The 144,179-nt window shown below is 34.7% G+C and overlaps 1 protein-coding gene across 3 annotated transcripts; it reads right to left on the bottom strand.

Annotated features, from left to right (window-relative positions):
- Positions 1–62,470: 62,470 nt before the first annotated feature.
- Positions 62,471–122,455, bottom strand: LOC149550069 (pre-mRNA-processing factor 19-like). Of its 3 annotated transcripts, none has more exons than XM_089793212.1 (19): positions 122,351–122,455; positions 122,176–122,259; positions 121,899–121,984; positions 99,853–99,924; positions 99,630–99,692; positions 79,041–79,127; positions 78,072–78,219; positions 77,824–77,948; positions 77,494–77,610; positions 67,521–67,616; positions 67,284–67,343; positions 66,295–66,369; positions 64,986–65,090; positions 64,664–64,780; positions 64,452–64,529; positions 63,491–63,587; positions 63,280–63,331; positions 63,006–63,076; positions 62,471–62,893 (listed from the first exon to the last, which is right to left on the bottom strand). In XM_089793212.1, the coding sequence occupies exons 2-19, from the start codon at positions 122,186–122,188 to the stop codon at positions 62,784–62,786; spliced, it is 1,572 nt and encodes a 523-aa protein (XP_089649338.1). In that variant the 5' UTR covers positions 122,189–122,259; positions 122,351–122,455; the 3' UTR covers positions 62,471–62,783. The 3 variants fall into 3 exon arrangements, with proteins under 3 accessions (XP_089649338.1, XP_089649339.1, XP_089649337.1); XM_089793213.1 differs by having other exon boundaries at positions 122,384–122,455; XM_089793211.1 differs by having other exon boundaries at positions 122,176–122,402.
- Positions 122,456–144,179: the final 21,724 nt, after the last annotated feature.

The following is a 144,179-nucleotide window of genomic DNA, read 5'->3' as shown; positions in this document are numbered from 1 at the left end:
CATGGCTATTGCATTAGCTCTATTTGGTTGGATTTAAGCTAGTACCAACCTCATTTCAGCCACAAAATTGCTCCAACAGTATTGAGCACATTGAATGGAAGCGTCCCTAAGGGTCTCTAAGCACCATTGGGATGCAATCTTTGATCGGGTGTTTCTTTGAGCTTGTGTGAGGTATTGACAAATTGTTAGGTGCTACATGATCACGTTATCTAGGCCTACAACAACCTATCTTAGTTTTTAGAGATTCAACATTTGTTGGATTTGGCATCTGTATCTCGCCTATTGCCAAAAGTTATAATGTCACTCAGTTAAAATGAGAAAGGTTGTGTATATTTCAAACCGTTGGTCCTAGGATCAAATCATCTGCACTATTAGCTCCGATTGGGTTGGTTTAGGCTAGGAAAACCTTTTTTTAGCCACAATATCCCTCTGACAGTATCAACCACACTAAACAAAAACATCCTTAAGGGTCTCTAAGCAACATTGGTTTGTGATCTTTGATCGAGAATTTCTCTAATCTTATGTGAGGTATTGACGAACTGTCAAGTGCTATAGGATCATGTTATCTAGGCCTAAAACAACCTCTCTCATTTTTTAGATATTTCAATTTGTTTGGATTTAGCATCTGTATCTTGCCTATTTCCAAAAGTTACAATGTTTCTTAGTTAAAATGAGCAAGGTTGTGTATATTTCAAACCATTGGTCCTAGCCTCCTAGGATCAAATCGTCCACTCTGTTAGCTTTGGTTGTTTAGGTTTAGCCTAGGACCAACCTTGTTTCAGACACAATTTCCCTCTAACGGTATCAACCACAATGAATGGAAGTGTCCCTAAGGGTCTCTAAGCACTATCGAGTTGTGATCTTTGACACAAACACAAAAATTATGACATATTTCTACTTTTCATGTCTTATTACATCAAAATAAGTGACATATGATTACATGTTATAATGAATTTGATAAACATGTTACATTTTCTATATAAAATAATGAGCGTTCATGTGTTTGATTAATTACAAGAAAGTGAGCTGAAATACAAGTTTGTATGCGCACATTGAACAAGTTGGATGGAAATCCAAGTTTAATGTATATCAAAATGAACAATATATTATGTCATATCAATAATATAGTTCCAAAAAGATGTTATGTCTCATTAGTACAATACAAAAGTCAAACACTCGACAAATGCCAAATGTGTACAATAGAAATGTTGAATGTGCACAAGACAAATCTCAAATATATACAATACAAAAGTCAAATGCCAAACAAATTGTGAATGTGTACAATAGAAATGTCAAATGTGCACAATACAAATCTTGAATATATACAATAAAAAAATTGAATATAGTTAATGTCATGTGATGACCACAACTACATATGTATATCACTATCAATATCTATGACTATGCAGGATCATCAAAATTGAGCTTCTTTGATGTAGTTCGTGGCTCGTCGGGTCTCTACAGAAGAAAAATTAAAATACACTATCAAATATCTTATCTATAAGTAATATGAAAATAACTAGAAATTGGATTCTAAATTATGGATAGTTGAGTTGTTCATTAACTCATCCCTTTGTCCCACAGTTGGACTAAATGATAATGGTATGGGCTCCTTTGTCGATGGGTGAGAATCCTAACAAAATGATGAGGTAGAGTAATGATGCGAGACACAACTACTAATGAATCAATGCTCACAAGAGGCACAACCACCAATGAATTAGTGTTCATGGGTAAGTGCAAGAAGTTGGGTCTCACTTTTGGGCAAAAAGTGGAAGTGTTTTTCCTATTTTTGAAATCTTTTGTCAATTGATGTCAAAATTTGAGGCATTAAGATTGAATATAAAAAACTTTAGAAATAAAAATTTTAGTGTTCAGAATCTAGTTTTTGAATATGTAATTTATTTGTATATTCATATGATAGATTTTATTTTTGGTATGGATCTTTAAAAACCACTTTTTCAAAATGTCTATTTTAGGACCATACCACACTCGTGTATAGACACCATAATTTGACACAAATGAATGAATTTTCATAAATCCTTTTAAAGGGAGTTATCTAATACACCTAAGATTGATGAAAATATTTTTCCTTAATTTTTCATTGAATAATTTTATTATTATTAATTATTAATTATCTATAAAGATAAATTTTAAAACCTCTTGTGTACAGACACCATAACTTGACCAAAATTTTACTTCTTCTTCTTCTTTTTAAATTTAACCTCAAAAGAATTGTATGTAGATTGATGGTATATAAATTAATTTAAGAAAATTTATAAAATAAAAAAGTTATTAAAGTTTTAGTGAACTTCACTATTTTACATTTAGGTACCACCTTTCATTAAAAAATACTGCAAAAATAGTAAATAAAATCATATCACTATAAAATTTATATTTTTGAAATTAGGATAGTGAGATCTCTAATGGATTTTTGTTTCATAAAAAAATTTGATTAGGAAGACCCTCTAAAAATTATGGCAAGACGTGAATTTGTCAGTTCAATGCCTTAGCCAAATTTTGAGAGTTCAAGGCATAGGCTTGGTCTCACCAAGCCTATCCCGAACCAAAACTTGAGGTGGGAGAAAAAAATCCCACCTAATGTTGTAAGAAAAGGGCACCCATTATTTGAAATTCAAAAAATGGGTACCCGTTTTGAAAATGTCAAATTGACATACAAAATCCTCCCAAAGAACAAAAATTTGATTTTTTAGAAATAGGTACCCGTCTCCCATTTCTAAAAAATACAAATTTTTTATGTTTCAAAAATGGGTACCCATTTTTTGAAAATAAAAAATGGGTACCCAATTTTTTTTTAAATGGGTGCCTGTTTTTTAAATTTAGGATCGAGTGCTTGAGCCTAAAATGGGTACCCCTTTTTTAAAAATGGGTACCCGTTTCTAAAGGAGCATGATCTCAATCCACAGACTTCTGTGGAATTGAGATCCAACTCCTTGCTTCTATCCTGGTATGAGGCACAACCTATATGTAAGCAATAAAATGTTAGCATTATAGAGTGGCATTAGAGATTCCAAACAGAATACAAAAATAAAAAAATGTACTGCAACCTAAGTTAGATCTCCCATGCTAGCAGGAGGTACAACCACTCATGAAGTAGTTTTGTTATGAGGCACAACCTGTATAGTAAGCGATAAAATGTTAGCATTATAAAGCGGCATTAGGGATTCTAAATAGAGTAAAAAAAATAAAAAATGTATTGCAGCCTGAGCTAGATCTCTTGTGCTAGCAAGAGATACAACCACTAATGAATCAATGATGGTATGAGGCACAACCTATACGGTAAGTGATAAAATGTTAGAATTATAGTGTAAGCATTAGGGATTCCAAATAGAGTGAAAAATAAAATACGTACTGCAGCCTGAGCTAGATCTCCCGTGCTAGCAGGAGGTGCAACCACTAATGAATCGATGTTGGTATAGGGTGCAACCTATATGGTAAGAGATAAAATGTTAGCATTATAGAGTGGCATTAAGGATTCTAAATAGAGTAAAAAATAATAATATTGCAACTTGAGCTAGATCTCTCGTGCTAGCAGGAGGCACAATCACTAATGAATCAATGTTGGTATGAGGCACAACTTGTATGGTAAGCAATAAAATGTTAGAATTATAGAGTAGGAATTATGGATTTCTATCACACATACAAGAAATCAAAATTGAGATCACAAGAGGGTTAAACTAACACTCTACATACATACCTCTGGCCTCTATTGTGTTTGACCCCGTCTTTGATGCTCGGGACTCCTAACAAAATAAAATGGGAAAGGATTTGCATGAAGTCTTAAAGAGTGATGTAATAGGTAAAAGATATATAACACATGTTAATAAGACAAATTGTTGATAATTACTATAAAATTGGGAAAAAAAACATGTACTTGTTTGTAAATACAACTATTTAATATGTATATAGAATAAATGCATATTATAACCTAAAATCTATAAGAAGGAATATATGAAATTTTACCTCTTCCATTGCCTCAACATCGACAATCTCAGGTGCATTCATCATCTCTACAAAACTAAATTTTTTCTACATACATACAAAAAACAAGTCAACATGTATAAATCAATATTAAGTACATGTATATACATTCATTCATAATAAATTTAAAATATAAACATTCATTAAAAATATAAACTTGACTTGTATTTAATACCTTTTTTTGTTTCGGTGTTCTTGATGTTTCATTCCCTTTCCTCTAGACCTCAAGCTATGTGGAGTACCCTAAAGAAGAAACAAATATAACATAAGAGGAATCAATAACACACATAATGAGTTCAACTCAAATCGTAAAATTGATAGGTGTGCAAGCTATGATACCACAAAGCTCTCAAGGCCAAAGTTAATGGCAAAAAGCGTGGCATCATCAATTTGAGAAATTTCATCCCTCAACAAGCCCTATAAAATAGTAAAGAGTATTGTTATAAATATGAGATAATTTTTTGTCTCGAAAGAAGGCACAATAACAACAAGAAGATCACAAGAGGGCAAGAAGACACAAGAAGGACTTGAAGGACGGTATTAGAAGGATAGTTGAAAGATAGGAAAAATTGGGGCTCAAAAATCCTACAAGGCCTAAATTGAAAACAAAGATATCGAGAAGGAAAAGAGAGATGTGAATGAACTTTTGGCACCTTGTCAAAAAATAAAAGTGGAGATTCATGATCTCCACACTCCTACAGAACACCTATGTGATATGGAGTTTCTTCAATGTGGATGGGTACATGGAGGATGAACTCATGAAGTTCATTAGGTGGAGTTTGGATATGCTAGGAGCAAGTTATGTGGATGGGAATTGGATGGATTTGATGAATTTGGGAGGGTTTCAATGATGGTAGGAGATGGAAAGGTATTATTGTACTTTTAAGAATACCAATTAAGAAACAGTATTTCAAAGCCAATGTATTATTGTACTTTTAAGAATCTTTTTAAAAACTTTACCTCAGGTGTTCTTGCTCCTAGCCTTGCACCTCTAGCAGAATGAGTATTATGTGGTGTTCTCACATTGCTTGGTGTACCCTGCATTGCATATTGTTTCAACATATCAACCTAAAGTGCTCTATAAAAAAAAAATACTTTTACAATAGTTAGGTGATTAAATAATATCATGTCAAAACTCATGAGGTTCATTAGATGGGGTTTGGGTAATGCTAGGAGAAAGAGATGTGGACGAGAATTGGATGGATTTAATGAATGGGAGGGTTTCAATGATGGTAGGAGATGGAAGAGGATCTATAAGAAATTTTTTAGTGTCATACCAATTAAGAAACAAAATTTTAAAGCCAATGTATTATTGTACTTTTAAGAATATTTTTAAAAATTTACCTCAGGTGTTCTTGCTCCTAGCCTTGCACCTCTAGCAGAATGAGTATTCTGTGGTGTTCTTGAATTGCTTGTTACACCTTGCATTGCATATTGTTCACATATCAATATAGATTGATCTATAAAATTAATTAATTTTTTTACTTTTACAATATCTAGGTGATTAAATAATATCATGTCAAAACTCAAACAAACAAACCTGTGTACCCTATCCACCAAAGACCATCACCATCAGATCATTTGTAAGTGTGAAATGCCTACCTCCATATGAATAAAAAGTATGCTATAATGTACACATGGATGAGATGGCACTCCATCCTTAGATGCCTCCATATCTATCCCATCACACATGTACTGAAAACTAAAACAAAAATTTTGATTGGGTCCCAAAGACTATAATGATGCATGTGATGACAATGCAGGTGGCATAAGTGAGGATGAAATTCATGGTGTAGGTGACACAAGTGGAGATGACACTAGTGTTGCAGGTGACACAAGCAGAGATGACATAGGTGGTGCAAGTGATGTTGATGGAGTTGTTGTAGTTTGTGATGACTAAGGTGTCATAGGTGATGATGATGGACCTATCACATGATGTGATGACCCTGGTGCCATAGGTGATGATGATGGAGTTGTCACATGTTGTGATGACCCTAAAGGTGAATTTGATGATGGTCAGGGTACCGTAGGTGAAGGAAAACTACCTAACTATGAGCCATGCTCAATGATAACACATTTCAATGATGCAGTCACATGAAGAGTCTATGAATCAATAGACTCCTTTACAATTTATGGGAGCACAACATGAGGCATGGTTTTTCATGTTGTACATCTCCTCTCAATTTGTGGTACCACCCTGCAAGCCCCAAGTCTATCCTACATAGAGCCTGTCCCTCTACCTTGGAACTGACAGATGTCAAGGTAATTTGGCTTCTCACCAAGGATTAACTCACAATATAGCTTTCTCAAAAAATATAGAGGCACCTCATAATTATTACATGGTGGTAGGTCAAATATCATATACCACTTATCCCAAAAACATGATCTCATCCTAGCATAAGTGCACCAATGAATAGAAAAAGTTTTGGTTGTGTGTAATAGGGAGTTTTCAGATATAGGATCAATGAAAAGAGAGCATATAGTACCTTTCTTTATATCTTTATCTTTCTCTTTCTCATATGATAACCCATCATCATAAAATTTATGACACCTATCCCTTCATGTACCCCATTTTGTAACCTCCCTAAACACCTCATTTTCATTTTGGGTCATTTGTTCAAGTGTATTCACTAAGGTTGAGTGGTGAGAAAGTGTAGATGATCGTAACCTGTTGACCATTTGGGTAATGTTAGCACTATTTTGTGAGAGATGGTTTATGAGGTCCTCTTGTGTAGTGGTTAAATGATGTAATTGTATGCACGGAGGGTTTATGGGAGGTGGTGGTTGTTGAATGAGAACATTGAGTGGAGGGTTTTGTGGTTGTGTCACAATGGGTGGAGTGTTTTGTGGTTGTGTCATGATGGGTGGAGGGTTTTATTGTGTAGGAGGTGGTCTTTCTTCTCTCCCTCATTTTCTTGGATTTCTTGATGCATCTATAAAAATAAAAATTAAAAAAATTACAAAATTTATAAATTAAAAAACCACATTACAAAATTTGATAAAAAATATACATATAAACAACGAATAGAATGAAGATTTATCTCATTTGTGGAGTGACATGGATGGAAATGCAATCAAAAATCATTTTTTATGCTAAAGTCGATCAAGTTTTGGTGCTCCCCTCTACAATCCATGTTGTTGTCATTTGAGGGTATAAAAATACCATCAAACACAAACAATAGTCACAATATATAGTTTACAAAACTCGATTGGGTTATTAACTTAGATAATTCAAAAAAAATGATTGGGTTTTTTGAATTATATCATTTAATAACCTGATCGGGTTTTTTAAAGTATAATGGTCAGGCTTGGATACCAAGCCTCACTGATATTTCACTTTTAAATGACCCGATCAGGTTATTGATTTTTTTTTTTTTGGGAGGGGTGTCCACTTTTTTGTACACCAACTTGGTGTACACACCCAACATTATCTTCTCATTTTTTCCTAGCAAGTAGAAGAATATTTCTCTCAATCGGCTTTCTTAATTCCATCTTCATGTGTTGCTCAAGCTTAGGGTTTAGTGGTCTTTATTTTTATCATTAGGTTCTAATTCAATGTTATGATGATAAGTTCATGATAAAATACTTTTAAATCACCATATTTCCAAGGAAAAAAATATTAATATATTCATAACATTATTGAGAAAAAATGAACATGTAGCTTTTAACTTGAAATGGAGATCACAGGAAAGAAAATTAGCAATGGAGGTGATACTTCTAGCATGTCCAAGATGTAGATGAATGTAGAAGGACATAATGATGCTAATTCAACAAATACTCCTTCGAATAGGAACCACAAGATGGTGGGTTTCCCATTTAACCAGGCAGGAAAGAGGGAGAAGCCCCATGTGACAATGTTGAGAAGATCGGTAAAGTGGAAAATTCAACTTCCACAAAAAAGTGGTCCTCACTTTAAACCCTATGGGAAATATTCCTTCCCTCTAGTTACATGTAGATCAGATCAAAAAAAGGGTGAGTTTTCTATCTTTGCCTGTGATTCTTTGGTAGATCATTATGATGTAGGAGGATCTTAGGCTCTTGGAAATCTTACATCATCTATGTTTTCATTTGTTCTTATTTTTCAATTTAAGTGTTTGTGGTAGCAGTCAATCATCCTTGAGAAATCTTGGTTTCTATCTTGGAATCTAGTTAAGGACATTCTAGAGACTTGTCTTTCTAATCATGTTTCATTTGGATTCATTTTTAGTCATCAATTGATTGGTTGTGATCTCACCAGTTAGCCTATTAACTAGTTGATTTCTCTATTCATTGGTTCATTATATTAACCAGTTAGTTCTCTATTCACTAGTTTGTCTAGTTGCATTCACTAGTTTGTTGATCATAGATTACACTGAGAGTCTTGGATTGTTTGAACTTTTGGGTGCAGATATCGAGGTGGATTTATGTGTAGTCAAATTTGTTGAGGAATAGTTTCTAGAAGTTTCCTTATTTAATGTTGTAAATGATTGTAATTAAAGGTTGATTGGTCTAATATGTTTTCCTAGGGGTATGTAACATTTAAATGTTGACCTATTAGGGAATTATATTTAAATATATAGTATGATCATGCTTAGGTATCCAAGAAGATAGAGATCAAGCTAGGGCCATCATATGGGGTGATAGCTTGCAGTAGAAGGATCAAATAAGATTTGTGTTGTTCTTGTTTGTATTGGTCATAATAAAGAAAGCCTTATAACCCATCACATTTGATTTACTTTTTGGATTAATAGATTGACCTAGAATTGTTTCTCTCTCAATTCTATGGTATTGCTTCTTTGGTTGTTTAGCTGCAAGGTTAGACATCTCATTTTGGGAGTTTTCCACCTTGGACTACATCAAGTGGAATTACAGCTAGGTTTTCTTTGCAAGCACTGGTTGATTTGGTTGTGGGGTGTGGTGCAAGAGCATCGTGGATGATCCTAACCATTTACCTTAAAAAATTGGCATGTGATCAATTAGGAGATGTTAATACCGTTCATTTGGTCATGTTTGAGTTGCAATAAGATATTATCTTCTCATTGGTAAAAATAGTCAATGTTAGTCAAAGGTGAATTTTGACATGTGATGTAATAAATAAGGTATTGGCATCTTTAAATAAAAAAGTTCATGTTGGTTATGGTCATTTGTGATTTTGGTGGAAAATCGTCATAAATTTGAAATTTTGCAAAAAATGTTGCAAACTTTTCCAACTTTTGCATTTTTGCATAAGTTAAACTATCATTTTGGTTTGTGGGCATGGAGATACATTTGTGGAGATGTAAAGCCATCTACCACAACTATTTAATACTGATGTAAGATATTTTGAAGGGATTGATGAAGTAATGATAGGATTTGGTGTGATATTGTAGCATGACTGTGATAACCAGTAAGTATTGGTTTACTTGTACTTTCCATTTTTCATTGAATTTTCATCACTGTGGATGCATTTAATACATTTAAATTTTCTTTTTATAGATATTTAACTCATTGGTAGATTCTTGTAATTGGGTTTGAAGGTTCAAAGTTAATTTAGATTGCTCATTGGTCTTGTGAAGACTATAGCTAGGGTTCTAAAGAAAATGGGTTATCTCTCTTAAGTTCATCATTGGAAAATTATGATTCTTTACGAAAAGGGAGGTATCCATGTGTATTATATTATTATACTATCACATTTTTTTCCACTCACCATGTCCTTGAAAAAATCTACCTTTTTAGGTTAGGCATCCTAATGTGACTAACTTGGTAAAGTGTAGCAACACATACTAGCATAGGTCATATGAAGTATGGAGAAATATTGGAGGTGTATGGTAGTTTTTATGAGGTGTCCCCAATTATTTCATGAGGATTAGTTAATTGGGTTTTAATTAAAACACTAATTTTTTTGAAACCCTACCTTGTTAGGCCTCAACCCTTAATCTAGTGGTATTTGTGGTTTGGTCCCTTAGAAGCAACTTGGAGACTTGTAACTTTGGAGTCTTGGAGAGCCCCCAAATAGGTATCAAAATGTTAAATTGGTTTTGAGATTTTTTTAGAAAGATTTTAAATTATTTTTCAAAAACTAGAAATGGAGGCCTAATTGAATTAGGTGTATTTTAGGCCTAAGTAGCAATTTCATGTGTGGGTATTTGAGTTGAAGCTTGGAATTTTAAAAATGGCTGATGTTGAATGAGTTTTCTAATGCCTCTTGAATTCAAATTAGATTTCTTAAGGTTGTGGATGTTGAAAGATTCTAGGGGGTGCTAGTAGGGGTTGAAGGGAATGTGAGGAGTCAAGTTAAAGTTATGTGGGTGGTGATTTTGGGAGGAAAAACATGGGAGTTTGGGGTATTTGGCGATTATAAAAATACTATTTTCCTTGTGCCTAGTTTCTTGACACACTAGGAAGGTTGTTCATTGCCTTGGAGTAACTAACCAAGACCAAATTGGACTTTACCTTGCCTAGCTGTACCATACTTGCATCAAACTAGTATCAGAGCCTTCCAAAGTATTTTGTGCTATGTTGTACACATACTAACAAGTCAACATGCCACCTAAGGTGGTTAAGAATCTTGAAATGGTGATTGAACAAATGGCTAAAAGGATAGATTATAAATGGGAAGAGAGGTTGAAAAAGAATATGAGTAAGTTGAAGTCCAAAGAGAACAATTCTAATACTGGGGAAGAGGAAGAGTGAAAAGAGAAGGAAGAAGGAAGGGAATAGATTCAAGAAGTAGAGTCTTCAAGTAATAGAGTTTAAGATGAAGCTAAGAAGAATCAACAATATATCCTAGATGCTATTAGGGATTCCAATAATAAGGACTTCAAGGTTGAAGTATCTTCTTTCAATGGAAAAATTAATGTAGAAGAATTAATAGATTAGATAGCGTCACTAGATACATATTTTGACTTGAATAATGTAGAAGAGGAGAAGAAGGTTAAATATACGAGGATCAAGATCAAGGTTTGTATAATTATTTGGTGGAGATGAACACAAAATGAGAGGGAAAGGAATGCAAAGAATCCTATTACAAAGTGGAACAAAATGATTGTCATGATGAAGAACAAGTTCATGCCAATAGACTTTGAAATGTAGATGAACTAGAAGTTCCATAATCTTAGGTAGAAAGACTTAGAAATTTCAACCTATACTGAAGAATTTTATAGGTTAAGTATGAGGGAAAACCACAATGAAGATCAAAAGGTTCTTGTGGCCAAGTATTTGAATGGGTCGAAGTACAATATTCAATATGAAATTAATCTACTCCTACCTAAAATTGTTGATGAATGCTTCCAATCAGCCACTAAGGATGAACAAAAACTCAAGAGTAAAGGTTATCATGGTAATAGAGGAAGAGGGGGACAGAGGTTGGCAGAGGAAACTATTCTAGAGGTCACTACAGTAGGAATGAAGAACATCAGATCAATGAATCCAAGAGTGAAAATAGTCATAGTGTTGGACAAAATTTTAGGAGTTGCAGAAGACTATTTAATAGGGGTTGAGGACATTATGAACAACCAGGAAAAGGGAATGGAGACTTCACAAGTAATTGTTACAACTATGATTTGTATGGGCATACCGAGAATCACTATCCTAGCATACCATCTAATTCATTTGTCAGAAGAGATAGGGGAAATCAACTCATATTGGAGGATGAGTGTAGTAGCAGTAGTGTCAATGGACCATTTGGGAGTGCTACATCTATCCCTGATGGTGGGAATATGATGATGAAAAGGATACTCCTAAAAGTTCCATTCAAGAGGGAGCCTCCCCAAAGAAAATCCCTATTTGGAACTCAGGAAAAGGTGTAAATGTTAATCAAACCTATTATTAGACTAGTATGATAATGGCTATTTTCAGATTTGGGGTGTGCTGATATTTAATTTTCTTTGCAGATGATAGTCAAATAAGTATGGCTTTGAATAACAATTATATTGAAGACTGAATGTCAAGTCCAAATGTATATATTTGATCTCTGAAATTGCTGATCTAAAGAGAATAATACATTTATATATTTTGATGATTAGCCTCTTAGATTCAGTCCATACATATATTCACTCTAAGAGGTGCATAGTGAGTGGACTTGACTATTCATTATAAGTCTCTTGCGAAGAGGCACAAAGTCACATTATAAACTCTCCAAAAGACTCATTCCTAATCGAGCATGTTTAATTAATAAAAAAATTCTTAATATGATCTCTAATCTATATAAAGAGATGGATCATAATCTTGATCCAATCTAATAAATAATTGATTGATATTTGTGCAAGGAAATATTGCTTGATCTCCAAGAGAAGTATAATCTGAATGCACATATTTTGTAAGTTAGTTTTGTTAGGATAATTTCAGATAAATACAGGGATAATCATTTGAGATATTTAATGGTAAGATAAATATAAGAACTGTGTGTGTGTGTGTGTGTGTGTGTGTGTGTGTGTGTGTGTGTGTGTGTGTGTGCGTGTGTGTGTGTGTGTGTGTGTGTGTGTGTGTGTGTGTGTGTGTGTGTGTGTGTGTGTGTGTGTGTGTGTGTGTGTGTGTCCATGTATGCATGTATATCAGTTCACATGGTGAAATGGTATACATACATGCATGCACATATGTATATAGTTGCCATAATCAATTTTTTCTTGTATTTGACCAATGCTATCATACATCATCACTCCCTCTTTTCTAGGGAATATAACTAATTATGAACTAATTTAAATATCACCTAAATCATGATATAGAGGAGTATACATAACATCAAGTTACATGAAATTCCTATATCCTAGTTATGGTATATGCATTGACATCACGTCTCATGATGTCTATGATAAAATATCATTGCATATCCATAGATATGATGTCACATAATATCCACCATAAGGAACATAATGATGCAACACATATCATACCTCGTGATATCTACCAAAATGTACTCCAAGAGATACTATCATGACATGTATAGCAAGTCACATGATATTCAACATGATAGTGAACTTTGTAAAGTCAGCACGTTACAATGTTGTATACAAGTGTAAATTATCATAAATATTATCACCTTTCAGTAATTTACACAAGGGGTCCATAAAGTCATAGAGTTACACATATGACAAAATAATTTACATATTAAAAATTTTATATACATATATATATATATATATAAGTTTTTTTTAAAAAAATTGAGACTTATTCTCAATAAATTAGATTTTAACCATACCAATTTTCTTTCGAAAGTGTTCAACTTTGACTTTAGAGAGAGGCTTGGTGATAATGTATGTTTTTTGATTGCTTGTACTAATATACTCCAACTATATTGCATTTCTTTCCACCATATCTATCACATAGTGATCAAGAATATTTATATTCTTAGATTGATCATGGAACACAACACTCATTGAGAGCTTGATGCAACTTTGATTATCGCAATGGAAAGTAGTAGGCTTCACGTGATGGGTATGTGCAGGATCATGGTGTGCCAAAAAGTGGCGATGTGAAAAAAAAAGAGTTTGAAGATGCCTAAAAGCGCTTCAAAATCCGCTTTGACTTTTTTTTACCTATCCAGGAACCAAACCTGGAAGGTTAAGCCGAGCCTTATCAGATATCCGATATCATATCGGATATCCAATTTTAAATCCAATATCCGACTAATAATTAAAATCATATAATAGTATGATATATTATTTAATATTATTATTATTGATATAAAATAATAATATTATTATTAAATAATATATCATACTATTATATTATAATATTATTATTATTATTTAATATTATTATTATTATTATTATTATACTATAATATAATAATATTATTATAATTATTATTATACTATAATATAATATTATTATTATTATAATAATTATTATACTATAATAATAATATTATAATAACATATTATATTATAATAATATAATATAATATTTCATATATTATAATATATAGTAATGTAATATAATATATATATAATATAATATAATAATAAAAAGTAATATCTTATAATATAATAAATAATAAAAAAGTATAATATATTATAAATTATAATAATATAGTATAATAATAATATTTTATATTATAATATATAGTAAATTAATATAATAAATATAAAATATAATATAAAAATATATAAAATGTAATATATATGTTATATTATATATACGACCCCTAGCGACATATGTCATCATTTAATGGGTCAAAGAGGGTCATAGGTCACCCTATGACCCCCTTTGACCCATATTACCCATTCGAATATGTCCCTTGGGCTCCAAGGACCCCTAGCGACATATGTCGTCATTTAATGGGTCAAAGAGGGTCATAGGTCACCCTATGACCCCCTTTGACCCATATTACCCATTCGAATATGTCCCTAGGGGTCCAAGGACCCCTAGGGACATATGTCGTCGTTTAATGGGTCAAAGAGGGTCATAGGTCACCCTATGACCCCCTTTGACCCATAATACCCATTCGAATATGTCCTTAGGGGTCCTAGGACCCCTAGAGACATATGTCATTGTTTAATGGGTCAAAGGGGGTCATAGGTCACCCTATGACCCCCTTTGACCCATATTACCCATTCGAATATATCCCTAGGGGTCCTAGGACCCCTAGAGACATATATCATCTTTTAATGGGTCAAAGAGGGCCATAGGTCACCCTATGACCCCCTTTGACTCATATTACCCATTTGAATATGTCCCTAGGGGTCCTAGGACCCCTAGAGACATATATCGTCATTTAATGGGTCAAGAGGGTCATTAGTCACCCTATGACCCCCTTGGACCCATATGAACGATTCGAATATGTCCCTAGGGGTCCTAGGACCTCTAGAGACATATGTCATCGTTTAATGGGTCAAAAAGGGTCATAGGTTACCCTATGACCCCATTTGACCCATATTACCCATTCGAATATGTCCCTAGGGGTCCTAGGACCCCTAGGGACATATGTCGTCGTTTAATGGGTCAAAGGGGGTCATAGGTCACCCTATGACCCCCTTTGACCCATATGAACAATTCGAATATGTCCCTAGGGTCCTAGGACCCCTAGGGACATATGTCGTCATTTAATGGGTCAAAGAGGGTCATAGGTCACCCTATGACCCCCTTTGACCCATATTACCCATTCGAATATGCTTCTTGGGGTCCAAGGACCCCTAGGGACATATGTCGTCGTTTAATGGATCAAACCTTTGACCCATAATACCCATTCGAATATGTCCCTAGGGGTCCTAGGACACCTAGAGACATATGTCATTGTTTAATGGGTCAAAGGGGGTCATAGGTCACCCTATGACCCCCTTTGACCCATATGTACGATTCGAATATGTCCCTAGGGGTCCTAGGACCCCTAGGGACATATGTCGTCGTTTAATGGGTCAAAGAGGGTCATAGGGTGACCTATGACCCCCTTTGACCCATATGAACGATTCGAATATGTCCCTAGGGGTCCGAGGACCCCTAGGGACATATGTCGTCATTTAATGGGTCAAAGAGGGTCATAGGTCACCCTATGACCCCCTTTGACCCATATTACCCATTCGAATATGTCCCTAGGGGTCCTAGGACCCCTAGAGACATATATCGTCGTTTAATGGGTCAAAGAGGGTCATAGGTCACCCTATGACCCCCTTTGACCCATATGAACGATTGGAATATGTCCCTAGGGGTCCTAGGACCCCTAGGGACATATGTCATCGTTTAATGGGTCAAAGAGGGTCATAGGTCACCCTATGACCCCCTTTGACCCATATTACCCATTCGAATATGTCCCTAGAGGTCCTAGGACCCCTAGGGACATATGTCATCGTTTAATGGGTCAAAGAGGGTCATAGGTCACCCTATGACCTCCTTTGACCCATATGAATGATTCGACTATGTCCCTGGGGGTCCTAGGACCCCTAGGGACATATGTTGTCATTTAATGGATCAAAGGGGGTCATAGGTCACCCTATGACCCCCTTTGACCCATATGAACGATTTGACTATGTCTCTAGGGGTCCTAGGACCCCTAGGGACATATGTCATTGTTTAATGGGTCAAAGAGGATCATAGGTCACCCTATGACCCCCTTTGACCCATAATACCCATTCGAATATGTCCCTAGGGTTCCTAGGACCCCTAGAGACATATGTCATCATTTAACGGGTCAAAGGGGGTCATAGGTCACCCTATGACCCCCTTTGACCGATATGAACGATTCGGCTATGTCCCTGGGGGTCCTAGGGACATATGTCGTCATTTAATGGGTCAAAGGGACCCCCTTTGACCCATTAAAGGACGACATGTCCCTAGGGGTCCTAGGACCCCTAGAGACATATATCGTCATTTAATGGGTCAAAGAGGGTTATAGGTCACCCTATGACCCCCTTTGACTCTTATATATTAATAATATACATATTAATAATATACATATATATTAATAATATACATATCAATATAATAATATATATATACATATACATATTACATTATTATATTTAATGAAAATATTACGTTATTATATAAATATATTAATAACATACATATTAATATAATAATATTTATAATATATATTATATTTAATAAAAATATTACGTTGTTATATAAATATTATATTATTATACATATTAATATAATAATATATAATACATATTACATTTAATGAAAATATTACGTTATTGTATATATTAATAACATACATATTAATATAATAATATATAATACGTATTTTATATATATATATAAATTACGTTATTATATTTAGTAAAAATAATAATAATATATATTATATTTATAGATTGTAATAAGATTAACATAAGATATTATTATATATTACTAGATTATATCTTGTATGTTTACATTACGTTATTATATATATATAATATATTAAAATATGCCTTTACATATTAATATAAGTGAAATAATTTAAAAATAAAAAACTAGAACGTTTAAATCGAATTTACCTCCAAAATTTGAAGATTTTTGGAATTTGACTATCGAGCCATATCGGATATCCGATGTCAAATCGAATATTCGATCAGGCTTGGTATTTACCAAGCCTGCCCGGTCAACCCCAAAGACGTGTTTATAGAGTGTTTTAGTGATACTCAGACTTCGGGTAGCCGTCTGACAATGTTATTTTGATCAAAATTGAATGAAACGAAATGAGTTTTTTAATATCGCTCTCTAGATTCCATCAATATAATTTCTGTCAAATTCTGAGTTCGATAAGTATTTATTAGTTAATTATCAATGAAGATTATTGTAAAGTGTTGATTGACATACTGAATGAAAAATAGCTATAACTTTCAAACGGTATAACATTTTTTAAATCTAAAAGTTGCGTCACATTCTATACTTCGCCTAGTATAAGAAAAAAATAAAAAAATAAAAATTTGATCAAATTTTCTATTAGTTAGGGTGGTCAGACTCGGGACTTTTTTTAATCCAAAAAAGTTTTGGTAGAAAATTCATATTTAATTATTTATTTGGAATAAAAATATCAAAAAATATGCGTCACATCCGAGCATGAGTCTAGTTTTCATATCTATAATTATATTAAAAAAATATTATGATTTGATTTTGATTAAGGTGGTCAGACATACACCTACTTTTTATTTTCGCCCTAAAATTTTCTTAGTACTGCATTAAAATTCAAACTTTTGACCAATCAATTATTTTTTTCTCCTGATAAGGCCTAGTAGTTTAGAAACTAAATTCAATTTTCTACAAATTATTTTCTTACAACTTTTTGATATAAAGTCCATAACCACTTCAAAATTATGTGTCAAGTTGACATAAACCTGATTTGCTGATTTTTCACTGCCACTTAAGGCCATAGTTTGGTACACCATGATCTTGCACATACCCTGCTCATCAAATAGTTTCACAATCAACTTTCAAATCCATATTGCTTCTCTATCCCTCATAGAGGTTGCAATGTATTCTTAGTTTAGTGTATTGATTGGTGTTATGGAAGAATATTTCCTTCTTATCCAAGAAATCATGGTTGATCCCAAACTAAGGCAACATCCTAGCATGCTCTTTGGATCAATCACACTTCCATCCCAATCTGAGTATGAGTATCCATGTAGATCTAGGTCCAATATCTTATATTTGATACTACATGCAATAGTAACCTGTAGGTGCCTCGATATATGTTTTGCAAAAATAAGGTTTATCTCTTGTGGTTAACACATAAACTCACTCAAGGCATTCACTACATAGCAAATGTCAAGTTGAGTGTTAACCAAGTATAATAGTAATCTGATAATCTATCTACAAAGAGTAGGATCTGCAAATCTAGATTATGTTGCTTCCTATTTTACCTTATGTAAGTTAGTTTCCATGGGTGTGGACATTAGCCTACAATTTAACATCCAAAATATTTTCATAATATCAATAGTGTATTTCCCTTTGTTTAGAAGAAAACCATCATGTTTTTGCCAGACTTCTAAACCTTGGAAGTAGTACAAAATGTCCAAGTCCTTCATATAAAATTTTGAAGCTAAGTCCCTTTTGAATTGAACAATAAGATGATCCTCTTCTATAATTAGTAGGTCATCAACATAAAGGATTACTATTAGCATGTCACCTTTGATAATTCTAAAATAAAGGCTTGGATCTGCAACATTATTTGTGAACCCTAGAACCATGAGATAGTTGTTGATCCTTTCATACCAGGCTTAGGGAGCTTACTTTAGTCTGTATATGGATTTCTTTAATTTTCATGCATTATATGTTGTCACAAATCCTTTAGGTTGTTCTAAGTGGTCTTGTACTTCAATAGTATTATTCAATAATATAGTTTTCACATCCATCTAGTGTATCTTCCAACCTTTAGTTGTTACAGTAGCTATATTTTTCGTAACAAAAGTATATTTAGAAACAAGTGCAAATGTTTCTTCATAATCAATTCCTTCCTTTTGATAGAACCCTCTGGCAAAAAAAATGTGCATTGTGTTTCTCTATACTCTCATCTGCAACATGCTTAATTTTGAAGAACCATTTGGGGGAGATAACAAATTTCTCTTTACACATAAGTACTATATCTCAAACCTCATTATTAAAATATATTGATACTCTTATGTCATGGCATATTTCCAAAATTTATGTTTTTTTACAGGGGAAAGTACCAGCAAAGGCCTCCTTGTGACATTCACATTTACCTTAAATTGTGCTATTGAGTAGGTCGAAAAACAACCATCCATAACCTTGGAGTTGGGAAATTTGATCATCTTTTCCAGAGAGAAATTTGTAAGAGTTTATGTCATTGGCATCGTGTAAAATGATCACTCAAACCTATTGCTTTTATGAGGTTGATGAATGAATTTCTAATGTAATCCTTTGGGGGGAAAAATTGTATTTGGATGACATTCTAATATTTAGTAAGAATAGGGAAGATCGTTTGTTTCATCTGAGATAGGTATTGCATAGGTTGAAAGAGGGGAAGTTGCTGATTAAATTAAAGAAGTGTTCTTTCATGAAAGAGGAGACAATGTATTTGGGATTTTTTATTTCAAATGGTTATTTGAAGATGGGTCTTGGAAAGGTTAAAGAAATATTAGAGTGCCCTACAAGAGTGTTGGAGAGGTAAGATTTTTTCATGGATTGGCTTGTTTCTATAGAAAGTTTATAAGGAATTTCAATTTGTCTTGTAATGCTATGATTGAGACAATGAGAGGAGATAAAAGGGATTTCAAGTGGACACGTGGAGCTAATAAGAGTTTTGAGACATTGAAGTAGAAGGTTACAGAGCTACATGTTTTAGATTTTCCTAATTTATCTAAGGTATTTCAAGTTCATTATGATGCAAGTGGCAATGCAATAGGAGTATTTTTATTCAAGAGGGTAGACCAATTTCTTTCTTTAGTGAAAATTTGAATAAAGATAATAGAAGATATTATGTTTATGGTCAAGAGTTATATGCTATTGTTAAAACTTTTAAGAATTGGAGGCATTATTTGATTCCTAGGGAGATTGTGTTGTACATTGATCATAAAGCAAAGTAGTATATTGTTTGTCAAAGTAAATTGAATCAAAGACATATGAAGTGGGTTGAGCACCTGGGGAACTTTACATTTGAGTTGAAATGTAGAAGTGGGTTGTCCAACATACTTGAAAATGCATTGAGCAGAACAAGATCTTTATTGAATAAATTAGACTTGAGGTTCTTGGTTTTAAAGACTTGAAGAATTTTTATGAGACTGGCCCTCATTTTGTAGAACTTGGAGAGCATGTAAGACACCTATCGTTGATTAGTAGAGTAAGCAAGATTATTGCTTCATTTAGGAAGATATGTTATTCAAAGGAATTCAGTTGTGTATATCTAGAGGTTTAATGAGGGATAATTTGATAATGGAAAAAATAGCAGTGGATTAGCAAGACATTTTGGTATACACAAGACATTGTGTTTACTTAAGGAGAAGTAAGTTTGGCCTCATTTGTATAAGGATGTTCAAAAATTCATAAGGGATAATAGAGTTTGTCAAGTTGCAAAAGGAGTGAATCGGAATACTAGATTATATACACCATTACCTATGCCAGATAAACTTTGGGAAGACATTAGCATGGATTTTTTTCTAGGATTACCCAAGACACAAAGGGGTAATGATTCTATATTAGTTGTGATGGATAGCTTTTCAAAGATGTCACATTTTATTCATGTAAGAAGATAACAAATGCAATTCATGTAGAAGATATTTTCTTTGAGGAAGTTGTGAGATTGCATGGGTTAACGAAGACTCTTATTTGAGACTTAAATAGTAAGTTTGTTGGATACTTTTGGAAGATACTTTGCAAGAAGTTGGGTACCAATTTGAAATTCAAATCTAATTTTCACCCACAAACAAATGGGAAACTAGAGGTTGTGAATAAAAGATTGGATATTTGGTTGAGATGCTTAATTGAAGATAAACCTAGTAATTTGATTTAGTATTGGCAAAAGTAGAGTTTGTATATAATAATTCAATGAATAAGAGCCCAAGTAAAACACCATTTGATATTGTTACCGCCATGCATCCTAAGGGTATATCAGATTTGAGGATACTTGGTTCAAAGTAGAACATGAGTGTTGAAGGAGAGGATTATAAAAATTTAATGAAAACTTTCCATGATGGAGGAAAACATAGTTTGGAGAAAGCTAATCAAAGGTAAAAGGAGGCAGAAAATAGGTCTAAACACACAAATTATTTGAATATGGTGATGAAGTAATGGATCCTTTAAAGAATGGAAGGTTTCCTATTGGAACTTATAGAGTTTGGACCTTGTAAAATCATGAAGAGGTTTGACAATGGTAATGCATATGAATTTCAGAAACAAGTTGATATGGATATATCACCTATCTTCAATATTTAAGATTTATCTTAGTATCAAGAGTCGGGTGAGGAATTTGATATTATGCAAGAGTATCCTAAGAAGAAAATGGAATAATTTTAGAACGTTTTAGATATAAAGATTGGAAAAAGTAACAGAGGTAAAGATGACATAGAGTATTTGGTGAAGTGGAAGGACATGCCATTTAAGGATTTTTCATGGATTTCTCAATCTGAGTTGCATCATTTTGATTTAGGGTGGGTTGCACATCCTTTTTTATTCAGAAAAAAATTAGTATTATTAAATATGTATGTCTAATGCAAGGGCATCTTGGGTTCTTAGAGATCTTACACCATCTTTGTTTTTATTTGTTCATGTTTTCTAGTTTGAGTGTTTGTGGTAACGTCAATCATCCTTGAGAATTTTTGGTTTCTACCTTAGAATCTAGTTAAGGACATACTAGAGTACTTATCTTTCTGATTGTGCTTCATTTCAATTCAATTTTGTTCACTAATTGATTGATCGTGATCTCATCAATTATCCTATTCACTGATTGATTTCCCTATGAGCACTAGTTCATTGTGTTTATTGGTTGGTTTTCAATTTATTGATTTATCAGTTAGTTGGTAGTGGATTTCACTAGGAGTCTTGGATCATTCGATCTATTCGGTGTGGATCTTGAGGTGGATTCATGTGTGGTCAAATTTGTGGATGAATAATTTCTATAAGTTTCCCTTTTTTGTAATTAATTATAATTAAAGGCCAATAGGTCTAATATTTTTTCCTAGGGATATGTAACACTTGAATGATGACCTATTGAGGCATTGTGTTTAACTGCAAGGTGTGTGATCATGATTAGATATCTAGGAAGATAGAGATCAAGATAGGAATATCGTGCGGCATTATAGCTTGTAGTAGAAGGATTGCATTAGATCTATGATGTTCTCATTTGTATGGGTCATAAATGAGAAGGCTTTATAGCCTGACACATTTTATTTACCTTTTGGATTAATAGATTGAACTGGTATTATTTTGTCTATCAAGTCTATGTTATTGCTTTAATTTTTTTTAGCTGGAAGGTTAGACATCTCATTTTTGGATTTCTTTACTTTGGATTGTGTCACATTCTACCTCTACTATAAGTCTCATGTTGGTTGGTAAGTTTCTGGCACCAAGACCAAGTATTGAAGTTGTTAAGTCTATGGTTAAAGGAAAATGGAAAATCAAAGGTCAAGTTGGCATTGATGCTCTCCTCAAGTGTTTCCTTTCATTTTTATTTTCAAATAAGGAGGATATTAAAAAAAATTCTCAATGTTTGGAAAGTTGGTTTTGGCTTTTAAAAAATGAGGGTCCATAATGGACTTCATTGATATATTTTTCCATATGGCTCTGATTTGGGTTTTCTTTCCTAGACTACCTTTGGAGTTCTAGAATGAGTACATGTCAATGAGACTAACCTCTTCTTTTGGAGAATTCCCTTATATATATCCCATGACTACATCTAAATCTTGATTGGTTCATGCATGTGTTTGTTAATATTCATCAGCTAACTGGTCTACTTGAGAAAAATGATATAGTATATAAACTTGGAAAATGGAGTCAAGAAGTGAGATTTGAAGATTTTCCTTTTGAACTTTTTTATTGCAAAAAACTTGGGCATTAGGAAAAGAGTTGTCCAAAGAAGGTGAAGCGAGTTACCAAAAAACCAAAGCCAAAGGTGAAGAAACTGAGAAACAAGACCGTTTGGAAACCTAAAACTTTGGAAGTGAAGGTCTCTAAAGAAAATAACTAGCAAAAAGATAGAAGTGGGAATAAAATGGAAGTACAAGACAATGGAGAATATTATTACTGGGGAAGGAAACATTGTAGAAAGAATTATTGTTTCCCATCTAGAATCTAGAGTCAAAGTGAAACAGGTGAAAGCTATTGGGTATAAGGTGGGCATTCCTACCTTCCAAGGGGAAGGATACATATAAGGAGGTAGATCCATGTCTCCACCAAAATATCAAGAATAAATTATTCAGGTTATAGGAGGCAACCAAGAGAAACCAAAGAAAGTTTCTAAATCTAGAAGAGAGGGTCATTGGAGTGGCCACACTAATGCAAATATTGATAAGAATCAATATTTGGATAATATAAATGTGTCAAAAGAGTCTATGGAGGAGGGGTAAATAAGATAAAATAACCAAATTTAATAAAAAGTGTTCCCCTCTATAGTGGAGGATTCGTTGGGATCTATAATAATGAAAGAGAGGAATTGTTCAATGATTCCCAATAATGCATCATTATGGGTGGGTTCACGTTGAGTGAATCCTTCGAGATGGGAGAAGTGGATATTGTTAAATATTAATTCCCAATCAATGAGCATTCTTGCAATAATAAAAAGAAAAGAAATAAAGCAAACAACAAATATATTCTAGTGAAGATATGGAAGGGTCTTCAATAAAACTGGAGGGAGCAAGAAGAAGGAAAAGGAGTCCTCTTCTTTTCCCCTTCCCAAAGTGGCATGACTACTAGGGGAAGGGTTAAAGCTGATGTTGGTTCCCAAGATAATCCCCTTCATAGAAGATCTACAAGATAAATGAGAGAAATGGAAAGAATGCAGAATATTGTGGATTAAATACAAGCAACCATCCTTGACTATACTCCTAAAAACATAGATTATTTTTTGGAATATTCAGGGATTAAATAGTTCCCACAAATAGGATATACTAAAAAATTTGGTTAGAGATCATAGACCAGATATAGTTTTAGTTCAAGAAAACAAGATGGATAAAGATAAGGTGAAAAACTTAAGGTCTTAAAAAATTGTGGAGTTATTGGGAGCAGTTCAAAAGGTGCTTCTAGAGAAACTATATTGTTATGGAATTGAAATTATATCAGAGGTTAAATGTTGATGGTTGAAGGTATTTTTTTAGTTGTAAGACTTTGTCATATTAGGGATGACTTCACCTAGGTGATCTCTAACATCTATGCTCCTAACAATAAAGTTAGTGGGAAGAAATTTTTGGACAAGATTACCTTGAGTAGGAACAACTTTTCTAGTATCAGCTACCTAGTGATGGGAAACTTTAAGACTACTTTAAGAGATTATGAGAAAGCTATAGGATCATAATCATTTGGATGGAAGAATTTATATTATAGAGTTCATTAACCAAAAATTTATCATTGATGTTGATCTCCAAGGGATTAATTTCACATGGTCCAATATAAGAGTGTGACAAGACCTAATTCAAGTTAAACTAGATCAGGCCTTGATTCCACATTATTGGATGCATAGGTGCCTTTGTTCTCTTTCTTATTTTACTAAAAATGGCTTTGATCATTTTCCCATTGTTTTTAGGGATAAACCTTATTTTGCAAAGAGAACCTTTACATTCATATTTGAAATAATGTGGTTACTTCATCCTCATTTTGAAGATCTCTTTAAATCTTGGTGGGACATCCATGTGGATGGCTCCTCCATGTTTAGGGTGGCTAAAAAGTTACAGAATGTTAAATATTGTTTGAAAAGGTGAAAAAAGGAATCCTTTGGAGATGTCGTCAATTCTAAATCTAATATTTAGATGGATCTTAAATATGTTCAAGATAAAATCTAGGAGCAGGGCTACTCACCTATTGTGATTAACCAAGAAAATGAGATTTGGGTTAAGTATCATGCTATCATTACCAAGGAGGAAATGTTTTGGAGGTAGTGATCAAGATCTATTTAGCTAAAGGAGGGAGATAAGAACACTAAATCCTTTCATATGACCACACTTCAGCACAAAGTTTCCAAACATATCTCTTCCCTGAATTTTGTTGGTGGAAGATTGAATAACAATGAGGACATTGTAAAAGAAATATTGAATTTGTTCTCTTCTCTCCTTACAATTTATCCTTCCCTCAACTGGAATACTCATGAAGTCCTTCTTTCATCTATCTAGCCAATTGTATTTGAATCCCAAAACCACCTTCTCGTGGTTATTCCCTCTTCAAAGGAGATTCGACATAATTCTTTTTCTTTTAAAGGGGGTAAAGCACGAGGTCCATATGGATTCCCTATGTTTTTCTTCCAAAATATGTGGCATATTTTGGGTAAGGATGTCTCTAATGTTGTAAAGAACTTATTTGGTTCTCGAAGAATTTTGAAAGAAATTAATGTCACTTTCCTTATCTTGATTCCCAAGAAAATTGGGGTTGATACAATGGACTCTTTTGGACCAGTTAGTTTGTGTGATTCCTTATGTAAATTATCTCCAAGTCCTTACTTCCCACATTAGGTATTCATTTCCTACCCTTATCTCTCCTCAGTGAAATGGGTTTGTTATGGGTAGGTAGATACTAAATCCTATCATATCTATTCCCAAAAACATCAATTATTTGTCTAGTTCTTCTAAACAAGCTTTTCTTATGAAATTTGACTTGTAAAAAGCCTATGAAAGAGTGGATTGGGGATTTCTCTTGAAGTTTCTAAGGGGATTTGATTTTGGTTATTGGTTCATCGAGCTGATCAACCATTTTATCTCCACATCGTCTATGGTTATGATGGTTAATGGTGCTTCTTCCATATTTTTCAAGCCTTCTCGAGGCCTCAAGCAAGGGGACCCTATCTCTCCTATCATATTGTCTATTATGGATAGAATGTACTAGTAGATATTTTATGAACTCAATGGATATGGGATTATTCAAGGTCCGATGCCTTCATCTCACCCTCAAACTTGTTCCAATGAATAACTTGTGGATGATACCATTCTCATAGTGGTGGCTACTAGAAAAGAGGCAAGAAATATTAAATCTATTTTAAAGACTTATACATGTGCAACTAATCAACTAATCACCTGGGATATAGGATCCCTTTATTTTTTCAATACTATGGAGGAAAGATGGCTTAAGGTTTCAAAAATTCTTGGTTGTTCTATGTATGTTATCCTTGTATCTTATTTAGGTTTGCCTATGGGTCTAAATCCCCCACATTCTTTTTGGAATAATATGATTGGTAAATTCCATAAGAAGTTGGTGGGATAGAAAGGAAATATTTTAAGACATTATGGTAAAGTGCTCCTTAAACCTTGTCTTCAAAATCTTCCAATCTATGTTCTTAGCTTATTTGAAATTCTAGCCAAATGTTTTGATATAATGCGAAGAAATCTGAAAAGATTTATCTAGTCTAGAATGGAGGATAAGAAGAGATTTTTATTGGTTTGTAAACCTTAAAAATAAGGGGGGCTTGGAATTTGGCCTATCAAATTGATTAATAAGGGCCTTCTTGCCAAACAAATTAGGAAGATGTATGGGGAGGAGAGGGAATTGAATCTTATTGGAAGAACAATAACCTTTTTAATTCTCCTTCTCTTGAATATTTCTCTAATTCTCCAATGATAATGAATGGTTTTTCATTTGAAATCCAGACCAAGAAATTCTTGTAGAGAAAGGGAAAAGGTAGAAATTGGGGAATGGCAGAAAAATTAGGTTTTGGGAAGATTGTTACTTGCAACAAGAATTGTGGAAGCTAACCTTATGACATAAATATTACCTAGAGGTATAGATTAGTTTATGGTGAAGGGGTTGTTAGTTACTATATCAATGGATGTTGGATTATTTTAAGTTTCCTTGATCAAAATATTTTATATCTTTGTAATTCTCTTAATTCTAGCATTATAAGATACATGACTAGCATGGTCTTTTGATCTGGGTGTTTATCTCTAATAGAAACTTCACTATCTCATTCATAATGGTGTCATTCTTCCCTCCAGATGGAAATAATCCTCCTTGAGCTTCTTATTGTTATAAAAGTCTCATCCCTTCAAATTCAAAAAAAATATTTGTTGCTTACACAAAATAAAATTCTTACCATTGATAACTTGTGCAAGAGGGGCTTTTGTATCACTAATAGACGTTTTCTTTTTAGGAATTATTTGGAGTTTGTTTATCACCTATTGTTTTAGTACCATTTTTACTTGGAAGGGTGGGGACACATTCTTGGTGGATGGAATATATCTTAGGTGTTTCCTAGAAATATAAAGGACTTCATTCCTCATGGAAATGTCTACCATCTAATAGGGACTCTAAGAAGGTATAGTGACTAGTTGCTCCCCATATATGTTGGAATATTTGGAAGGAACGTAACAACAAGGTTTTTAGGGATAGATAATCCTTATCTTGGGTGATTAGAAAAGAGACAATAAGATCAGTAAAAGAGAATTACACAAATATTAAAAAAACAGGATGACCTAGAAGAAGGTGGGTACAATCCCAATTATTTTATGTTATGTAATCTAAATTTTAAGGGAAATACTAAAAATAATAGGGAGGAAATGTTTTGATTTGGCTTTGTCTTTTGGATAGTTAAATGCTAATTTTGATGATGTTGCTTGTTAAATTCATGATTAGATTTATTTTAGAAAACTCATATATTTAATATTCTTCCAATATATAGTTTATATTACATTGAAAGAGCTTCAAGGAATATTTAATATCAATATTACTGCCGCCACCTTAGAGGGAGAAGACTTTATAAATTTCAATGTACTTGTGTGTCAAATTTATCTTATGGGTCCCAAAAAGAGATCAAACCCATATAATTAGCCAATAGGCTTTCCTTGTTAGGTTGCAAGCAACCGAAATTTGACTCACGCAAGAAAAACATACGCCGGGAAAATTGTTTCAGGCTATAAAAAATAGTAGATTTTGCTATCATGAATTGCGGTCATAGTGCATTAAATGAAGCCAGTATCTAGACTCATGATGGAAAATCTAGAGAAATCATGTTTACAGATGGTGATGATGATGAGATTGTGGCAATTGGCCATTATCAACTTGTCTTACGCGCAAAATTTCTATCATCACCCCTGCAATGTTCTGTGTATGCAACAATAAATGGCTTTGTTTTCATTTTAATTTTGGTTTGAGAGTGTTTTCAGAAGACATTCAATAGTGGAAAATAAACCTTTGTATATTTAAAGTAGATTTGTGTGAGGATTTTTACTGGTACTTGGGAGATTTCTGTGACATCGTCTCATAAGCAAGTAACTTTATAAACACTGGGTTTTATTTGTTGTTAGCAACCTTCATTTCATAGCAATACTCAAGATTCTTTGCCATGGTGCCTCCCCTATTTAATTGTTCGTCATAAATTTGTAAGGGCTCTCTTCCATTGTGTTTCCCCTCGATAAGGCGGTAGAGATTTCTACATCTATAGTGGCTTTGGACATCTCTGCTCAACAAGGCATGTCCGTAAGCATTTATCCATCTACAGTTTGATTTCTATTTGTTTTCTAAACTCATTTAGCTCACTGGGCATCCAACACACCTTTTTGAACTCATTTCACTTGCTCGGTTTACCCTCCATAATTTTTTCCATTTTCTTTTCTATTTTCTTGCATTTTTTTCTTATGCAATGGAAGTTATAATCATATTTTTTATAAACGGGATGTCCCATAAAACCTCAGCCACCCAAATCATTATTTAGCCGATATGAGCGCCTCTTGTATAGGTTATAGAAGCAATTTAACGATTAGGATTAATGATTAAGGGTATTCATGTAAAACGATACTACGCCTATAGCGTGTGAGTTCCCTTGGCATCATTTTAAACTTTCAACACTTCACTTATCTGCTAAGATGGCTGGCAGTCCCCATGGCTGATCTCGATGCCATATAACTGTGTGTTTACATGTAACACTAGTTTTGTCTCCAAGAGATCCACAAAATTATCTTCTCATTTCCATGAAAAAGAAGATGCACATGATGCAAACTAATCACAGGACATACCATCATGGCCCATTCACCGTCTACAATCAACTGCAATCAGCATTCAATCAGTCCACTAACTGTTGTGCACCATCCAGAGTTGTGCACTGACCATCTAGAAATGTTAAATTTGATGTATTGAAACAAACATTCAATTATCACTATAAGCTGAAGTTGATCATCTACTACTTGAGACACCAGGTATGTTGGCCACCCACCTGCGGTATAATTCTTGAATAAAGTAGTTTCCCAAATTCTCATATGATAATTATACTACTACAAAGTTAAATACATTTCTATTATCAAAACTTATGTTTTATTTTCTTGGATTGTTTGGATAAACGAATATGTTGACTTGCTTATTATTTTTTACCGTTCTTCATTGAAATTCATAAAGTATCAGAATATTGTTGATCATCAAACAATTGCCTTTCGAAAGTTTGGTTTTGTGAGCTTTTCTGCTATGTCCAACGCCTTACTTGTCTTGTATTCCTGCAATTCTTCAGCCCACTTGTTTGAGTATTTTCTCGATAAGATTGTTAATTCCTTAACACAACACTGAATAAGCTCAAGAAAATCGCCGATTATCTCAGTTCTCAAGCTTAGCTCCACGTATCCGTATAGAGACTCGTAAAAGCATCACTGGAGCAGCGGGCTAAATAGTTTTCTTTCCATAGGTAGCTCCGATACTATGAATGGTAAATCAGTGGATCATGTCATTCCATTCTGCACATCTATATTGTGACAAAGAGAGCTCATGGGGTCACATTCAATCCGAGGAACCATACAGAAAAATAGAATTGGTGTATGCAATCTTGGACAACAAATCTATTGCAAAGATGGGAGGGTCTGAAAATGATTTTGGAAGATTTTCTAGGGATTTTGAGACTAAAGTTGACATCCCTGAAAGTATTGTTGGAGATCACTTGTCCAAACTATATGTTCAAACTTAACTTGTCAATGTTGAGCTTATGGAAAACGGAAAAAAAATTGTCATCTGTTTTTGCATGTATGCAGAGTGAATAGAATTAAACGGGTGGCAGAAGACTTGTGAGTTTTCCAAAATGGGTGGTGAGATCAATGGCATCAATGCTATCTAACCACTTACTATTGTCATTATCTCGTATACGCCACTTGCTCCTATTCTTTTCAATTTCTGAATTCCGTCACCAGAAGTTTGTAGACTCTTTTAGACTCAATCAAAGGTAGCATCCCCACTTTTGTCATTCTGATATAATGTATATTAATAGTGTATACAACTAATTACTCCGGATCTATTTAATTTATGTCCATGATCTTGACCTACACCTATATATACGCTTTTATATTATACCATATATTGTCTATATACATATATTCTTATGTTTACCTTATGTGTTGTTTCTTGCATGGTCACATATCCACTTAATCCCCATCTAATTACAGCTACCATATTTTATCACAATTTTTTATGGTAAATTAAAGAAATATAAATTAAAACGAATGTAACACATTATTGTACATGTGAATCAATTATATTGTGTTATTATAAATATCCTTAAATAAAATCATAAAATTATATATTCAAATATTGTTCTTTCATTTCATTTATACATAATATTGTATTATAATTATAGTGTTATGTTCTTAATGTATTATAAATTACTAAAAGTAAAAAAATATTGTATTATAAATTACTAAAAGTAAAACAATTGAATGAAAATATTACACAAAATATCAAAAGTTTTCTAAATCTAAAAGATTTATATTACTCTGATTATCTCTTCAATTTAAATTCAATTTCATATAATATATTATCTTTTAAAAATCATAATAAATAAATAACATATCATACCATATCATTCTATTATATAAGTATATCATTTTATAATGTAATTATGATATTTTTTATAATTTAAAAAGTTACAATAAATAATTAAATACCTATTCTCATTTGGAATTATAGTTAAACATTAGCACTCTAAAATTTACTTTTTAAAGATACACTTAAAATGTTTTTCCACTATCATTAGTTAAGAAGGCATATTAATGCACCATTCTACATGAAAGCCTTGTTAATAGTAACTCTTTGTGTGGCTAAATTTAATTAATGGTGGTACACTATTGTCTTTTTACTCGGCTCAATTAAAAAAAATTAAACCTACTCATCCATGCAAGCCTATGTAACTAAAATACAATTTCTATAATTCTAAGGCGACAATAGGTATAGTGCATAAAGTACAACTATGGTATCATTTTTTGTGCAAAAATAATTATGATTAGATTGTATTAACACTAATATTCATTTAGCATGGACGTAAGCATAGTGGTCAGTTAACATAAGCATAGTGTATGTGTACTTTCATGTCACACAATGTTAATCACTTCTCTAAATTTATAGGACAATTTCATTATCTTTAAGAAATATCTCAAACTCTTATGGACAATACAAACAAACTTATCAATAATGGCAACTTAGATGTCCACCCACATCTCCAAGTGTTTGGCATCACAACATTTGGTCAAGAAACTAGAGCAACAACTAGACACAGATAAGAGCTCTCTAAAGGCCAGCACTTACAAAAAAAGACCTTGCCAAGGAAGTTTAATGATCATATAACTTTCAAAGAAAATCCAAAAGGGATATATTTAATACATTGCCACCCACTATAATATTCCCACCATTTGTAAGGAAAGGTAAGCCAACATCTACTAGGATTATATTCAATTCAACCCTTCTTGATTTATTATGCAATTACGTTGAACATTACTACTACTATTAATTTATGTCATTATTTAAGTGGGTTGTGATCTCTAACTTAGAGGTTCTCTGCACAGAACATGGTACCATTGGTGCTCCTACCTTCTTGTAAAAAGAACCAGAGAGACCTGTAGACCAGTATGTTATTAGTCCATCAATGACATGCAACGATGTTGGACACATTGGGACCTCAAAACATATGACTCCCCATACAACCCATAACACGAGGCAATCGTACACAAATACCACTGATTATAGCTTGGGTTATCAATATACACAAATCACAAGGGTTGGTCCTAGATAGAGCGACAATTGATATAGGTAAAACTGAAAGACAAGGCCTCATGTTCAGTGTACTCTCTAGAGTCAAATCCCTCAAAGGACTTCGTATAGATCATTCCTTCTCTTTTCATTGCTTTTGCAAGATGACGAAAAATCCATACAATATGATAAGAAGGAAAGAAGAAGCTCGTATATAGTTGTGCTTGCATACAAATTAAGTCTATGAAGCTACTTCTACAAAAAATGGTAATGTTCAACATTTGTAATCACTTTCTTTGTTAATTTCTTATGTTCTTTTTGGCCTTCATCACTAATGTATTACTCTATTCTATAGGTTGACAAATGTTAAGTGCAATGAAGGTGTACTGAGAAATATTGGTGCTTGAAAATTACCTTTTCAATGCACGTAAAGTTACTTTTCAATGTTTCTTTCATTTCTACATTCTCCTATCAATTAACCCATATTTTCTTTTTTTACATCTTGTTGTAGCCTTGCCACATACATGAATAATTAGTTTGTTCGCCTTTTGTACATTACTAACAATCTATTGAAATAATATTGCATGTACCTTAAGTACAATATTTCATGATACATTTTCAAATCCTTCTCAAAGGTTACTATTGTGTACATGGTTCACTTCTAGAGGTTGACGCTTAAGTACAATTAAGGTGCACTCACAAATATTGTTTCTCAAAAAAAACTCAAGTATGTCAAGTTACCTTTTCAATTATGATATTGCTATCAAGATTTATAAATCCTGATAGCAATATCACAATTTGACTTGTTGTGGAAATTATCTCCTACTTGTCTACTTTTTCAATGTTTATTCCAATGTATGTCAAATTGATTTTCAATGTCTTCTTCTTAACTACACTTTCTTCTCAATTAACCCAACAATGTGTTATAGCCTTACCACATAGATAAAAAATTATTTTGTTTACTTTTCTTATATCACAAACAATTTATTGAATTAATATTGTATACCTTGAATATTGTATTTCATCACACAATTTAAATTCCTTTTCAAAGATAGTACTATGTACATGAAGCACTTCAATATATTTATAATTTATTCATACAATATTTACTTTTCTTTTTTCCTATAATTATTATTTCATGTCAATAACTTATCGGCGAACACCTTGCACCTGCTCCTGGTGCAAGTGCTAGTATATGACATATTATACAAGGGTGTGACCTCGCACACCTCTACACCCAAACAACACACAAAAAATCACATCACACGGAATAGAGGTTCAACGCTAATTGTTGAGGATTGTGTCTCAATCTTGCAAGCTTTTTCCAGAAAACTCTAGAAAAATTTTAGAAAATTCTCGAATTTGTTTGTGGTAGTTTTCTACATGTTTATGAGTTGGAAAAAGGTGTATGAGTTGTTAAAAACATGTCTAGTCTCTAGAACAATGTAGAAGGGTTATTTTTAGAGTGTAAACAACTCATTATATGACTTTTATGGGGGTCTAAACTAGAGGACAAAATTATGGACGAAAATATTATTCTTGGAGTTGCAAACGACAAGTGGGTAACATGTGGCATGGTTGTTTCACCCATGGTTTTGGCCCATGGTTTTGTAAAACCACAAATGGTTTCCAAATGGAAAATAACTATAAAAGGAGGGCTTGGGGAGGTGTTTGAATCATCAAGTTCAATTTGCAAGACTAGTGCTAGAAGTAGTCTCTCTGAGTTCGAGTCCGAGTTCGAGTTGTGGTGATGTGCTCCTATAAGAACTTGCATTGCAAGTGTATTGTAATCTTTCAGATTTGAGAATACATTGTGCAAGTTTTGGAGGGTGGGGTTTTTCTCCTAGAAGGGCTTCCCTATAGTAATCATTGTGTTATGCGTTCTTTGTTATTTTGATTAAATTATTATGCATTTCTTGAGATCTTTGCAATAGTTAGTTGAATTTGCATAATCATCCTCTCAAGATTAATGTAGGAAGTGATTTTGCGCACCTTAGTGGTATCAAAGCCTAGCCAGTTTTGGTTCTATTTGTTGGGTATAGGGCTTTTTGAGCTAATCAAGGTTTGAGTGGAAGCTTGTGCAGAAATTTTCATTTCTGTATTGCAGGATTGCAAAGATGGCAAGTATATCAGGAAGGATTGATGTAGAGAAGTTTGTTGGCACAAACTTTGAGATGTGGAAGCTGAAGATGGAAGATCTATTGAATGATCGAGATCTATGGGATGCACTCAATGAAAAGAAGCTAAGGCCCATAGATCCAACTTCAGCCACAGAGTATAATGTGAGAGATAGAAAAGCCAAAAATCTCATCAGATTTTGTCTTGCATACTTTATTTTGATTATTGTCCATAAAGAACCTACCCTGAAGAAGCTTTGGAAAAAGTTAAGTGAGATCTATCAAGCGAAATCACTTGTGAACAAGATTTTCTTGAGGAAAAATTTGTATCCCTTGAGAATGGAAGAAGGTGGACTAATTTCTGAGCATCTTGAAATTTTTAATATGTTGGTGACTCAGTTGACCTTAGTTGGGGTGTGGATGGATGAAGAAGAAAGGTGTCAAATATTGCTATGTTCATTGCCAAATTCATGGGATAGCCTTGTCATGGCCATAGGGAGCACTTCAGTTGTCTTGAAAATGGAGGACGTTGTTGGTTCTCTACTTTCTAAAGAGATGAGAAGGAAGGTCTCTCTGAATGTCAAATACACTTTGAGTGTTCAAGGAAGACCAAAAGAAAGAGGCAAGAATGAGAAGCAACATTGCCTTTCTAAGTCCAAGAATAAGGGGAGATCAAAATCTCATGGTAAGTCCAAGGCGATCTACTAGAATTGTGGCAAACCTGGACACTTCCAAAGTACTACAAAGAGGAGAAAAAGAAAAAGAAGAAGCAAGATTTTGATTTTGAGTCCTAGAAGGAAGATGGAGATGTTTTCATCACAGCCTTAGCCACTCATGCAGGTGACAATGCGTGGTTGATAGACTCAGGTGCATCTTTTCACATGACTCATAATAGAAATTGGTTTAGTAAGTATGAAAATTTTGATGGTGGTAAGGTGTATTTGGATGATAACTCAGTTCTTGATAATGTTGGCCGTTCAAGTATTCGTGTGAAATTTTTTGATGGTAGGATTAGAAGATTTGATGGTGTCTTGCATATCCCACGACTAGTGAGGAATTTTTTATTTGTTAACAAACTAATAGATGTGTGTGTGGATGTACAATTTTCTGAAGTAGGTGTGAAAATGGTGAGAGGTGCTATGATAATAGAAAGAGGAAGCAGATCGGTAGTGCAATAGTACTTCTAATAAGACTATGAAGAGGACTACTTTGTTGGAGAAGGAGAGGGTTTCTTTTTCAATAGATGCTCGCAGTCTCTAGGTACCCAAGGGTGCTCTATCTACTAAATCAAAGTTACCTACAGAGAAGACTATGTTATGGCACCGGAGACTCGGCCACATAAGTGAGAAAGGTCTGCAAACCTTAAAGAACAAAAACCTTGTTAATGGATTGAATGACTGCAATCTTGATTTTGATTTTTGTGAGCATTGTATCTATGGTTAAAAAATCTGTATTCAATTTTACTCAAGTTCTCATAAGTCCTCATGTATTTTGGATCTAATTCATTCAAATTTATTCAGTCCAGTTGATGTTCCTTCTATTAGTAGATCAGTTTATTATGGTTCTTTCATTGATGATTTTAGTAGAAGAACATGGGTTTATTTTCTTAAAAGTAAAGCTGAAGTTTTCAATCATTTCAAAGAATTTAAAGCAATGGTTGAGTTGCAAACTGGAAAGAAGGTAAAGTCTTTGAGAACTGATAATGGTAGTGAATATTGCTCCAATGATTTTGACACATTTTTTAAAGTTTGTCGTATTAAAAGAGAAAAGATAACTTTGTATTCTTGATAGTGGAATGGAGTTGCAGAAAGAATGAACAGGACCTTGATGGAGAAGGCTAGGAGTATGCTGAGTGGAGTTGGACTGGAACAAAATTTTTGGGCCAAAGTTGTAGCTACTGCCTACTACCTGATAAACAAGTCTCCTACATTAGCTCTTGTTGATAAGACACTAATGGAAGCATGGTCAAGCCACAACCCTTCACTTAGACATCTGAGAGTTTTTGGTTGTGAGGCATATGCTCATGTGCCAAAGGAGAAGCGGACAAAATTGGACAACAAAGCTATCAAATGTATCTTCATCGGATATGGTTATGGTGTGAAAAGATACAAGCTTTGGGATCATGTTGCACAAAAGGTATTTTACTCCAGAAGTGTTATTTTTAGAGAAACTGAGCCTTCTTCTATTACAGTGTAGCCAAAACAAATAGAAGAAAAGAAAGATGTGATTCAACTTCCTTCTACACTTGAGAAAGTTGAATCAAGGCCCTTAAAAAGACGAGATGTTGAAGAGAGCTCTATGAGTTTTAAATCATCAAAGGAAGAGGGAGAACCTGATCATGAATCTAAAACTAAACCAGATCTTGTTTGAAGGTCTAGTAGAAGGAGAAAAGCACCAAAAAGGTATTGATATTCTCCTAATGATTGGAGGTGTATATTTTCTTTAAATGTTAATATTGATGAACCGAAACCTGTAGAAGAGGCTCTTGGTATGAATGATTCAGAGTCTTAGAAGATAGCCATGGAAGAAGAGATGGCATCTCTTAAGAGGAATGACACATGGGACCTTGTACCATTGCTTGAAGGATGGAAGCTTGTTGGTAGTAAATGGGTGTTCAAAAGGAAGATGGGTTCACATGGAAGCATTGAGAAGTATAAAGCACGTTTGGTTGCAAAAGGTTACTCCCAGGTTGCAGGAATTGATTATGGTGAAATTTTTTCTCCTGTAGCAAAAATGACATCCATTCAATTTTTACTTTCTATTGCAGCAGCTTATGACCTAGAAGTTGAGCAGATGAATATGAAGACAGCTTTCCTTCATGGAGATTTGGAGGATGAAATTTATATGACACAACCAGAGCACTGTGTAGTGAAAGCTAAAAGCCATTTGGTCTGTAAATTGAAGAAATCCTTGTATGGGTTAAAACAAAGTCCTAGGATGTGGTACTAGAAGTTTGATACATATGTATTGAGTTTGGGATTTGTGTGATCCAAATCTAATCATTGTATATACTACAAGTCTAATGGTGATTATTTTCTAGTTATTGCCTTGTACGTCAATGACATGTTGTTTATTGGCAAAGAAAAATATTTGATTGCAAAATTAAAATCTCAGCTCTTAGCAAAGTTTAAAATGAAAGATCTTGGTGCAGCAAGGTACATTCTAGGAATGGAGATTATAAGAGATCAACAAAATAGAAATTTTTGGCTAGGCCATAGTAAGTATGTTGATAATATTCTAAGAAGATTCAATATGTAGGTTTTCAGACCATTGAGTGTTCCTGTTACTTTGGGAACAAAGCTTTCTACCTCACAGTGTCCTTCATCCCCATTGGAGATGGAAGAGATGAGTTGAGTACCGTATCAAAGTGTTGTTGGAAGTTTGATGTATGTTATGGTCTATACAAGACCAAACATTGCCCAAGCAGTGGGAGTACTTTCTCGTTACATGTCTAACCCAGGAAGAGCACATTAGGATGCAATAAAAAGAGTTTTCAGATACTTGTGAGGTACCTCAAAGTACTCTATATATATGTTTCCATGGAATATGATATAAGCATTCCTTGGATATTCAAGGCTATGTGAATTTAGACTGTGTTGGCGATGTTGATAGAAGAAGATCCACCAATGCATATGTGTTTACATTATTTGGTGGTGCAATCAGTTGGATGAGCAAGCGACAAGTTGTGGTCACTTTGTCTGCTACAGAGGTAGATTATATGGTAGCCACCCATGCCTGCAAGGAAGCTATCTGGCTAAAGAGACTATGTTTAGCTATAGAATTCAAACAGTGTATAGTGACAATTTATAGTGACAGTCAAAGTGTAATCTGCCTAGCGAAGAACCTGACATTTCATGCAATGACCAAGCACATTGATGTACAATATCATTTTGTGAGAGATATGGTCAAGGGCGGCAAGATGAAGCTAGAAAAGGTGGAGACTTTGGTGAATGTTGTGGATGCATTAACTAAGTTTGTGAGCACAGAGAGGTTTAGATGGTGTTTGGAGTCTATGGGCCTCTTAGCCCCTAGCAATTAAGTCCATGAAACTGTGGATCCCCTAACTCTTGAAAGTTGTTCGACAAGTGGGAGAATGTTGAGAATAGTGTCTCAACCTTGCAAACTTTTTCTGGAAAACTCTAGAAAAAATTTAGAAAATTCTAGGATTTGTTTGTGGTAGTTTTCCACATGTTTATGAGTTAGAAAAAGGTATATCAGTTGTTAAAAATGTGTCTATTCTCTAGAACAATGTAGAAGGGCTATTTTTAGAGTGTTAACAACTCATTATATGACTTTTATGGGGGTATAAATCAGAGGACAAAATTATGGACGAAAATGTTATTATTAGAGTTACAAATGACAAGTGGGTAACATGTGGCATAGTTGTTTTGCCCATGATTTTGGCCCATGGTTTTGTAAAACCACAAATGGTTTCCAAGTGTCAAATCACTATAAAAGGAGGGCTTAGGGAGGTTTTTGAATCATCAAGCTCAGTTTGCAAGGCTGGTGCTAGAAGGAGTCTCTCTGAGTCTGAGTCCGAGTTCAAGTTGTGGTGATGCGCTCCTATAAGAACTTGCATTGCAAGTGTATTGTAATCTTCCAAATTTGAGAATACATTGTGCGGATTTTGGAGGGTGGGGTTTTTCTCCCTGAAGGGTTTCCCCATGGTAATCATTGTTTTATGCATTCATTGTTATTTTGATTAAATTATTATGCATTTCTTGAGATCTCTGCAATAGTTAGTTGATTTTGCATAATTATCCTCTCAAGATTAGTGTAAGAAGTGATTCCACACACCTTAGCTTTCTTACACTAATAACAAAGTGCAATAAAAAAAAATCAATATACCTGAGTTATGGCTAAAGACATGTTGGTCAACATAGGACCTCTAATGATTGTTTGGGAAAGGAAGGAGATGGGAATAATTTAAGATCTCTTAATGCCCCCATCGATATTAAAAAGAACTTGATCAATATACATAGAAAAAATAATGTATATAATATATATGAATTAAATAATGTAAAATGACATAGATCAAATAATTATTATAATGACAATATAATATCTAAATATTTTAAATTATAATAATAATTAATACAAGATTATATATAATAATGTTTTAATCAAAGAGATGATTTTTATGTTTAAGCATTATGTTTTATCCGACAAAAGCTATAAAAATATTAACATTGCTAAAGGTAATCTAGATATGATTGTTTGTGGAGGGGTCATAAGGGACATGAATGGAAATTGTATCATTGCATCCCTTTAGTGGTGTAGACTATCCATGTGGTTGAGGCAATTGAAGCCCTCCATATAATTAAACTTGTGAAATGCCTCAACTGTCTTAATCTCTAGATAGAAGGTGATTCAAATGATATAATTATATGTTTACATGGTAATAATAAATCCTCATGGAATATTTGATCTATTATCAAGAAAGTGAAGGCCATTCTTTTTACGTTCTACAAGGTGATCATTTCCCATGCTTACTAGAAAACTAACAAAGCAGATGGTTGTATCGCCAACTTGGCAATTATGAGTAAAACCATCATGACTTAGCAAGGTGGTATTAATAAAGATGGAAAAGTTAAGGAGATGATTAAAATTTATTGGACATATATCTATTTGGTAGAAAGGAGCACTTTTGAGGATTTTAAACCAATCTCTCTTTACAACACAATTTATAAAATTATTACAAATAGACTAATGAGTGTGTTAGATTCAGTTATATATAGTGACTAGAGCGGGTTTTCTCTATATGGATCAATAAACGAAGAGTTTATTGTAGCCCATGAAGCTATTGACTTAGTGAGGATAGAAAAAAATAAAGAATATGGTGATCAAATTAGACATTAGGAGAGTATATGATGATAAGATAAGATAAGATAAGATAAGATAAATTTATTAATGTCCAAAAAAAGACCACAACGTGGGTCTATGGGACTGGAAGCTTACAACAAGGAAAAAGCAGACAAACGAAGCACCAAACAGTGTCCAAAAAAGAACAAGCACAACAAAAGAAGAAGAAAGCAGGAAACAACACGAAAAAGATTAGGTATCCATTTTCACAAGGAAAAAGTCCAACAGTGACTGATCTGTGGGGCTACCAAAAGCCATGTGATGAAGCTGAGTGCCACAAGAGGAGCGTCGTTGGCAAAAAGGTCCCCTGCAGGGTCTCACCGATCTAGAACAGCTCGAGTTAGGGGAACTATACGGTCACTTCACACCCCGTGCTAGAGTTAAGGGCGAGAAGAAGGTCGTAATAAGCTATGCCTAGGTCTAACTCTTGGGAAATAAAAGCTATAAAGTATGGTCACGAAGCTGTAAGGACTCGCGGAGATAGAGTGCAATGCAATGCTGATGAGTGTACCTAAAAAAATCTAAGAGGGATCTGCAATCTCTAAATAGACAATAAAATCTTCCTCTAATCTCGTAGTATATGGGGCATCTGAAAAGAAAATGAATCTCAGATTCTACCTCTGCTATGGTACAAAGTGTACAAACTCGATCTCCTCTAGCAATATGGTGATTGACCTAAATCCAGAGTTTGTGTGAGCCCACCCTAAAGGAGCCAAGGGAGATACGCAGGGCGTGAGTCCAGTATCTATGTAAGTACTCAGGGCATACAATAATCCCATCTCGGATAACTAAGAAGTGCTCAGAGTAGAAATCCATCCTTGGACGTAGTCCCCCTGGAGGATCCACCCAAGTCTGTGTGATATACTTCCTGTAAATGTCAAGTCTAACATGCCCATTCAACTCCTGCCGAGAAGGGAGTAGATGAGCAGGGGCATCCAATGAGAACTGGTAGGGAGGAAGATGATCAATGTCGATCCTCACTAAACTCAGTAGGATAGTAGCCTGAGCATACCAACCATGGGCTCTAGTGGCCGGATCGATGTCAGCAATAGCAACTGAGGAGCAGTAGGCTAAATAAGGGTATCTGTGTTGGCCTTCCTCCGAGTCAGCAAAGCCACGAAGATGGTATAGAAACTAGATCAAGTCAAAAATGGCTGCAAGTCTGAATGGGTGAGCACCAAACTCAGCCAAAATAATACTGTGGGGGGTAGAACCGTGACATCTAATAATTCAATGGGTACGCTCGATCATGGCCCAATCCAAGTCTAAAAGAGAAGGACCCCAAACCACCGAACCATAGAGCACTATGGGTCTTACCAAGGAATCTAGGAGGAATAGCTTAGACAATGTATCTTGAAAGTGGTGTTTGAAGCACTGTCTCTCGAGCATGGCAAGGGAACCCAACCCTTTACTGATCTGAGGCTGAATAGCTGATCTCAAGCTAAAACGAGATCGAGAAAAATTAACCCCAAGGTATGTGTAAGATGATGTAATCTCAACTTCCCAACCCTGGAAGTGAAAATGGAGATGTGAAGTCTTCAGACCGTTGAAGACCATAACCCAAGTCTTCTCAAGGTTCACAACCAGCTGTCTCATATCACAAAAAGATGCAAGTCTATCTAAAAGCCTCTGAAAACCCTCAGGAGAGGAAGTAAGAAGAACCACATCATCAGCAAAGAGAAGGATGGAGATCAATACCTGGTGTAGATGACAACCATCACCTAGAAGCGAGGATTCACTAATAAAAGCCTTGAGTTCATCAATGTAGATCCCGAACAAGGTTGGCAAGAGAGGGCAGCCCTACTTCACCCCAATGGTGCTCTAGATAGGATCAGAGAGGCCCTCTGTGGTCCTGAGTCTACCAATCACAGTCTCATATAGCCTCATAATAGTCGTCAATAAGATCTCAGAAATACCAATATCTCTCAGTCTCTGAAAAGGGGCTGCTATGGGGATGGAATCAAAAGCTTTACAAAAATCCACAAAACAAAGTAGACTTTCTTCAAGTGATGTCGAGCCTCCTCAATAATAGCTCGTAGTGTAAAGATATGATCTATGGTCTGGTAGTCTGTCCTGATTCCCGCTTGACCCTTAGCCCTACAATTCCTCCTATCAAGCTCACTGGATAAAATAGTATTCAAAGCTGTAGCATAAAGTTTGGCAAATGTATGCCCAATCATGATGGTCCTATAGTTTTTGGGATCAGAGGTCAGCCCAGACTTATGGATCGGGTGAATAATGTGTCTCAACCAAGAGTCCAAAAAACCAAAACAAACCACTCTATTAAAGAGCGTAGAGAGATAAGGGCCCAACATCGTGGTACCAAGTTTGAAGAGTTCCGCCTGAAAACCCTCCTCATCAGCCACCCTGCTGCATCTCATAACTCTTATGGCCTCGTAAATGCTGGAGGTGGAGAATAAGTGACAATGCGGGAGCAGACTGGGAAGGGGGGCAAGCTAACCTAGGATGTCATACAATGTGGAGATATGGGAAGCAAGGAGATGAAGGTCGGGGGTGGATTGGGGTTGGCTACGCCTGGGGAACATGATGTGCCAAAACAACTTGGGATGAAGTTAATCAAATATTCTTCTCAATGTTGTTGAACTAACTATGAACAGTTCCTTTCGAGATTTGTGACATGGTTTAAAAACCTCCTGTTGTCTATAATTCTAGTGGTTATATCAAAAATTAATAGGTCAATATTTTGGTGTAACAACAACCCTAGCTTGTAACAATTGGTATCAGATTTTGGTCACAAGTTTGAATCTCCTTGGGTACCACTAAAGGAGGGATTATTGCACAAATCACCAACATTCCCCTTTGGGATTCATAACATGGTTTAACAACCTCATGGGTTATATAAGTCTACTAGTTATATCAAGCATTGATAGGTCGATATTTTGGTGTAATGGCAATCCTAGCATGTAACAAAAGCTTCTAGAGAAATATGGATTTTGTAGCAAATGGGTAAGTTGGATTAAAATTTCCATAAGCTCCTCAATATTCATGATTCTTGTTGATGGTAGTCCATAGGAATTTTTTGAATCAAATAAAGGTATAAGAAAAGGAGATGTAATCTCCCCCTTTTTATTCATTATAATGAATGAATCTTTGGGATGATTGATAACAAAAAGGAAATTGAGGAGCATTAGAAAGGAATCAAGGTTGTTAAGGGTATTGATCTTTTGTCACACTTGCAGTTTGCAAAAATACATATTTAATGGGACAAGCCTCCTTGAGTGAAGTAAGAATCATAAAGGTCACTATTAATCAATAAAGTAATGATTTAGGTCAATGCATTAATTGGCACAATCATGAATATGTAATTTCAATACTAATATTCAAAAATAGTGGGAGATTTGTAGGATTATTCAAATGAAAAATGTCGTCCTTTTAAGGAAATACTTGGGAATACCCCTCTTTGGAGGTGCTTGCCAAGCTAAGTTGTGGAAGGATCACATTAAGAGTTGCTTTAAATTAATAGATGGTTAATAGAGAAAACATCTTACTTCCATGGGTAGAATTCTACTGCTTAGATCTATCATATCAACAATTCATGTGTTTTGTATGATGTGCCTTAAGATTCCAAGAAAGGTTGTTAGGATGAGTGGCCACACTATGCATAAATTCTTATGGAATGGGGTTGCTGAAGATGATAAATTTCCTTTTCTTGCTTGGAATAATATATATAGAGAAAAGGAAAAAAGAGGGGCAGGCATCAGATATTGGAAATTGATGAATGAAACTTTAGACATGAAGTTAATATGGAGCATATGTTCTAATCTTGATTTATTGTGAGTAAAGTTAATGAAGGTTGAGTATCTTGACAATATTGAGAATAGTAGAATTTTGAGAATTATAAATCTTCCCAAAGATTATATAATTTGGAATTTTATAGTTGACTAAAAGTCAGTGATTACAAACAATATCTCCTAGCAAGTTGAAAATGGTTGATATGCTAAGTTCTTGGATGACTCGTGTAACAAATTCCGAGCTCTAAAGAATTCAACAAAGGTTCATGATTTCGGGAATTCATTCACACAAAGGTGGGAAGAGAAGGTAAGTGATTATTTATAATTAAAACAAAATCAAGTAGGACATAAATAAGTGTGAAAAAGTGTAGAGGGTTAGGGATCTCTATACAACAAAGAAAGGTAATGAGAACCTTGTTCCAAATTGGAATGTTTTAATTATCCAAAACGAAGACAAGATTGAGTGGTGTGCAGCAAAAAGTGGGAACTATTCATTGAAGATAGGTTATCGGATTCTAGATATGGCAATTGAGGATAAAAAGTGACCAACAAAATTATTTTGGGGCAAAGACTATCTACTAAAGGTCGGACCTTTTGCTTGGCTTGTAATCAAGAGGAGAATATTAATTGGTGATAGCGAAAAACAATTTGGTATCAATGGACCAAGAAGGTGTGTTATGTTTTAAGGGGATGAAGAAGATGTGTGTCATTTACTTTTAAATTGTAAAGTAGCCTCTAATTTTTGGGGAATGATCAAGCCCAAATTAAATTGGCATGGTCCTCTACATAACTTTTTAAGGACAATTTTTTATAGTTGGCCATAAATCAGAAGACAACATTGTTATCTTTTGTTTGTGTTGTAATTCCTTCAATCTATTATGATAACCAAAGTTGTTGTAGTTGTATGAAATAAAGGAGATGAAATTTCATTACATAGATTTAAAAAGATGATGGTTTTAAAAAAAACAATTGTGAACTAAACATGAAAATAGAAACTACTTAATAAATTAAAGACTAACTAAGATGACCATTTAAGAAACATTATGATATTCTAGTACCATCCCTTAATGGTTAGTCTAACTATAGTATTTTGGTCACAAATTCTTCAAAACATTTTGATGTTGTTGAGACCCTCCCTAAATTTGCAAAATGTAAATCACCAAGAAGCCGAGATCCGTCCAAAAAAGAACAAAAAGGGGTGCTCCCTTCTTTTGAAAGATAGCAAAAGAGATAAGAGTCTTCAATTGACTTTGCAACTGAGATGAGTCTAACACTAACCCTCCTAGAGTTAGCAAAACATCTAACTAGAAATCATCAGAAACCTTAATAGAGTTGTTCTTCCATAGAGACACAGAAAAATACAAACAACTAGCACAATTTTAAGGAAAAATCAACAAACCCTCAAAGCTTTACAGATGGTCATGATGTCCCAAAACAAAGTGCAAAAGCCATGAGTTTTTAGGAGAAATTTTGACAAAATCCAAACACAACTCTTGATGTGAAATTTTAATCAAAACTTAGCTAAAAAAAATTCAATCAAAATGAAACAAAATCTGAGACAGATAATATAATACAAAAATTCAATTATTGAGGAAAAATGATAAAAACCAAAAGATCATTTTTGAGGAAAAAATTCTAAACTCGCCAAATAAATTTTTAGGAGAAACTATGAACTCACAAAGGAATCTCACACCACTTCGCGAATTACAAATCAAGAAATTTTTCATGGAAATTTTTATGAAAAGCCATTAAAGTTTTCCTAAGGGAAATTTTTATGAAAACCCGATAAAAATAATCTAAGTGACAAAACATGAGACTTCGCATTGTAAAATAGCACATGCAAGGGCATGCAAATAATAAAATGAAAGTGCAAGCAACATGCAAGAAAATTAAAATGCATTCAACCTTCAAAAATCAAAGACTTTTGCCCAAACCTAGAAATGGTGTAATCAAATCCTTCAACCAAGCTTGCAATTGTTATTAAAAATAGAAAAACAAATTTCTAGAAAAACTTCCAAATTTAAAGAGGCTCAATTTTTTCTTTAAAAGTTCACCAAATTTTATAACATTCCATCAAGATTATCCGATACCATTTACGGTAAATCAATATTGTCGTACTTTTATTAAACAAATGAGATGAAAGCTCCTTATATAAATTTACAAAGATTGTATTTTTAAATGAAACAATCATGAACTAAAGACAAAAACTAAAACTACTTAATAAATTAACAACTAACTAAGATGGCCATGTTAGGAATCAAAGGCATTGAGGGGGGGAGGTGAGAGGTGGAATTGGTGCAAATAAGAGTCCATAACAACAATTAAAAACTTCAATAAAAAATAACATGCAACAACAAATATTACACATATGCCAAATACATACAGCACACAGATATTTTCTTGTGGAAATAATGGTTAGAGGATGAAAACCGCGTGTGTGATGATACTCACAATCTTCTAATAGTGCACTAATGAAAGTTGCCCTATTGGGAGCATATACAACTCCTTCCTCAAGGTATACTCTATTAGGATTAACCTTAGATAGAAATAAAAGTTACATGTAAATATAACCAATAACAGAAAATAAGAGATCACAAAGAAGAGAACACATGATACAAAGATTTAATGTGGTTCACCCAATTCTTGGGCTACGTTCACCAACAACTAGTCCAATATTATTATTATCCAGTGATTACAATCTACAATCCCTTATAGCTCAATACCACCACAAGAAGCTACAATATCACCATTCACAATCAAATCCCTAACAATAAGCCTTCTCATACAAGCTTTTTACCGCTTACAAAATTAGGGCTAGAATAAGTCATCCAATAGAAAAATAGCAATCGATGCCTTTTACAATATAAGGTTAGTTTTGGATTCTCCTGCGGGGGCGTTGCCTTTCGACCCCACCATGTATTGTGACAGGGAGCGCACTTGGGGCACTGCCCCTTGACCTTGTCTTGGCGGCATTGCCCCAAAATTTTCGTAGAAATAATCTAGGGAGAAACAATGCCAAATAAACCTCTACGTCTGATTAGGCTTCACATCACAACATCCTCAAGTACGAGAATCTTTAGTCCAATAAAAAGTTATAATCAAAGTCTTGTTAAGAATACCCTATTAGGGGATTTCAAACTCCTAAGAGTCACCTAGTTAAAGGATTTAGACCGTAGATCCTGTTAGGAAACTAGCTCAGCCTATAAAGAGTGACCTTGTGAGAGGATTTAACTTGCAAGTCTATTAGGGCTTCTTGAAATGGGCCCAAGAAGAATATGATCTTATTATGACACTTCGTCTCTGATAGATCAACTTTAGCATTGATTATTTCCCAACTTCTATATCAAACAAATGACAACTCATAATGTCACCTTTTTCATGCACATCAAAGTCTTGATTTCATCCCTATTTTATATCACCTTCATTAGGGTTTTGGTAACACATTTTTCCACTACCATCATCAAATGAACCTTCCACCAACCACGCCAAAAACCAAAATTGAATTCTATAAGGTTGTTCCTTATTATAACAATTGAAATTCAAAATAATGTCAACCAAATGATCAACCATGTAAACAATCAAATAAAATTGTTCATACATTTCATGTTCATACTAATAGTGTCTCATAAATGTGTTATCACTTCTACAAATCAGTATCACAAACTAAGTGGTCATAAATACATGTAGATATGCCCATATAGATTAAAACTACATGATTGTGCACCTTAGCTTAATCTTCATCTCTCGATGCAACTTGTTGAACTAATAGAACTAACTCCTCACCAATTGTCTAGATGCTCAGGTAATTTTCCAAACTCACTCTTCAATTTTATCGGTAAACCTAATTTGAATATATAGACAAAGCATGTTGCCAACAATGACAACACCTAAACACTATCTCATTACCTTTATACAAATCATCTACATCAAATGCCAACATATAATTAAAGAAACATAATAATATTCTAATACAATCTTGGTTTAGAAATTGTGGAAAGAGAGAAAGAGAAGATTTTTTTAGACAAAAAAGAATCTTTTGAGAGATCAAAACATAATATCAGACATATGATTGAGGAAGTGGTGGTAGCAACAGCTTCTCATCTACATAATCATATTCCTTACACTAGGAGGGAAAAAAAGAGACGTCAAGCAAATAGTAGAGTTATAGTTTGAAAGGTTGTCATCAAGAGGATGGAGGAGATAATTTGGTAAAAGCTAGAAAAAGCTGGTCCAAAATTAATTTTGGTGGGGACACTAAAGGCAACCTCAAACCTTATGGTGTTGGGGTCATCATTTGAGATTAAGGTGACATAATGGTCTTTGGTGCAAAAATGTTATGAGGTGGAATAAATAACATCACATAGGTTCAAGCAACATTATTAGCATTGAAACTGGGCAAATCAATGGGTTTCAAAATAATACACTTGAAGGGTAACTCTCTCATAATTATTCTAGGCATTGAAAGAGGCAAGACTAGAGTGTGACAACTTTAGAATTATATAGTTGCAATCATTAAGCAAATATAGCATCTAAAGGATTTCAAAATTAGTCATGTTTATAGAGATTGCAATAAAGAGGTTAGACTCTCTTTCAAAATGGGAACTTACTTTTTAAGTGGAGGAAGACTTAAAGATTGAAGACTTAAGACAAATCTAAGATATGGAATTTGAATAGCAAATTTTCAAATGTATCAATTTAAAGGGAGGATAAATTAAACATGGATTATAATATTAGTTCGAAGGGCATGTTGTAAGCAAATTAAATTATGTCATTAAGTGTGAGATGGCAGATATATTTTAAAGAGAGGAAGACAGAATAATAGAGTGTAATCAAGTTGAATGAATGGAAGTATTGAGTTGTGAGTTGTGATGTGAGGATCAATTAGCAGATTTCAAAAGTGCAAAAAAACTTATGGGGACATCACAATTGTATTAATGAGAATGGAGATTTATTTTGATTACACATTCATTTTATTAATGAATTGTTGCCATAGTTTGCATGACACAATATAAAGATAGTTTAGTTGTTATTTTGGCACTTCAACTTTGATCAAGAACGTCACCAATGATGGTGTGGGACTAAGGAAGTGTTTAAAATGGAAGCCAATTTAAATTGTTAAAATAGAGTTGGCTTCCAGCTTTTGAATTCTACAACAAGATTTGCATCTAGCTCAATAGTTGGGAGGTTTAGAAGTTAAACGTATTGAAGAAAATGTGCAAAATTGTCAAACTATTATGATGTAATGACTTATTTCTATCAAAAGATTAGATAATTGGGCAAAAAAAATTGTTTACCCAAAAACAATAAAATCTAAATACTATTTTTTTTTAATATTATATAAGCAAAATACTCAAATTGACAAAGTTTTTTAGTTCATGTTATTTTTAATTAATATAAATATATAATAAACAATATAGAACTATGTATGATATTAATTAATAATATATTAAAAATCACAAACTAATAAAAAAAAATTATGAGTTCATATTTTAAATTACTATTAATAAATAATATATAAACATGTATATTACATTATAAATTAGTAATATACCCAAAAAACACTCAAATTATTGAGACAACTTTTAAATTTGTATATTCTATTACAATAATCTAAATTAGGATTAATATATATAATAAACAATATAGAAGCATATATATTGCATATTAATAATGCTAATATTAGATGACAATTTATACATTTGTATTAACATATTTTAAAATCTAGAAATAATCATATCCCTCAATTTTGTACTATTCTAAATAAATTTGTGTTTCATCATAAAAATTAAAATTTAACATATATTCAAACTAAGTAAAATACTATATTTTTTGGAGATGATGTTAAAAGATGTAAATCTCTACCTTGGAGCTAGAGTTTCAACTCCCACTTCTTAATCGAGAGCAACTTTTGGTCCTTCTCCCAAGGGTGATCAATTTCAATGAAAAAATGGTGGGATTGACAAGCAGTAGAAAGGGGCAATGAATTCCAACCCATGAATTCTCTCGAGGTAGCAAGACAAGCGAGGCAAAGTGGCTAATATCATAGTCAAAGGAGTGAAAGATTTTAGAGAAAGTGAGAAAATGCACACCCTAATGAGAGATTTTCTTAGAGATCAGTTGAAGTGGACAAGTGGCATTCAACAAGCAAATAGGATTGGCAAGTGGATGGATAGAGGGAGAGATAGGCACATACGAGTTACCCTAAAAAATTAGAAGACAAGAACATCATTCGTAGAAATAGAGGGTTGCTTAGAGGCACGAGGTTTTATTATGGATGAAGACTCAACCTTTTCACAAGAAGAAGAACAAAGAAAGGAATGGGAAAAAGTGAAAACAGCAAGAAGTCAAGGGAAATGGACTTGTTTGAAGAACAGGAAAGCCCAAATCAAAGAACATTCCTCGAAGGAGATATAGCGATTAGGGACCCCACAAGACTACCTAAGCATAGTAAGTTGGAATTGTAGAGTCTATCCATGGAGAAAATGTTTGGGGTGGGGCCCATTGCAGAAGAAAGAGATATCATCATTCTTGTGGAAACACATGAGCACAAGGGTTGCAAAGTACCAATTTTTGAAGGTTACAAAAAAAAAAATCAGTTTGGAATAAAGGCAATGACACAAGTAAAGGACATGGTGGGATTACTGTGCTAATCCATGAGAGGTGGTGTGACATTGTCAAATTTGTGAAAGAGAACCCAAATAAACAGTATATTTGGTTGCAAATATCAAGGAATGAAATTAATTTTAGATTGGTTGTATGTTGCTTTGCTCCAAAAAACTCTTCAAATTTTACAAGAGGAGAAAACTTGACAGTGAAGATCCCTATGCTTCACTTAAAAAAGACATTTTACAATTCAATACCATGGGAGATATAATGTTAGTAGGGGATTTCAATGCAAGGACTACGAGTAATCAATCCTTACAGTGGATTGGTAGTGAAAAAGTGACAAATAATCCTCTATGCCTAAAAGAAGGTAGTGATAGGCTCTGGAAGAGAGCCTTCGAAGATGACAACGGGGGTGTTTCACACTTTGGGTCTGAATTACTGGGCTTGTGCAATGTGTTCGATATGGTTATTTGCAATGAGCTAGAAAAATGGCCAAATCAAGGGCTATCGTGTGCAAGATGTACAATGGCCAAAGTGTGGTTGACTATATAATCTTCTCACAAAATCTTATAGATAAAATGCTTGAGATTAACATCAGTGTTTGTTTCATAGAGATAAACTCTGACCACATGTCCTTACGTTTTCAAATGGGCCTCTCTTCAAATAGCTTACACAATAAACAAGATACTTTCGTGCAAAAAGCAACTAGCAGCAAAAGCAAAATCCTTTGAACTTAAGAGAACAAAGTCATTTTCATTGCAATGCTTGAACAACAACTTCGAGAATCCAACAATCTTTTAGATAGTGACAAGTTTAATAAGGTCAGGGAACTGATTCATAGCAGTCTGACTGCTATTATTCAGAAGGCTTTAGAGGCATGTAAAAGGTCAAACAACAAAAAGAAGTCTACTAATACCTTTCCAGCAAATCCTCGGAATGGTAAGGAGTGTAAGGCAGCAAAGAGAAATATAAAAGGGAAAGAGGCTAACAAAGAGACCAAGAAAGGGTATTTCAAACTTATTCACACCAAGTAGAATATGTCACTGCAAGAAGGCAACAAGTAATATCCTTGGGAAAGCATGACCCCAAGAAGTTTTGAAAAGAATTACAACAAGATAAGATAAGATAAGATAAATTTATTAATGTCCAATAAAAGACCACAACGTGGGTCTATGGGACTGGAAGCTTACAATAAGGAAAAAGCAGACAAACGGAGCACCAAACGGTGTCCAAAAAAGAACAAGCACAACAAAAGAAGAAGAAATCAGGAAACAACACGGAAAAGATTAGGTATCTTTCTTCACAGTTAAAAAGTCCAACTGTGACTGATCTGTGCGGCTACCAAAAGCCCTACGATGAAGCTGAGTGCCATGAGAGGAGTGTCACTGGAAAAAAGGTCCCCTGCGGGGTCTCACCGATCTGGAATAGCCCGTGTTAGGGAAACTGTATGGTCGCTTCACACCCCAAGCTGGAATTAAGGGCGAGAAGAAGGTCGTAATAAGCTATGCCTAGGTCTAACTCCTAAGAAATAAAAGTTGTAAAGTATGGTCACGAAGTTGTAAGGACTCACGGAGATAGAGTGCAATGCAACGTTGATCGGTGTACCTGAAAAAATTCGAGAGGGATCTGCAATCTCTAAACAGACAGTGAAATATCCCTCTAATCTCGTAGTATATGGGGCATCTGAAAAGAAAATGAATCTAAGATTCTACCTCTACTAAATTACAAAGTGTACACACTCGATCATCTCTAGCAATATGGTGATCGACCTGAATCTGGAGTTTGTGCGAGCCCACCCTAAAGGAGCCAAGGGAGATATGCAAGGCGTGAGTCCAGTATCTATGTAAGTACTCAGGGCATACAATAATCCCATCTCGGATAACTAAAAAGTGCTCAGCATAGAAAGCCATCCTTGGACGTAGTCCCCCTGGAGGATCCACCCAAGTCTGTGTGATATACTTCCTGTAAATGTCAAGTCTAACATGCCCGTTCAACTCCTGCCGAGAAGGGAGTAGATGAGTAAGGGCATCCAATGAGAACTGGTAGGGAGGAAGATGATCAATGTTGATCCCCACTAAACTCAGTAGGATAGTAGCCTGAGCATACCAACCATGGGCTCTAGTGGCTGGATCGACGTCAGCAATAGCAACTGAGGACCAGTAGGCTAAATAAGGGTATCTATGTTGGCCTTCCTCTGAGTCAGCAAAGCCACGAAGATGGTGGAGAAACTAGATCAAATCAAAAATGGCTGCAAGTCTAAATGGGTGAGCACCGAACTCGGCCAAAATAATACTGTGGGGGGTAGAACCATGACATCTAATAATCCGACAAAGGAACATAATCTAGGTACTCTCGATCATGGTCCAATAAGTCTAAAAGAGAAGGACCCCAAACCACCGAACCATAGAGAACTATGGGTCTTACTAAGGAATCCAGGAGGGATAGCTTAGACGATGTATCCTGAAAGTGGTGTTTGAAGCACTGTCTCTCGAGCATGGCAAGGGAACCTCATCTTATCTTATCTTATCTTATCTAAAGAAAAAATTGAGCCTCTTTAAATTTGGAAGTTTTTCTAAAAATTCATTTTTCTATTTTTAATAACAATTGCAAGCTTGGTTGAAGGATTTGATTACACCATTTCTAGGTTTGGGCAAAAGTCTTTGATTTTTGAAGGATGAATGCATTTTAATTTTCTTACCTGTTGCTTGCACTTTCATTTTATTATTTGCATGCCCTTGCATGTGCTATTTTACAATGCAAAGTCTCATGTTTTGTCACTTAAAGATAATTTTTATCGGGTTTTCATAAAAAATTCCCTCAAATAAATAAAGCAAATAAATAACAGCATTACAGATGCGCAATGGCTCGAGTATGTGAAGCTTCTATACGAGCGACCACAAGAGGAGAACAAACCTCCTATGGTGAATACTTTGAAAGCAACACTTCACGATTGATGATATCATAATAGGGATGAAGAAATTGGCAAGTGGTAAAGCAAGTGACATTAATGAGAAGCAAGTTGAATTCATAAAATGGGGTGTGAAAATTATTGCGCCTCATATAAAGGATATTTTCAACCGCGTTGTTTGTGAAGGTTTCCCATTAGATTGGACTACTAGTGTGGTTATCCCACTTTTTAAGAGCGGTGAGATGAACAACCCATCAAACAACCGCACTATTATGGTTCATCCACTTATCAAAAAACTTTTTGGGAGCATGATTGAATGTAGAATCAGCAAATTGGCAAAAAGTGAATGTAAAAGAGCAAGAGGGCAAGCAAGTTTCTGACCTAAACACTCTTATCATTGACCATTGCATCACCCTTCGGCACATAAAAAAGTGTGGTACAATCACGGAGAAGAAGTTTATCATTGTTTTGTTGACTTCAAGAAAGCCTTTGACACAACACCTAGAGACAAGCTATGGAACAGAATGAAATATTTAGGAATCCCAGATGAATATAGTGCAGTAGTGCATAGATTATATGACAAAGTCAAAGCCAAAATCAGAACTAGTGATTGTATGACTGAATGTTTTGGGAGCAACATTGGTGTCAAACAAGGATGCCCTTTATCCCCTACCTTGCTCGGACTATACATTGATAAACTAGAAAATTGGTTAGACAACATGGGGGGGCGGGGGGTGTGTTCAGTTGGCAAGGTATATGGTGAAACTTCTTTTGAACATAGATGACCTTATTTTGATAGCAAAAACAACTCAAGGATTAAGAGATCATTTAGGGGCCCTAGAAAATTTTTGCCAAGAAGTTGGGACGCAAGTGAATATCTCCAAAACCAAAGTCATGATTTTCTCTCGAAAGAGATAAAAAGAGAATACTACATTGCTTTTTGAAGGCATCCCATTGGAAATCATGGAAGAATACAAGTACCTTGGGATTAACTTTCACCATAAACTCAATTGGGAGACATGTAGAGCGAAAAGGATTCAAGGGGGTTGCAAAGCTTCATTTTTGCTTATGAATAGATGTAGGACAAAGGAACTATGGGATTGGAAAACTAAGAAGACTCTTTAGTTTGTTGGTCACGTCGATGGTTCTTTATGGGTGCGAGGTGTGGGGGGGGCAGCACATCAAAGTGTGGACGAAGGCAAATAGAGAGAACTAAAAAACACTTAATCGCAAGCAATCTCAAAGTCAAATTCTTTGTTCCTTATGAAATTCTTGTCAAAAGCTGACACTTTTTCGCTAAAGGCTTCACTGTTAATTCAATTAATTAGATACTTTAAAAATAACGGAAAACATGCATGACCATCGATGGCCAAAAATTGTGAAAGGAGCTCTTAACCGTAGGAAGAAAACATGGATGAGGCAAAACATTAAATGAATGGATAATGGAACATCAAGGTGCATAAGTGTCTACATGATAATGCAGGCATTAAAAAGTTTGCTAGGGAAAAGTTTCAAAGTGTCATGTGGAATAATAACACTGGCAGAAAAAAAAGGCTTATTACATTAAAGAATTCAACCCAACAAGGGACCATGACAAGAAAGTGTACCTTGGAGCTGCTATTAAAGGTAAGGCAAGGTTGTTATTGGCTCAGTTGAGGATTGGATCCCATCACCTCAGATGCGAGACAAGTAGATGGAAAAGGTCCAAGTGTTAAGAATTTAACTTAGATAAATCTACAGGTCTAATGGTACAAACCGTACTTGCTCTTCTATACATATATTCCTATTGTTTGGTATTCAATTTAATATATATTGTCTCCAAAGGTGTCGGCAATTTCTAGACAAATACCTTATTTGGTGCTTGGTTAACCTAGTTAGTCATAACTAATTTGTTTACTAAAGATCGTCGGCTTAGGGATAACAATTTGTTTGTTAATGTCAAGGGTTATGTTCCTTGAGGGACATACCCTCTAGATAGGATATATGTACGGGTTGTGAATGCAATTTGGAGGACACACATACAGAGCAGTCTGATCTTCCAAGCATTCTACTTCCTTCGAATTACATAGCAGAGATATTATTAATCATCCAAGATCGAATATAGAGGACTGGACCTGCAATAAACATTAGTAATATCTACCTCAATCAAATATGAATATACATATCGTTTAAAAGATCATTCTTAGCAATTTGAAACTGAACTATAATTCTGATTCAAGAACAAAAGAATTTGCAGAACTTTACATGGTATCAGAGCCAAGTTATCAGATCTAGGGCTCTGCAAAATTTCAGTAATCAAACCTCGTATATATTCAGTAGTTTTCTCTCATTTTCAATGGCATATACAATCAGACCCGAGGACAGATTTGATGGGAAGGAACACTTTGAAGCCTAAAAATTCAGAATCTTGATGATTCTTGAAGAGAACAATGTTATACAATTCCAGTTGAACCTCACAAATCCATATGGACCAATGGAAATAGAAAAGCCATTCAAATCATCTTCGATGGAGTTAAAAATGATATCGTACCTATGCTTACGAAACACCAAACTTCCTACGATATGATGAATGCATTACGGAATGCATATGAAGTAAACAATGCAACTAAGGTTCTTGCACTAAAAAGACAACTGAATCACATCCAAATAAAGAAAGGAGAATCAATAAACTCTTATTTCCTAAGAGTTGTTGTCATTAGAGATGAATTATCAAGCATAAGAACCATCATTCATGACATCGAACTAACGCTCATGGCCATAGATGGATTGCCAAAATCATGCGAAACATTCGCACAAGGAATAAGTGCTAGAGATAAACTTCTGGACTTTAACAAACTCAAGAAGGATTATCTTCAAAAAGAGTCTAGAAAACTAAAGAAAGGAGGAAAACCAAAACTAGAGGATAAAAAACTTCACGTTCTTAATGCAAACTCCTATAAAGGCAAGAAAAAGCACTTCAACAAGAAAAAGGGAAATCGGAAGAATGGAAAGCCCAAGAAAGATCTCTCTAAAATAAAGTGTTTGAAATGTGAAAAAATTGGACACTATAGCTCTAATTGTCCAAAAAATATCAAACAAGAAGCAAATTGTACAAATATCATTAGAAAAGAAGAGACTTATGATCCTAAGAACTGTGTTTTGTATTCCTCTCTATCAAATGAAATCTCAAATAAAGCATGGGTAATTGATAGTGGATCTTCCAAAGATATAACGAGATACAAAGAAACTCTAGATTCCTTATTAGAGAAAGTTAACGGTGAAGTTACTATTGGCGATAACTCTACACACTCAATTGAAGGAATTGGTAGCTGCACTTTGAAACTAAAAACAAGAAATACTCTTCTTCTTAAAAGTGCACTCTATGTACCTAGGATTAAAAGAAACATAATCTCAATTACAGCACTTCAAGATGATGGACACAATGTTGCATTCACAGATGGCAAAGTATTAAATTGGGCTAAGAACTCTTCCATCAAAAAAGCTAAATTAATTGGTCAAAGAAAGGGATATTTGTATGAATTGAATACAAAACACAGTCAATCCATTCAAGCCCTAGTTCACGAAGCTAAAGATTCAAACAAAATATGGCACAGAAGATTGGGGCATCTAAACTTTAAAACCTTATCAACTATGGAAAAGATGGTTACCGGATTACCAAAATTAAATAAAGATCACCCTAGTATTTGCAAAGGGTGTGCTCTGGGTAAAAGTACTAAAGTCCCTTTCATGATAATACTAAGAAAACAAAAAATGTACTAGAATTAATTCATTCAAATTTATGTGGACCTATGTTTGTTCCCTCTCTTAGAGGATTCTGGTATTAAAACTTGTTCATAGATGACTTCTCTAGGAAAACATGAATTTATTTTTTTAAATGCAAAGAATCAGAAGAAATCCTACAAAGATTTAAAGAATTCAAAGCATAAACTGAAAATTTTTCAGGACATAAAATTAAAACCCTTAGAACAGATAATGGAGGAGAATATACCTCAAACTTGTTTAAAAGGTTTTGTAAAGAATTAAGGATCAAGAGGGAGTACATTGTTCCTTATAACCCAGAACAAACAAGGTAGCTGAAAGAAAGAATAGGACAATTATAAAGGTTTCTAGGGCTATGATTTTTGACCAAAATCTAGAATACTATCTTTGGGCAGAAGCCTCTTGTACTACCGTATATATTCAAAACAAAAGCCCTCACTCCTATCTTAAAGATAAAACCCCTAAAGCAGTATTTATTAAAGTAAAACCCAATATAAGTCATCTAAAAAAATTCGGATACCCTGTATACATTCATGTTCCAAAAGAAAAGAGAACCAAATTAGAACCACCTAGGAGGAAAGGTATCTGTAGGGTATAGTGAAACTTCTAGAGCATATAGAATTTTCATACCTGGATAGAAAACTATTGAACTTAGCAGAGATGTAATCTTTGAGGAAGATCTTGCATTCAAAAGAGCCATAAGTTCCAATGAACCTTCTCCTTTATCAAGTTCTGAAAGAATTCGTGAATCTAAATCCCAGAAGGAGAACTTAGAAGAGGTCGAAGATGAAAATATGAACCTTGAGGAAAATTCAAAGAAAATACCACTTTGGGCCATAAAAACAGTTTAAGCAGCTCAAAACTTTGTTGCACCTTCAAGATCAGTCAGAGAAAGTAAAAGACCTAAAAGATTCTTTGGTTATACAGCAAATATGATTGATTTATCCAAAACAAAGCCAACCAATCCTTCTGATGCTATTAAACATCCAACCTAGAAAGAAGCTATGACAGAATAATACGAATCAATTATGAAAAATAATGTTACGGAAATAATCCCAAGACCAAAAGAAAAATCTGTTGTTTCTTCCAAATGGATATTCAAAATAAAGCATGATGCTGATGGGAGTATTGAGAAATATAAAGCCAGATTTGTAGCCAGAGATTTTTCTCAGAAAGAAAGGATTGATTATGAAGAAACCTTTGCTCCTGTTGCCAGATATACTTCCATACAAGCAACCTTAGCAATTGCCGCATCTAAGGGATGGAAGGTACATTAGATGGATGTAAAGACAGCATTTCTAAATGGAAAGATTTTAGAAGAAGTCTATCTGGAGCAACTAGAAGGATTTGAAGCCCATGATCCTAATGCTTTTGTTTGCAGGCTCAAGAAAGCTCTCTATGGGCTTAAACAAACTCCCAAGGCCTGGTATGAAAGGATTGATAAATATCTCTCCGACTTAGGATTTTCCAAGAATGAAGCCAATCCAAACTTATATTATAAAAGAGATAAAGATGATATCGTAATACTGATATTGTATGTTGATTTATTAATCACATGTGATGATCATCTTATAGATTAGTACAAGAAAAATCTAACTAGAGAATTTGGGATGAAGGACTTGGGGCTTCTCCATTACTTCCTAGGATTGGAAGTACAACAAAATTCTGATAGTATCATACTTAATCAAGGAAAGTACACTTCAAATATTTTGAAGAAATTTGGAATGTGGAATTGAAAGTCTATGTATTCTCCAATGGAGACCAATTTGCATAAACTTAAAGAAGTAGCTACAGAATCACCTCCAATAGATTCTACTCTTTATAGACATATTGATTGGGTCCCTTATGTACCTAGTAAATACAAGACCTAACATTTGCTATGTTGTTCATGCCTTAAGTCAGTTTATGCGTGAACCTAAAGAGATTCACCTAGTTGTTGTTAAACACATTATGAGATACTTACAAGGTACTCTTAATTATGGACTCAAATATGAGAAAGTTGCTTTAGATTTGCATGATTCACCGATTCAGATTGGGGTGGAAGTGTTAAAGATAGGGAAAGCACTTCAAAATGTTGTTTCAGTTTAAGAACAACTATGATTTCATGGATATGCAAAAAGCAATCTTCAGTAGCTCGAAGCTCCACAAAAGTCGAATACATTGCAACAGTGATAGCCTCTGGAGAAGCAATATGGCTGAGGAAGTGACTTGTGGGATTATTTGGACAAGCCATGAATCTTACGATTATTCATTGTGATAATCAAAGTTCCATCAAGCTCTTAGTGAATCCAGTCTTCCATGACAGATCCAAGCATATTGAAATTCCTTAGTCCATTTGGATCGCGAATTTGAGCAGGAATTAGAATTTGGAACCCTCAAAAATTCCTAATCCACTATTTGGGTCTACAAAATAGGAATTGGAATTCGAAGAAATGTGGATTCGGTATCCCCATTTTACCCCCAAAACAAGAATTTTGTCTCCCTTCAAAATACTTGTTATTTGGAATTCCCATTTTTCGAAAATGAAGATTCTAAATAAAGTAAAATTTATTTGCATTTGACATCTGGATGCCTTTTTTTATAGCAACTTAGAAAGGGAAGACTATGTGAGGAGCAGGTCTCAAGAAAAGGTGGAGCTCGAGGCTTTAGAGAAGCCACATATGTATACAATGTAGGGCTCGTAGCTTGGATTGAGCTTCGATGGGGGGGTTGCACAACTGTAGCAGTTAATGTATGGAGCGATTGAATCATAGTGAGCTTGGGACTGAGATGCCTAATCACATATACAAGGTGCAAGCAGATATGCAGGACTCTAATCCTACCAAAGTAGGAAGATCTCGTCAATCTGATGAGAGACTTGCTCTAATCTGATAAGGAATTGTTTTTTATTGTCTTGTTGGGGCTCAAGGCACTTACTACTTGATGAATCAAATGTGATTTTCAAGACCAAGGCTCTTGGTCATTGGAAGATCAAATCCTTTGAAGCGTCTAATGTATGACTTCTATGGGATCCGAATGGGGCACAAACCTGCTTGAATGGTGCACAAATGTGAGTGTAGGGGTTGTAGACAACACAATGACCAACAATTGTGGAAAAGTTGAAAGGAAAAATCACTGCCAGCTCAACCCACTAACTGTGATCAAATTTCACTGGTTTGACAAAGTATGCATAGAATTTCCAATGATGATCTTATGTGTCTGATTTGTTGCATTCTTACTGGGCTCGATTCTGTACATGACAACTGTTATATTTATCTTTTGAATCACATATTCTGATCTTAAGCCAAACAGGGTTGAAATAACAAATTCCAAATATCAAAAAAAAAAAAAATAGTTTGAACCAAACAGTCCCAAAAAAAATTCTGTAAATAGTAATCTAGATTTCAAGTTCCAGAATCCCAAATCCAAGATTTCGAATGCCAATTCTTAAATTATATTCCAACAACCAAATGGACCCTAAGAGATATGGTAGATAAGAATTTTGTAATATTGAAATACATTTGTACTGCAGATCAAATAGCAAACATACCAAACTGCTATCTAGAGTAAAGATAGAATATTTCAAAAGGAGACTTGGTATGGTTGAGTTGTAATCCATTTGTACTCTTTTGATTATTAATAAAATAATTTTATTTTTGTCAAGCTATTGACTGTTATGAGCTCCACCATGTGTAATCATTATTAAAGAGGTAACAATCTCTAAAATAATGAATACTTATGTAAAAGGCATTATGAGAGATGACGATCTCTTAGATAATGTACTAAACAGTAGATTTTACTATAAGATTCATACGAGTTTTAGATCGTATTGTGACATTGACATTGTTATATTCATGGGTCACAAATTGGATAAAGGAAGAATATTAGAATCCTCCAAGTTTATCCTGTATTCTAGTAGATCTTAAACTCAAGATCTCATTGTGATATAGAAATACCAATTTCTATGAGTCACAACATGTGTCTTATCACTAGTAGCAGTGATTTGTCATATCACAAATTTAGTAATATGCCTTTGTATCATGTGTTCTATGATATCACATACTAAGAAAAGACAGACAGATATAGAGTATTAACTCTCGCTTAAACATATGTATTTATGTTGCTAGATATGATCTCTCTGTAGGATTATCAGGTTAAGAGAGTGTTAAGAATTTAACCTAAATAAACCTACAGGTCTGATGGTACAGACCGTACCTGCTCTTCTATACATATATTCCTATTGATTTGCATTCAATTTAATATATATTGTCTCTAAAGGTGTCGACGATTTCTAGACAAATACCTTATTTGGCACTTGGTTAACTTACTTAGTCATAACTCATTTGTTTACTAAAGATCGTCGGCTTAGGGATAACAATTTGTTTGTTAATGTCAAGGGTTATGTCCCTTGAGGGACATACCCTCTAGATAAAATATATGTACGAGTTGTGAATGCAATTTGGAGGACACATACACAGTAGTCTGATTCTTCCAAGCATTCTACTTCCTTCGAATTACATAGCAGAGATATTATTAATCATCCAAAATCGAATATAAAGGACTGGACCTGCAGTAAACATTAGTAATATCTGCCTCAATCAAAATCTGAATATACATATTTTTTAAAAGATCACTCTCAGCAATTTGAAACTGAACTATAAGTCTAATTCAAGAACAAAAGAATTTGCAGAACTTTACACCGAGGAGGTTTGGGAGGAGAGGATATGTGTGTCTTGTAAGATGGGAGCTATTGAAACATAATGACATTTTCTCTTCGAGTGCACAGCTTACGACAACATCCGAATATACTATAATTTCATACAAAAGGCAATCAACATGTATAGTTTGTTTGAGGTTGATAGGATCAAGCAAACGGTCGACTTCTTGATTAAGATCCATATTAGAAGATGGGAAATGGAAATAAATATAGAATCTGTTTAAGCACGTTCTGCTAGTCCCATAAATTGATGTGGTCTCGTGGAGGTCATTAAAATCACATTCATTTGAAGTGTCACAACTTTACTAAAATATATTTATTAATCTGTATGGTCCAATAAATTTTCGAGCTGTCATTTAGAGTCCAAAAGTGAAACTACGACCATTGCAGGCATCAAATTCCATACCTGCAAGCACCCATTCCGTTACCCAACTAAAATGTATACTTCATAAAAAAAATGGTCACATGAGCAACCTGCTTGAAATGCTCGCTAATAATTTTTGTTATGAAAATTTATGATATCAGATTTCTACAACACATGTAGAATTATAGCAGTTATTTTGGATTAGATTGTTTCAAAGATTATTTGCCATCAATGTTTTGGGCAATCGTGGGAATGATAATGGAGAGCTCAAGGACATAAAAACTGATGGGTGTTGGATGATGAGAACTTGTCAATGTTTGAAACACACAATATTTTCTATTTGGTGATTCAGAATCACTGATTCTGTTAGCTTTGCTCTTAAATAGTCTTGTGATTTCCTTTCTTCACAAATTTATGATTTGCTCATGGTTGACCAAAGAGAGTTAGTTATGTTCAAGGCATGCATAAGTTAGGTTTAAGTAAAACTCATAATAAGAGTAAACTTTGGCTGCCGAAATTGACTCTACAGCATCTAAAGATTGTGTGGCCACACAAAAAGCCGCCTTAAAATACTCATCTAATGATTAGTCGAATAAAAATTGATGGGAATGCATGGGGTGGTTTGTCGTGAGCTTCAAGCACAAAAGATTTCTCGTAGGTAAGATTTGCCCATGTACAAATGATTAGTATCTCTGTAGATCTCAATTCTTGAATAACTTCCTCAAAATTCTGATTAACATAGTGAGTCAAAAAAATGGCACTATGTTTCACTCATTTCCTTTGTAGAACCAAATATTCTAAGGTTTCTATCTCCCGTTCCAACAGCCAAATAGCTTGCGTCAGGCCCAAATCGAACAGACATAATTTTTCCTGCAAGCAACCAAAGGATCAACAAATGTGATTAGTACGAATTCAGATTGCATAATCAAAATTTAGAGCACTCCGCCTTAAATGGCTCCAAAATATCTTTGATCATCTGCACCTGTGCCTGACAAGTCCGGAAAAGTTTTGATAGAATTCCAATCTTGCTTCACACTAGCAACTTGATACACCCTGAATAAAAGTCAATAATATATAATGAAGCTACATCATAGGAGTGATAAAACAGAACATGAAAATTGTGTTACGTAGCGAACAGCATCGGTTAATGAGATGTATTACAGACCAAGACCATTCCATAAAAATTGTTCTTCCTCGTTTTTACTATTTTTAGTTAGCAATTAGATTAATTATCTTGCTAAAGGAGGAAAGCAAACCTTATGTCTGAACCCCCTATTGCAAGGTAGCTGCCACTGTGATCAAATTGCACTGCATGAAAAAAACAGTCAACACAGTAAAATAATTCAACTAACTTCTGTGTTTCTTACATTCTACCACTGTATTGAGTGTGGAAATGATCTTAAGCACAATCCTCAACCAGTCTTGAACATTAAACATCAATCAATTATAAAACATTAAATATCAAACCTGAATTTGTTGGGGTGTCTGAATCATAAGGAGCAAAGGAACGAAAATTCTTCAGCTTTCGCAAATCCCATAATTTTACACCATCATATCCAGCTGTCTGCATGCATTATTGACAAAATCAGCGTCTTCAACAATGATGACCAAAACAGTTAGCATCTTGACTTACAAAAAAGGTAAGACAATACATTTGTAAGTACCAGATTGGTTTATGTATTTTTGGATAGAAAGTAAATGCCAGATTGTTCATTTATTTGCATACTCCTGTGGATTTAGCTAGCTATACAATAAGTTTTTTTTGTAGATTATATTTTGTGCCAACAAAAACTCTTGGTTTATTAAATAAATATAAGAAACAAGTACATGTATATGACAACCAAACAGAAACAAACACCCAATAGCAATGTAGGGAAAGAAATTAGAAATCCTTCAAATTTTCAAGCAATACATGTAAATGATTAACATTGTATCACTAACTGTAATAATTTTTTTGATTTTTGCTTCAATTACACTCAAATCAGATGTACCCACATAGTTATTGCCCAATTGGAGGATAATAGTATATGCACCAGCAGTTTCTGCATTGATTAGCTCTAAACATCCATGCGATGAAAGGAACCTTCTAAGTTTTGTGGAAACTATTAGAAGTGATCCCTGAGTTCACCTCTATAATAAAAAGCACTACATAAACAATCAAACAGCCTGCTTTTAACAAAAACTCACTGACCACGCAAACACACTTTGCATTGGAGATCACAAAAACAGACACATGAATTTTGATATGAAAAATTCATGACTAACAAGCAACTCAAAAATTTAGTCAATGTACCATTTACTTATTGTGGCAAAAAAAATTACCATTCCGAAATGCAATTCATCAATATTCTCAAAAATTCGACTGATCATGAAAACAAACATTCATTATGAAAACTCAATTGTTAAACACTCTTTAGAGTTCACATACCGCAAGGAAATACCCATTCTCTGAAAACGAAATATCAGTCACAGGACCAGAATGCCCAGGAAATCTGGCAACATTGGCCTACATAACAAGATTAACGGTTTAGTAAAACTTAGAGAAAAGCATGTTACCTCTATGGTATCTATCAGAACAATTCTACTGCGTACAACTGCATATAAAACAAAAAATTTGGGCATATACTGAGATTCATGTACCTGGGTCTTCACATCCCAAATTCTTACTAGGTGTTCTGCAGTCCCAGTTCCTAAGATGAGACCATCAGGGTGGAAAGAAGCAGATGTGTATCCATCCTCTAAGGAAGCATCACTAACCTGTGCAAAATAAATCCAGCTTAATCAGTCTGATTTTAAATTAAGTTTGTTACCTGCTTCTCATTACACTGGCAGAAAATGCCCACTGAGCACCAAGCAATTTGAGATAATATAGCTATGACAGAACATGTACTAGGTTTATCATTACGAAGACCATCGCAGAACTACAAACCAAGGCTCTTAGGAAGGAAAGGGAAAGGGCTACCTGTTGTAGGCATGAACCAGTTGCAAGATCATAAAAGCACCAGGTTTTGTCCATTGAAGCTGTGACAAAGTAATTATGTGTTGCATGAACAGTGACAGCATTAACCTGACATTCAACAAAAAAAAATTGATAATCCACTATTTCATAAAGGTAAGAAATCAATAAATAAGTGAAAGAAACCAAGATTATAAGACAAAGCAATAAGCATTTCTTTAAAGACTGTCATATCATAGTACTACGGTCTTTACTTTTCAGTTCAGTGGTAGGTTTAACAATAAATCGTTTAACTGTCCTTATTAAAAGTTCAAATAATTGATTGTCCAATGCAGTCAACTATGGCCAAATCCAATCATGATTAATTTTTCAAAGGAATTAGTTTTGATCAACTTGTAATTGTTTGCAATAATGATCAATGTGAAGGGGCTATAACACTATAGTTTGTGTGTGTGTTCTGTGTATATATATAAATACCTTTATATTACCCATGTTCATGTGCACATAAGAATGGCAGAATACACATTCTTTATCTATCTACCCATCTATATAAATCACTACATTGATGAGTGTAGAGGAAATAACTGCCATGGAAGATTTGAGGACAACACAAATGTGGGAAGAAAAACTAGACTGCTATCAAAAAGTGTGCATTGGACGGAGCAACACATACATAAAAACCCAAACGCAAGGTTGATGCTGTGCACATTGGATTCAACATACAGGGATTATACATGCATTTCCCAAGTTCAGGTATGAGAAAGGGAGAAAGGCACTGTGCTGATTGAGTTTGGGGGGGAGGGGGAGATATTTTGAAATTGTAGTTTTTTTTCTGTAAGAGCTTGTAGAGCTCAACATGCTACAATAATAACAAAGATACTACTGCCCTTGCCTTGCAATTACTACCATTGTACATGATTGTATCATAGAAGAAACGATCGCTCATATAGAAAATCGACGTGATGCCTTAAGAACACTCCACATGGTTAAAAATCCCACAAAATTCATGGATGTAACAATAAATCCTCACAATGTGCTTGTCCTGAAGATGAGCTAAGAAAGGGCATGAATGTTTTTTTTTTAAATGCTACGAGGCAAATGATTTGGTAAAATATTGGATGATTATTAACAAACAACGAATTCTTCTTATAGAATTTACGATATAGATGTTTCTAAAAAGACTCATATTAATAATAAGAAGAATCTATTACATAGGATATTTACAACATCTAGAAGAGACCACTAAAATAGAAATGTAATTAGGGGATATCATTTAATAAATGCTACAGATCATTTGAACCAAGAAATGGCAAACCTCAGCTGAATGGTCTTTCAAAGTATGCCGGCAATTGTAGCTTCCATCTTCATTTCCTTGCCATATCCGAACAGTCTGCAGCCAATTATTTCACATGTCCATACAAAAAAATTAGATCCTTCAAATAAATTTCAGAAGGTGATTTACATTATGGTATAAAACTAAACTACCATCTCTACTTCAAAAATAATAACAAACATAATCTCAGTCATATCAATTTACACCAAAAAAATGTCCAAACCAAACATACATGATGGATGCATGCCCGGTTCACAAGTGTGTGTAACAGAAAAAATGGAAAATATACATCAACATAAAAAAGATACTCTCATGAGCATGGGAGTGCAACAGTTTGACACTCTTTTTTTTCACTGGAGAGCTCGAATGTGTTGGATATAATGGTCCTTAGTAAATGTTCCAAGCGTTGAAGACGAGAGATCATTACGTTGTCCTAAATCCTAGGCCTGCTCAAGCCCACAATTCATCCATCACAAGGGAAAAAACCTCTCATACTAAAAGTCTCCTGGATATAGTAGTTTCCATAGTATATCTATTTGTGCTTATAGGTCTTGCATATTTTGGGCAATTGTTTACAAGGTAAAGTTAAAACAGGAAGCTGCAACATATCAAACTACAAAAGGATATAAAGGAAACCCTTTTTGAAGTAAAGGGACACCTTAGCACTTAAATGGCATAATATAACATTCAACATGGAAAGATGCAAATATTGTCAGATATTTAAGAAGGCTATAATGTATAGGCTATACTATTCAGTTAAAAATAATAGCCTATATTATTGAGAAACAACTTAAAAATCATATAGCCTATATTATTGATAAACAAGTCAAAAATAATAGTTAAATATTATTTCAGGGATGCACATACTGTCAGAATAGTTAAATAGCGTAACTATACTGTCATTAACATAATGGGCTTCTGATTTAAATGCATTGATAGCTTGATGTATTTCTTAATAAAACCCCGCTAACCTTATCTGCTGAAGCTGTAAGCAGGAGATCATCACGTGGAACAAACCTTACACTGGTAACCTGGATATGACAAAGCAAACTATGAAGGCAATTATTTATACATCATTATCTTTATTAGCACAAAATACCATAAAAAAGCATTGTTATAACAGAATTCTCATGTACCCAGACTAAAACATGTAATACCATCTACAACTTGGTAAAATACTAAGTTAAAAAACGAGGACTTTAGCGAACCCGTTTGCTGTGCCCGGACAATGTGGAAAGAATCTGGCCCGCTGAAGGGTCAAAAACAACAGCATTACCATCAGCACCACCAGTTGCTATGAGATCCTGTGAACATGAATATAACAGATGAGGAACTTCAAAATGCATCACAATCTGCGAGAAAACTTGCAATTGAGAACTGTAATATTGCACCGCCATTGAATTGAATCCTTGAACAATGAACCTATTAGAGACTAGACATCTGGGGATGCAACAGAACCTGAAAAAAGTACTCATGGTTGAGAAAATTATTCTGAATGATGTTTGCCAAACTTATTAATAGTATTCATAAGATGTTTCTTTGTAAAAAAAACCTGTTAAACTAGAATATTTCTTTACAGGAATCTGAAGAATGACCCCTAGTAATACATTGTTTTCGACACACAGTTGTTATTTTGGGCAATACAGCCAAGGCCATGAAACTCAACGGCTGTAATTACAGCAGCATGCCCTTTAATCACCAGACAAGGCTGCAAAAATTTTAATTAAACACCTGAGACCTAAGTCACAAGGTTAGGATTCGAATTCGAGTTCGTCAATCATAAAACTCAGATGAAAATTGGCAAGGGTAAAAATTCAGGAAAAAATCAACATTAAATTTAACTTATATAAAAAATTATTTATTTTTAAATATAAGTAATATATCCACAAAATTGTCAAAATAGTTTGACATTGCTCAATAATTAACCTAAATATCTCAATATTAATTTTTTTCAAATAATATTATTATAAATAACAATATTATATTAAAATCATAAAATTCAGATGAAGTTTGGAAGGGTAAAAATTTCACTGAAATTCAAACTTCATGGATGAAATTCGGCATATCATGTGACTTAGCCTGAGACAATACCAAAACATCAAGCAAATATTTGATCAAAAGATGATAAAGTAGATGTGAATAGACATGCAAATACATGTGTTTGCCAAGCATTACACACAAACATGCATGCACACTGCACACCGCACACACGCACGCAAACAGTGCATGCAATAATGGAAAGACGACCTCTCTTCTACCCTGGCTTTAACAATTAAGAATCCAAGTTTTAAATGTAGCAAAACTAAAAGAAATAGAGTTAGGGCATAATGTCCTCCACTTCCTCATACAAATGTAAAATACCATATAAATTAGTATTTTTAGATAAGATTGAACATAAGATTCATTTCAAAACTATTATTGTTTGGCTATAATTCACCAGTGTGGAATATAAAAAAACATAGTTATTATTCATGATGCAGCTATTTTTCATCTTTTTCCAAAAATAATTTCAGGCTTTTAAAGAATATTAGTGCTTCGAAATGACCATTTGGAATTATTTTTGTATATAAGTTAAAACATAGCACATTAGTGTTTGGTGCAATATTTAGCCAATTGATTGATATGCAAACAATTTTGCGGTGGACTGTTGTTGTGTTGGCTGTATTTATTACTGAAGGATTTGGGCAGTACAAATCCACAAAACCCAAAGAACACCTGCTCGCAAGAACCTGTCACAAAGAATAAAAGGCAAAGAAGAGGCAAGGGTTTTGCTCTGAAATACGGAAAATTATATTATCAGACTGAAAGAATAAATGAAATTTACAATTGATTAATCCTTATAGAAGGAGATCGTAAAACCTAAAAGGGAAACCCTAAGAGGTAAATGACATTTAATCATTAATATTTAATTATTAAATGGGAATGCATGTGCATAAAGAAAAATCTTAAGAAGGGAGTAAAGGTAATTTAATAAATTAAATTAAATTAACCATTTACTCTAACAATTACATAAAGTAATTGGTACAGCATTTGATGTACTAACAAATGATTGAATAGATCATTATAAAGAATTTTACAAATGTACAAAATAGAAAGTTTCTAATAAGAAACTTAAGAACATTGAGTAATCGATCTTATCTAACTAATTACATTATATACCAAAAGATGACCATTGAAGTAATAAAATAATAATATTCTAATACCCTCCCTTAAAGGTCAATCTCTCAACAACACCAAATTGTTCCCTAAATTTAGCAAACTTATCTAGACCAAGAGGTTTGGTGAGAATATCTGCAGTCTGATCCGCTCTTGGAACATACTGCAAGTGAATTGTCTAATCTTCAACCAATTGTCGAATGTAACGACAATGAACGTCTACATGTTTGGTTATTTCATGGAAGACCGGGTGCTTGGTAGGTTTGAGCACTCAAGCAAAGGAGTCGAACCTACTTGATACAAGTGCATATCCACTAGCATCCGACAAAGTCAAACTCCTCAATACTCTGTTTCTATGGAGGAGAGTGAGACTGCATGTTGCTTCCTGCTAGTCCAGGTGACTGCACCAGCTTCCAAATTGAATAGATATCCAGATATTGATGTCTTATCATCTTCCGACCCTACCCAATCTAAATCTATGAACCCACCAAGTCTAGAATTCTGACTCCTACAATAAAGAAGATTGTAATCGAAGGTTCCCTTCAAATAACACAACACATGCTTTGTTGATACCCAATGATCAACCTTGAGGACTGTCATGAAGCGTAAAATGTAACTCACTTCAAAACTGACATCAGGTCTAACGGTAGTAAGTGGTTTCATCAATAGGATGAGATGCCTACTAGTTGCCTATAAGTGATTTCATCTATACGAGGAGAATCAGACTTATATGACAACTTCTTTCCTTTCTTCATGGGTGTGGAAGCAAGTTTACAATCCTGGATACAAAACTTGTCAAGCAAGTTTCTAACATACTTAGACTGAGAAATAAAGATCTTACTATCAATTTGCCAAACCTCAACACCTAAACAATAATGGACAAGCCTCAAATTTGTCATATCAAAATCCTTGTAAAGAGCTTGCTTGATTTATGCAATCAAATTTGTTAAACTGCCAACAATGATCAAGTCATCAACATAAACAACAAGAAAGTGAATATCATCGCCAGCGCGTTTGATATATAGAGTACTATGAAAAAAGCAACACTGAAAACTATGTGCAACCAAGTACTGATCAATTTTGATGTACCACACTCAAGGCCTATTTGAGTCCATATAGTGTTTTTTTTAGTCTACAAACTTGGAGCTCTTTTCTAGCAACCTTGAAACCAGGAGGTTGTGTCATGCAAGCTTCTTCTACAATACATCGTTAAGGCACTCTTAAAACCCATCAATGGATTTTCCATCCAAACTAAGCTACAATGGCAAGAAGAAGACGTATTGTACTCATCTTGGCAATAGTAGCAAAGGTCTCCTCATAATCAATGCCCTTCCATTGTGTGTGCCCTCAAGCAACTAATTTGGCCTTGTATTTATTTAAGGTACCATATGCAAGATACTTGACCTTATAGACCCATTTGTAGCTAATAGGCTTCTTCCCTGGAGGAAGATCACAAAGAAACCAAGGGTTGTTCTTCATAAGACTAGTGTTCTGCATCCATAGCATGTTCCCTATAGACTAACTTTTGTCTCTTTAAATGTCTGGGGCTCATTAATACTATGAAGGTTGGTCGTGAGATCAAAGTTGATTGTATTTTGTTGCTTGCCTTATTTCTAAAAGTTCTACTTTCAATGAGCTCATTACAACAAAGAACACAAATTGTTTTAGCCCACAATTTAGGTCGACGAACAGATGTACCAATATCAGGAGGAATAACTAGAGCTAGAGTGGAATAGGATTTGCAACGGGTGGAAGATTAGCATCATCTAGAGGAAAGTCAAGTGGTGCATAATAAAATTCAGATTCAGCATCATCCCTCCCATCAAATGGACCTAATGGAAGACAAAAACTCAAATTAGAGGCCTTCTAATGTAGATCCTTAGAGTTTTGCTAATGCGAGGAAGAAACAAATGGTACTCGTTTTTTAGCTAAGACCTCTCAAATGAAGATAAGACGATCGGTATCTAAATCAATCAGTCAATAAGCCTTGTGGTTATCACTTTTTCCTGTAAACATGAGCTTCTGACTCTCGAAATCCAACTTAAAGCACTAAGCATCTAAAATTCATACATATGCTAAACAGCCAAAAACTTTCAGATGGTTGATCCTAGGTTTTTGACCAATCTAGGCTTCCTCATGAGTCTTCCCCTTAACAACATGTGTGGGAGACCTATTAAGGAGATAGACCATAGTAAACATTGGTTCTGCCTAAAATTTCTTAGGAACGTTTTTGTGTTCTATTATAGACCTGGGTATTTCTGTGATGGTGCAAGTGTACCACTCCATGACACCATTTTGTTGAGCAATGTATGGTGTGGTCAACTAACATTTCAAGTCATGTGTGTCACAAAAAGTGGAGAAAGTAGTAGAACAAAACTCCCCCCATTATTAGACCTAAGAGATATAAAAGAATAACTAGACTCTTTATCTATAGACACATACATCAGTAGTACTCATTAGACACATACATCAACATGGACCAACTGCAGTACTTTAGAGGCTTGCCATGAGTCATCATCCTTGAACAGCGTCTTGTGTTGCTATCCAACCTGACATGCTCCACAGATTCGTTGATTCTGAGTTTGAATTTCAAATAGATCAAGTGTTGAATCATTTCGAACAAGTTGAGCGAGCTAGTGAATGTACAAGTGACCATATCGTTGATGCCAAAGAGTGTTGATAGATGAAGATTTTGCTGCGAAGGAATGCCCAAGAGAATCAACAATATCCACAAGTCTATATAGAGTATAGATAGTCATCTTTAATGCCAATAGCTACAGTAGTGTGTGTCACACAAACAATAATATGACACTTGTGTATACTGAATAACACGTCAAGCTAAGGGGAAATTCGCATGATCTAACTCACTGAGAATAGGTTAAGTTTCATACCAAGAACATAGTATACAATAAGGAAAATGAGATTCTTCCCACCAGACTATATCTGTACATTGCCTTGCCAACAACAATCTACTTCTCACCTCCTCCAAATATATTTGAATCGGTAAAGGGAGAAAAATCTATAAAACAATCACGTATGTGAATGAAATGTCGAGAAGCACCAAAATCTATATACCAAACAAAAGATTCACATGGTTTGCATGTCTTTTAGCCATTAAGGCGTAAGAGGTAAACTCTTTTTGCTCTACATGCTCAACAACATTGAGTTTAGGCCGAGACCCTCCCTGCTTTTGTTGTTCATAAGCCAAATGATTGCGATAATCCTTGAGCAAATGGCCATATTTGTGACAATAGTTGCATTGCACCTTCTTCTTTGAACAATCCTGAGATTGACTGGAGCTATTCTGCTATGGAGACTAAGATTTGCCTTTATCCTTGTGAAACGATTTGGCTGAAAAAGCTTGCTCCAAGGAGGACGACATGGCACTCCTACCAAACTGTTGTTTCCAATGATCCTATTGTAAAAAGTTTGGTGCACGACTCTGGAAATTTCAGATCAACATTAGTGGAAGTAAAGTTGAGAGTCTCTATGAAGCGCTCATAAGATTTTGGTAGACTCTTCAAGGTGATGACTACCATATCTTCTTCCTCCATTTTTTGACCAATAGCTTTGAGTTGATCTCGAATGTCCTTAATCTTCATGAGATGCTCCTCTAAGCATATATTCATCCATTATGATGGACAACAGCAGGTTCTTTAGAAAGAATGCTCAACTTTCATCAGATGTCTTATGCAACTCCTTCAGATGCTTCGAAATGTCTATTGCAGACTTGCCAAAAAGAATTTGAGGCAACTAATCCTCTATGACAGAGAGCTTGAGATACATGATAGCTTCTCTATTCCAATTATTAAACTTGTCTTGGTCTGCTTGGATTGAGGTACAATGAGCCTCTATGTCCAAAACAATTGTACAAGGCAGCGCTATTCAAAGATTGTCACCATGCACTACTTCCAAGCTCCATGTGTTATATTTTTTGTGGTTGAATCTTCAATCGCCTTCCAACATTAAGTTCTGTGATATTGCTATCAAGATTTAACGGTGTGATTTTTCAGTCAAACTCATTGACCGATGTTTCATGAGTAGTGATTCAACATGAATCCATCTCTCATGATAATAAATGGAACACTTAGCACTTATTGGATCTAGGTGATGCTCACAGGGGTGAAGCACCGAGACTTCCCAGGAGGTCACCCATCCCAGTATTACTCCAGCCTAAGCGCACTTAACTAGGGAGTTTCCTCCATGGTTAAACCCAAAGCTTGCAACCCCATTTGCAAAACCTTCACCAAGTGTTGTGCCTTATGAACCATTCATTAGAAAGCCCCTTAAGCTCATCAATTGATAAGTAGGAGATAATTTCCACAGCAAGTCAAATTGTGATATTGCTATCAGGATTTAATTGTGTGATTTTTAAGTCAAGCCCATTGACCGATGTTTCATGAGGAGTGATTCAAAATGAATCCATCTCTCATGAAAATAAATCAAACTCTGAGCACTTATTGGATCTAGGTGATGCTCACAGAGGTATAGCATCGGGACTTCCCAGAAGGTCACCCATCCCAGTACTACTCCAGCCTGAGCGCACTTAACTATGGAGTTTCCTCCATGGTTAAACCCAAAGCTTGCAACCCCATTTGCAAAACCTTCACCAAGTGTTGTGCCTTATGAACCATTCATTAGAAAGCCCCCTAAGCTCTTCAATTGATAAGTAGGAGATAATTTCCATAGCAAGTCAAATTTTGATATTGCTATCAAGATTTAACTGTGTGATTCTTGAGTCAAACTCATTGACCCATGTTTCATGAGTAGTGATTCAACATGAATCCATCTCTCATGAGAATAAATGGAACACTTAGCACTCATTGGGTCTAGGTGATGCTCAAAGGGGTGAAGCACCGGGACTTCCCGAGAGGTCACCCATCCCAGTACTACTCCAACCTGAGCACGCATAACTACGAAGTTTCCTCCATGGTTAAACCCAAAGCTTGCAACCCCATTTGCAAAACCTTCACCAAGTGTTGTGCCTTATGAACCATTCATTAGAAAGCCCCTTAAACTCATCAATTTGATAAGTAGGAGATAATTTCCACAGCAAGTTAAATTGTGATATTGCTATCAGGATTTAACTGTGTGATTTTTTAGTCAGACTCATTGACCCACGTTACATGAGTAGTGATTCAACATGAATCCATCTCTCATGAGAATAAATGGAACACTTAGCACTCATTGGATCTAGGTGATGCTCACAGGGGTGAAGCACCGGGACTTCCCAGGAGGTCACTCATCCCAGTACTGCTCCAGCCTGAGCACGCTTAACTACAGAGATTCCTCCATGGTTAAACCCAAAGCTTGCAACCCCATTTGCAAAACCTTCACCAAGTGTTATGCCTTATGAACCATTCATTAGAAAGCCCCTTAAGCTCATCAATTGACAAGTAGGAGATAATTTCCACAGCAAGTCAAATTGTGATATTGCTATCAAGATTTAACTGTGTGATTTTTGAGTCAAACTCATTGACCCATGTTTCATGAGTAGTGATTCAACACGAATCCATCTCTCATGAGAATAACTAGAACACTTAGCACTCATTTGATCTAGGTGATGCTCACAGGGGTGAAGCACCGGGACTTCCCGAGAGGTAACCCATCCCAGTACTCCTCCAGCCTGAGCGCACTTAACTACAAAGTTTCCTCCATGGTTATTCCCTACTTAACATTAAGTTTGTCAATGATGGCATCTTGCACATTTCCCAAAATTTGAGAATTAAAGAAGAGGTGTAGCACGGATTCTGAAACACAAATCACAACGCAGAAAACAGAAGTAGATGCAGATAGACTTCAGAAAAGCAATGGAGTACGACAGACAGATTTCGAGAAAATTTTCCGAATGACCTAGAAATATCTGGCAAAGATCCAAAAGAGATCTTTAAAAACTTCGGAAGAAACTGAAATTAGAATAAAAATTTGACTGGTACAGAATTTGAGGCATGGAAACCAAGGTCCCCAAAAGTTCTGTCGATGACCTAGTTGAGATCTCAAGAAACCAACAAGGAATCTGCAATAAAAAAATTGCTTGAACTGAGGGGTCAAAACCCTACTCGAAAATGCAGGAACCCTACAAGGCCATGGATGAACCAGAAAACTTTGTGCGGAGAATAAAACGAGCCGTCTGCAAGAACAAATGACAAAAATGATGGTCAAAAATCACCAAGGGAAGACCGCACATTGCAGCAATGGTCATTGTTGGCCCTAAAAATCCCAGATAAAGAACCGAGTTGCAAAGAAGTGGGGTTGAAGAACAAAAATTGTGGTTTGCAGAGAGGAATGACACCCCAGAAAAACAAATGCAAGTTGCAGGAGAGGTGTGGATAGCAGAATAAATCACCCGACTTTCAGAAAGAGAGTCACACGAATGGGAGAGGAAAAACAAGCGACAGTTGCAGGAAAATATGGCATCACAAAGGAATGTGAAACACTATTCAGATTTATCACAAAAACTGCAACAAAGAAAAAAAAATAGGCCCAGCAAAATGGTTATTTCCAGGTTTTTAATATTGTTCAAAATCAAAAGTTTAGGGGAAAAAACAAATTCTGATACCATTTTATGCGAAGTAATAGTAAAATATTTGATCTATTAACAAATGATCAGATAAATCATTATAAAGAATTTTATAAGTGTGCAAAATAGAAAGTTTCTAATAAGAATCGATCTTATCTAACTAAATTACATTATATACAAAAGATAACCATTACAGTAATAAAATAATAATATTCCAATAGTATTGACATTGAAGATTGAACTGCAGTGGACAAATTTGGTTTTTCGCAGAAGGTGTTATGTGATTGTATGAGGCCCACTATTGGTGGTCTTACTAGCTGGGCTCATTTATTGCCCAGACTAGTTAATAGACAACAAAAAAAAACTGTTTAAAACACATGAAATTTTAATGTAATGTAATAAAAAATTAGCTTTTTTACAGCATTAAATGACTGGAATCAATGTCGAAATTATTTTGTTGTACTTTATAACCTCTGAAGTGCATATTTCCCTTAAAATTTCCATTACTTTAAAATAAAGACCTATGTTATGTACCATTTCTTGAACCTGGATGTCGGGGAATACATTTTCAGAATGGTAGCCGAAGGGCCATTTTTCAGGGGCAGAAAGGTAGATGCCTAGAGAAAGAGACAGAGTAAGATTTCTACAAGTTAATAGAGAGAAGCATTACAGCAGCAATATAGCATGACAGTTCAACTTTAAATGTTGATTGATGTTGTCTGCAGAAAATGTCATTTGCCTACACTTCTCACAAATACCACATAGTACACACCATTGTGAAGCACCTTTAATCTCTTTTCCATTCGACAATGATAATGTACTGTAATGACATGTCAAGAATATTGAACTTGGAGACTTATCTAAACAATGAAACAAGAAATCAAAATTATTGCTGATAGTTTAACTGTCATATAACTTATATCATTAGCTATGAATCTGAATCATAATATATTTTCTGCTTTTGCTTTCAGTGCTGTTCCGAGTAACTCTAGTTCTATTATACTGCTGTCATTATATATTTATTGCTGCTGTTATAACACTGCTATAATATACATGGTATAACGCTCTTATGATATATTTAGCAGTCTTTATTTTATGTTACAAACTAAGAAAATACTTATCGAAAACAATTACTGTGCTGTCAAAAATGTCTGATCCTCCCCAGGAAAGTCAAGGGATGTCTCAGATGTCCCCAGCCATCTTGGGGACAGCCAAATGTCCCTACAGTGTTTCTTATTTCTGTAACTCATTTCAGAAATGTTTTGAAGAGTTTTAGATATTTACAGACAGCTCAGAGAATTCTCCTGCTTTCCTGCCATATCAATGTCATTGGGGATTGGGATGGGGATGGGCGTTTGAGGGTCAGAAACACATCACCATGGAACATTAAAGACTCATTAATACAGTCACCTTAATAAAAAAAATTAAAAATTATTTATCCTCAAGAGTATATTTGATGACAGTGAATAATTACATCTTTGACGACATATTTATAGCGTGCATACCTTTGAAGGATGAATATCTACTGATAAGATGCCAGGCTTGTTAGTTTTATGAAGTGGATGGCTGGACAGCTGCGTATACCTCTCCAATGTCTCAACAGAAGCCAGAGTTGGTGAAATCTACATGAGCAGTTAACTGAAATGAGTGCAAGCCAATACATAAATGACAAATTAATAATCACCAATATCAAGCTCCTTTACATTGACACAATCAATACTCAAAAATGAATAGACATTACAATATAATCATATATCATTATATTCAAAATACTGTTAAGCCATTCTCCATCACAAAGAGTCATTTTCTTAAAGAAGAAAAGATATCCAATGAACCTGGCGCTTTTTACGCTGGCTGGAAAGCATCGCATTGCACTCCGTGAGTTCTTTGATGATTTCAGGTGTGATGCCTTGCTTTGGTTTCTTAGTGGGTGGAGCCAGGTTATCGTCTCCTTCAGCAGCTGGGAATGAAAAGATCAATCAAATTCAATTCTTATTTCTATATGTAAATGAAAAGATACAAAAGTACAACAGAGGAATAGTAAAAAAGTAAATGCATTAAAACTTGGCACATTTTATCAGACCTCGCTTTCCATTGCTTAAAGATGGAGCACTAATTGCAGGCACAGTAGACGGAGCCATTGGAATTTGTCTATCTGCCTGTAATAGCAATGATCTCGCTTCATCCCTCTCTTTCTTAAGTCTTGCAATGACACGGCATGCAGCATCATGCTGGAGGCAACAAAATCATGCTTAAATCAGATAAGAAAGAGACTATCACTATAGATGTCGCATGAAAGAAATCACTGATGCATATGTAACGGGCATATTACAACAAACAATTTTCCAGGAAATTTCATGCACTACAACTTTCCCCAACATTGTCACTTTACCAGCAGACTGTTGAAAACATGTGTACATTGTGCTACTATGTGTACCAATGCATCAATACCAACATACATTATTGCATCATTACAGTGCAATATAAAAATATATGATTGGAAAAAGCATTTTGATGTAAGAGGATTTGATAATGAGTTGGTATCCATCTTTACATCATTTCCGATGGAATCTAAGAAAATTTAAACGTCAATCTTCATGTATATTTGGTGAAAGATAAATAAGTCATAACAGACCTAAAGCAGAAAATTAGCAATTCTATGTCCAGCTGTTTTGAATATTTTTTTATATATTTTTGACAATTTACAGGTTCCTTTACTTAATGGCACCTTATAAAATATACTCTTTAACATGAGATGCGAAAAACAAAAACATCAAAAGCAGCTGAATACAACCATAAGAACAATGTCTAATACTCAATATCTGTGTTGCTATAAACATTGTAAAAATTGCTGCATGTTCTTTTCCTTACAATGTTATTTCCTTTGTATCGACCATGATTTTGGCCATGCATTATTTCTTGCATGATGAACATGCCAGATTAGCAGCTCTTGTGCAAAATGGTATCTGTATAATGAAATGGGAACAACTGCATGGCTATGAAACTATACAACAATAATTAACATTTGGACGAAAATGCATTTGCAACATACCTGATACAATGCATGGCTAAGTTCTTGTCTTGCTGTATGCAACTGCTGTTCCAAAGAATAGTTTGACAACATTACTGCATCCCATTCCTGGATATTATAAAAAGGGTAATAAATTAGTTTGTATACCTTGAATAGATCTCACCGGATAGAACCAACAAATTTGTCAACAACAAAAATCAGCTATAGGAGGGCAAAAAAATGATTCACCAAAGGTAAAAGGATAGTAATATTTAACCTTCTAATCATAGGCACAAGGAATAGTATCATCAATTGTCTTAAAAGTCTAAGCAGAAACTATTTGTATGTCATCAAATAATATAATATATATAAGGGCAAAATAATAATGCACCAAAAGTAGAAGGGCACTGACATATGAATCTCCAATCATAGTCATAAAGAATGCCAATGTACCTTCAATTGTCTTAAAAATCTAAGCAAAAACAATTTATAACAAAATATATTTTTCCAGAATCTTGTAATGTCATGCATTAAAGTTTACTGTAAGATCACTAACATACTGCCATATCACGATTTTAACTAGACGAATCAAGAAGTATTTAAATGACAAAACTGAAGCCTGTCTTGAATATGAAGCAAAACTAAGTTCCTTCTTTTTCCCATTCTTCTTCTTAAATGGAAGTTTAATTAACTACATTTGAACAAGACACAACAGCTAAATTTAGTGCCATTTGAACAAAAGCCAAAGCCAGGATAGAACCATTGCAAAGGTGATGAAACATCAAGAGTGCAAGCTGCCTATCCAAGGATCACTCATTATAAAGGTCACATACTGAATCAGTAGAATAATAGAATTAATGCAACAAAATTCACTTCATTTCAGAGAGGGTAGAGATTGTATCTACTAGGTTATAGCATGGTGCCACTAACTGTTAGACGAGACTCCTGAAAGATGTGTAGATTGAAAGGTTTCCAATTACATTTAATGGTATGAGGTATTCTAAGGCTTTTGGGGACCAAAAGCACCCTGGTTAGGCAGGTGTGATACATAAACTGTGAAAAGTTTGGATTTGGAAGGAGGCCCAGCTCCACACTCTAGCAGATATGCCACAAGATGTTGAATGTTAGCAACTGTGGGACAAGATCCTAAGTGCTGCACAAGTGGATCTTATTTGACATGCAAAAGATTACTTGCTACACAAGAGGTCTTTGTTGTTTCATAAGTATATCTCTCACTACTTTGGTGTTGGCCTCATGCTTTAGGTTGCATTAGAGGAATGTGAAGACAATTTTGTTCCTTTGTGCATTGATTTGACATTCTGATGGGTTATGTTTGTTAAACTTCCCATCGAAGGAAGACTCTGAAGGTGGAGATTGGCAGAAGATAGATATGCCTACCAATTGTTTTGATTCTAAGAGACGAGTAGAATTTCCTGCAAATAGAGAATGCACTGGAGGGCCGAGCAGAATGTAGAAAAGTTTAGATCCCCATTAAGTCCATTGAATTGCAAAATTTCCATTTACTGACACTGTCGAAGTAAATGATTTGCTCCAGATCAACTACTGTTTTGCTCATTGTGTACCCCACTAAATGTTTATTTCCTCTACTGGTTCAAAATTTTAATACAGTTGTAAATTGATTAAATTCATTTAGGCACATAACCCACAGAATCCATCATTGATGTAGTTATCAACGCAGGTATTTATTAGACATTCTCTATAAACAAAATATAGCAAAGGAGATTGAATAAATAAATATACTAAATGGGCATGTAAATAGAAAAGGAAATTTGGGAGTTCCCCTACACTGGTGTACTGTGTCAAACTACACAAACAGCTTGGAGAAAGCTGCCTAAGATTTTGGATTTTACACTAATACAAGCCATTTTTTGTAATGTATGTCATCCGGTAGCTGGCCTGCCACAGGCTATTTTGTGTTTATGCCACGGCATTTTGTATGTAGTCCTTTACTGGAAAAGTTTATGGCTGACAGCCATACTCAGCTGATGTAAACGGAGACATCTGTCCAACCATCAGAAACCTAAATCTTACAAAGGAGAGAATTAGTTCTTTTATAAACTCTCCTCAGTAAAATTTAAGTTTCTGATGGCTGGATAGACACTGGCGATCAAAACTACCTATTTTTTAGATAATTAGATAACATAAACATTAGCAAAACAGTATTTTGATCCAAAAGAATTAGTTAGCTTCAGGCAATTTCCTACAGTCAGAAACGACTATCACCCATGAACATAATCGTGATAGAATCATCGCCCTCACCTATGATCTATAATACTTGTCCCATGTGGTTTGCAATCAATTCATGTTATTCAACCATACCTTTTAGGTCCCAGACCTATGTGAACTACTTCAACTATAGGTTACAAATCCTTGCTAAATTTCCCTAGAGGCAGAAGGGGATGGCTAGGGAAGGGGAGGCGGAGCTCGGTACTAGGTTTATGCCACTCAGAAGCACATCCTGGGCACTTCGATGCATGTGGATGTGTTGTGGCATCTAGGCACATCCGTGTGCATCTGGGTGCATCCATGTGCATGTGCTAATTGTTTTATTCTTTTTCTATGCTCCTAAACCTAAAATGGCCATAAAAGAGGCCACTCAATCATTTTGTTTGCAGCTAGGCTCTCTTCTCATTTGGTCTCTATTTTGACATTTTGAAGGCAAGGTGATTATTTTCAAAGAGGATAATTCGGAGGGTGGGAGATAGCTTCCACAAAGGAGTTTAAGCATCTAAGATAAGCATTTGATCCCATTCTTGAGTCTTTTAATGTACTTTTTTGAAATCATGATGACTTTTTTCAAGTTTGGGAAAACAAAATCATGTTTTTTTCATTTAAAATAAAAATTAAAGAAACACATTTAGCTACTATCTATTTTTGTATTTTTGTATCATTTTTTTCCACTTGTGTGCTTGATGTTCATTATTTTTTTCTAATTTAAATTCATTTAATTTCTTATTATTGCAAGAAATTAGATTGTATTGTGCAAGAATGGTTGCAATTGGTAGTCAAGGAATCGATAATTTCAAAGTTGGTATAAGATCTCCTTTATGAAGACATACCACAAGAGTATCAAAAGTTTCAAGAGGTGGCTCATATGTTTGTAACTATTGACAAAGTAACAAAGGAAAACCATTTGATAGCTCATATTCCCGAGTCAAGCTTCATTTTATTGGCCCTTCGGGCAATGGAATGCAATATGCAAAGACACAGATGGGAAAGGGATGTCTAATGCACAAATAGCTTCATATCTAAAAGAACAAGAAGCTGTTGATAAATTGGTTAAAGATCAAATAAAGTTTTTATCAACCTCCATCTGAAAAGAAAACAATGCAATTACCCACTAAAGCAATTGTATCCTCCAAACATCAATTCTTGCAAGCACATGTACCGAGAGAGGAAGAGGAAGAAGTAGAAATTATTGCCCCCAAAAGAGATCCATTGGACACCACATTTAAAATGGAGGCAAGAGAGCTTGTTGATCAATCCATTGCACATTGCCTATATGCCCATCTTGCTTTTGTAAGGCATAATAAAGCAATAATGTGATTAAAGAAAGTTAGTTTTGGGTTTGGGTAGTTAAGTAGCGAAGGGATGTGTCAGTTGGTCTCCCTAACCAACCAACCTCTATTTAAGAACATTGGAACATGAATTATGTAATTGTTATTTTAGGTAATCAATAAAGAAGATTGTTTTTCCCTCACAATTATTTGTTATGCTTAGTATTGGTAATGGTTTCTTATGTTGATATTGATAACATTACATTCATATCGAGTATATTGTAACCATTCTACATTTTTGGCATCGCTACCTAAGTTCAAGCCTGGAGGTCCTACGACAAACGAGATCAAGTGATAGGCAAACCAATCCTACCACAAGTACAAGTCACAAACATTGATGGGGAAGAGGAAGAAATAACAAGGGAAGATCAAATAGCAAGTACTCCAACAGTTTCCCAAAAGTACTCGTGAATTCCAACAACGGGAAAATCCTAGGAGAACAACAAGACAATAAAGCAGTTCATGCCCCTAATCCCAAATAAGGACCTAAGGCCAGTACAGGAAGAAGAAACTAAAGGGGAAACTACCCTACGATTGACTCTACATACTGGGGAGCAAGAAGAATGGTGTCACCGTCTCAGAGGAGCTAGTAATCAAACTCATGTGCCAAATGCAAACTAAAGAAAACTTGATTGAAAACACTATAAGGAGCATGACCAATTTGGCAATTTGGGAAGAATGAGGAAGGAAGGAGGGATGGATGAACCCCAAAACCCAAGCACGTGGATAGCACCACACTATCCAAGAACAAAACTCTAGTCACACAGAGGAAGAAGTACAAGGACAAGGAGAAGTAGGCACTCAAGAAGCACTCCCGTTAGTAGGGAACACTATCCCAACAAGAGGGAAGACTATGCCAGTAGGCGGGAACACTATCATGGCAGAAGGGAAAATTGTCTTGTTAGGAGGGGAAAATGTCCCAGTAGGAAGGAAAATTGTCTTGACAAAAAGGAATATTGTCCTGGAAGAGGAAACAACCAAGGGAGGGTGGGAGAACCAGGATGGTAATGGACAAGCAAAAACTTCCTAGATTCACAGGAGAAGGATTGGAGGATCCAACATGACATTGTTAGGCGTGCATAACCATATGGCAAGCTAATGGAGAGAACGATGCAGATGAGTGGTTAAAGGCATTTCCAACCACCCTAAGGGGCATCGCTACTGATTGGTACACAGATTTGGAGACTAGGAAGAAAAATACATGGAAGGATCTCCGCACAACCTTTCAGGAAGAATTTAGACTCTTAAAGGATGATGATGAGATAGAAACAGAAATATATAATACAAGTCAAGATAAGAATGAATCCATAAGAGCCTATAGTAGGAAGATGAAGGAATTGATCGGGAAACTGGACCATAAACCAACAAACGAGTTGAATAAAAGATGATTCCTTGAGGGGCTAACTCCGTCCCTACATAGGAAAATATAAATAGTACCACCACCATCCTTCTTGAATGCATGCACTTCTGCTATTGGACATTGAAAGTGAAAGCAAAATCTCAAAAGGCGGAGGCACGGAAGTGGACGCAAGAGTTCAAAAGAAAGCGAGGATGAGTCTAAAACAATACAAGCGTTGAGAAAATATATGAGAAGGATGATGAAAGAAATGGCAGCAAGGAAGGAGGAGAAAAAAGAAAGGAAAGAATTATGGTGCACTAACTGTGAAAAAGGATACATGAAAAATAGTTTCCCATAAAAGCTTTTTGTGACATATGTCAGGTATTAGGACATTCAATCAAGGACTGCCATTATTATCTGAAAGTACGGAATGCACAGGTATTCTTTGCATGAGGGGAACAAACCACACCACCCTCTGCTCCTCCACGGAACACCAACATGGATACATCACCTGGAGGGTATAGGAATAATGCATGGGGAAGTACTAACAATAGCAATAACAATATGTTCAGTCTATAGCTTCAGTCGGATTGATTCGATCATGAGATACATTGTTGATGGTAAATCATCATTTAGACAAATATTCTTTTATAGATATATATATGTGGTTATTTATATTAATATTCTTCATAAGACATGTCTCCTCTACACATATTTATATACATTTGAATCTGCATTTAACACAGAGAAAAAATAGCAATGTTATTACATTTGCAAAAAAGCATCCTATAAAATTAACATGGTATCAACGCAGGCCCTCCTCAAAGGCCTATGAAGTTTCAAAAAATAAAATAAAAGGATTTTGAACTATTCTACAAGTTATTTATTACATCCCAAATTTTGCCCTAAAATTTTTAACTGATTATAGATGTTGTTATATCATGTCAAAATGAGTTAGTTAATTATAGCCGTTGTTTATTCCTTCATGATCATGTGAAATTGAGTTAGTTAATTATAGCCATTGTATCGATTTAATTATCATATGAAAGTGAGTTAGTTAATTATACCCGTTGTATCAATATATTCATGATCATGTGAAATTGAGTTAGTTAATTATAGCCATTGTACATATATGATGAGCCTATAAAGTTAGTTATTCTAATATTGATGAAATCCCTAACGATCACTTGATGATTTTGAATTAGCAATTTATAAATCTTGAATTGATTGTCTTGGCGAGAATGTTGTTTTGAACGATTACAGGATGAAGACTGAAGAGAGAGGGGAAGCATTGCGAAATGGGGTCATCGGAAGGGGTTGGTCAAATAGCTCAGTCATCAAAATCGACAAGTTTGACCTAAAACCATCTTGGCAAGGTTTACTAAGACTTGGCAACATATTTCATGGTGGAACCGCATGAGCTATAAGTGGAACATTATAATAAATAATATAAAATAAACATAAATTCTTACCTTTAAAGAATTATCAAATATTAATATTATTTAATTATTATTTTACATTCTCAAATATGATCATATGTAAATAATAATAAGATGACACCATTACATTATAAATTAATAATCCAATGATGCCACCCTATCATTACGTACACATAAGCATAGTTGAGAAAATAAAACAATAATAAAATACTATTAATTTTTAAAACCTTTCATCTTCTTTCTTTCTCACTTTTCCCTCCTTTCTTTCTTTTCTTTTTTAGTCGTTTTGAATGGCTTTTGAATTGAGTCTTGTAATTGTAGGAAGCCGTAGAGGCAGGCTCAATCTATATTATGAATTCCTTAAACGTCTTTCGGCATTCAACTCTTTTGGCATCCTTCCTTCCTTGGCAATCGAACTCATTACGAAATATCACCATTGAAGTTGAGCTCTACTCCAATATCTTTATCTAGTCACCTATGTTTCGTTTCATTCTTTTCCCAATTTAAATCATTTCCATTTAACTGCAGATCAGGAAGCAGGATTGGTGAATTCATTCCAGTGCAAGTCTAAACTCAGATTTTTGGTCATGTAAGATATTTGATGCAACCCATAACCTTCTTTTACACTTGATTATTTTTATTCAGAATTTGTTCCTTAAAGCCGTCAATAGTAAGACATTGTTTTAAGCATAAAGTTGTCCATTTTCCTTTTCCAAGTCTGACGATTTCATTGAGATAATATGATATTGCTTATACAGTCTGTCGAATTCCTTGTGATAATATGATATTGTTTTATGCATAAAAGCTTGTCGATCCATGTATAACCGAATATGTGAAATGATAAAAAAAGAAATTCTCTGAATCCATTTGTGGCCCAAGGCATAAATGTTATCATTCCAAATGGAAATCAATTTCATCCTGATACATATATATTTAATTGAGAGTGAGATATTAAATCAAAACACCAAGGATTTCACCAGGCAAAGATGCCAGTATGTGGTGAAGAAGGTGTAACGCATCTTTGTGATTTTTAATCTAAAAGCACCAAGGAATCATTGGCTTGATGGCCTGAGAAAAGTGAGGAGGTGTAGAGATATCTACAAAACAAGAATGACATCAGAATCAAATAAATAATATAATAAATAATGCATTAGCTCATGCATGTTCCACTCATAAAGGATGTTGTCAAGCCGAGTGGAGATCGGGTTTGTCGACCCACATTTCTGAAATCCTTGGCTAGGGTGGAATTAGGCTGATTTGTTGAACAAGTGATCTTTGTTGATAGTCTAGATGCTTCAGTTATTTTGTCGAATAACTATTGGGACTTCAACCCACCTGAATACTCTGATGGTTGGATTAATGAACATCCCAAGCTCGACCTCAGGGTAGGGAGGGCCGTTCTATTAAATTAGAATAAGTGGGGATAAGTAATGGTCCACGGTTGGGAGGTTAAGCCTATGTCAATGCTTCTCCTCTCACCAATGCCAAGGCTTGAACAACAAGTAAAAGAAGTTTCACAAATTATGTTGTATGTTCTTTCAACCTCCAATGTTTAGTTATTTCATTTCAAAATGAAAGCTCTTTACTTTACAAATAGCATTTGCAAATAGTTTTTACTTTAATTACGTATTCCTTTCAAGAATAACTATTGCTTAAATTCAGTTGAATAATTAGAAGTAGATAATTGATTTCATTGAATAATGTCTTAATTTGATATATCATTTCAGGAACATCTGATATTTACTTTCAGCTCGTTATGAAATTACATATTAACATTTCATTTTGTAAACTAGGTAGAATATGTTATGAATATTGAAAGGAGTTTTAAATTTTCAGTTTATACCATTGATGGGAATCATAGTCATAAGAAATGAATTAGGAAATCAGTTTATTTCTAGATTGAAACTTGATTAGGAAAATTGGTATGTTACATTATTAAACAGAGAAATGTTCATGGTGCCTTGTTATTGGATGAAATATTCAAACTGTAATTTGCAATGAAGACTATAGGAGACAGAAGAGAAACTTAGTAAGTAATTTGTAACATTTTATACAGAGGCCGCTCTGTATATTATGGAAATGGCTTTCCTTGGCAGTTTTCTAAACACAACAGGTACCACATATGATAATATCTTGTCACTGAAAGGATCAAACATACTGATGTGTCTTGTTGCTGCAAGAATTTATGCGAATGTAATATTGAAATTGAGTCTCTGCTGTAGTGTGATTTACAGATTTCATCTAGAACATTTTGCCAACAATGAATGCATCAAAGACTCAGGTGAGATCAAATATGTGTGGCATCAAAGAGCACGTTAAGCTTGGAAAATTTCGTAATTTTCATACCTTGGTTGTATTACCTGTCTGTCATCACAGAAATATTTATGTATTATCAGCACTAAGGATATAATATGTTAGGAGATAGACATGACTCTACACCAGCAGACCACGTGGAGATAGACATGACCCTACACCAGCATAAAACTGTTGAATTACATATTTATTAGGGGAGCGCACACATCAATTACACGAGCAATACATTTTCTATGATTTTATAATCACTACGTGATCACGTCTTCTACATCTATCCTGAACATATCATATATTGGTCTTCTACATCTACGTCTGTCCACAATGTTTATCCTTTCTTAACTGAGTCAAACTGCCTAGTCCGTTAGCAAACTCCTCATTTTGTTGTTGATGGAAAGAAGTTTATATACATATGCTAACATCAATGGTAAGAAAGGTAATGCGGTGTATAATATTTACTTTGAGAAGTCTTTGAGAGAAGCGAATATGAAATGAGATCATTCAACACAGAATGACTCGTGTATGAAAAGGAAATTCAAGTGTGGAGTGTTGTGAGAGCAACCTTCCATTAGAACAAAATATCTTATTTATGAAGTCAGTATGCAGAGGATGCTAAGACAATTACACTATGTATATATATGGAGCATGCTGTGTGAAAAGGTGTGAAGGATTGAAGTGAAGAAATGTGAAAATATATATATATATATATTACAATCACCTTACAGCTACTTGACTAATATGCAGAGCATTGAGGAGACATATTTACATTGTCGTGGTGATAACAGATGTTGATATTTCTGTAGGGCTTGAATAAAAAAATAAAAATATATATTTGTGAGGCATTCCATCGATATGGCAAACACACTGGATGTATGTGCCGTAAATGTTTAAGACTGGCACGTGATATAAAATCTGCCTTATAATATTGTATTAAACCAAGGTTTGGTTGTATTTGGCTTTATTGTCCGTCTCACTGCATAGGGAAGTGGAAGTCAGTTGAAATAAATTATATTAAAGGTTGGCATAAATTCTGGAATTAGGGCCAAATTGTTATAGAAGATTTGAAACAAATTAACTCTTGCAAGTGGATTCAGCATCAAGTTAATTAGTACACAGAGATTGGGCAGTCTTTCATGCAACCACTCATATATTGAATAATCTTCAGCAGGACCTGTTTGTGCTGTTCCAGAGATTCTATGAGTTTGATGACTAATTTTGAAACTCTGTAGATTCCTATTCCTCATGTTACTTTCCATCTGCTGAATGCTATATTGTGTAGGGACTTGAACATGGACTTTTGTCTGAGCAGAATAGAAATAAATTAACATTTCTGTTGTTGTTCAGTCCATCTTTGGAGGATACCAAATTACAATCTGCAGCTACAACAATGTTGAGAAATCATGAGTGAGTCAAACTGCGAGTTGGGAAGCTGCTGAGATATATAACAGAGATATATTAAGCTGGTAGAAAACAAATATTTGGGAAATTGACATTTCCAACATCTGGCATATGAAGTGAATATATTTGTCAGAACTTTTAAGGGTAGGTAGAGCTGTTTTTAGAGCAAGCCCCATTTATGATATCAGCGTTTATCTGGAGGAAGGCTTATACTCAAAGAAGAAGGAAGCAGATTACATCAAGAAGGATGTTGATGAGCGCTTGTTCCACAATAATGAGATATGCATTCTCCCTTGTACAATTTGTATATTTTATAGTTGATCTCTTATTTGTATCCATGTATATGTACTACAAAAGTCATTTGCCTTTCTATGCTCTTGTTCTTTGCCTTGGTCCCTGGGGATGTTCTTGTAGGAAAATTAGATGTTGTCGAGGCATTTATGTTGGTCATGGCAGCATCTGGGATTATTATGCAAAAGGGCTCACTTAGTGAGGGAGCAGACTAAATCTCAGGATGTCATTGATATTAAGACAACAAGTCAAGGGCAGTCTTGAGTCTAGCACTTTTAGCTGTATGTGGGTCATACCAAACAATGACTCTCTTGGAGAAAGATTTTTCCATGATAGGGATCATGTGAGAAGGGTATGCTTCCGTGACAAAGGGGGTAGCTAGAGGATCTGTGTTTTCTGAGGATCTTGGTCATATTGCTTAAGAGGGGGTAGACCATGTCGAGATGGCATCATTAGCAATCCATCAGAAGACTAGTTCCATTTGTGTAAGCTAGAAGACCTTTATGCTGATATCTAAGTCTTAATATTCCTAGAAAGGAACTTGTTGGATCAAGGAGGATTCAAGAAAAAGGCTTGATGCAGGCTAAAGAATAAAGACATGACTTGCTGCCATGAGAAGGTGGCATAGAGATTGACATGGAAATGACTATGGTTGCTCCTATAGAGTCCCTCTCATAGTACAAATAGACTAAGGATCTGAGATCAATTAAGCAGAAAGAAGTTTGATACAAAAATTGTTCAGCGATATAAGAATGAGAATTTTAAATTGTGGGGGGCGAGGGGGGGGAATAATAACCAATGTTCCATTCCCATTGTTTACAAAATACTTATATGGAGGCATTTTCTTTTTTGATTTGATATATATGGACCTTCATTGGAGCAACTTGTATCAAGGATGTTGATATACAGATAAGTGTTATTATCTTTGAGTATTATATTTACTTGTTTATTCTGGTCTATTACTTATATGAACAATAAGAGTCATTTGCCTTGATATACTCTTGTTCTATTCCTTGGTCTATAGGGATATTCCTTGAAAAAAAAAAAAAAAGATACATTATGAATGTTGTGGAGGCATCTTAGTGGGTGATAACATCCAGGACTATGAAGTCAAGTCAAGACAAACGGCTCTTCCATTAAGAGGGAGTCTGACACTTCTTCGACGTCACCAAAAAGTCAGAAGATTGATATCAGATTCAGTGGGAGTCTAATATGTTATAACATGCATCCTTGAACTTTGAGGGAGCAGCTTGAGGATCTGACATCTCAGGATCTTTGTTCAGAGGGAGAATTTCAAGATAAAATTCCTTACTAATGAGTTCTTCTCCACGAAAATTTCTAGGTGAAATTCCTTATTTTGCATTATTCTTTGTCAGAGAGAATTGAGGTGAAAGCCCTTGTAACACCCTCTGACTTGGTTCATAGTGGTTACTATTTTGCATATGATATGTAATGAAAGGTGACGATCTTTCATTGACATATATAATGAGAAGATAACAAGTGTAAGGTAACGATCTTATAAATGGTAGACATGTTATCATGACAAACTTCTTTAAGTTCTTGTCCCAGAGTGTTGGAAGTCATGATAACAAACATCTCATGATCAGACTTCATTAAGTTCTTGTCCCGGAGTGTCAGAGATCATGATAATTGTCATGATACAAACCATGACATTGTGATTTCTTGTTAAGTTGTTGTCCCGGAGTGCCGGTAATCAGATAACTCGTATCCTACTAGGATATAACATATTCTTTTGGTAGGTATCAAGGATTTTTTGATGCCAGTGCACAAACAAAAAGAATATAAGTATGATGAATATCATATGACTGATATTTCTTGTTGAATCATACTTCAAATTACATTGGACAATAACATCTAAGTTGATGGATATATGTTGATATCCTTAAATATGTCATTTCGAGAATATCATACTAACATGATCTCTTTATATACTTGAGAGCATAATGTGTTCTATAAAAATCCTTCCTAGCTAAGAGGGTTGATTCAATCATGAGATACATTGTTGATGGTAAATCATCATTTAGACAAATATTCTTATATAATATATATATATATATATATGGTTATTTATATTTATATTAATATAGTCTAAATAGTTATTAATTAATAAACCATAGAGACATGTCTCCTCTACACATATTTATATACATTCGAATCTGCATTTGGAACACAGAAAAAATAGCAATGTTATTACATTTGTAGAAAATGATCCTATAAAATTAACCCAATACACCTAGAAGTCAAATCCAATTCAATTCAAGGGGACGTCCCATGATACAATGCACAAGATGTAATCATTGGGGAAATTTTGCTCAAGACTGCCAAATTGTAGAACAGAACGGAGGAATGCTCTGCAAATGGTGTGGACCTAGTAATCAAGAGGATGCTAATTGCCCCAGACAAAAAAGTGTGAACGTGGTGGTAATTATAGAATCAAGGAGGGGTGTACTAGCCACCACAAAAATGCAAACCAAGAAACCCACATATCTTGATGCAAGCACAAAGAAAGAGAAGTTTGAGGAAGCTAGAAGAGATATCCAAAATGCCATGGCGAAGGAAGGAAAAGTAAATATCTCTAAACTCCCTTCCACTAGGTCTGTACCTGAAACTAACATCATGCAACAAGTACTAGATGCCACCATAGCAATGCAGATTATGGATCTATTAGAAACACTACCTCAACTAAGGGTGGAAATAACAGAAATTCAAGGAAGATGTACTAACGAGAGAAAACCCATGGAGGAGGGAAAGGAGGAAGAAAAGGCAAGGAAGGAGATTAACACCTTATTCACCCTAGTAGTGGGAAGGACGCCTGCTATGGTAAAAATGGAGATAATGGGATGTAAGATGGCAAATACCATTGTGGATGGATGCTCGGGTGTTAATGTCCTCCCCGAAGAAACTTGGAAGGCCCTCGGGAAACCAACTCTTTGGCCACCACATTCCTATTGGTAGGAGCAGATCAACACAAAATCAAGCCTATAGGGACTCTGATGGGATAGAAAGTAGTTTTTGGCACACAACAGTTCCTTCTAGATTTTGTAGTGATCACCCTAGAGAAGAAGGGATATGATGCATTATTAGGGAGAGGATGGCTAGTACAAGCGAAGGCTAATCACAATTGGAAAAAGAATACTCTTTCCATTGAAGTGAATGGACAAAAGTATGTAATTGACCTCTGCAACCAAACAGTGAGCCAAGAGGTGGCCTACGACTTAGAAAGGGAAGGAGAAGAACAGGACAAGAGTGAAGTAGTAGAGCCAGATGAAGAAGGTACATTACGGCTGGGAAATTGTTCAAAAGATGGAATAGATTCTCTCAATGGCTTGTTCCACTAGCAAATTGAGGAATTTAAAGTATTTCAACCGCAATGTAATATGACGCAAATTAAGGAAACAAAACTTGAAAAAAACTGCCCAAAACACTATAAGGAAGGTACGACAAAGCTTGCTCACAAACCAACTTACGAGTCTAAAAAAGGACAAAAATGAAAATGAATGCGAAGTAACATGGAAATATATTAAAAGAAAAAAATATAAGGGAAAATAGGAAAAAGAAGTACATGAAAAGAAAAAGCAGTAAACAGCTTGACAAAGAAAAATAAAGTCAATGAATTTGTTACAAAAGAACAGTAATGTCACACAAGTAAACTGCCAGAAGAGAACACCTTACGAGAGAAAGAAGCAAAAGGGAAAGCAAAGGATGCAAGTTCTGTACGGTGTACGTAGACAAGGGAAAAAGTGAGCATTTGACAAGGGGGGGAGGTATCTTCATACGACATACTAGTGCTCAGAGGCTGACAGATGAAAAAAAGAAACATACACCTCGCCATATGAAGACGTGTACCAAAAGAACCTAACACTTCCATACAGTGTACAGACATTGGGCGTACAATGGACAAGAAACAATGGACTTCTGTATGGCATACAGATACTAGAGTACATGAGCAACAACCGAAGGAGGAAAGATACAATACAAGTGGGATATACAGCATACGAGGGAGGAAGAAGTACGAAGAAAAAGAACCGTACAGACGAGTGGATAGGAGGAGACTCACCATACAGTAGATCATACGGCAAGGATGTTTGTATGGCAAGAGGTAGATGGTCGTAACCCTAGAATGTTTGTATTGACAGTAGACTTTCATATGGAACAAGACATAATGCGTCAAGAGGAAGTCTGCAGAGATAAGATATGCCAAGAGGAATGAAGGGAAGAAGGTAGGAAGGAAGTCCATACGGAAGCTAGAGAAGCCAGTCGTACAACACTACTAGGAGTGATCGGAGGAACAAAAGTTGGCAGTCAGGATACAGGAAAAACATTTTCAAAGTAGGGAGTTCAAAGGAGTTCATCTCCAACCTGCACAAAGCAGCCACCTTCCATGCAACCACTAGCTTAAGTGTTCAAGAGGACATTCTTAGAACTTCAGCAAGCAAAGTTCACAAGAAAAATGAGAGAAGAGTGAGGATTCGAGAAAGCAATCCGGGCAAAAAAGTTGGCCCTATCAAGTCGAGATAGGATGGAAACCTTGCAACAAAACGAGACCTACGACTTATATGATAATGTACATCCAGTTCAGGGACGTCTTCCCACCTTGCATCCTAAATTCTAGTCTTGTCGATTAATTGTTGGTTAGTCATTTGGAAGACGACTTCTTTTTGGAGGGCACGGGGATAATGTAGGGCATAATAAATCAATAATGTGATTAAAGATGGTTAATTTTAGGTTTGGATAGTTAGGTAGTGATAGGATGCGTCGTTTGGTCTCCCTAACCAACTAACCTCTATTTAAGAACATTGGAACATAAATGATGTACTAGTTATTTTTGGTAATCAATAAAGGAGACTGTTTTTCCCTCGCAATTATTTGGTATGCTTAGTATTGGTAATAGTTCCTTATGTTGATACTGATAACATTACATTCATACTGAGTGTACAGCAACCATTCTACATCTTTCAAATTCGTAAGATCAGCATATTGGAAAAAAATGATGGCAGCCATCAATAAAGCACGGGCTGATTACACAAGTCCCGAGTATGAAGAGGTGTGTACCACAATTGCAAAAAAAAGGACTTCTATAGAGTTATTCAACCAATTGTCAATTCTCACAAAACTTTGGGAGTTTCTAACAAATGTAAACATATAAAAAACTTGCCATTGATTAATGTGATTACAATGTCCCCCAAAGGGACAATGTTTCTAAAGGCACCTTACTGTTAAGGGTAAGTGAAAGATTCAAAATTCATTTCCAAAATTCTCACTGAGGCTATAGAGATGGTGGATAGTGAGAATGTTGTCCAAGTGATTACAAACAATGCAAAAAAAAATTAGGGAACAAGTGCTTTGGGTGAGAGCCAGTATGACCATTATTTTTGGAAACCATGCACTGTACACTCCCTCAAATGTTTGTGATGAACCATCACATGTCACAATCGATATTCAAATCATTCTTCATATTGGAGGTGTTGAAGGTAAATTTTAGTTATTAAATTTAATTTATTTATTTAATTTGAATAAATTTTAGGTCATGTTCAATTATCAAATTGTATATAAATTTGCTTAATATTTATTGAAATCTTTGTTATTAACTTACTTAGGTTATCGAGACCCACTTAGGTTATCGAGACCCACTTTGCATCTCATACTATTGTTATGAGACGACTTGTCAAGGTGCAAGGGGCATTGAGCCGAAAGTTTATTTCTAACCAGCAGGGTATATTGGAAGCTTTGAATTGAAAGAGGGCACAATAGGTCAAGGCATTCGTCTTGGATGACAGTGGGTTTGTGTACAAATTGTATTGGATTTCACTGAGCCTATCATGACTATGCTTCGCTGTGTTGATATAGATCAACCTTGTTTGGGGATTGTGTATGATGGTATGGACACAATGCTTGAGAAGGTAAAACTTGTTGTACAAACACATGAGAATGACCCCAAAAAATGCGAAACCTTGTGCAATAAGAAAAAAAGCATCATTCATTATTGTTAGGAGCAGATGACCACCCCATAGCACCTCCTTGCATGTGCCCTCTCTCCGAGGTACTATAGCAACAAAATACTTGTTATCCCAGATAGAGTAGCACCATATGCAGATCAAGTAGTTGCTATTGGGTGCTACAAATCTTTTGCAAGACTCTTCCAAGATGAAGAAATGCATAGGGGAACATTTGGCTTATTTTCCTCAAGACATACACTTGGTCCAATTGCAATAAAGGACCAAAGCGAAATGGCAGCTATCACATGGTGGTACCTCTATGGTCAACCATTTCAGCATCTACGTTTTCTTGCAATTAAGGTCCTCTCACAGGTAAGTTTTTTTAATTTTTTGTTTACCACTTTATTCTGCAATTCTTTTAGTTTTCTTTTCATTTTATTGTTTAATTTTGTGAACATTGTCCAAGTTCCAAGTTCTTCCGTTGCTGAACAGAATTGGAGTACATACTCTTTTATCTACTCAGTAAAGCATAACCGGTTGAGCTCAAAAAAAGTAGGACTTGGTTTACATTCATAACAACTTATGTAAGAAGCACCACAAGGAAGGGGCAGCCAAGCTTTGGGATGTAGCCTCTAAAGTGTGCCAACTTGGATGCAACATTTCAGGATCTTACTACAATCATAGATGATGATGATGATGATGATGGTGATATAATCATGACACATGGTACACCTAGAACAAGTGGAAGCATTTTGGGTTCAAATGATCTTGAACTTGCAGCGGTTTTGTAATTCAAAGAAATAGGAAAATAAAGTTTGGCTAATAGGGCAGCAACTTTCTTAGTTGCTGATTCATCCCAGACCTTAAAAATTTGAGATATAAAAGAAATGCCAAATAGTTCCCCTCAAGAGTTACAAATGAATGATAATAACCTTGGATAAGATATAGTTAGGATACCAAATAATATATTTGATCAATATTTGTTACAATGTTAATCTTAAAGTAGCTTTCATACCACAGCAAGCAATGCCATTTAAAGTTAATGTATAGATAAATATCTCCAAGAGATACATAGAGAAAATTGATTCTTAAACAGTAGATGTCGTTGTCTACCCAAGAAGTAACAAATTGCATTTGTGAGAAAGCCTTGTTTTCCTGACTCTTTTGTTCATTTTTTTATTAATGATGAAGCTCTAAAGCTAAGTTGCCAGTATTAGTACAGGATAACGACGGCACCACAATTTTTTTCCTTGGCATGGAGAGTGTGTGTGTGTGTGTAGAAACTATTTACAGAAATTAAAAGAGTTGTCAAACCAAAGACATTTGATAGCATGAGACTCCATCATTGATCAATGCATAAATGCCAAGATGGGAGTGACAAGGATAACTATTAGATGCCAATTAATGGTTCAGAATTTCAATATTATGTCATATGCTATTTAATATATATCATACATGTCTACGGTCACAATTCAAATGAAAACCATTACAATTACAAAACTGACGATCAAAAATAAATTATAATCATTCTCTTCAATCTTCATCAATCATCAAAGAGATCCAGATCAAGATCATCATTTGCTTCAAGTTCAACATAATTTGAACCACAAGTAAATGCAATGCCACTCCCACTAGGTGTCTCATTATCACCATCATTTGTAGTGGCTCAAGCAAGCTCTTGAAGGTAATTCCTATTTTCAAGCGATAAATATGTATTATTTCATGATTTTCTTTTTTTTTGGCACAGATGTAACCCAAATTTACCCAGCTGCAGAATATTAAAAACCATTCTGTACCTTTGCACCACACCAACTTAGCCATATCCCTACCCAAATCCAAATCTGTAACTCAGCTTTTTATCTATGGTACAATGAAGAAAGATTATTGGCTTCATGTGATTCATCATTCTCCCATTACTTACTATTTTGACAAGTTGATAATGAATTAGTCTACTGTATTTGTAACATTTATGTTAATTTTGTTTAGCCCGTGCATGATATCTGTTATTTAAACTTAATTCCTGGTTCAAGGATGCAAATATGTATATATTTAAGATTTTTATATTTCTTTGGTAGAAATGTAGCCAAAAACATACCCTATGTGCAGAAAAAAGTTCTTCTGTACCTGTGTACCATACCCATGTACCCATACTCATACCAGATTCCAATTTGGAAACTTAGCTTTTAGCTATCGACCAGAGAAGACAAGCCTTTGCTTCATGTAATTCTCCCATTACTCACTAGAACTTATGCCTTAATTTTTTTTCTTATTCCTGCAAGGATTCATCAACTTCAGTTCTCCATTCAGGTTATTTAACTTTCAGAATGCACATTCTATATCAGTGATTACTACCTGTTATACTCCAGCACGTGTTCCAGTACGAGCACTATCCAATATGGATACCAAATTTATATAAGCTGTTTAAGATGAATAAAATCCATGAGCTGAAAAGCTCAAGCAATGGCAGAAACTGCTGGCATAGGTATTGACAATACCAATGTTCTTACTCATCTTAGGCCATTTAAAGAAAAATTGCTTTTGGCAGTTGAAGAATTGCTGAACACATTCTTCTGCCATCCACAGCACATACCAACAAATTGAAAACCAGTCTGATGTCAGGACTCAGCCTGCTCTTCAATTATGTGAGCTTGCCCATAATCTGGTATTAACACATTTTAAATACTTACCAGATATTTCTGAATTTAATGGTGCAGGTCATCTAGTTTTGCCTATTGAAGACATTAATTAACAGTTGTCCTTAAGAGGAACAGTTGTCCTTAAGAGGGTTACCATGTACTATGTATGTTTTAACTCTAAATTTCCATTTCTATTGAGAAGACAAAAACAGAAAAATCTTATAGCTGCCCTCAGATGGGAGGCAAAAAAAAATACCGCATCTCAATTACGTAAAAGCCAAAACTAATCAAAAAAAGGCATCATAGACACAGGTATTTAACTATTGCCTAAGATTACTACTCGTGATCCGTGTTAACTTACCAGATAGGAATGTATATTGAAATAAAGACATCAATTCTATGGGACCTACCCTTACTATTTTATAGTGATATACCCCTGCCCCTACCCATACCAATAGACTTTGCCTTAAGAGAAATCTGCCTTCTTCAGCTAAAAGCATACTTCAATCAATACATCCCCCTCTTTCTTTTTTTTATATTTGCCACTGTGTCATTCGAACATGGAAAGGCCCTACTGAAAGAACAAAAGCACCCTTTTATCCACAAAAAGCATCTGCTCTTTAAATCCAAGATTTACAATTTAAATGACAAGCAGCCTCTTCCACCTTAGCAGAATCTTTTAAACTTCAATGCCACAGTTGTAAAAAATGAGCATCAACCATCTTGCCTATCTTTTCCACTCACCAGTAAGCCACTTGATCTGTCACACTCTTCAACAACAACCTGATATGTTTCTACAAGATCTCAAAATTATCAATTTCCATCTCAAATTCCTGAATGATATTGTTTATTTACCTGTCCTTTTAATTCCTATCATTTCAATAATTAACATTGAATCCCCTTCCACCTGAAGTTTCCACAATCCATGTTCCTTTGGAGCTTAGTTAATCATACTTCTTCTAAGAGAACCAGAAAACAATGTCAAACACATTTGTCAGTAGCATATAGTTCTTGAAGCCTTATTACATCTTAAGGCTATCTTAGTACTACTTGAATATGTCTAATTCACAAGGTTCAAATTCAAATTCAAGTTCGTTGATCATAAAATTCGAATGAAATTTGGCAAGGGTAAAAGTTCGGAAAAAAAATCGACATTAAATTTAAGTTATAAATATTTATGCATTTTTAAATATTAGTAATATATCCACAAAATTGTCAACATAGTTTAACACTGCTATATAATTTAACTAAATAACTCAATGAAATTTTAAAATAAATTTTAAAATGATATTATACTACATAACATTATTATATTAAATATCACTAAATTTGGATAAAGTCAGAAAGGGTAAAAATTCACTGAAACTCAAATCTCATGGATGAAATTCAACGTATCCTGTGACTTAGGTACATGTAATACCATAAAGCCAATAACATTGCCATAAAAACTGAAGACTTGTAACAGCTTTATATTAAGTAAAATAACCTGCCTCATTAAATACTCAAAAGCATTGTAAAATCAGAAAGACTTTCATACTTAAAGAAACAGTCAAAATTGTTGATGAAGCTACGGCAATAAGAACAAAACTATTATCACTCCTAGTTGTAAGAGTTCAGAGAGTAAATTCCATTTATTTGAAGAGTAATCATAAAAACTACATTGCAAAGCAGAGCCAAACATACATTCTGAAACAGACCAAGCATCCCAGGAATGCTTGCAGCTTGTAATGGTCTTGGTTTTACTGCCTGCAAATATTAAAATCAAGTTTATAAACAAAAACAAAAATTTACTTCAGCTTGTCCAAAAAGCTTTTGTTCCAAATTAAAGAGTTAGAAAGTATATTTTCACACATTGTATAAATTGGAAGTCCTGATAAGATGAAGGGAATTCTGCTCAAAAACATACCTTTGATGTCTTGATTGGAACCAAGTCATCTGTTGAAAGTGTCTCTCCTGTGATAGGACATACGCCGTACTCCTGCAAAAGTAAAAACCATAAAAAACCAGTTCTTGGTCCATTGCGGCTTTATACCAAAAATGTCTGTCTGAACTAAGGAAGACTTTAGTTCTGTCAACAACATTATTATCATGTATCAGTATTTTACATAACAGGCAAGTTATTTCCCTCTATTGTCACATGCCAGAATCCTGGACTGCTTGGACAGAACATCATCCTTATTGTATCCAGATTACAAAAATAGAGATATCACAAGCAACTCCCAATTTAATTTTAATTTTTTTGCAAAAAATTCAAAGACAGATTCAAAAGTCCCAAGTTCACAGAAAAAGTTTAGATAAGATTAGTTAACAAATCAGCCTTATCTTGTATGTTGCAAGTTACAAATGCATTTTTCCTTGACAATAGTTCCAAATATCATTTTATTTAAATTTTTTAGCATCAAAATTTGAAAATACTGTTTCTATATACAGTGAATCTCACAGACCTAATAATGGCAATTAAAATAATATTAGAAATAGAATTTGGAAACAAAGAGTTCTGTAATTCTGCCAGTGCTATATACTTATTTAAAATTCTGATTTATTGACAGCAATACAATCCAATAATCTTTTGATTCAGATCACCTAAGACAACTGGGTAAATAATGTATTTCTATTATTTTTGTTCCAAATTATGCAACATTCTGCTAAGCTGAACTTTTTACAATCAAACTATCAAGTATACACTTATCCCTTGAATAATCTCCAAGAAACTTCATTATATTTACTTCTAAAATGTGTCGTCTATTTAGATTCAGAATCAGGCTTAGTGGTCCAACAATTAAATCCAATAATCTAATGATTCAGACCACGGTTCAGTGGTTCGGCAATTAAATCCAATAATCTTCTGATTCAAAATACCTAAGACAGAGGAGTAAATAATATATTTCTAGCATTTTTATTCCAATTTATGCAACATCCTGCTAAGCTGATCTTTTAAAATCAAATTACTACTATATTTGTATTCCCTTTAATAAACTCCAAGAATAACCAAGTTGTGTTGCCTGTTTGGAATCAAATTTGGGTTCATTAGTTCAATAATTATGTTTTCCAGGTTCAGCATGGCCAAATGTGTGTGTGCATAATATATAGGAATATAAACAATAATATACTACTTATTAGAGAAGAAGGAAACACAATCAATATCCATTTACACAAACCTATTAGATATGTAAACATAAATAATTAAACAGAAAAACATAAGATATATTGATATAAATATACAAATATAAAATAATTTATATCAAAACTAAAGTGATGCAAAATTGAAGCCTTCAGAGGTTTTATAAGCCATCGGCAGCTAAATATAGATGTTTGATACAAAGACAGCGACATATCCACCAATTGGAAAAGATTCAAGAACTACAAATAGATATGTGATCTATACATATAAAATAACATCAAGAAAATCGAAAAACTAAACAACCATATGTGTTGCAATATCTATTATGTTTGCTGCTGTATTTCCGACATAGAAAACTAAATATAGTTGTGTCCAGGTTTATTCATGTCCTCTGACTGCATATTAAGTAGCATCATCACTGAATTAATAGTAGAATCTAGATTCACTACCAATGAAATCAGAAAGATTCATGCTTGCATGATAGAATACAAATTCAAAAGTGTACGGTGGAAAAATGTGTGATAGAGATTAAGAATTCATAAGTTCAAAACAAATCTTAACTAGAGGTTTCTTTTTGGTATCACTCGAAGGTCCAACAAGAAACAATGGGTACTATTTAATGGACCTTTCTATGTGAGTGGTATTGGGTTTTTTATTAAGGACTCGAAGCAAATTTTAAACCCAAGCAAGCTTCAATAGAAGAGATTCCAGTTTGGATTAGGTTATACAATTTACCATACAAATACTGGAATGAGAATACCCTTAAAATGATTGGAAATAAGATTGGAAGTTTATTAAAGCAGATGAAGCCATCGAAAAAAAGGATTTCTCTATGTGTGCAAGATTCTGCATCTCGTAGAAACCACATCTCCCCTTCCACATGCAGTTGACATATGGACTAGCAAGGAATCTAGAGGCAGGAGATTGAATTGGAAGAGACAACAATAGAAATATGTACCAAGTGCAAAGATTGGGGCCACAGTTTGAATGAGTGTTTGATAGATCAAAAAGGTAAAGGGTTAGAGGAGAATCTTCTGGAAAACAAATTAGCGGCAATGACTGAGAACCCACATGAGATTTCTGTGAGGTGTTGATCTGGCCGATGGTGAAGAGAGTCGGCAAGGGGCAGTAATAAAGGATCCAGATCAGCCAAGAGACAATGATGAATCAGTCTTGGTGAGGGAAGGTGGTCTGGGAGCTCAAGAAGATGTGTCTGAAAGCTTAGAAGGTGTAAAGGCCGATAGTAATCAGGTTATTGAAACTTCTGTTATGAAAGTTCAAGGGCTCACTTCTCTTGAAGTAGAATTGATAAAGGTTGATAGGATGAGCTCAGAGTGCCTTTCTAATAATACAGAACACAGAGAAAGGTGTGCAAATGCTCTCCATAAGTTGCAATGCCCTTGGAATAGTAGGTAATCCATAATCCAATGACTACAGCCATCTTTAAGTGAGAAAAACAGATAACAAAGTTGAGCAGATTCAAGAGGCTGAACATGTCTTTAGGGATATTCACGTCATCAGCAAGAGATGTGGATCAGACAGAGGATGAAAAGTCAGTTAAGAGGAACATGGTGAGCAAGATTTTGAAGAGCATTTTTGGGGGGTTCAGAATAAAGAAGCAATTCTGGAAAAATGGACAATTGCTCAGACCAGGTCAAAATCCAAGAAGGTCAATACAGGGTGTAGGAAAACTTAAGGAAGAAAAACAAACCAAGAGCTACTAGAGCGGACTTGAAATCAAAAAACTCAAAGCGAGTTGAAAGCCGAACAAGACATGTTCTCCCCCAGGAAGCAATGAAACTCGTTTCATGGAATATCAGGGGCTGCAAAACATCTGATCACACATTGTTTTGAACAGATAAAGCCGGATGTTGTGTGCACTCAAGAAACTAAACTCAAACAGGAAGAGGCAGGGAAGATCTTAGGTGTTTGGAAGTAATGGTCAGGTAATTTTGTAAGTTCTGATGGTGCTTCTGTAGGGTTTGAGATTTTATGGAATCAATGAACAGTCAAAGTGGAGTATGTATATCAGTCCAAGCATTGTCAGATGGTCAGAAAGTCAACATTTTTACGATGGTGATAAATTTTATCCTGACAAATGTCTATGGCCCCTATCGAAACGGGAGAGAAAAAGGATGTATGGAACTCAATTCTGCAAATACTTGGATCCCTGGACAAAAATGCCGTGATCCTTGGGGGGATTTTAATGCAACTTTGGAGCTGGCACATAAGAAAGGAGGTAGAGGAGTGTCGGGTAGTGTCCCAATGGACTTCCAGAACTTTGTTCATGGAAATGGAATGAGAGAAGTAAAGGCGTGAAATGGTGTGTTCAGTTGGACCAATAGAAGGCAGGGCTTCTCCAATATAATTGAGAAAATTGATAGGTTTTTCCTTTCAAGGGAGAGGAATTCTCTTCCATTGATCTTTGAGGCTTCAATTCAGCCCTTTTTGGATCGGATCAATAGAGAAGATGTAGTTTCGAGAGTAAGGTTTTTTGGGTTGGTTGCGGGCTGGTGGCAAAGACTTTCCATCTTGAAGAGGTAACAAAAGCTTTCGACTGTTCAAGAAAATCCAGTATATCAAAGGCAATCTAAAGGTATGCAATCGTACACATTTTAAGGATATTTTTGTTGATAACAGAGCTCTAGTGGGGAAGCTTTAGGTTTTTAACACTAAGATGATTGGTTGACGGTATGGATCAGGTTGATTTTTTAATGGAAAAAAATCTTAAGATAAAATACAACGAGATTTTTGCACTGGAGGAAACCTATTGGTGTCAAAAATCCAGAGAAAACTACATGAAGGAAGATGATCGTGATAAAAAAAAAAATCATAGCTCTGTTAAAGGAAGAAGGTCTATAAATAGGGTAACTTCAATCATATCCAGTAATGGACCGCAAACAAGTAATGCAGAAGAAACTAATAATGAGGCTATTGTGTTATTTTCTTCCCTTTGGTCTAAGGAGGGTTCAACTGTGGCTGAAGATTTGAGGAGGTGGTGAGCGTTATTCCAAAGCTTGTCACTGACTTGGATAATGAAATGCTAATGGCCCCAGTCCAACTTAAAGAAGTTAAACAGGTGTTTTTTTCTCTAGATGGTGATAAATCGCCAAAGCCGGATGGGATCAGGCCTTCTTTTTCTAGGAATTTTGGGAAGAGGTGAAGTTTTTAGTATGGGAAGTGGTTGAGGAGTCAAAGAAAAACAGCTTTGTCCTTAAAGAAATCAAAAGTACTTTAGTGGCCCTCATTCCTTAAAAAAGGATGTTGAATCTTTTGAAGATTTTCGTCTCCTCTTTGCAATGTTATCTACAAGATGATTTTAAAGGTGGCTACTAAAAGCATATGACAGGGTAGATCAAATGTTTCTCCACAGACTATTAGAAAAGTTAGATTTTTGTGATCATTGAATTTCCTGGATTAAAGAAATGACTTCTGACTACCGTGCATCTATTCTAGTAAATGGCAGCACTCAGGGATCCTTTTCCACTTCCCAGGGTTTGAGACAGGGAGATCCCATTTCTCCAATTTTTTTCATTTCAATGGCAGAAGTGCTGGGTAGAATGATTTTGAAAAAGAAGACCCAAGGGTTTTGAAAGGGTGTCAACATAGCGAGGGGAATTGATCCAGTTTCCCACTTTCAATTTGTTGATGACACTTTCCTAATGGGAGAGGCAACTTTGCGAGAGGCTCGTCTCATGAAGAGAGTTTTTGACAGGTATAGCTCAGTGTTAAATAAGTATATTAGAAAATTTGAAGTTTTATTTTTTAATACAAATCACAACGTTCAAAGAGAGATTTTGACGATCTTCAATATGAGGCCGGGCAGATTACCAAGCAAATTTCTTTCGTTAGATGGATGTAACAACAAGATGGAGGGCCGGAAGAGTCAATGATTAACCTTAGCAGGAAGGATTCCCATGCTAAAAACGGTTATATCTGCAATGCCACTTTATTCGATGATATATCTAAGGAAACTTTCTAGGGTGTTTTGTATGATAGAGCCACAGGAGGCAGTTTTTTTCTGGAATGGCAACCAAAATCAGGAGAATATTCCTCTCCTGGCATGGGACCAATATGCAAATCAAAAGATTCAGGTGGAACAGGTTTAAGGAATTGGACGTGTCTGAATGAAGCTATGGGGATTAAGTTAGTGTGGTCAATGAACAAACATCCGGAGTAGTAATGGGTAAAGATCCTTCAAGCAAAACACTTGGATAGGAGTGAATGGACAAAAAAAATTACTATTCAGGATCCTCCCAAAGGCTCTTCTCTTTGGAAATTTATTGTTAGCTGTAGACAGGGGATCACAGACCATATTTCATGGCAACTGGGAAATGGGTGCAAAGCTAACTTTTGGACAGACTCTTGGGATGGCAAAGAAATACTGTCAAATCTGGTTAATATCTAAGTTCCCAGTTCAGATTTAGTTTTGAGATTCAGGTTCGAAATTGGTCCAATTTTTTTCAGTTGGGTTCAGATTTGTTTTGGGTTTGTCTGTACAAGAATATATATATATATGGTTAGCCTATATGCACGTATTATGGTGCATTATATATATTCCATAAGAGACCTGTGTGGCACTTTTAGATGATTCTTCTCAAGTAGCATTTAATTCAGATTAAATATGATTTTCTTTATATATATATATATATGGTTATAGCCTATATGCACAAATTATGATGCATTACATACATTCCATAATACATATGTGGCACTTTTAGATGATTCTTCTCAAGTAGCATTTAATTCAGATTAAATATGATAGTAATTAGAGTCTAATCATGTTCTTTATATTACGATGTAATTGGAAAATATTTGCTTGTTATTAACACAAACCGAGAGATCTATATATACAAAAGAATAAAATGATGTTTCCTTAGGAAATGATCATAAAGAATAGAAACATTCTATTCTAGCTAAAAGAAAGCTAAAAAAGCTAACAGATAACTACAGCTAACTAAATATTAAAAACATTCTAATATTTACAATAGATAACCATTAGATACTAAATAGAGATAATAGAAACTATCTATTATTGTAATACCCTCCCTTAATGGTTAATCTATCTAGAGCATGAAGCTATCAAAAAGCGTAAAAGGCAGATTATGTCTGCTCAAAGGGCTCCGCACCGTTAGTTGTGGGCTGCGAACCAGATTGCTTAGATAGAGTATACAATGCAACTGTTGCCACAAGTTTGGGCACATGAAGGTTGACTATTTTTCTTCCAGGAGCCTTCTGAAGTTGGAGCAAAGGATGTCTGCTGAGAAGATTGTTGATGGTACTTTGGATAATGCTTAAAAACTTTGCAGAGGAACATAATGCTCCAAAAAAAATTGCAAAATGCCATAATTTTTACGGGAAAATTGAAAAAAATCAAACATGATTTTTGGGGTGAAAAATCAATCAAAGCCCAACATGATTTTTGAGGTGAAAAATCAATCAAAACTCAACATGATTTTTAAAGTGAAAAATCAATCAAAACCTGACAAAACAAAGCTTAGTTTTTTAGGAAAAACAGTAAAACCCAACAAATAATTTTTGAGGAAAACATTACAAATCCACAAAGGAATCCCACACAACTTTGCGAATTACAAAATCAGAAATTCTTAAGAGAAAATTTATAGAAACCCATAAGAAATTATTTTTTATGGAAAAAAATGAAAACCCACCAGAATTTTTAAGGGAGGCAAAACACAAGACTTCGCATGGTAAAGCGGCACATGCAAATAACATGCAAGTACATGCAACAAACATACAAGTACATGCAACCCTCAAAAAGTAGAAACCCAGAAAATTTGATGGATGACCCAGAACAGAGCTTCAAAACCCCAAAACGAATACGTTGTCGATTTTTGGATCGACTGGCTCAAAAAATGAGGCACAAAACTCAAGGCACCCAGAAAAAACAAACGACAACCCAATTTAGATCTCAAAAACCCATCAAGAATCGGTAGAAAAAATTGATCTAGTACAAAAAATTAGGGTTTTGAACAAAAACGGCCCTGCTGCAAAAAAAAAAAACAAAAAATGGCAGAAATGTGAAAAAAAACAGATGGATCTGGACAGAAATAGGTTGTAAAACCGAACCAGAAGTTGGCAGATTCAAATCTCTCTGAACAAAAACCCTAGTCGGATTACAGAGAGAGTTGGAAGCAAATATGCGTGTAAATAATTTCGAAAATAAAAGGCAGAAGAATTCAACCACGAAATTATAATTATTTTCGAAAAAATTTAGAGTATTGGCTCTGATACCATATTACGATGTAATTGGAAAATATTTGTTTGCTATTAACAGAGACCGAGAGATCTATATATACAAAAGAATAAAACGATGTTTCCTTAGAAAACGATCATAAAGAATAGAAACATTTTATTCTAGCTACTAGAAAGCTAAAAAAGCTAACAAATAACTATAGCTAAGTAAATATGAGATACATTCTAGTGTTTACAATAGATTGCAATAGATAACCATTAGATACTAAACAGATATAATAGAAACAATCTATTATTGTAATATTTTACTCTAATTTGGCTATTTTAAATATTAAATTCTAATTGTTCCTTTCATCAATGCTACTGGACAGTCCACTTTTTTGACTAATGGTATTCGGGGAAAGAGATGAAGAGAGATATTGATAGGAAATGCCTCATTTCTACCTCAATCCCTTCCAAATCTTTGTTTAAGTTTTCCAAGCCCTCACATGGCTTTTCTAGGCTTCCAAGCATTTTTCTTAATAAGGCTTCCTATCTTTGTTTGCTCTCACTCACAAAATACCCTTGTTCCCTCAGAACTCAAGATGCTCTGCCTCCTTAATTTCTTGAACTTGCTTGCAGGGGTGTGGAGGCTTTGATTTTGGTTGTAAATTGGTTTGGATAGGGTCTTGGACCCATCTCTGATCAATTTTTTCTTACCGATCTCCTAGTTTTTCTTATAACTCCTAGGAGCCTTTTTGGGTCACAATTAGACCTCCTATCTTAGTTTTTAGGCCTTTACTCCACAAATCTCTTAAGGACCTATCAAACTAACTTCCAATCCAAATACTATTTTAGATGGCATGCAAAATTTTCGAGGTCTCTTGTTCTACAACCTCTGTAGAGTACCAAACCCAAAAATGAGGGTAAGGGTTTTGGTAGCTAGGAACACTGTCTGCAAACTTTGGATTAAAAACCTAACAAAATGAATTAGCACCAACTTGATCTTGGAATGGGAACTTCTCAAGATATCCCTCTTTCATGTCGAATAGGAATTTTGCACTTTGGTCTCCACCCCTGCAAGTTTCCATTAACTGATTACCTTTGCTACCTAGCAAGGTTATACAACAACTCGCCTAGGACTTGCAGATAAAAATAGCAAACTAATGCATCTGACTCCAAATCTTTGAGGGACTATAATACAAGGTGTCTACTTCCATTTCCCAAAAAGTCATACAATCTCAACGGTGGCAAATGGAGTTAGACCTCACTTTGCTTCTTACTGTCTAGTTATGGCCAGGAACTGGCAGTGAGCAAACTTATCTAATTTACCCTATCAAAACTTGACATAAGAACTTCAAACTATGTACAGAGTTGCAAGACAATATGTTCTAACTAATACACATAGAAAACACCACGATTCAATCCATATTTACACAGATGTTGCAGTTGCAAAGCTATCTGCAGTCAAAAACACAAGAGTTTCCTTATTCACTTTGCAAAAATTCACCATCTAGCCATACAATGGCCTTATATGTTGGTTCTACCTGTTTCAACCAACTCCAAGTCGGGCATAACTAATTTGTCATGTTCTTCACAACTATGCAAAAGTTGCCTAAAAAGTTGCTCAAAATGCAAAGTTGTCAACATGACAACTTTTGACAACTCAATACAAATTATGGCTTCCTTGCCTTAACTTGGTGTGAAATGATGCCCGATGACTTTCTAAGTTTCCTTAGATCCCATATAAGTCATTCTAGGCCTTCGACCAATATTTCGACTTTTTGACCACCCTTGCCCAACTTGATGAATTCTTGCCCATATATGACAACTTTTGGGCTCATCTTGCCTCACTTCCTAACTTTACCATGCAAACACCAAGAAAACGTAAAAACACACATTTTGGCTACTTACCTAGCCCTTATTACATAGCTTGACTCATTCTAGAGTACACAACCAAAATTGTACTAGGACTTAAGTTAATCCTAGGGTGCTCCTACACCAAATATGATAAATTGAAAAGGCGAAAAGGGGATGTATGTCAATAGATGCAGAATTGTAACGATTTTAGAAAAGGGATGGAACAACCTAGAGTAAGTATTGGGTGGTCAAAGGAGATATTAGGGTGCCAAGTGTTTTTCCAAAGGTATTGTGCAGACTTCCTTTGACAAGTGGGCAAGGCGAGAATGAAGAACAATAGAGGCAAACTTCTCCTTGGACACCCATAACCAGGTGCAAGCCTTTAAGGTGAGGAAACACTGACAAGAATGCGAGGGATATTTACCATCGATGATCCTTGTTTGTGGGAATGCATTTACCTTATTCTTGAGGAAGAGTTTGCGACGGTGGACCATAGATTTATAACTTATATTGATATATAGTCTGGTTTCCTAGCTTAGGAACACAAGCGGAGGCCCAAGAAGTTGTGTCAAGTCAAAACAGCGAGAAGGAATGGTCCCAATCTTAGAGATGGTAGAGCCAGAAGAGGGATTGATCATAGAGAATGGGTCATGGAGGATTGTTGACGGGTATACTCGGCACCTGAACCCTTTATTGGTATGGAGTACAACTCTTAAGTAAGACAAAATTCAAGAGACCAACAATGGGTGCACAAAGCTAAGGGAACTTCTTCAAAAGTTTGAGGAGGAAAGGAGGCCAAAATGTTGAATTTATGAACTAGAATAGCATCAAACAAACATCAGATAATTAAAAAAAAACAAGAACACCAAAGATACCTTGGGAAAACCCTCTTGATCAAGGGAACAACAGAACCAGGCCAAGAAATATTACTTTATTGATAAATGAATGAATGTCTAAATACAATGCTAAGACACACTCCTAAGATAAATACGTAGATTTCTTGTTAAGAAAAGAGTATCTACAACTAATTACCAAATGCTAATGAAAGCTTACACTAATCTTTCAGCTAATCAACAAAGATGCTAAGCAATCATCTACACTTTATACATTGAAACAATACCAAAAGTATGCCATACACATATGAGTAACTCCTCAATCAAAAACTAAATACAAAAAATGAACAATTCTAAACAACAATATTTATGTCTCGATGCACTCATACAATAAGAAGTTATAACCTTTGAAGTCAAAACATGAATCATTTCAACAAACTACACGATGATACTTCACCCACACCAAGAAGACGGCACATATTCACTTTGTCCTCCGTAAACTTTGAGACATGATAGGGTAAAATTAAAAGATCAACATTATGATAAGACTCTTTCGCTCCACGACTGATGATGCCTTATAGTCTTGGCCACGACATAGCAATTACTAACAACTCTAAATTTTCCCATGCCCGTGTTAGAATCAGGCCCCTTCATTTTTCAAATGCTGACATACATGAAGGAGGAAGATGAAAACACGAGTATCATGGCACCTAGCTAATTGATAGTTACAAAGGGAGATTGTTCATAAGCCGATCTAGAAGAATAAAATGTCACAACTCTTCAATTCTCTAAATAGAACATAATGAATTGTTGTCACACAAGAATAGACTATATGTCTCTTATGTCTTCTTGAACCAACCATCTCTTCAAATTCTCTGTCGTGACCTTTCAATCACCACCATCACATAACGTATGAACCGAGTGTCTTTCCAATGACTTGCAGGATTTGAAACATAAGAGATAGAAATTGTTGGCATTGGAAATTAAACATTGAGAAGCAAACCACTCCAGATAATGTCACATAAAGCACATAGAGATGGACACCGAGAAGCTTGATATTATTGCAAGTGAGACAAATAGCTCTTGCAAACTTCAAAACTCCCTCTTAGCCATAGTTACATCACCCTGGGGGATAAGGGGACACGTTTCCGAGACGGGTGGACAGTGGGGGAACAGCGGGGGGAGACCAAAAGGGTTGTATATACTATACATATGGTACTTAAAATGCTAGTTATGAAAAGATGTATTGCAATATAAGATTCACATAGTCATAATATATAGTACTTAACTGGCTCATGAAGTATTCACAGAGCCATGCACCTTCAATATACACAGGACTAGAGATAATCAAGATGTTGAAACTTGCAACCAAACTCCAAGGACGAGCTTAATCACAATGATTGGTAGAACCAATCAACTCTGTGAGGTTTCCATATAGTATGAAGTCACCTTGAATTGGGGATTTGAATTGAGAGTAATGTTTAATGGTGTCATTATGACCGAGTACCACTCTAATCAATGTATTCATGTTGTTACAAATATACATTAACAGCTCAATAGTGGTTGAAGAATGCTTCCAGCAATACAAAGTTCAAACCATATGTAATGATGATCATAGAAGACTCCAACCGGCTTGACCAGGAAATCATACAATTATCATATATGATAAAGGAACACCAATTTCATTTACAATATCAACAAAATAATATAAAGTACAAATGCTCTAGTAGTTGAACAAAATCATACAAGAAAGATTACAGCAAATGTTCATATAATACTTGTATATATATCAAAATCTTTTTATATGCATGTTGGTAAACATATTGTCACTGCAAGTGTGTCTTTGAAATGACACTATTTGCCTAAGGAGCAGTGATAATTGCACCAACAGTTGGAGAAATTGAATTTGATCACAATCAAATTGAAATCTTCCTCGGTGTTTGAGAGAGCCAGCTCCCTCGTATGATAGGGTTATTTGTATTTCTATGTACTTTTCACCTGAAAGTGCATAAAGGAGACAAAACAAAACTAGAGAAAATGGTTGAGATAAACCCCAACAATAAACATACAAATACTAGTTGAGATTTATAATGTAGAAAGATTACAAAGGGGTAGCAACCCAAATAATGTTAGAATATGCAATAATAAACTAAGGATAACAAATCTCAACATATGAGGAGAGAAGTTATCTTATCACATTCAAGCCTAGGTACTAGGGCATGATTGATCTTCATCAATTACATATCATTTGAATGAGAAACTACTAGATTACATGAATGCACAACTACATTACCAACTTAATATATGATAAATCAGTAATGATAACAGAAAAATGCATCTAGGCATACGGATAAAAGCACTCTTTATTGTTCTTTTAAGATATACAAATTCAAAGATACTTTTGTACATAATATAAATCCAAAGATCTCTAAAGAAATTTCTCCATAGTTTCCCCTTTGTTTGAAAAAATTCTCCCCTTTATATTATATAAGCCTTGTATATATAGGCTCCAGGAATAAACAACCCATAACTACTTAGCATAACCACCTAGCCACCCTTTGTAACTGCTTAGGATAACCACCTTGAGTAACCACTTAAGATAACTACCCATTTACAAACAAGTTAGGATTTACCAAACTTTTACAAACATTGAACCCAAAACTAACTTTAGTTACAAATGGGTGACATAAGTCGCTTTTACAACTTGAGCATTTTAGATCTAAAACATTCAAAGAAAGAGAATAGTCATAAATTTCGGTATTAATGAAGCAAGCTCTACATCCTTTTCTCAATCCATAAGTCATTTGTTTACCAAGAACCTAACCTTTACAAACAGGTTCTTCATTTTTATTAGATAACCAGCCTTGAAGCTTGATTGGAACAAATCTTCACAAAATACTCCTCATTATATTCAAGACATGTATCAAGAAACATTGTAATGATTGACTAAAGCATTTCCACTAACCATCATCTCAAAGCTGTCATCATATTTTGAGAATCACATAGGTCATCCTTTCATAAATAGGGTGTCGATATTGAAGTGTAGTAATACTTATCACTAGATTAAAACCAATCCTATATATGTTTCCAATTTGTCATAACCTCATTCCTTTGAGCATCCTTATCGAATGGTTCATGTGTTTTCTCTTTGGCTCTTCAATGTGTATAAAATTTCCTCATGCCTTTTCAATAAGGGCAAATTGTATATCACTCTAATTTGACTGAACTATCCATGCACATTTTTAAAATTACTGACCAAGTTTTTAAATGAATGTATTTAAAGGGGCAACATCTCCAAGTTGTGTTTTGTCAAACCGATTACCTTCATCATATACATTTTCTACAATTTGCATCCATTAAGATGATATATCCACCATGCATAAGCTTTGTCTCTATTTCCACACTTTTCATACACATGTCTAAAAATATATTATTACCTCAAAATTGTGAGATATTCATGGGCATTTACCATTTATCCACAAGTGTTTAATAGGTGTGGAACCTATAATAATTTCAATTTGATCTATAAGATGAGCCTCTTTGAGATATTCTTTGGACTGATACAATTGCAACGTCCAAGGTTCCAAGTTTGTGTACACGTCAGCCTGTGCATTTCCAATCTTTATAACTCACAAGAACATTGCATCTTTAATTTATTCAAATGCCCACTTATGAAGGCTTAGAAGACAGCAACAAGTTTGCTGAATCAATTTCTTCTTTGTCAATAAGAGCCTTTATCAACTTATTTTGTTAATGCCTTCAATATTGGCTTGTCCTTCAAAGTTTTGGATCACTTTGAAAGTCTTTGAGTAACCCGGTAATGTGCCCTGTCTATACTTCCCATACCATATTAACGTGCTACCATACTTTGTTTCCATGTTGTTCATTATTTGTAGAGGTGGCACAATTCATTGAGGTGGCACATTTTTATCACCAATCAAACCATACTTTAAAACCACTTGTCAGTGGATTCTAATCATATAAAATTTATGACAATAAAATCGAATGATTAATCTCCTCCTATTTTCATTTCCTGGTGAAATCCACATGTTGTTGAAGACTCTCCCATTTGAACACCACAGGGAGGTCACTGAAAATGTCACAAAGTAATAGCTCGAGCTGCTAACTACATTTGCTTGATAGTTTATAAGCACTATGAACAAGTCAGATCCACGGATCAATGTGTAGTTTGTAAGAATCAAGGAAAACCACCCATAAGAACATTTCCAACAAAAACAACTCATTCTCCAAGGTAGCGGTGGTTTGGAACAAATCGTTAACCATTTGCTTATGTTTGGGCACGTGCATGCATATAAAATTGTGTCTTCAACAAGAATGTTTGATAAGAATCCAATTATCAAAATACTTTGGTGATTGCCCAAACATTGATCAGAGGTTTCCACTTCAATGCAACACGAGCATAGAGGGTGGCGATCATATCTCTACAACTCTCATTTGCTTCAAAGACCCTTAATCACTATTTACAAATTTGTTAATTGTGATTTTCACAATCATTCCCCTCCATCATTTGAGATGACAGTATTTTTGAGGTATTCTATCAAACTTCTCGTGTGCCTTGCATTTGCAATCATGACATTCTTTAGCAATCATCGTGAGGCTTGAAAGGCATTCCTTGAAGTACTTTGCTCCATAAGTTACAAGTCGTTGACGTTCTTCCACATTTTACATGCATGACGACTGTCTATGAGCTGCCATTTTGTTGCAGCATGAGCAAGGAACGGTAAACAACATTTCTACTTGAAGCTTTCAATCATGGTGCTTTAATGGGAAGGTACAGTTAAACATAACTACCACTCGCACCTTATTGAGATGAGGAAGGTGGGTAGTTATAATAACTACCATGTAATCTTTGATTCCCATCTTCCTTTTTAGTCATGAAACAAGTTGTTGATAAGAGGAAACTTCATCCCATCGGTGATTTTAGAAAATGGACCAACTTCTCAATAAAACTAATTCTCCACATTCAAATGCATCTCAGTTTAGAACTTAGTGCAAAGATCAATATTGATCTTTATTAACTATCAATCCACATTTGTAATCAATATTATTTTGTCTATATAGTGGCTTTTCTATATTAAATATGTCCTTTGGTCATCTCATTCTCTTCTGAAAGTTTTTAACTTTGCCACTTATTTCAAGCCTTGTTTTGTCATCGAGTCTTTGTAGAAGTTATCAAACATGTTGAATTGCCAATGAAAAGTTGTGTATCTTGAACTTCCTTCAGTTTTCATTCTTCTTATCAATGTTTTGAACAACTCAATAAACGTAGTTAAATAATTGAGAGACATAATTGTCACTGATTACCATTATTTAACACACTTGATCAACTTTATAAACATACAAAGTTGAGATAATTCACCCATCTAATTAACTTTCTTCTTCATCGCCAATTTTTGGGAGATCTTTTGTTTTGGAGAGTCCTCCAAGTGGATATTGTCAGTACTTTTGAAAGTTTCCAAACTCATTGATTGCCAAATTATGTAAATCTACCTCTTGCTTAAATAAAAGCATCACCAAGTTTATAAACTAGGTTGAGTCTATCATGACCTTGCATCTTTAATCCAATATTGTGAGGTGCATTTCATACTTTGCAACTATAGTCATGAAAGATCTCATTATGAAAATCATTGATGACTTTTTTACTACATCTCTTTTTGCCATAGAATTTAGCTTGATGACCAGGAGTGATTGCGGGAACAAATTCTCCCATACTGATTTTATGAGGAACATTCATGCAAAGGCATTTTGTGTCATTCTTCATAGATCTTTGAGTTTAATAATTCTTGTGTTCATTTCTCACAGAGGACTAACATTTCTCTTTAAGATCTAGATTGTGATTGCCATTCACTCACCTTCAAATGTTAGAAGGTTCGACATATGAGGGTGATTAGAAATCCTTTAAGCCAAATACTACTCCATCAAGATTTTGAAAGCAAGAAAATTTAAAATTTTCCAAGTTTGAAAATAGGGGCTAACAATGCAATAACTTGAATATTATGCTATTAAATACTTATCACAATGATTGTTTAATCTTCCTCACAGCTGATTGATAATACACTGCAGAGTATAACCTTTTGAACAATCTCAAGGACTCATGAAGCTCTCGATCCCTTGAATGAAAATTTGTTATCTTCAATGCAGTCAACAATGTTGAAGGAACATGCAGCAGTGATGAACACGGGCCCTAAGTATTATGTGGTTTTGACACTTGGAAGGCCCATAACACAATAACAATACTTTGCAATTATTCACATTAATAAATCTTTGATGAATGCACACATAGCCAAGTATTCTTTACCAAACACAATGAAGACATTCATGACAGCCTCAAACAATCATTACCTTGTAATAAACACAGACTATATAAAATAATCAACTAAATGTAAATTGAGCTTACTAACATTTGAAAATAATATCGCTTCAAAAATTAAAACTTTTTCAGGATACTCCCCTGAGTACCATCAAAAGAAGAGGCTTTTGAATTAACACCCATGGCTTTAACTAATCTTTTATTGAAATATTTCCTTTTGGCAAAATTAATCTCCTGGATTTTTATTGAGCTTGCCACAAATAAGTACAGGTATCACATAATACTCAAAAAAATATATTTCAAACAAACAACAATATAAGTATGAAGACCCAATATAATATGTTCAACGTTGAAATAGAATCTTGTGCCCAACAACATTGAGAAGCCACCCATCTTCCTAGTAATTTTGCTCGCTCAACTATGAAATGTGTTCTAAAGCTTTAATACGACTAAAATAAATTTAAAAACCCTCTAATATTCTATGTGAGGTGGAGCATCATCAACATTTATAGCAGCAGCTTGATGTTTGGGTCTTATAAAACAGTCTTTGGCAAAGTGACCATACTTGTCACTTTTGAAACATCAAATTATAGAGAGATCCTTCTTCTTTGCTTTAGGAGCTAAATCTAAATTCCTATCTCTATTCCTCTTGAACTTTCCTCTTCTCCCTTATCTTTGTTTTCTTTTAGATGTTTCAGTAGTACAAACATTGTCTTCTTCATGAGGAGATTTTCGTTCATTTCCTCTTTCTTCTAGTTTGCAATCCTCTTGAATGCAATCAGCTCTGATACGACCAAACTCGAGTAATTCATCTCTTCCACCAATGCCTTGAATAGAAGACTCCCAAGAATGAGGGAGACCATTCATGGCCAACATTACCAATTCTTTATCTTCATTTGAATCTCTAGTTTTATATGGCGGAGCTAACATCTCATGTCCAAAGCTTTGCTAATATTGTTAAATTCGTACAAGCTTTGAAAACTATAAAACATTTGTTAGCTTTATTCCACTAAATATAATAGGCACAATATGATCCTTACAAAATCAATCAATATCTTCCTTGACATGATATTATTCTTCCTCCATTGAGCTTTCTCATTATCATTAGTTGGCTCAGCCACATCAATCTTCAAATAGTTTAGAAGATCAATTTTTCTAGACCATTGAGGACTCTAAATTTCCACGGTGTGAAATAGATGCACCATCCAGCCTATCTTCAACCTTGAATCCATTCACCATTTTTGAAACCCAAAAGAATCTATCTAGAAGAAAAGAAAAGAATATTTTGATGCTTGAATAATTTTGGTTCTGGATCTTTACTTAGATCTATTCTAATACCATGTTGAAATTATGAACCAAAATAGCGTAAAACAAATATCAAATAATTATTTTTTTAAACACCAGAGATACCCCAAGAAAACCCTCCTACTCGAGGGAAAAACCCAACCACACCAAGAAATATTACTTTATTGAGAAATAAATGAATGTTTGAATACAATGCTCACAAGAACTTCTAAGAAACACTCTTTAGATCAATACATAGATCTCCTTTTAACAAAATTGAATCTGCAACTAATTACCAAATGCTAATGAATGCTCACACTAATCTCAAAAGTGATCAATAAAGTTGCTCAACAAATCATCTACACTTGATACAAAAAAAATGAAGTGAAAAGTATGCTATACGCATGACTCTTACTGACTCAATCAAAACCTAAATACCTCCCTTATTGGATTCACACCCTACAGCCCAGATTCGGGTTCGTGTTCACGCGGGTCCGAGCAGGGTTCGGATTGCAGACTATGGATCCATTTGAGTCCTTATTGGCACAAACCTAAGTGAACCCAAAAGGACCCGCAACGGTAGGGTCCGAAAAATAAAATAAAACAACTTTAAAAATTAAAAAAAATTATGTGACCCTAAAAGGAGCCTAATAAAAACATTTCACTTATCTAATCTCTCATTTGCTCTCTCATTTTGGTGTGCCCATTTTGCAAGTTTTAAGAGAAGGTTGTAAATATTGTTTGTTCCAATGATGAGGATAAAGATATAGTTGCAGGCAGGGATGAAGCAATTGATCCCTCATGATGACCCATTTGACCCTTGAAGGGCATTTGATACTATGATCATATTAAACACTTGTCATTTATCATTATGATTCAAACTTTATTTCTTGATGAACTACTCTATGTTTTGAAATTTCATTTTGCAATTTAGTAATTCAATGCATGATTTTCTTTACAATCATGAACATAGTTTAATAGTTTAATGAGTGTGTATTTAATGTTTATCTTTGACATTTGGTGTTGATCAAAGATCAAGCAACATATATTCATACTATGAAATGACTAAGTTTTGCAATTATGCATATTTCTCTTATATTTTTGTATATATAATGCATATCCACAAACCCAAATGGGTTTTTTTTTTTTTGCCTGAACCCACAAACCCGAAATCGAACCCAAATCCATCCCCAGACCCAAATCAGTAACTTAGAAAAATACTAATAATGAACAATTATGAACAGCAATTTTGTATGTCTTAGTGCTCTCGTACAGCCACAACCTTAGAAGACAAGAGTCTCAGAATGAATCATTTCAACAGAATACACAATGATACTTCACCAACACCACGAAGAACAGCACCTATTCCCTTTGTCTTGCATAACCAAAGAGACATATCATGGTAAGTTCAAAGATTGATGTTATGATAAGACTCTTCTGCTCCAGAACCGATGATGCTTCGCAGTCTTAGCTACAACACAGCAATTACCAACAAATCTTAATTTTCCCATGTCCACATTAGAATCAGGCCCTTCATATTTCAATTGGCGACATACATGCAGGAGGACAATGAAAACATGACTATCGTAGCTCCCGACTTATTGACAGTTACAAAGAGTGATGATTCATTAGCTAACGCTGAAGAATGAATTGTCCTGACTCTTCATTTCTCTACAACCGAACATAATGAACTGTTGTCACATGAGAATAGACTGCTGTGTCTCTTCTGTCTTCTTGAACCAACCGTCTCTTCAATTTCTCTGTTGTGACCTTTCATTGTCATCATCGGATAGCATATGAACTGAATGTCTTTCTAATGCCTTAGATGATTTGAAACATAAGAGGTAGAAATAGTGGGAATTAGAAATGAACAGCTGAGAAGCAGTAGACTCCAGACAATGTCACATAGGGCACATAGAGAGGGAAACCAGGAAGCTTGATATTATTGCAGGTGAGACAGATAGCTCCTGCAGCTTTCAAACCTGAACATGGAAGTGAACATGACAGAGAGCAAGAAGACACAGATCAACACCAAAAGGGGCATCCTCATTCAAGATAACTGCAAGAAGTTTGTCTTCAAGGCAAGACCGTATTGGCAGAGCACAGTAGGTCAAGTTTTGATTTTACTGGCATAATATAGTATGTAAATAAAGTTAGAACACAGCCCTACTGGCATATTAAAGTATGTAATTAACGGTAGATCACGGCCCTTGTCGTTATTTTCAGGCACAGATGAACCAGTATATAGCTGTAGGAAAGATAGTTTGCAGTATTTTTGTTAATTCTGGGTATGGATGAAACCGTAGATAGCTGTGACAGGGAGGTTGCTGTGTCATATCAGGGATATTGATCCTAACAATGGATAATCATGGTTTTGTATTGTAATGGACTATATGCAAGTTAGGAATTTACTGTCCTTGAGGAGACACGGACTGGATATGGAACTCTGGACTTCACAGTTTTTACATTTTCACTATATTAATTTTTAAAAATATCAAATTACTGATCAAAAAGAAATAACTTAATAATATTAAAATAAAACAATAATATTAAATATCATAAAATTCAGATGACGTTCAGCAAGGGAAATAATTCACCAAAATTTGAGTTTCATGGATGAGGTTCAAAAAATGATGTGACCTAGCATTCAAATATAAACCCTAGGTATACCTAAAGTAAAACCAGACCCGAGGCACACATCAGATCAGTGTAGTATGGGGAACATACCCAGGAGGGGCCAGACCCAGGCCCTGTATCCAGTTATGTTTGGTATGGATACACCCTCAGAAATAGGTGAACCTGATAACATTGTTTTTAAGCACTAGAGAATGATAATGACTACAATGTACAAACTGAACCATTAAAGAATATTGTATATAGCTAAGTTACCAATTCGTCTTGGCCAAGGTTGGATGCGGAAGCTGATGCGTGTGGATGTGTGGTGTGTGGTGCATCCGGAAGCCCATTGGATGCCGGCAGGATGCGCCCAGGGTGGATATCATGAGATCACATAGGAGCTGCTTAATATATATTATAGATTTTATATATCCTGAGAGATGCGTAAAAGTTTAGAAGAATTGCTGAAGAGCAGCTTAATATATATTATACATATTATATATTGGGACTTGGGAGCTGCTTGAATTTCCTATATGGTTACAAGGAATTGATTGATTGAATTTATCGGGAGCTGCTTGAATATATATTATATAGATAATATTTATATATGTTTAATATTTAGTAGTATTATATATAATTAGTATTATATATAATGTTTAGCAATATATAATAATAATAATAATATTTAGCAATATTATTATATTATAATTTATACTTTATAGTATATATATATACAGACGCATCCATAAGCATCTGCATCCCCCCCAAAAAAAAAATCACACTTTCCACATCCGCTTCCCATATCCGCTTCTGACTCCGCATCCGAATTATTAACTTGGGTATATAATAATATACCATTATGGCATTATATGCTTGTCAATGAACATTTTCTACAAATGCTATATCACTTCAGATGGAGACATTTTCACGAACTGTATTAAGATTACTTCATTTCAGTAGCACTGAAAGAATCTCCAACTTAATGCATCTCTAACCACAGTTAAACTTTCATGAATTTGAGAATCCCTTAATCACAAGCTATGCAGAGCCAATATAATTAAAGTTTTCTACTTCCATATATAAAAATAAGTATTCCATATGCCAAAATAGATTAGATAATCTCACAAAACCAACTCAATATGAAGGATACTTTTGGGATTTCCGCAGAGAATGAGGTCCAGTGATAAAACAAAACAAAAATCTAAATTGGGACTTAGTTCAAACCCCAGATGACATTACAAAGTGTAGAGGTTGGCTAAAATATTGCATATACCATGCTCTATTTAAAACAAACAAGACGCAGATCACTGTGATGAAAGAAAAAAGATAACTCTCCGTCGTGACATTTAGCCTGAAGGTTACCATAAAATAAAACGAAGTGCTTAAACCATCCTAACATAAGCACCGAAATGAAAGTCAGTGCGAAGTCCTCGCATGTTCGCCAATTTTCCTCACATAAACCCTAGAATATAAATAGGTGTAAAATTCGGATATATTCGGACCCAAAAGACTTCATGGACAAGCAAATTACGATGCCGTAGCATAAATAAGAGCAATGTGTTCTTCCGAGACCCAACTCCTTGCGTGCAGTTCACTAGAAAACTCGTTTCGCGCACATGTTTCAGTTGTCTACAAAATTTACATCATTTTTTGTAGATAATAATAATAACAAAAAAAATTGAAGATAAAAGTAAAAGAATAGTGTGAGTGTGTACCGCGATGTGCTTTTCGATAAGCCTTTTTTCAAAGAGCAGTCCTGAATGCTTCGAAACCACAGGATCTTCCGGCGTTACGCCGGAAACTAAAACATTCAGAAAACATTTCCATTAAAGAGGGCAAAGAGCTCCAAAATGAAAAAATAATGACATGGTTTACAAATATGGCTAACAAACCCTCATATTAAGCTCGTCATTCAGCTTGTATTTGCTACTCTGAAACTCTCCAAAAAGTTTTTTTTTAAAACATACTGAAAGAAGATGACGATTTACTTACTCGCGCAAAACATGATCTAGTGATGAATTCAATAACTGATCGCAAAATTGTAGTAGCTTCTTTGGCTTCTCCTTCGTGCGATATCTGTGAGAGCGGGGCTTTAGCTACAACAAAAGCCCAAAAAATACTCAAAAATATAAACAACGGAACATAAAAAAGAAATTATCAGCCCTACTGCATTCAAAAATGGCAAGAGTATTAGGTTTGCCGTTTTTTTCTGTGGGGGTGATTGTATTAGTGCTTGTTATTAGGATATGGAGGAGAAGAAAATAAAGAACGCATTAGCTGAATTTTAGGAGGGAATTAAATATAGTCATTTTGAAGGGAACATTTTGAGAGTAGACACATGTCTGTAAGCATTTTGAGTACGAGTCTTCTTTGAATATATATATATATATATATATATATATATATATATATATATATATATATATATATATATATAATTTATCAAAATTATAATAACTAGTTATACAATAAGAAAATCTAGGAGGAAGAGAATAAAAAATTATTTTAAGTGGTATCAATTTAAACAAAAAATTTACATTTAATAAAACTTTTAGATGACTAAGATTTCTAATGATTCTGAAAACTCTTTCTATTATGTTTTTTAAATATTAGATGTTTCAAATGAAAATGACCCTAGCAATTGAAGATAATTTGATTGAAATAAGTAATTGTCAACTTTATACAATCTTTTTAGTGAATCTCTCATCATTTAAGCGATATTTAATTTTTAATAGATGAATATATTTTTGGTCTTTACCTAAATCTTGTGAGACATTTGTTGGTTTCCAAATGGGTTTTATGCATTTCAAGCTATCAATCATTTAATTCAATATTTTTTGTAGATGACAATTTCAATAATGGAAATAATCAAGAGGATTGGAGCAACTAACAAGGATAATTAAATCCTTCTATGCTATAAGCTATACAAAACCTAAGTGGGTAGACCTTGATTCATCTAAATAACTTGTGTGTCATGCTTATTCTTTGAATCATTTAGCAAATTGATCTCATCAAAGACTCAACAACAATTTAAGGAGATAATTAATAATGCCTAATCATTCGTTGATTTGCAACTTAAAGTGGAGCATAAGATAAATTATTATTCTACAGACCTGGAATAACAATTGATTGAAGAATTGGTTGTGATTTTGAAATGGTTGGAGCTTTGTTAGGCGGGAATCCGGAAGGAGGAAACTTAGCAGTAAGGATTGATCCTAGAGGAACAGGGAATCATAAAGTGGGGATTTCGACAAGTTCTGCAAGGTCTGATGGAACATTGGAAGAAAAAGACAAACTTATGGGTTCCTACTCCAGAAGATGTGGGGACGAGAATGTTCTTTCCATTGCCCTACCTGCATGTCACATGCTTAGAAGGGACCTAGTGCAAGAAAAGAATTTTTCAAAGAATGTGGATGAGAATGCAAATGTTTGTAGGACAGAGAACTAGACGAAGGAGAAGTCGCCAGATGATCAAAGGCAGTGGTCTTCTTTGTTTGGGAGAAGACCTGGAGGAAAATCATCTTTTCCTCCAGTTACATCGAAATCTAACTGGGAGAAAGGTGAGCTTCAAATCTTTATTCTGGATTCGATTGTTGATTTCTCTGTCTCGACTATGGATTTTACTCAAGTTGGGAAATTTTTGGGGGCTAGGCCAGATATTAGTGCTTTGAGAAATATGATCAAAAGAAAATGGGTTATTCGTGGTCAAGTTGACATAGCACCTATGATGAATGGTTTCTTTTCTTTTGTTTTTACCTGTAAGGAAGATTTGAACATGGTGCTTTGTGGTGGACCTTGGTCGTTTGGTAATAGTACTCTTATGATTAAAAAATGGGAGCCAAATACGGATCTATCTGATGCCTTCTTCCTTACTACTTTGGTATGGGTAAGACTTCCTGGTTTACCCTTAGAGTTATGACATGAAGATATTTTCAAAGGAATAGTTGGTTCTTTTGGTGAACTGGTTGCTATTGACAATGTCACGGCTTCAAAAGAAAAACTTCAGTGTGCTAGAATCTATGTGAAAGTTGCTCATTTGAAGAACCTTCCTAGGAAGGTGGAATTGATTTCAAAACTTAGTAAAAGGATGCAAGAGATAATCATTGAAAATCTTCTAGATGCTTGTTTTGTTTGTAAAAAATAAGGTCATTGGACGAAAAATTGCCCTTTCAAAAGTAAAAATCAACCTAAGTTGGCCAATTTGGAGAAAAAGAAAGAAGGTAAGATCCAAAAAAAAGGTATGGAAACCTAAAGCAATGCCTAAGAAGGTGATTGAGGATAAAGATATCCTTGAAAATCAGGATTCAAGTAAGCAGACAGATCTCCTATCTCTGCAAATATTCATGCCAAGGATTTGTTTTGTCGCCCCCAAATCCTTCATAGCAAATGCATGTGCTCACTAGCATTTCAGTCCCTTAATGTGATCCATGTTAGACCCAACTACAAGCATATCATCAACATATAAACATAAAATAATGTAGTTTTCATCATCCAACCACTTAAAGTAAGCACAATGATCTAAATGACACCTACTATGTCCATGCTCATGCATAAAACTATCAAATTTCAAACGCCATTGCCGATGTGCTTGCTTCAAGCCATATAAAATTTTCTTCAATATGCACACTAAGTTCCCCTTAACTTTGACCTCAAATCCCTATGGTTGAGCCGTATATATCTCTTCATCCAAATCACCATGAAAAAAGGTTGTTTTAACATCAAGCTACTCCAAATGCAAATCTTTAGTAGCCACAATACTTAAAACAGTACTGATAGAAGTCATTTTAACAACAGGAGAGAATATCTCATCAAAATCAATGCATTTTTCCTATGCAAATCTTTTTACAACTAACTACGCTTTAAATCTTTTCTTACCTCCATCCTCTCCTTTCAACCTACAAACCCACTAATTATAGAAAACCCTTTTACCTGCAGGCAACTTGCATAAATCCCAAGTCTTATTTTTCAGTAAGGAGTTTATTTATTCTTTTATTGCAAACTCCCACTAAATCTTAGTATCCACTTGCACAACTTCATCATAACATTCAAGTTCACCAACATCTGTTACTAAAATAGAGTACAAAGAAGGAGAAAATCTTTCTAGAGGTCTACTTAGCCTTGTTGATCGTATAACATTCATTGGTGTGTGTGGTATTTGTTGTTGTGGTTGTTGCACGTCATGAGGAATTGTTGGAACATCATTTTTTGGAATATCATCCAATGCTACATAATAATCCTTTTTCTTCTCATGTTGCTACAACATATCTTTGTACAGCACTATCTCATTCAATATGACATCCCTACTTCTTACAATTTTACAATTTTCAAAATCCCAAAGCCTATAACCAAATTCGTCAATGCCATATCCAACAAATACACATTTCTTTGACTTAGCTTCCAGTTTGGTTCTATTTCAAAAACTATATGAGAAAATGCTTCACAACTTAAGGTTTTGAGAAAAGAACAACTCGCCTTCTTACCAGTCCATGCTTCCTTTGGAATACCACAACCCAAAATAGTAGAGGGATCTCTATTAATCAAATATATTGCAGTATTAATAGCCTCTTCCCACATGTTTAAGGAAAACCCAACATTCAACCTCATGCTCCTTGCATGCTCCATTATAGTTCTATTCATTGGTTCAGCCACTCCATTTTCCTGTGTAGTCCTTAGAGCAGTTTTTTGTCTATGAATACCATTAGTGGAGCAATAATCTTCAAACTCGTGACTGCAATACTCACCACCATTATCAAATATGAGACATTTTAATTTCTTACCAGTCTCATTTTCAACCAAGCATTTCCATTTCTTAAAAGTTTAAAATACATCAGATTTTTGTCTAAGGAAATATACTCATACTTTTCTAGTTGCATCATCCATAGATGTAACATAATAATAAGAGCCACCAAGGGAAGATGTCTGAGTTGTTCCCCATACATCTATATGCATAGGCTCTAATTTCTCACTTTTATTTTCATTCCCAATCTTCATAAAACTCACTCTCTTTTGTTTTCTGTACACACAACTTTCACAAAAATCCATATTAACACATTTTAGACCTGGTAAAACTTTCTTTGAATGAAGTACTTTGATACCTTTCTCACTCGTGTGCCCAAGTCTATTATGCCATAGCACTGTATCTAAATCTACAACAACTATTTGTTCTCCATACTCAAATGCAACAATTATTCCTTAACATTCATTTTTCTCTTAAACAATTAAAGTAGAAGGAACAATATGACCTATACAAAGATATAAGGTGCCTACTTTGACACCTCTTGCTACTACAAAGGAACCTTTTGAAACCTTCCAATTTTTATCATTAAAAGTAACTACACAACCCTCGTCACTAAGTTGCCCTACTGAAATTAAATTTCTACTTAGCCTTGGAACATGTCTTACCTCATGTAGTAGTTAATGATTCTCATTTTGCAACTTAGTCTTAACTTTTCCTTTTCCAATAATCTAACAGGGTTCATTATCCCCCAAATAAACAAGCCCAAAGTCTCGTTGGACATAATTAATGAAATAACCTCTATGAGGTGTACCATGAAATGAAGCACTAGAATATAAAACCCACGAATCATCAACACTTTCTAAAGACAAAAGCAATGCATCCTCTTCGGATTTGTTACTTACCATATTTGTCTCCTTGTCTCCATCTTGCTTTTTCCCTTCATTTTTCTTTCAAGTCCAACGATATTTCTTCTTATGCCCTGATTTCCCATAGTACCAATAGTCATTTGGTCCTCTCAATTGAGACCTCTTCCCTTTTGACTTTCCTCTTGATTTCCCACGATTTTCAAAATTACTTCCTCTCTCATAAATTCTACCTTGACTTTGTGCGTTCAAAGCACTTCTAGATGTAAATCCACCTAAGGTTTTCCTATGAGTTTCGTCACTCAAAATAACACCAATCACATCATCATATTTTAGAGTATTGGATCTAGAAATGAAATTACTCACAGCCATTACCAAGCCATTCCAACTTTCAGGCAAAGAACACAAAATCAAGAGAGCCCTAATTTCTTCATCCAAATTAATACCCATTGAAGATAATTGACTAATAAAAATATTAAACTCATTGAAATGATCTGCAACATATCCAGCTTTTACCATCTTCATATTAAATAACCACTTCATGAGAAATACCTTGTTTGAAGCGGAGGGCTTTTCATACATTTTCACTAGGGTTTCCATCAACTCTTCCATCGTCTTCACTTTCGTTATATTAAATGCCACCAATGGTGCTAGGCATAATCGAATGTTTTTAAGTGCCTTTCTGTCTAAAAGATCCTAGTCATCATTTGTCATAGATCCCTGATTCTTGGTTTTTCCTTCCAACGAATTCCATAAATCCTTCTAATAAATATAGTCTTCCATTTTATCTTCCATAACTAAAAGTTTTGCCCACTAAACTTGTCAACCCTCAGCCTACCCTCGTCTACCATTGCTCCCACTCAACCATGAGACTTTCCTATAGAGGATAACTAAAAATAAAATAAAAAAACCTCGCTCTAATACCACTTGTTAGGATTTAACCACAGACAAAAATAACAATTACATGCAAATATAAACAATATCATACAATGATAGATCACACATAAGAGAGCACAAGACACCAAGATTTGATGTGGTTCACCCAAACCCTAGGCTACGTCCACCAAACAACAAGTCCAATATTAGTACAATCTAGTGATTACAACTTGATTACAATTTGTAATCCCTTACAGCTCAATATCACCAGAAGAAGCAATTTTTGCATCACACATTATGAAACAATCCCTAACCCTAAGCCCTTTTATACAAATATTTGTGTTGCTTTAGGGTTAAATTTAGTCACAACATGTTAGCCATAAATTGGCAAATAAATAATAGCCAATTGATGAATAGTAGCCACTTGGCAAATAGTAGACAGTACTTCCTTGATCAGTCACTACAAACTAACAATCATCACTAGATTTAACAACTATTTTTCTCCTTGATTTCTTTTTCTGCTGGCCTTGCTCATCCTCTATTGCATCTGATGTCCTCTTCCTTGGACTTTCCTTCTTAATTGACATTGTGATCTTTATAATTACTTTCTTCATTAGCTTGGCATCTGTAGGACTTGCTACCTTAGATCTATGTATTGTGATCATTTGTGGTGTGGTAGTGGGCTTGACTACCACTTTCTTCAAGCTTCTCTTTACATTAGCTCAACCACAACAATTTCTTTTCCTTTGGTTTCCTTAGGCTAGGAAACAACTAGTTCTTTTCCTTTTCCTTCATCTTCTTCATCATCACCTTCATCGCTACTGAGATCTTCACATTTTCCTTTAGTAATCTATAGTGGTGCCTCTCCAAGTTTACCTTCTAAATCTTGGATCATCTTCTTTCTTTTTCTATCCATCTTGGGGACCTTTATTTGAATTGTCATTTTGATTTTAGCAGTTTCATATGTGCTAAAGGGTTTGACAATCTTATCAATTTCTTTAGCTAGTATTGTTGTGATGGCAGCTGACACTTCATCAATACTTACCTCATAATGTAGAGGTCTTATCCATGCTACTCTAGAAATTACATCTTGAACATATGTGTAATTTGTATCAACATGAAAATATATGTGATCATAGTATTTGTCCACGACCAACTTAGGTATTCTGAATTTGTTCTTCATCTTTTGCTTGAAATCCTCAAAATAACCATCCATTATGGTTTCAAAGTTTTCATGTATCTGATTAATGAATTCATTTATTTTATTGATGATTGGTCTCTTCTTATCTGAAACTACATCTACAATGGGGAATGAATTGTGTACATAGAAAAATACACATATAATGAGAGAACCAACCTTACAAGATATATTATTTGCCTTCCTTATAGCTCTAAGGTTTTCTATCAATTGGATCAGTTGAAACTTGGCCAAATCATAGTTGTGGTCCTTCTTGACAAGTTTATAGACCATGTCAACAACTACACATGGTAAACTATTCAATTAGCTTGACAGATAAAACTTACGAACAACCCAAGCTGCAAACTTGATCACAAGGTCCCCAATAGTATTTATTGACAAATCTTGACCATTCCATTTTTCCTTTGTGAGGTTTTCAATCACATCACTTGCTTGACATAAGACAATCTTCACTCTATAAAATAGGGTATCCAATCACGCGATGAATAATAGACTTTGTGATTGATTTGGGGGATAAAAATCAGTGAAAATTTAAATGTCCCTAATGCTCCAACCATCAACATCATTACAAAGTGTTTGCAAATCTAACTCCAACACAACTTCAATGGGCAAAATCAGAGTTTGGATGCAATAGTATGGTCGGTCAAAGTTTGGTCACACCAACAACAGAGGCCGTAAAAAGGGGAAAAATTAATTATCTCAAAAGTGGTCAATAATGGATTTCAAATTGAAGAGCTCATCAAGAACTTTCCAACGATGTTCATTTTGTCAAAAACAAAGTCTGTATGTGGAAGTTACAAGAATTTGAAACTCAAGGTAAAAGGTTTCAAAATGATGACATCATCATCCTAGTCAGTTGGTGTGGCAACCTAGCTAAAGTGGCACTTGAAATTCATTTTCCAAAAATTAGGTGATAATTGGATTTGAACTCATAACCACCTTCTAAACAACCTTCCACCTTTGCCGCTAAACCACACAATCTCCTTGGCTATTTATAGGTGCTAATTGTAAAAGATTTTTAGGAATCCACTTTTTCTATGAAAAGGGATTGATGGGAGTTCAACTCCCAACCACCCACCTCCTTTAATCAAGGCCAATCACTACACCATTGGCAAATTCAAAAAAATAAATGAGGTTAGTTAGGAAGTTGATTTAGCTGCCAACCCTAGTTAAATAAGGTTTATTTGTTAAGATAGCCCCTAAAAATGAAATAAGGCCATATTTGTAAAATGGCAAAGGGAATATTTTTAGGGATTGTTTTTCCAAGGGAGATTATTTGTTTGTTGGATGGGTAAAGCCTCATTATGGCTAATATTATGTATAGAATGGGGTTAGTAGGCTTTAAAAAACCATCTAGGTGATGAGAAGGAGATTATGAACTTGAAGATTTGTTGATTATTCCTGCATATTGGAGAATAATGTTGCCATTGTGCTTGAAGGAAAAATCTTGTAAACAGTTGTAATTGATTTTGGAGCTTATGGGATCGATCCCCCCTCTTGGAGCAGGACCCAGAGACAGTCCGATTGTGGATGAACTTCGTTATCAATTGTGTTTTATCTTTTATCTCTCTTCTCTCTTTCTTTTAGTCGTTACCTTATTATGCTTTGTTCATTCAAGCATTTAATTTATGTCAATTCACTAAATAATGCTTTGAATTAACTTTATGTAATTATGTTAAGCATTCCTTTGTAATCGTCCTAGATCCTAATTAGATCAAATTTGGTATCAAAGCTCTTGTGTGACTAGTATTACAAATTTGAAATCTAACAAGATCCTAGATCAAGAAAGGCAAAGGAAAGCTAGAGGAATACAATCCCAAGATCAGAAAATGAAGGACTAAACCATGGTCACAAATGGGAGATGAAGGTGATGAACAAGTTTATGAAGATAAGAGTATCAGAAGACTCTTCAGAATTTGCAAACAATGGTAGTTTCGGTACAAGAAAGAGAAGAAAAGATGCGAAGACGTACAACTTGGAAGGACAAAGAGAAAAAGAAAGGAGGCAATTGTGATCCTCCAAACTCACCTCCCCCTTCTCCTTCTTATCCTTCTTCTCCTTCTGCCCCCTCTTCTCCCTCTTCTACCCATTTTGAGTCTTCTAACATTTTTAAGGGTGGACATAAGCCTCGAATCAAGTTGGATGTAAAGTTTGACTTGCCCAAGTATTGTGGGGAGTTAAATGCCAAGAAATTAGATGACTGGATTCAGCAACTAGAAGTCTATTGTAGAGTTCAAAACCTTTTAGATGATGTTGATAGAATTTAGCTAGCCACTCTTCAGTTAGGTGGTATAACTCTAACTTGGTGGGAGAGTAGGACTTGGGATGAAACTTCACAGCATGATAAGTTCAAATTGTCTTGGTCAGAATTTGTTAGTGTTTTAAATAAGCAATTATACCACCTAGGCCATATGCAATAGTTAATGATGAACTAGAAACACTTTAGGCAAGGGAAAGATCAGTCTGTCCATGAGTACACCCATTAATTTTGAAATATGGCTATCTCATTAAATGTTCCATTTTATACCCAAGATACTTTACTCATGTACATAGGTGGTCTTCATTCTTACCCTAGACTATCTATTTTGGTTTTGAATCCATGTAATCTAGATGAAGTAAGTGTATAGACGACACACGTAGAGTCCAAGGGTAAGGGAACTTTCATTGATAGGGTTGAAAAGAAGCTATCTAAGTTTGAAGGTAAATCCAAAGACAAAGGAAAGGGGGAAAAAATAGCTCCAGCGAAGAAAGAGGGTGAAAAACCCACATGCTCACATTGCAAGAAAGAAGGGCATGATGATTCTAACTATTGGAAGCTGCACCCAGAAAAAAGGCCAAAACGATATGGTGGAAATAAAGGCAAACAAAAGACTACTGTTGTAATTCAACAAGATCTTGGATCTAACTCTGAAGATGAGACAAAGATTATTGATGCCAAAATCCAAAGCAAAGGAAAAGAAAAGGTATATCTCTTTCTCTAGCTACAAGTTCTTCAAATATAAGTGCAAGTACAAGTAAAGAATCTTCTCCTAAGAATGATAAGCAAAGGAATGAATTATTTCATATTCAGGTTATTATCAAACATACTAAGGTTGATACTTCGTTTGATATGGGTTCTCAAGTTAATTTGATATCTTAAGAAGTTGTTAAAAAACTTGATTACAATACCTCATCCAAAGCCATGTCCACTTGGATGGGTTTACAATGATGCACAGTTACAAGTAACTAAGCAATGTACATTGAGATTTGTTATCACTGCAAACTTTGTAGATGAGATAGAAGTTGATGTAGTCCCTTTAGATATTTGTTGTCTTGTGCTTGGGAATCCATATGTATATGATCGACAAGCTATCTTTTATAGGGGGAGAACAAGTATCATCTTTTTAAAGATAAGGTTGAATACATTACAGGGGCACATAAGATAAAGAATAATCTTGCACTAGTTAATGTTGGTCAAATGAAAAGGTTAGTCATTTCCAATAAAAAACTTTGTATTAATGCTTGTAAAAGCCAAAGAAGATGAAACATTTGAGGCATTCAAGGGGTGTGATCCTAAACATAAATCTGAAATGGTCAAGATTGTTTCTAATTATGATGACTTGTTTTAGGAACCGAAAAGATTGCCTCATAAGAGAGAGATTCAACATGAAATTTAGTTACAGTAGGATGTGCCACTTCCTAATATTGGCTATACCATTTATCAACTTTGAAAAATGAAGAAATAAAAAAATAGATTTTAGATTTGGTTGAGAAAGGAGTTATTCATCCAAGTACTTCTCATTGTGGTTCTCCTATTGTGTTGGTTTCAAAGAAATATGAGACTTGAAGAATGTGCATCGATTATAGGGCTCTAAACAAGATACGATAAAGAACACGTATCCTCTTCCTAGAATAGATGATTTACTTGATCAGTTGAAACATGCAATTTATTTCACTAAGTTAGACTTGTGCAGTGGATATCATCAAATTCGAATTGCAGATAATGATATTTGGAAAATTGCTTTTAAGACAAAACAAGGACTATTTGAGTGGTTGGTCATGCCCTTTGGGCTTTGTAAGGCACCAGCTACATTTATGAGAGTCATGAATGATGTCTTACGTACCTTTATTGATGATTTTGTCATAGTCTATTTAGATGATATCCTTTTATTCAACAAGTCTTGGGATGATCATGTAATTCATGTAAAAAAAGTCTTGGATGTATTGAGAAACGAAAATCTTTATGTAATGATGTCTAAATGTGAATTTGCTAAGACATCATTAGTGTACGTAGGCTATGTAGTAGGGGATGGTCAATTGAAAGTAGACCCTACGAAGGTTGAATTATCGTAAAATGGCCTAAGCTAAGTACAGTTACAGAAGTTAGGAGCTTCTTAGGTGCAGTTCAATACTAGAGGAAGTTCATTGCAAACTTCTCTTACATTGCATCACCAGTGCATGCATTGACCAGTACAAAGACAACTTTTTAGTGGGGAGGTCCACAGTAGAAGGCTTTTGACACTTTGAAGGAAAAGTTGAGCACTACACCTATTCTGGCTCTACCTAATTTACATCAACCATTCAAAATCGAGACACATGCGAGTGGGTTTGCCATGGGAGTTGTATTAATGCAAAAAAAGGTAAACCAGTCTGCTACCACTCAGAAACTTTTTCAGGAGTAGTAAGTAACTATCCCACTCATGATAAGGAACTTTATGCTTTAGTTCAAAGTGTTAAGAAATGGAAACACTACTTAATGAGGAAAGAAACTGTAGTCCAGACTGATTACTAGCCACAACAATATTTGCACTCACAATATAAGTTGCAACAAAGTAGGCACTTTAGGTGGATGGGTTTTCTACAACAATTTCATTTGGTAATTAAGTATAAGAAGGGTGTTCATGATAAAGTAGCAGATATGCTCTCTAGGCCTCCTATTATGAATGCTTTGATAATCCTTCAGAATAGCTCTATGGTCCATGAAAGTTTTCTGGAACAATATGCTAATGATGAGAACTTTAAGGATATTTATGCAGCTTTAATCTAGGGTAAACATGTAGAAGAGAAACATTACTATGTGCAACATAGTTTGTTGTACCACTTGGGATAACTACACATTCCTAAAGATGAACAAGCACATGTAATCTGGGAAGCACACACCTCTTTGATTGCAGGACATTTTGGGGTAAGTAAGACATTGGCTCAATTGCAAAAACATTGTTATTGGTCTTGTATGCAATAAATTGTCACTAATTATATAAAAGTATGTATAATGTGTGCAACTAGCAAACCAAGCAATAGGAAATTGGATTTGTACACACCTTTACATGTACCATCCTGTCCATGGGAAAGTGTATCTATGGACTTTGTGGGGGGTTCACCTATGTCTAGGAAGGGTCATGATTATTTGTATAGTTGATTGGTTTAGCAAAATGTGTATTTTAATGCCTGGTAAAAAGTAGGTCACTACTAAATTGACAACTCATTTGTACTTTCAATTTGTATGGGTTCATTTTGGGTTACCTACTTCTATTGTATCAGATCAAGATTCTTAATTCTTGGGGGAATTTTGGTCATCTTTGCGGGGACATGGACACCAAGCTAAAGAAGAGTACAACCTTCCATCTGCAGATCAACGAACAGATAGAGGTAGTCAATAGGACAATTGTTCATCTACTTAGAGGTTACTATAGTAAGCATCTTAAGGTGTGGGATGAAAGTCTTCATTATGTACATCATGCTTACAACCATGCAATGCACTCTTGTACAAAGAGGTCTCCTTTTGAGACTTGCTTTGATTACTTGCCTAAGACACCAATTGATTTTGCTTTTGGGAAGGACGATGTTGTAGATGGATGCCATGATGCAGAAAAGGCTTTAAAGTTCATCTAGAAGGTCCAAGCAATCCACCAAGTAGTAGAAACGTAGTTAGAGTAGAGCCAAGCAAAATACAAGGCTCACCATGATAAACATCATATCGATCACCATTTCCAAGTTGGTGATAAAGTTTGGTTACATATCAGCAAGGAAAGAATGCAAGGTGAACGAAGGAAGCTCAAGCCTATCTGATATGGTCCTTTTGAGATCTTAGGAAACATCAGTACCAATACCTTCCGCCTTAATCTTCCTCCATACATGCAAATTTACTCAGTTGTCAATGTTAAGAATTTGAAGTTGTACAAACCTCCAGTGATCTTGGATGAAGACATAGACATTTAGGTTCCATCCATTGATGATCTTTCACTAGAGTACATGTCAAAATTGCTAGAAGATGTCATCCTTGATAGGAATGTCAGGATATCACGAAGAGGACTAGTTGAATACCTTCGAGTGGGATTGAAGGGGATACATCCAAGCAAGGCAAGATGGATGGAAATTGGTAAAGTAAGGGAAATTTACCCTCACGTACTTTCTGAGTAATCAAACTTTTGAAGGTCTGAAAGCTCTTTAGTGGGTAGGCTTGATCTAGGGAATATAAATTAGTGAAAATTGAAATGTCCCCAATGCTCCAACAATCAACATCATTACGAAGTGTTTGCAACTCTAACTCCAATGCAACTTGAATGGGAAAAATCAGAGTTTGGATGCCAAAGTATGGTTCATCAAAGTTTGATCACATCAACAATAGAGGCCATAAATAGGTGAAAAGTTAATTATCTCAAAAAAGGTCAACAATGGACTTCAAATTGAAGAGATCATCAAGAACTTTCCAATGGCATTCATTTCATCAAAAATAGAGTTTGTATGTGGAAGTTACGAGAATTTGAAACTCAAGGTAAAAGGTTTTTAAATGATGATATCATCATCCTAGTCAAGTGATGTGTGGCAGCACAATTGACATGGCACTTGAAATTCATTTTCCAAAAATTAGGTGGTAATCAGATTTGAACTCATAACCACCTTCTAAAAAACCTTCCACCTTTGCCACTAAACCACACAATCTCCTTTGCTATTTATAGGTGTTGATTCATATAAGATTTTTAGGAATCATCTTTTTATATGAAAAGGGGTCAGTGGAAGTTGAAATCAAAACCACCCATCTCCTTAAATTAAGGCCGACCACTACTCCTTAAATTAAGGCCGACCACTACACCATTGGAAAATTCAAAGAGTAAGTTAATTTAGCCACCAACCTTAGTTAAATAAGGTTTATTTGTTAAGATAGCCCCTAAAAATGAGACAAGGCCATATTTATAAAATGGTAAAGGGGATATTTTCAGGGATTATTTTCCCAAGGGAGATTATTTGTTTGTTGGATGGTTAAAGCCTAATTATGGCTAATTTTATGTATAAAATCAGGGTAGTCGGCTTTGAAAAACCATCCAGGTGATGAGGAGATTATGAACTTGAAGACTTGTTGATCATTCCTGCACATTGGAGAATAATGTTGCCATTGTTCTTGAAGGGAAAATCTTGTAAACACTTGTAATTGATTTTGGAGCTTATCAAATCGGTCCCCATATTGGAGCATGACCCAGAGGCGTAGTCTGACCAGTGGACGAACTATGTCATCAATTGTGTTTTGTCTTCTATCTCTCTTCTCTCTTTCTTTTAGTCATTATCTTATTATGCTTTATTCATTTAAGCATTTAATTTATGTTATTTTGATAAATAATGCTTTGAATTAACTTTATGTAATTATGTTAAGCATTCCTATGTAATCGTCCTATATCCTAATCAGATTAGTGATCCTATCTAGTCTATTCTCTAGTCGTAATTTCATGTGATGTGTTCGACTTAGCACAATCTTTATCAATTCAACTTTGAATACCTTTAGAAATTCTAGGGTACGAGTTAACCCTTTCATAGCCATGACCTTATTCTCATCTCTCAATCTCCCATTGTCACAAAACTTATCATAAGCATTCCTCCACTCAAAGTCACTTATCTCTACGATCTTGCACATATAACACGATCTAACATCATGTACCATAACTAGTCTAGGTGGAATTGTAGATAATGCCCCTGAAGAATCTCCTATGAAAACAATATCTGGATATTCCTTGAGCTTAGGTGGAGGGCATGCATCATTTCAAGAAATCTATGCATTGCTATCCCTCAATGCCACCTTCTTCTTTCTAGCATATGTAGATGATGCCATCTTCATAATTTAGGGTTTCAAAAAATAAACAAGTTCACAACTTGGCTCAAACACAACCTCACACGACTTACTCGTTAAGTCAATGCCACACAATTGAATCTCTTCACAACTTCCAACCAATCACTCTGCAAATTGTCTGAATTATTTGCTCTGTAAATTCAAAAACTTGGTGAATAGAAATGAACTTCAAAATCCATTATATAGGTTCAAATAGTTGAATTGAGTTTCCATTAAATGATCTATATGATTATGAGGTGTACATTGGGTGTATAACAACTATCTTAGCTTACTCGATGAAACTCGATACATACACATCCTTCATTCACTCGGTCAGTATCAAGATTCAATTCATACTGACATACAAAACTGGCACTCGATCTTTACCAAATTTTCAAATCGACACCAAAACTCATCTTAGCTCAAGCATTAATTTATGTCCTTTTACATCTATCATTATGCTAATTTGGACTTACATGCATATAGTACTAGGAACCAATGTATGATATATCAATTTGAAACATAGTTCCATACATACCTTGTTATTTAGTTTGATGTGGGGAGATCACCTAATCCATTGGATTCGGTTATCATAATTTCTCCATTTGCACTATTGCCTCCATCTGACTTCTTTTTCCATGTTTGATTCATTTCATTTCTTACTACTTTAGTATTGAGCTTTGTCTTTCCATTATTTACCTCAACATTTGGTGCTAGTGCTTGGTTTATACAGTCTTTTCTTAGATGGTCAATCTTTTGACAATCGAAACATACCAGTACAAAATTTCCCTAGTTACCAGATCTTCCTCTGAGATGTATCCTAGCATAATTTGCAACAATGTATCCATACTTTCCATAATATTGACAACTTACACAACTATTATAATCCCTATTTATGGCATTACCTTTCTTTGGTGCTTTGTCTTAACCTTTAGGTGTCCAATTATTCTTAGCTTTAGATATGAAATCTTGTGCCTTATGACCATAATTCTGACAAGGATAACACTAACCTTCAAATCTATAAGTAGTTGGTGCCTTATTGACCTTTGATCCACACTCATATGCTTGATAATATTGTTTGTTACAAGTGAAGAAATAACCATTGAAATTGAGTTTAGGGTTTGACTTACCAATCTTGCTCCTACAAACATTTGTTGTATGGCCTAGTTTTCCACAACGATAACCTGTAGGCTTCTTGTTATTTGGCTTTGTATTTGCATTCATTTGTTCTCCTTGCTTTCATAACTCTCCTAGCTTGACGTATGATGGGAACTTGACATAGCTTAGTCCAGATGTGTCATGAGGTCTCCTTGGTGCATTCATCTGTTCATTAAGAAATCTCATAGCATCTTTAGGTTTATTCAACCTCTAAAGAAATTCCTTTTCAACTTTCAATTCATTTGTCAATCTATCATTCTCATATTTGAAATTTGAAATCTCCAATTGTTTTCTTGCAATCTCATGATTTGCACTTAGTAACTAATTGAACATATCAAACTGATTGTGTGTTAGCTTTTGTACTTCTTTGATCATTTCATCAAGTCTTGTAACCAATTGTCTCATATCTTCATTAGCCAATGCCTTGTCATCTTCGACCTTATCTTTATCTTTGTTGACATTTTTCTTTTGTTCGATCGCTTCACATAACATTATTGATTGAATTTCATGTTCTCTTTTCAATGCTTTGACTTCCTCATTTAGGGTATTGTTCCTCTTTAATAGGTTTGCTATTGTTGTATCATATTTATTGGATCTTTCTTCATCAAATAGTTATTTGACAGTGTCTTCTTTGTATTAGGAGCTATTTTGTTGTATTGCCATCTCTCTCCTTCTCTTCAAGGATTGCCTTAATGTTTCCTATGCAGCCTTGACTTGTTCATATACAAGATGAAAATCAATCTTCTAGTTCTTAATGATCTTTCCCAATTTGTAGGCTTCCATCTTCAAGATCTTTAACTCTCAAGTGGTTAGATTTCTATCAAGAGTATACTACTCGTAATGACCTGCTAGGGAACCCAAAATAAATTAACCTATTAAGTCACTAAGTTTGCTAAACATTTTTTTGACAGATTAAAACAAAGAAGAGATAACATAGTGGAAGCAACAACTCACATACATACATAATCAATACAATAACAACTACATCTCTTGAGGGTTCCATGACATTGAATCACATGCATAAGTTTTATTATAATTAAATATTATACATAACAAAGTACATATCATAGGATAACCATAAGTACAAAATCAAATGAAATAATATAAAAGTACATAAGATGACACATGGTACAATAAAAATGCATATTCATCCTCTATACAAGTCACATGGTATGAAATTCTAAAAGAATATACATCATGAAAAGACATAATATCTCATAGGATCCCAACTAATTCAAGTATAATAAATTGAAAGATGACCATGGAACATAATCACAAGATTAGAAAAATAGAACAATTGCACAAGTACATCCAGCAATGTCATCTAGTTGTAAGATCTCAATGGTATAAGAAACACTACTACCCAACCTCATGGAACCTAAATGACCCACTCCCACCGTGCTAAGGAGATAATCTCAAGTCCCAAATGTATAACAATCCAAAAGTCATAACAAGAATCTAGGTCAAGAAATCCTGATAACAATCTATCTCAAAGGTACCAAGTACACAAGTAACATCTAATCCTAGAGGCAACACAGACATGTAGGAAACCTAATATGCATGTGGGCAAGTGTCATCACATGAGTCAACGTTAAGGTTGCCCTGACAGTCTCTCTGGACTATGGCCCCTTAGTGACTCTATGCAGCATCAATATCCTTTCTTAAAGACAAGACATATTAATGAGGTAAGGTCACAACCAAGAATCCTCTCTACTTCTGTCTTAACCTGTACTAGCACTCGAGGCATGAGTGAGGTAAAACACTGACTATTATTAATTTATTTAAGCCTATTTAATGAAATGTTATTACTTATTAATACAACTTACAATGGGCTACCCAGGCAACCTCTTTAGGGCTCCGACCTCCATTGCAAGCCACTTCCCAACATACACATAGATAACCTAGCCTGAGCTCATTGAAGTATATCACATAAAATCACAATATTCACCTTACTCCTATACAAGCAATTGGAAAGCACCAATATATAATTCACAATATTCATCTCACTCCCATACAAGCAACTAGAAAGCACCAAGCAATAAATCACAAGATTCACCTCAGTCCTATACAGGCAGCTCGAAAGCACCAATAGATAATTGATCGAAATCCTCGAAGGTTACACCAAGAAAATCACAATACACAAGTTAACAAAAAAGAACACGATCTCATTACACAAGCACATGGAGAAAGCACATTGGTTGAGAATAAACTAATTAGGACTAAACAAAATCACATAAAAACATCACAAAAACAACCACTCCCCAAGCCTCTAGTAAACATGCCCATCTGGTCAAACCATTAGGTTTCCCCCAAACCCACCACAAAATAAAACACAAAATCTCAATAGGTATATAAAATAAGTGTAGTTAATCAACCATTTTAGTTTTTTATTTTTTATTTTTATTTTAAATATAATTCTATAAAAATTGATTTGCATCAAATTCAAGTTTTCATTGCATAATTGTTTCACAGTTGGATAAAGGTTATCAGTCATGCAATATTATCATGTTATTAATTTAAACAATCTTAAATCACGAATGATTTAATTAATAACATAAATGTATATTATTAGATTACATATTAATATCAATTTCATTTCTAAAATATTAATTTGACTTCTATTTAAGTTTAATATTAATGTTTACTTTTCCTTTAATTCATAATGCACCTCGAGATAACTCAAACTTGAAATTATAAATATAATTAAACTATTTACAGTTTCTCTCATAATATTTAAATATTCATAACTATATGATTATAAAGTTAACTATAACTCTTCTTAAAACATAGCCACGTCACAAATATATATTTATTAACTTATAACTCCACTTGCATTTTATAAATATATAACAAGTTATAACCCACTTAGAGTTTTTAAAAGAATTAATATTAAAAACCCGTTTATAAGAAAATAAGTAGTATTTATTTATTTAATTTTCAAAATAAATAAATTATATATTTTTTTTGATTAATAAAAAATCAATATATATATATATATATATATATATATATATATATATATATATATATATATATATATATATATATATATATATATATATATATATATATATATATATATATATATATATATATATATATATTTTTAAATTAATAATTAATAAAAAATTAAAATTAAAAAATCTGAAAATAAAATAATAATTTTATAAAATAAAAATAAACATTCAATTAGTATTTTTGCATGCCTTTGATCTTTCAAATCATGCAACCATAATATACTTAGTTTCCTATATTTAGTATATTTGTTTTCTTATGCATGTATAAATTTAGCTACAACATGCTTTTCTCTCAATTAATGTTTTCTTTTTCAATAAATTTTGCAATTAAATTATTTTAGAGATAAGAAGAATATTTATCTTTATTAGAAAACTCATGATAATCACATAACAAATTTAAAATTCAACCCCTAGCTATTCAATTTGTTGTTTTCTTCCAAGTTTTTCTAATCAAATTAGAAAGAGTTTAAAAGAATACAACCATAATAATTTTCTAAATTTTTCTATCGTCTTTCCTTAGTTGTGTTTTCTTGATTGATAATTTTTTCTTTTCAAAATCTACAACATAATTCTTTATCCAAAAATTAATACAATAAATTAATAAGCATTATGCAAGCACCAACAAGACACAAAGTAGACATATCTTTCAATAAAATTCTACAAGGGGTTTTCAAACCCTACCTCAAAACAACACCTAAAATCTGAGACAACATGTGAATGCATGCAAATCCAGACCCTCAAACTTTCAACAATTCTTTTGGTCTAATTCCAAATTTTGCTTCTCAAAACCTCTATGTGAAGAAATTAGCTCTAATCGCCTAATAAATAATCTCTCAACCTAGGGTTTCATGCAAAAGCCTTTCTTTTTATTATTTTAATTCTTTGTGCATATATTTTGTGTTTTAATTATAATAAAGATTATTTAAATTATTCTCACTTACTCTTTTTTTATTGGTAAACAACTGAAGCCTAGATTAATTATTGTAATTAATTATTTTTATGTGTTAAGCGAATTCAAACCCAAGACCTCCCACGTGAGAGGCTTACAAGTTACCATTGTGTTGTAGGCTCTTGCCTATCCTCATTTACTTTTATTAAATAATAAAATGTAGTTAGAAAATATATTTATTAATTTAACTAATAATATAATTTATTATTTATTATTTAAATGAAACTTCTAAATTTATCATTATAAAATTAAATCAATATAATACACCAAATTTGGACTTTTAATTGCATTTTTTTCTATATAATATTTTCATTAAATTAAATCATTAAATAATATCTTTATTTGATTTAATTATAACTGAAAACCACAACAGGGCCACAAACTTAATAAGAAAACCCATAAAAAAGACAAACTACAAATTCCAACTCAAAGGTTAAAAACCACAAATTCACATCGCTTTAACAAATTCAGATTGATAAGTAGGAGATAATTTCCACAGCAAGTCAAATTGTGATATTGCTATCAGGATTTAATTGTGTGATTTTGAGTCAAACTCATTGACCCATGTTTCATGAGTAGTGATTCAACATGAATCCATCTCTCATGAGAATAAATGGAACACTTAGCACTCATTGGATCTAGGTGATGCTCATAGGGGTGAAGCACCGGGACTTTCCGGGAGGTCACCCATCCCAATACTACTCCAACCTGAGCGCGCTTAACTATGAAGTTTCCTCCATGATTAAATCCAAAGCTTGCAACCTCATTTGCAAAAATTTCACCAAGTGTTGTGCCTTATGAACCATTCATTAGAAAGCCCCTTAAGCTCATCAATTGATAAGTAGGAGATAATTTCCACAAGTCAAATTGTGATTTTGAGTCAAACTCATTAACTCATGTTTCATGAGTAGTGATTCAACATGAATTCATCTCACATGAGAATAAATGGAACACTTAACACTCATTAGATCTAGGTGATGCTCATAGGGGTGAATCACCAGGACTTCCCTGGAGGTCACCATCCTAGTACTACTCTAGTTTGAGCACGCTTAACTATAGAGTTTCCTCCACGATTAAACCCAAAGCTTGCAACCCCATTTGCAAAACCTTCACCAAGTGTTCATAAGGCACACGGTTCATAAGGCACAACACTTGGTGAAGGTTTTGCAAATGGGGTTGCAAGCTTTGGGTTTAATCATGGAGGAAACTCCGTAGTTAAGTGCGCTCAGGCTAGAGTAGTACTGGGATGGGTGTCCTCTCGGGAAGTCTCAGTGCTTCACCCTTGTGAGCATCACCTAGATCCAATGAGTGCTAAGTGTTGCATTTATTCTCATGAGAGATGGATTCATGTTGAATCACTACTCATGAAACATGGGTTAATGAGTTTGACTCAAAATAACATAGTTAAATCTTGATAGCAATATCACGAATTCAGATTGGTAAATGAATCAGATACTTGTCCTATATTTTAGGACACTTGGCCCAGGTTTAGGATTTGGACTCAAGAACTATCTCCCCTCTTTTACCATTGAGATACTACGATAAAACATGCTCATTTTGGAAATTCAAGGAAGTCTATGCCCGGTACTTGCAATCTGCATAAAAGTTGAACACGTAGATATGCAAGCACACACACACACACACACACACACACACACACATATCTAAACTAAACAAGCAATGATAGGGAGTGGTACATTGTGTAGATCCTGACTAGTAGGTGACTATGACTCCCTCCCTCAAACAAATCAGAAATGTCAAACATAAAGTAAAACACACATGTACACAATACACATGCAAGTATGGGGTAAGTAACCATGAAGATCGTATATAAATCATCCATCTAACTGTCATCATTAAACAATTGAAATCACTATATGAACATACAAAGCATCATCATCGAAAGAATAATCATGAACACATGAAATAACTGAGTATCAAGTAGATCATTAAATGTATAGCTAAGTATGAACTAACATCATTCAAATCAGGTAACCAAGTACCACTAAATTATAACACATAACCATAAAAGTGGACCTAAAAGAATTCGACAATAAACATGAAACGTAAACTAGGGGTAGGGACTACATCCTCCCCCCTAGACTTAGGCTTACTCCTGGA

This window comes from Cupressus sempervirens, chromosome 7 (assembly GCF_028749045.1).
Source record: "Cupressus sempervirens isolate cs-2001-9-10 chromosome 7, ASM2874904v1, whole genome shotgun sequence".
Taxonomy (NCBI): domain Eukaryota; kingdom Viridiplantae; phylum Streptophyta; class Pinopsida; order Cupressales; family Cupressaceae; genus Cupressus; species Cupressus sempervirens.
Note: the sequence above shows the minus strand (reverse complement) of the source record. Positions and strands in the feature narration are given on the sequence as shown.

What these genes read in the sequence shown, in the direction of transcription:
- LOC149550069 (XM_089793212.1), bottom strand. An exon ending in GCCAGCGTAAAAAGCGCCAG is followed by an intron (nt 77,611 to 77,823) that starts GTTCATTGGATA and finishes CTGCTCATGTAG; the next exon opens with ATTTCACCAACTCTGGCTTC. An exon ending in TGTCCGGGCACAGCAAACGG is followed by an intron (nt 67,344 to 67,520) that starts GTTCGCTAAAGT and finishes TGTCATATCCAG; the next exon opens with GTTACCAGTGTAAGGTTTGT.